Genomic DNA, 121,896 nt, shown 5'->3' with positions numbered 1-121,896 from the left:
TTCCAAAGAGAAGGAGACTTTTGCTGAGCATTTGAACAATTGATTCCAGATGGATTCTCTTTGTATCATTTTTGGAATTGTTTTCTCTAAATGAGTTCTAAAGATAGAATGTACGTATTCACCAAAGAGTGAAGGATGCTGAAATAGTAAGCAACTAGGAAGGACAGGTTGCTGGGTTCAGGTGTCACTTTGGGTAAATGGTTTCAATTCCCATTTTTGTTTTCTTTTGTTTTTCTCTGTGCTTCTGTGACACGTCTTTCTTGATGCTCCTACTACACGTCAGAGACACTAATCCTCACAGGGTAGGGATTACAGGATACGTTTTCAGGATGAGTTATCTACATCTCTGCCTAAGTACATACTTTGAAAATAGGGAGCAATGGTAACAAATGATTTTTATTTTAAGTTAGTCTTAGGAGTAATTTTAATGAGAAGGATAGTGTGCGTGTGTGTGTGTGTATGTGTCAGAGGGAGATGGAGAGAGAAAGATCAAGAGAGATAGAGACAGAGAGCGACCCACACGGATTGGGGGCAGAGAGAGAGATTCTAGTGGAGAGGCCAAGATTCAAAACCAGTGTCCAATTCCCCCTCATGTTCTTCTGCACGATACCCCCCCCCTTTTTTTTTCCAATGGCTGTAATCAAATAATCACCGTGCAAAGGTGGGAGTCAAGACAAATGGTCCAGCAGCACCAGCACTCCTCAAGTACAACAAATGCCAGTTGGTGTATCCTTCCTAAACCTACGACCAGAGTGGAATTGCATGTGCTATCTTGCTTTTTGCCCTCAGACGCAGATATCTTGGCCATAATGGATGGAGAGCCAGCGGTTGGATCCTTGACTAAAAACCACATGACACATATGGTAGTCCAGTGGCTCACAAGGCGGTCAAGTGCCAGATAAATGTGCTTCTTTTTGGGTGGAGATCAGGGAATGCAGTGCGAGCCTCTTTCTGGAGGAATTGAAAGACTAGTACAAGAAATAGAAGGAAGAAATAGAAGCAGGGCAGCCATGGAGGAAACCCCAGAGTAGAAAGAGAAACAGCCAGAAAAGAAGCTCAGTGTTGAGATTGGTGAGCTCTCGGTAGGAGGTCCCAGTGCTATTTACAGAAAGGACAAGGGGGCACCAGAGCTCTGGGGGTCTGGAATGATGCTTTGGTTCCTTCTGACACCTGGGGGAGCTACGGTGGTCTCCTGACCCTCCTCACTTTCCTGAACGTTCCCTGCAAGGTCTTCATCACCTGGGGCCTCTCAAGCTTGTCTCTCCTCCTTGTGACCTAAAACAATTATGATGGGAATAACTCTGAGGGGCATCTGGGTGGCTCGGTTAGTTAAGTGTCTGAGTTTTGGACTCGGCTCAGATCATACCTCAAGACCTTGTGAGCCCTGGGATGGGCTCTATGCCCAGTGGGGAGTCTGCTTGAGGCTTCTCCCTCTCTCGCTGCCCCTCTCCCTGCTCTCTCTCAGATAAATAAATAAATAAATAAATAAATAAATAAATAAATAAATAATCTATCTTTAAAAACCACTATGAAATAAGTATCATGACAATGATATCTATTTTATGGATGAGTACACTGAGGCAAAGGAGGGTCAAATACAACAAAAGCTTTCCCATTGGATGCAGCGAGGCCCAGGAATTCATCAGTGACTTGAAAATCGAACCAAGGAATACTTAGGAACTGATTCATGCATACCTTAAACATTCTATTTCTTTTAAATGCATAATATACGTCAATTTGACAAAGGCTTTTCCTTTGGTAGAAGTTGCTAATGGAATTCAAGGCTGTTTTTCTGGCAGAAACCACACGTATAATATATGCTTAACATTTTCTGGTTTCAGTTTCTCTGATGCAAAATAAACCTGGAGACACATGTGAAACAATCTGACACAGAATCTTTCTAGATTTCTTTTTGTTTTCTATAATCTTCCGTAGATACTTTTCCAACATCCAACTAGCGTGGCTCACTCTTGTCTAGTCCTTCCAAAACATTAGGCCTAATGTTCACAGGGCGGACAAAAAGCAACTTTTTAAAAATACTTTCTTTTTTTAATACTCAATTTCATCATCAGTTATAATTGATTAAATTATGTGTTGACATTGGTATTAAGAGTTTTGGACTAAAAATAGTAATAATCCTTAGCATCTGGTAAAAGCAGAAATGTATACGTCTCTTACAGAGGATTCTATTTCCAATATGCTTGTAACTAGATGCACCACCTCACACGCTCGTGTAGACTCTCCGTCCCCTCCCCAGGAACCTGGAGGAGCGTCCCTAACTACCGTGGCAGAGCATGGCAAAGGTGGTGCCTTGTGCCTTCCAACCTTAAGTCATAAAAATGCCACGCTCTTTTACCTTGTTCCTTTGCCTCCCTGCCTCTTGGAATCCAGCCACATGCTGCAAAAAAGCCCCAGCACCCTGCAGAGATGCGACATGGGGAAGAGCCAGGGCCCCAGCGCACTCCCGGCTGATACCAGCTCAGCTCTCCGGCCCGGCCCGAGAAGGAGCTCCCAGGAAAGCAGACCCTGCAGTGCCAGCCGAGCCCCTCTGATACCTTATACCTTGTGCATAGGGCGGAGCCCTCTCTGCTGAGCGCTTCCCAATTACAGATTAGGGAATGAAATAAAAGACTGTTATTTGAAGCCAACCCCGTTTAAGTAGTTCACTGTGCCGCAGTAGATCACGCCAATGAGTGTTTTGGGTATCATTCGTGTTTCGCAGAGGGAATGGAGGACGTAGATCAACTAGTGAGTTTGCTAAATAAATGTCCTCTGTAAATCTTCCACGATTAAGAGCTAAAGCCTAGCTTTGAACCCAGAAGCCTGAATTCCGAATTATATTACTATATTTCTAAAAAAAATAAAATAAAATTAGAAGCCCTTATTAAACCATACATAGAGTTGATGATAATAATTTAGTTTGATTTCTTAACTCCAGGCTTGTAGACAAGCTCTTAATTATTTACAGAGTTCAAGGCAGGCGTACAAATACCAGATGTTTAATATTTAAAACTTAAAAATGAAGCTAAAAGCTCTCAAATAAGCTTTATCCTCTTAACTTGAAATCTACATTTCAGGGCGAGTTCTTGTATTCCACGGCTCTCCCCCTTTTCTTTCCACCCCTCAATTCTTTCCTCACTACAAGGGCTTTGACCGCATGTGTGTGACCTCCAGCTCATACATCCAGGCTTCATTCATGCATCCTCTCACCCCACCAGCTGCCTCTTAACCAGCCCCAAAGCCCTAGGTTTAGTCCTGCCGGAGGATAGTCAGCCCTAGAAGAACGAACCCAAGAAAGAGGTCCATGCAAGCTCAGGAAGTAGACATGAGCAATTCAGGTAGAAACTTCTGGGATGTCAGTGCTTAGAGCACATTCAAAGTTGAGAGATGGGCTCTGGATGAACTCTGGGTGGACAGGTAGCCTTGGCCTGCTATGTGCCACGTGCAGGAGTGAAGCTAGAGGGACACATGGCAAGGGCGCCTCTTCTCAGGTCTAAGGACAGGACCAACTCCTCCTCCAAACCCTCTTCTCCACCTTCTCTCATGAAGTCTGGCACAAGATTGGAGATGAATAAATATTTACCAGATAAAGTAGCCTAGTTCCCAAAGGCAAATTTTGCATTTTCAATCTTGGGTGCTGCTGGGGTTTAAGACTGTCAGCCCTGAGTGAGGTCATAGAGCTGGGACAGGAGCCAGACTTCCCACACATCTCTGAGCACAGCTAAAATTGATCCTAAGTGACTCCGAAGAGCAAGCACGGTGGATGAGAATTAGATTCGGCTCCATGAATGGTGGCACGAACAACCACCAGACGCTTCAGAATGAAATCCCGAGCACTGACTGTTCCAACCTTTTGTCCTGATGATGAATCTTCCACAGATGCGGATGAACTGCTCTAATCTCCCCCACACCCACGCCCTCCTCCCTACCCACGTACACGTCCTCTTCTGGTAATGACAACGAAGCAACGTGGAGATGGTTGGAATTAAGGGCTGTCAAACACTGCACTTGCGTGTATTTGACACAGCAAGTGTATTTAGGAGATTTACCTAAAAAGGACTACTCGTCCTGATGATGTCTTCAGAGCAGCCTCCGTAGAGCTACAGAGCCTTCCAAACCCCACATCGGTAACGATAGTAGCACACGACTACTTACCTACCAGAACTTCTAAACTTGTATTTGTCATAGACACAAACCCTCCTACTTTGTTTGGGTGCCATTTCTTTTTTTTTTTTTTAAAGATTTTATTTATTTATTCATGAGAGACAGAGAGAGAGAGAGAGAGAGAGAGAGAGAGAGAGGCAGAGACACAGGCAGAGGGAGAAGCAGGCTCCATGCAGGGAGCCTGACATGGGACTCGATCCCGGGTCTCCAGGATCAGGCCCTGGGCTGAAGGTGGCGCTAAACCGCTGAGCCACCCGGGCTGCCCTTGGGTGCCATTTCAAAGTGCATTCTCTGTTATGTCCAGAAAAATCATCACCCATGGAAGTAGTTGCTTTGGTTAATTGGAAGTAGGTGTTTTAATACTATTTTAGTCCAGATGGAAACGACTTGAGTCATAAAGTCTTATAAAAACAAAAAGTTCACCTGCCATTTTGATTAAACTACATTCTACAAGCCTCAGAAAAAAAGACTAAAGTAAGTTATACCTGAGGGTATTTTAGATAAAAGTGAGAGGGGGGAAGTAAAAGAACATTTTAAGTTCAAAATTCTGTCAATAAATTTATTTGGCTTTTATTTGGAAGGGTGTTAATGCAAATTCTCCATAAACATGTCTAGGTAAAGATTTCCAGTGGAACAGAGCTGATTCAGGCATAATTCCCAAAGGGTGTAATTTGAACGTGCACTCTGTTTCCTGTAAGGCTATCAGATCTGAGGCAAACAGCAAAGATTAAATCTGCAAGAAATAAATGTCACACTCTCTTCTTGAACATTCTTCTGACATTTAAAAAGTCCATTCACTTCAGGAAATCCATCTCTGCCTAAATTCATGATTGGTGCTCTGGGCATAGACATTGACAAGGAATTACATAAATTGATGTTTTACTTACTTTATTTTCAAAGATTTATTTACTTATTTGAGATAGAGAGAAGAAGAAAGAAGAAAGAAGAAGAAAGAAGAAGAAGAAGAAGAAGGAGGAGGAGGAGGAGGAGGAGGAAGGAGAGGAGGAGGAGGACCAGAGGGGGAGGAAGAGAGAGGGGGAAAGGCAGACTCCTCGCTGAGCACAGAACCCATGTGGTGATCAATCTCATGACCCTGAGATCATGACCTGACCCGAAACCAAGAGTTGTTTGCTCAACTGACCAAGCCACCCAAGTGCCCCATAAATTGATGTTTTAAACTGTACTTTTATATTTAGAGATTTTGAGAGAGATTCATGAATTGGGGGGGAAGTAAACTGTAGAGAGGTTATTTATTAATTATAAACAATTAATCGTTTCCCCCCATCCAAAAAAAATTAAAATGAAAGAGAATAATCCTTATTCCTTCATTCCCAAGGTTATGGTTGCATCCTGTTGTGAATAGTTCCTTGTTTTGTTTTGATTTTTGTTCCATTATTTATTATTGTGACTCTTCCTAAGGAGAATTATACTGGGGCCTGAAACGGATGAGAAGTAGAGATTCAGGGAAAGATAGAAGGGCCCCCCAATATATCCAAATTTGAATCCTTGAAACAGGGGACTATGTTGTCTTACAAGGCAAAAGAGATAAAAGGCAAACATTTTCAGAGTGAATAAAACAGCAGGATTTTGCTCTACCTTGTTTTCAAGAGACGAAATTTAAGTATAAAAACACAAATAATTTAAAAGGAAAAGGAGGAGGGACCCCTAGGTGGCTCAGTCAATTAAGCATCTGACTCTTGATTTCGAGGTCATGAACTCAGGTTCCTGAGAGGAGCCCACGTCAGGCTGCCCCTCAGCGAGGAGTCTGCTCCTTCCTCTCTCCCTCTGCCCCTCCCTATCTGTGTGCACTCTCTCTCTCTCTCTCTCTCTTTTTCTCAAATAAATAAAGTAAAAGGAGAAGAAAATGTGAACCATTGTAAATAAAAAGCTATAAGAAACCTGGCATGGCAAAATTAATATCGACTAAGTGAACTTCCATACTAGAGATAAAGAACATTTCATAATGAAAAACGGTCAAGACACAATAGCCCTATCTGTATCATCTGTATCTCTATCTATGCGTATATATAGGCATATATATGCATACCTAAAAGCAGAACTTTAAAACACATAAAACAAAAATTTATAAGCTAAACATAGGCAAATCCCTAATCATAAGGAAGTGATTGATAAAAACATGTAAGAAATGACAAATACCCACCATTTGCTTCGACGTGGATGGACCTGGAGGGTATGATGCTGAGTGAAGTAAGTCAATCGGAGAAGGACAAACATTATATGGTCTCATTCTTTTGGGGAATATAAAAAATAGTGAAAGGGAATAAAGGGGAAGGGAGAAAAAATGAGTGGGAAATATCAGAAAGGGAGACAGAACAGGAGAGACTCCTAACTCTGGGAAACGAACTAGGGGTGGTGGAAGGGGAGGAGGGCGGGGGGTGGGGGTGACTGGGTGGCAGGCACTGAGGGGGGCACTTGATGGGATGAGCACTGGGTGTTATGCTATATGTTGGCAAATTGAACACCAATAAAAAATAAATTTACTATTTAAAAAAAAACATGTAGATTTTAAAAATATGTAAGGATATAAATTTGAACAATATTGACCCATTTGTCATAACAGAAATTTCTAGAATATCACAACTAACAATTGTAAGAGCACATATTTTTTCAAGAGTCCATGGAAACTTCATGAAATGCAGTACATTAAACATGGCCCCAAATTCATTGTCCCTCCTCTCGTCAAGAGGTAGCATCTAATTTTCCCACTTTTTAAGTCTGAGCTTGCCTGGTGATCGGCTTTAACTAAGGAGACAAACCAAGCCGAATGGCTGTTAGACCACTTGTAAGTCAAGGCCTCCGAGGCCTTGTCGCCTCGCCCCATGCTCTTGCGATGCTGTTGCGAGGAAGCCAAGGCTAACCCGGGGGCTGCCTCTCCAGCCCGACAGCGGAGCCAGGCCGTGGTGACATACCCAGCTGGGGTAGCCGGGGGCCCCGCCACGTGCCGGGATCACAGTGCTTTTAACAATGGCCCACGGTGATCATGACTGTGCCTCGTCCAAGCCAAGAATAATGGGTAAGGAGGGGGAGGTAGAGAAGGAAGCATCCCGAGAACTGCAGCCCCCAAAACAATGCATGGTGCAGGGCGTAGTTACATGGCGTCACTTTCTCCTCCTGGTCTCTAGATCGATGCTTTGGCTCTTCCTTCTGATTAACTCTTGACATTCCCAAGAGTATGATTGGAAGTGTGTCCCGTAGAGCATTTGCAGCCTCCATCCACATCGTCCTTGTTATCATAGCAGCTTCTGGGCAGATCTCCTGTGTTCCCAACACCCCAGTGGATCTGCGATGAGGAGCTAGAGGTGCCACCCCAGAAGCCGTCCCCCGCCATGGTCCCGCTCACTCACAGCCGATGCCCCTTCTGTGGTCCAGCAGCTGGTTGAGCATCCTGCCTGATAGCTCCACAGCACCTAGGTCACCATTATCCACCTACAAACATTAGGTTCCATTCCCTATGCATCTTGGAGCAGACCTCTTTTTTCTACTTGCTGCATTAGAAAAGATAATTTTCCCCCTGAAAGGCCATGTCACATATAGAAAAACTTCTCAGAAATATGAAAACAAGAAAATTAAGTGACCACTAACTTGTTGTGGAAAATAACAAATAACACATGTTTTGGGGTAAAGTTTATGATGTGCTTTTTAAAAAACACTGGGTCCTACATCTATACTTCCTAGGGGGAAAAATCCCTTAAAATAACTTTGAAGTCTTTGGCTAATTTACTAGATAAATCCACTGTGTATAAAATGGCATCTTTATGAGATAATGAATTAATCTCTAGGTTCCACGGGGGCCTAGAACTTTGAGCTTTGCTATATGTTATGGCACCTGCTGCAGTTCTGTATCATACACACACACATGATGGGAACATTTTTTTCTGAACTGATTAATGGGACTGAACTAACTGCCTCAAGTATCTTCTTAAGGTTTTAAACCAATTATTTCTTAATATACCAAATATCAAATTATTTTTATGTTAGGTCATTTTTACAAACGTGTATTGAAAATTAAAAAAAAAAAAAACCTTGCCATGGAAGTTTGATACAGGATGAACTTGGAAGGAAAAATTTTAAATATCAGATATTTGTAATCTACTGTCATTAAAATTTGCAAGTCAAAAAACTAAATTACAAAGAAAAATATGGACAAATCATGACATCTGTTTAAAATGACATGTCAATTGTTATATGATAGCTGATCTAATTCTAGATTAACAAAGACACATTAATTTTGCTGTTTCACTTCATAGATAAAGGAAGATTGATTAGCACATCATCAGAAATAATAGGCTATGTTAATAGTATGGGGAAAAAAAACAAGAAGGAAAAGAATTGCAGTTTCCCATATGGAAACAGAATCAACACAGAGAGCTTTTTTATTTTGGCATCTTTTTAGTTGATGAGACATATAGAAGAAAAAATTTTAATTATGTTTAAGAAAAACCAGATGATGATCTTTATCCTGGGAAGTGTTTAGGACTATTTTCAATAACCGAGACACTTTCTTCTACTGCACAAGGTCTGTAACGTACTTTCCTCTTCAAAATTATGGGTGTTGCCGTCTTCTGGGAGAGGGAGGGAAGCCCATTCAATGCCCCCAATATTTCTACTGAATTGTCTAATTTATAGCAGTAGCGCCTGTGTGTGATTGCTGCCTACTATCTCATTTTGCAGGATTTCTCCAAACTCTCTTGAGGATTACGACCATAATCCATTATATTTTAGCCCCATCTTGAGAACAGAGAGTGTTGCCCACATGTTTGGGGTTGCAGGACATTCATCCAACAAAACTGACCTTGCAAAGTCTTACCCCCTGCAATTAGAACACCATCTTCTGATGGTTCCTTGTGGAGTTCAGTCCCAGCTACCTTGTCAACCCCGTAGAGATGGATCACATCTTCACATGTGTCTTCTGCTCCCAAATGTAAAATCTGTCATCATTACTGAAATATGCCTCTCTTTCACCCCCAAGGAGCTGTTCCAGAATGTTCTTCTCCTTTCGTCTGCCTGGCAAGCTTCTACCCATGCTTCAACACCCAAGTAATGCCAGCTCCTCAGTGATGCCTTCCTTAGCCAACCCAGGGATTTCTGATTGCTCCTCTGGTCTATCACTGTCTTCTGCTCACCTGTATCTCAACACATATGCTGTGGTGCAGCACGTCCCTATATTCTCCCTGTGGACGTGGGTCAACCTGTGGCCTGCTACTAGCAGTATCTGGCACCCAGCAGGTGCTTGGTACCTGACTGTCCTCCAAATTAGTAGTTGAAAAGAGACAGAACAGGTCTAAGTGCTTATAATATTGGAAAAATATTTTTAAAACCATTAAAATATTTCCAACTAATTTCCTTACCGTGTGTGTTTTTGATATTTCAGGCAGCCAGAGTTTGAATTACAGCATTTACAACAAATTTTAAAGTTGTTTATATCACAACTCACATTGCATATTAAAATTTTAATTATTTTTAAGCAGTGAATTCAATTCTTTAAACGCATGCCCCTCCCCACCTGGAGTGCTTTGTTTGAGTTTCTACGTAATCATTTTGTGGAGAGTACATTTTGTTGAGTAGAAATTTTTGCCAGATTCTTATTTCAACCTTCAGTGGGTCGGATGTGGGGATGTGACTGTGTGGGGGTGTGTATTAGGATGTGGGGGCTAGGAAGGTGAGGAGGGGAAATAGTGCATGTAGACAAAACGTACATCCAAGGTGCAAGGGGCTGAAAAGCAGGGGAGCCTGGGAGCACATACTCCTTCCAGGTTGACTAGCCCACTCACACGGAGACGTCTCCACCTCACGCACCACACCCGACACCTCAGAGAGGGGTTCCTGTCATTACCCTTTTTTGTTTCTAGTGAGTTGATATGAAAACAAAGGTGTGCACTGATTTAAAGGGCAGACTTGCTAAATGCAGAGCAGTGATAGTCTAGTCTGTACCTAAGCCCTTTATCCAGTAGTTTTAATGAGATGCTCTAAATAGCACCCACAATTATTCTCCATTAATGGTGCTGTTGTTGATGGCTCCTCTTGGCGATTGAACAGTCTAGGACAAACATCAACACTTATGAGATACAAATAGTGGATTATTTCTTTGACAGCAGGTTGTCATTCCTGGTGTCTCTGTTACATGATCTGCTCCGATACCAGGGGCAGGATTCTGAGAGAGCAGATTTATAGCACCGACGGCTACCTCCCAGTGCCTCACCCAGGATTGACTCATGTAATATGAGATTAAAACAAACAACATATAAGGGTGCCTGGGTGGCTCAGTGGGTTAAGCATCTGGCTCCAGGTTTTGATTCAGGTCATGACCTCATGGGTAGTGGGCTAGAGCCCCATGTTGGGTTCTGTCGGGTTCCATGCTCAGTGAGGAGTCTCCTTGAAGATTCCCTGCCTCTCTGCTATTTGGAAGCTGTGTCTCTCCCTAAAATAAATATTGAAACCCCTCCCCCTCAAAAAACAAATGACGTACTGAATGAGCATGTGTAATAATACTCTCGCTTTCCTCATCTGCCCCTAAAACTCTAGTTGCTTTCCTCCTTTCGTGACTTCCCGACTCCTTCCCATTTCCGCAAATGATCACATCCTTAACTCATTTGTGACAGCTGTTTAACTGGGGAAACTATTATTTCAAGTACTGGTGGGATTTGCTATGTGGGAATCACGGTGTTACCTAGTCACATTAACTACTCTATTATTAATCACTTGGAGGTCATTTTTAGAAAATAGAATGTAAAGCATTTCATTTCATATGCTTTAAAATCTAATCATCAATTACTTCAAATGCCTTACATGTTCAACTCATGTTTCTAAGGAAAGCACGACTGCCTGCCTCTTCATTTACTCTGTCATTGCTCATTAAACTATGCCATTTCCCTTCATTAGGAGGATTAAAAGGTGGAAAATCTCCAGGTGCCACAAGTTAGCAAACTGTTCCTGGGGAATCAATAGTCTCATTTTTCTTTTCCTCTTTTCTTTTAAAAAAAATACTTATCTAGTGAAAGAGAAACATTTCTCCCTGCTGGTGAATATATTTCCCTGGACTTCATTAAGCCAAGTAATAGGATCAGTGTTTAAATGATTAAGTAGGTATATAAGCTTTTACAAAAAGAAAATCTAATTAAGATAGGGCTCACAGAAATCAAGACACTAATAATTAACCCAAATGACTGCGATAGGTCTGTAAGAGGGTTATGCAAATGTGGGGCAGTATTATTATCATACGTGAGCAATGATGCAACGTTTTGGGGGGGTTTTAGAGTTAGAAATATGCAGAATGTCCCATCTACTTGTATGTAATACAAGTATGTCATACATACTGGAGTAAAACTATTTTTTCCCACTCATCTTTAAGTTTTTATAAGCTCTCTGTACTTTTTCAGAAGCTAGAAAACAAGCCAACATTCCTTGAGCTTGCATTCCTGGTGACAGATTATTTCATCTCAGCAAAAAAGTCCTGCTCACATTTGCCAATAAGCATGAGGCACATGGAGGACCAATACGCAACATCGTGTCACCAATTGGCACTTTGGCATCTGCCCACAGAGTTCTATACTCTTTCCCAGTCGTAGCATGCCTAAAAAACTACACATGGAGCAAAAAGTTTGATAAAAATATATTTAAAACAAGCAAGAAAAAATAGTTTCAGCCTTAAGGATAACTTTCATCATTCTTTTAACCAAGTAGAGAGTTAAATTATATGTAAAATGATTTCAAGTACCAACTTATAAAAGATGTGATAAATCAGAAAACAAAGAACCGGAGAACTTTTTTTTTTTTTTTTCAGAAAAATGTATTTGCAATTCAAATGTTCATATAAAAAGCATAAATTTTAAAAAGTTCATAGATGTATGTTTTTAGAAGTGCTATGGTTTCGCCATTCATTGCAATTACATTCCAACATGTGCAGGGTGGTCTACACCAAGCCGCCTTACACTTTTGTCACACAGAAGTCACTCTCATCACAACCTCCCCTGAGCTATTATCTTCTGACAAATCTTCACGGGGCCTCATCCGATTGAACAGATGCAGTAACACATAGCCACACTGAAACCTCGGGGAGGTCAACTGGGTTGGGTGGACCAAGTTCCTGTTCCGTAGAGCCGTCAATGGCAACCATAAAGTCCTGCTTGTGGAAGACTCTCCCCGGCTACTTTCTTCGATGTCTGTGGCTTTATCATAATTTAATACATCCCAGTGTAAGTTAACAGCTCGCCAGCGCTTAAATACTCTGTAAACTGCAGCTCCTTCGTGGACAATGAGACCTAAAATTCAAGGGGAAAAAAAGGGGGGGGGGGGGCTGATCATAATCAATAAAGTTAAGAATATTATTTTGTATACAAGTAAGTGATTAAAGAAATAGTCAATTCTCGGTTACTCATCATCATCAAAAAATATGGTATCCTGACTTCTCAAATATTATGGCTAACTTTCCAGATTATACAGGAATAATCAACATCCAAAGAATGAGAATACATTGACACGCACAGAACAAGATTCTCAAGGACAAATTAACTTGCTCCATCATGGTGGAGGACATACATTGGGCACTTACATTGCCTTAAGAGAATCATTAGGTTTATTGATTCATTCACCATCTAATTGAGGGCTTACTGTGGGCCAAGCAATATGTTGGCGGCTTAGTCTCAACTGGTAGTTAATTGGGAAAGAGACATATTAAAGTCACTACCATCTTCCCAGTTCTTCAAAGTGTCTGACACACAGGAGGTATGCTACAACTTTTTCTTATTTTTATCTCTTCAACAGTTCAACAAAAATGTATTTAGCACCTACTTGAGAGTTTCATGTATATGACCTCGTTCAGTTTTCACCGCAGCCTTACGAAATAAGTTTGAGCACGTCTCTCCTATTTACAAACAACAAATGAGCTCAGGAGCAGACACCTAGTGACAGTGGAGGAGGGATTCCAACCCAGGTAGCCTGGCACCAGAGTCCTTGATCTTTGCATCAGCAAAGATGCAAAGTAGATTGGAAGATTACACATTTCTGAGACAGACTCTCAGGAAAATAAGCAAGGTAACGCAAGAACCCCTGGGACCATTAGCTGGCAGCCTGTAAGTACGATACGGCACGATGACACATGGCTCCATCTCTGCCATCCAACCCAGATCTCACCACACCATGCATTTTTCATACATTCATATTTGAGCATGTGGCCCAACAGCTTTTGAATTGGTGACGCCTCACAAGAAGAAATTCCTTGGGGAGGTCCCTCCAGATTGACATGTGAGAAGGAGCTCTTCTCCTTCAGGAGCTGAAATTCCATTGAAATTTGGTAGACAGGGGTACCTGGGTAGCTCAGCAGTTGAGCGTCTGCCTTTGGCTCAGGTCATGATTCTAGGGTCCTGGGATTGAGCCCTGCATCAGGCTCCCTGCATAGAGCCTGCTTCTCTCTCTGCCTGTGTCTCTGCCTCTCTCTCTCTGTGTCTCTCATGAATAAATAAAATCTTATTTAAAAAAAAAAAGAAAATTGATAGATCAATGAAGAGCCTTTTCTTAGATGGAATATGGCATGCAAGTACAGTATGTCAGTTGGCCACAAGCACTGTTGAATGATAAAATGGAAAGTGAGCAGATCCTACCTCCCACTATTTAGACCTTGAGTAATGGCTTAGAGAAACTCACAAATGTGAACAAGGAATCATGTACAAAAATGTTTATTATGTAGGGGCTCTTGGGTGGTGCAGTCCGTTGGGTGCCCAACTCTTGTTTCAGGTCAGGTCATGATCTCAGGGTCATGAGATTGAGCTCTGCATGAGGCTCCACGCTCAGTGGTGGGGTGGGGGATGCTTGAGATTCTCTGTCACCCTCTCCCTCTGCCCCTACCCTCCTTTTCTCTTTTTTTCTTTCTAAAAGATATAATCTTTTAAAAAATGTTTATTATGTAATTGTTCATATTTGATGGGGAAAATCCCAAACAATACCCAAGTGCATTCGGAGAAGAAGGAATAAATTGCATTGTGTGGATGAATGGACACAGCAAAACAACTGAAAAGAACAAAGTCACTCACACTAACATGGAGAAATTTTACAAGAGCAGAAATCTCAAAGTCATGTGAAGAAAAAAGTGCAAGTGTCAGAAAGAAATGACTTGGGTAAAAAAATATGCTACACATTTTTATATATTCAGATATGTATGTAAAGCATATAAAAACATGCATAAAAATAATAACCATGAAAGACACGATAGTGGGGAGCAAAGAAAAAAACAAGTTCAGGAGAGGCTTCAAATAGGCCTTTCGACTTTATCTCTAATGTCACATTTTGTTATGCTGGGTGGTGGAGATGTGGCTGTTCAACATACTCTGCTTACTTCCTTGTGCCTGAATAATTCATACTTTCAAAAATTATAGAGAATTTATCAGGAAAATTTATCTCAGATATATTGAGGCATAGACGACTAAAGTTGTGGAGACAAATAGGGAGGTTAGCACATTGCTTGTGGGGAGCAAAGTAGAAATAGTAAGGAGACTGCAGAAGAAGAGAGTAACACACTTGTCAGATTTTAAAAAATTGATAGAACAGTAATGCAAGAAGCAGTAAGAATCAGAGTCTTATATTTTTAAGGCTGGGTGAATGGGGGATTGAAAGCATGATAGTAACTTTCCCTTAGGTACAATAAGTGTTTTGAACATGGTGTTGTTGGGGGGATTACTTCAATTTTTTTGTCAGCTAAAACAATGAGAAGTCGGTGATGGAGATACCCAGTTTTTAAAAAAATCACAACTACCAAATACCAGAATTTAAGTTTTACATCATCTCTTACCAAAAGATAAACTTCCGGATACACATAACTTAAGAACATTCCAAGGATGTGAACATAGATCACTAAAACATGCATGCAGTCTAATAAACAAAAATTGCTAAATAATAATTATGGAATGCCACCAAAATAATGAGAAGAAATGTAAACTTCTGTTAATCACAGCAATTGCAAATAATTGTTTTGATCAATTCATTTTCCTAAGGAATAACTGACACGACTGATAGATATTTTTGGGAAACATCCAGAATTAGAACTAAAGACTAGCAGATATTAATTGATGATTCTATTATTAGCATTCCGAAATCTCCGTGGGAGATGATTTAACTTTTCTGGCTCTATTTTTCCTCATTAAAACACAATCAGAGTACCTAATCTATACTTTCAGTAGGATAGTATGAAGATAAATTGAAATTCATCAATTATAAAGCACTCAAAATTCCTCAAGATGGTAGCTCTATAAACACAAGACATTATTATTAATTAAAAAGTCAATAGTGGATCTATGTGGTGAGAAACATTCATTCACACTAATCACATAACCATTATAGCTTGCAACAGGTTCATTCTGGAGAAGTGCAGTGATGCGGGATGGCCTCACCCCAGGAAACCACTCATTTTGCAGGATCCTATTCTTTTTTTATTGATTTCCTTTGAGAGGCCAGAAATCAGATCATTTACTAGAGCTTAAAGCCACTTTCTGGGAATACATTTCTGGTAGCCCTTTTCTAAATACATAAATCTACCCAGTGTGCAGAAATAAATCCCACAGGTCTTTATGGTACATTCTGAACTGAATTTAGAGAGGGAGCTACTTGAAGTTTTCGTGAAGACATAGTCCTCTTGAATTTCCAGCTCCATTTGCTGCTTCTTAATCGCATTTCAAGTTATGAATGATGCTTAGATTTTGTTTTATTTTTCATAAGCGCTCAGAATTACTCCATGCCCTTTAGAAGCTTCAATTTTCCTGAAATAGGAGGAATGCCACCCCACTCCCAAGGTTGTCCTTTGTAATGTGCATTTTCCTCTTTCTTATTTAAATCTTCTAGAATTACAGCAAATGCCGTTTTTACTTGAGGTAATGAGAACATAGGGCTACTACAATTGCTGAAATCCAAGAGTAAGGATTCATTCAACTTTAGCCCATATGCTGAAAATCCAACTATTAAAAATCATACTGCCATACTTTCTTACTGATGCTCGTTTCCTCTTGTTTCACAACTGAGAAACTCCCTTTCTCCAGTCGCTTTGCTGAGTAATACCTCAAGTTAAGTCTTAAAATGAATTTGTCACCTTGACATCTCAGGTCACGTAAGAACAGGCTTAGATTTATTTTTGCATCTGAATCACTAGACCTAAAAGGAAAAGCAATGATAATGTCTATAAAATGTAAATATTAAATATTTTAGGATACTTGTTATATTAATAGCATGAACGTCAACAAAGTGTGATTCATAGGAACTTGGGAGTTTTGAGAGGTGTGTGTGTGTGTGTGTGTGTGTGTGTGTGTTTGGTTCTTTCTCTATCATTTTCCTTCCAGTAGCATCTAATTGGAGCATCCCCTTATTGATGTCAAAGGAACATTTTTGTTAGGGAATAATCTTCTTAAAAAAAAGTAAGTTTAAATGTTTCTGGTTTCACTGGAATAAAAGCACAGTGTTTATGTATAGATAAAATATATCCCAAATCTGTGAGTGTTGTATCGGTTGAAATTCTCATATTGTAGTAGAAAATGAATTAATTACCCAAAGAAATGATGGGGGAGGCTATCCAGGTACATATGCTCACATGCACACACAAGTGCGTGCGCACACACACACACACACACACACACACCACCACCACTTGTGTTTATTTCAACACAAACCAATGATGTGTTATAATTAACAGAGGCTTGAAAAATGTATAATCAAATACTAAAACATTTTTGATATTAACAACCGAACTACTGATCAAATCACTTAATTATTTGTATTACCAGTGTCAGCTCTTGTTCAAATAGGTTTGGTTGTTTTCAAAACTAAAATTTTTATCAAGGATCTATTTTGTGCCAAGCACCGCACTAGGTGCTTTATGTGCAAGATTTCCATTTAATCTTGGCAGCAACTCTACAAATAGATACCATGACTGAACAATTTCATGGTTGAGGAAATTGCGACTCAGGGATTCAAGAACTGTCCAACATCAGGAAGATATGAGAATAAGAGAAGAGATTGGAGCTCAGATGTGTCTACATATAAACCTTGAGTATTACAGTCCTATTCTTGATAGATTTCAATGTAAGGCAGTCTCTCTTAGTCATAGAATTAAAAGCAACTAAAAGAGTCCTTGCCATGGACTGACTGTCTCTCCAAAATTCATACATTGAAGCCCTAATCCCTAATGTGATGGTATTTGGAGGTGGACCTTTGGGAGGATAATTCGGGCTATTTTAAGTCATGAGGGGGAGACTCTCATGATAGGATTAGTGTCTTTATATAAAGTAGAAGAAACACCAAGGAAAGGCCACTGTTACATCTGTAAGAGGGCCAATGAAACAGCCCCTCCTTCTCACCACCTGCAAGAAGAAAGTTGTTGAAGGCAACACTACAAGTGGTGATAGCCTCATCTGGGGAGCTGCACCCACCCTGAGCTTTCCCAAGAAGTGCAAGGTCCACAAAGGAATAAAGGCTAAAGCCCTGTGTGTTGTTCAATCAAAACGACCTTTGAGAGCGCTAAAGGACTTGCAACACACAGCAGATATCTGGCCTGAAATGGCTCTTGACTGTGAAGATGTCCGAGATTTCTAGATTAAATTTCACCATCATCCATTGCTAAGATTTCTGTCTCTCTCCCTCTCTCCCCACCTTGCTCAGTGAAATCTACACATATTCTATAAAACATAACCAATGTCATTCTGAGGAGTCATTGTACTTTGGACACTTTGGGTCCCATTTAATCCCACTTAAGAACAATTTAGAGTCAATCTCATAAAGTGGACCCAACTTTGGCTCCTTAATTTCTATTAGCTGAAGACCAGAGAATGGCTGCTCAAGAAACATTTATCATTAAGACTGGGGTCCAAGAGACCCCTTGTTGCATGATCTTTGCTAGAGTGTCTTAAAATATATTAATCTTCCTGGAGTATTTTCCCGATCGACCCCCAATTTAAATGCCCAACAGTTACGGAAACTTAGATGTGACGGTAGAGGTAAACAGTTTAAAAGTCACTCCCTCATTGTTCAATCTTGTTAATATGAATCCGGAAGAAATAAACATGAGTGATTCCTTCTTTGTCTACTGAATACTTTTTGTTGAACTGAACATGTATGGAGCTTAAAGAAAAAAACAAAAATTCAAAAATATAAAACTTACAGAGATGAAAATTGAAAGACTATATATATAGAGAGAGAGAGAGACAGGCACATATTTAATGACCAGGCCAACAAGACCATGGAGAAATCAGCTGCAGTTAACTGGGACCGAAAATAAGCCCTTGTAAAGAATTTTAGCTCTTCGTCCCGTATATATATATATGCTGAAGTTACTAGATTCACAAAACAAAGCCATCATAAATTGGTATCTTAAAAGCCAGGTCTTTGGGAACTACAATGTCCTGATTATATGGGGATTTTTGTGAAAATGTATTTCCAGTGCTGTTCATATCAGAACAAATATCCCACATAAAAATGCACTTTCATCTATAAAAGATGAGTTGATTTTTTTTCATTGTTGAATATAAATTATATACATATATATATACATATGTATGTATGTATTAATTCACAGATTCAACTTGAGAATGGCAGGTTTGATCACGATGGCAAAAAGTTCAGAGGCTCAAACACTCAAACTACTGGTAATAAAATCTTCTGTTCAAGAACTGTAATAAGAATTATTCACAAACTTCCCACAGCATGAAAACCCTTGCAGCTAGAGGCTGGGTGATTTCCCAGTACTGATGACCTGATCCTCCCAGCCCCACGGTAGAGGACATAACAGTGCCTCCGGCCAAAAGATTATCATCATAGTGAAGACCCTAAGTGATCCTTTCTCTGAGAGCACACAGGAGAAAATTCACGGTGTCTGTCCTGTGACCCTGCCACTCTCTCTGTCCTCCTGCCTGCTCAGGGAAGTCTGCAGCCATCAGCCTGGATGCCAAGAGCACATCGGTGCTGGATCTTCAATGTGGATGACATCACTGCCTGGCGATGGAACAAGACGGCAGAGCCAAATTTTAATAAGGAGCGTGATAGCTTACTAATTGGCAGGGAGGGAAGCATACTCTTTTCTGAAAGGTCCCGACATAGGTTGAATTTGCTTCTTGACCTACCATCCCTGTTGCAGTTAATGACCATCTTCCAAGTCAATTAAGCTAAAACCTTGGAATCACCTAGACTCCTCTATCCTCTCGCACAAAATTCTGCTAATTCTATCTTCTCAGCAACCGTAAGACAGAGACTTCTGTGGAATGATCGCTCCTACATTTTCACAATGAACTATTATAAAATTTGAAAGACCCACATTCTCTCGTGATTTCTTCTCTGACCCATTCAAAATTAGTCCTTCCCTCCCGCCTTCTACCACCACATAGGAATTACCCACATCGTTCTACTCGTTACCCGTTGTGGAATAATTTGTGCAAATGCCCGTGACCTCAATCAGCTGTGTGCTCCCTGAGGACAGGAGCCCTACTCCTACTTTGACGCTTCAGAGTAGAAGCTCAACAAATCTTCACTAAATGAGAGAGAATGAGAAAGAAGAGAGTAGTCATCCCTGGAATCTAAAGGATAACAAGGGTCAACTTAAGTCTAGTTGTGATGGTGCCACAAACACAAAGGTCTCAAGTATTGTTCTTTAAAATGGTAGAGAACTAGCTTAAGATACCAGATGGAGACATGCACTCCAAAGGGTTTAGGAATCAGGGCCCACGTTTCATACATATATGAGCATACGTATGTGTACACACACAGACACACATACGGCCTGGCAGGGGACGGAAGAGCTCAAATTCTTTACAAGGACTTATTTTCGGTCCCAGTTAACTGCAGCCGACTCCTCCGTGGTCTCGTCGGCCTGGTCATCTAATATGTGCCTGTGTCTAACAATCATGAACCTAGGTAGTCACAGAATGACTGCGCTCAGGCCTAAAGCCTAAGAGGCAGATATGGAGTCTTTTCTGCCATTTCCTGGCAAAACAGGAAGACTCAAAGAGATGCTGCCCGTTCATCTGACTACTTGCTGTTCTAAGAAGCCAATCCATCAATCAATTATTTTAATGATTTCTTTTATTCCTTAGTAGATACGAGACTCCTGATCTTTCAATTACTAGCCCTGCCTCTCAAATCTACCTTTGGCATAGCCGCGGAACCTTCCTCGAAAGCTGCAAGCTTTGTTACACGTTATAAAACACGCGATGCATTAATTTTTTAAATGGTTTAAGAGGATTCACCAGAGAGAACTGTTGCATCATCTAAGCTTCTACCCAAAGGGCCTGTGAAAAGAGTGACCTATGGATAGGATTATTTCGATAAAAGGAATAAGTAAGCCCAATGCCCTTGATGATGACAAAGATATCCTGGAGTCCTCCTATGACTGGGAGTGTGTATTAGAACTAGTTTAATTTCAGCCGAATATAACTTGAAGTCTCTCCTTCGATTCATGAACTGATGAAACACCTTTTGGCAAAGGGGTGACATCATAAACAGTGATCGGCGGTGGACATAGTCACTTAATTTCAAAATTAAAAATTGTTGGGTGTGATTTAATCTAACTCCTTTTGGGGGTGAGGACTCTGAGGCCCAAAGAAGTGACACGGCTCGCCCCAGGGTTCACCGCTAGTGCTAGAGCCCAGGATCAGAGCCAGACCTTTGATGCCTGGTCCAGTGTGTTTTCCTCTGCAAGAACTCAGACCTCAGGAGCCATCCTTGGCCAAAGCCAGTCCACCCTAGTGTCTCGTTGCCCCAAGGGATGTTATATTATGAAGCAGATAGAATCACAGTCCCTTCCGAGGCTGGGATGGCGCGTTCTTCTCTGGTCTTTATCTTGAAGGGTACGCTGCAGCGTTGGGAAGGATTACAGCGACCCTCACAATTTATAAAAGTAACTCCGAAAACCCCAGTGTAACAGTATTGGGTGAAAAAAAAAAAACCTATCAACGTCCATTTTCTGTGCTAAAGTTTTCCGAATGGAGAATCTACTTTGGTAGATTTCTATTTGTTTTCCATGTGTTGGTATATGGACTAAAAACAGTTCCCCCCCACCCCCTTAAGTAAGCTCCATCCCAGCACGGAGCTCAATGCAGGGCCCAAACTCACATCGCTGAGAACAAGACCCAAGCTGAGATCGAGAGTCAGATGCTGAGCGGATGGAGCCACCCAGGCGCTCCAGACCAGACACGGTTCTTAGAAGGAAAGTGTCTGTGGGCTCTTCCTAGCAGCGGGCAGAAACAAGCACAGCTAATTTTCCTCCTTTTCCAATGGACGAACAGTCTACGGCAAACTCACAGAACACCATTTTATTAATCTCTAGAGTAAAGCAAACGTGTATTGGTCGTTCTATTTTTTCAGAGTGAGAATGATACTAAAAAAGATCTAAACTGAATAAGTTAGTAATAAGTAAACTGAAATATCTAATTAAAACCCGTTCATCTTTGCATCTGTAAATAGGCTACTGCGTCTTTGTTGGCTTTGTTTCTCATTTCTCTTAAATCCTATAGGCGGTGGGTGGAAGTTCCACACAAAAGCAACCACCTAAACGTAAATAAGATTTCTAACTCTTTGATTTCATTCACACGACATCGGTAAGATTTTTTTTTTAATTGAAAATACTAATGGAATTTTTTAACCTGAATATTAAAATGCTCAGACCTTCAGTTTCCTTAATCTTCTATTCTGTGATCCAGCAACAAAATTCAAGGTTTAGATGTGATTCTTTACATACAAATTCTTATTAGAAAATTGTTTCACTCACATCATTGGAAAGAGATTGGTCTTGGGACGCTGTGTTAGATGTTGCCCGTCCTCTACTAATGTTTCAGCATGTTCTACAGGCTCTGTTGACTTAGATAAGTGAGCAAAGACTTCACAAAATGGCTACATTGCTTTGGATTTGGGGGGACGCTTTTTCCCTCCATTTCTGATCTAAAATCAGCTCCCCTATACCTCAAAAACCTTCATTTCCATCGTTACGCCCTAGGTGTTTGAGACCACAACTAGCGTGGTTTTGCCTCATGAACAAACGTCATCCTGTAAATGAATCATTCGAGCTCAGCGTATAAGGAGGGGCATTTGCTAAATAATAAATAGAATTAACTGAATCACATAAATATTCGGACACAGACTCTGGAGCCACAAGGTCTGAATTCCAGTCTCAGGTCCCTCTTGCAATCTGTGTGACCTTGGAGGGGGGGACTACTTACTGGAGCCTTGGGTGCTCTCGTTTCTGAGATGAGAAGAGCAACAGTACCTACGCCTCGTCGAGTGTTGGGAGGATTAAATGGGGAATTTGAAGAAAATTGCTTTGAATAATACCTGGATTAGAAAACATAACCTGAGATAGCACTGCAGGCAGGTATGGTCTTTAAAACCTTATTTCTATGTATTTGGAAGCAGCTGAAAACACGTACAGGCTTCAGTTCTGTGCTCCTATCTGTGCTGCCTCGTGCCCCGAGTTCGTGTCCTGCTCCCTGCCGGTCCCCCCACACCCCTAAGCCTCTGTGTTGTACAGTGAAGCATCATCTAGCAGAGGGGTCGTGCTCACATTCTCTTCAGTAAATAAAGTTCTTGGCCGCAAAATAGTTCAAAGCCAGGAGATTGCCCCAAAGAGGCAGGAGCCGGTTTGGAAGAACAATCACCCAGATTCTAGGTTAAGGGGCTGCGTCTTCGCGCCAGGGTTCCCACCGCCACGCAACCTACTGTGGTCTCTGCCCCCAGGAAACTTCCCATTGTGGGCGCGGTGGCCTCGGGACGAAGCCACTGTCCAGGTGGCCGGGGACACGCTCCGACCTGTCTGGGCTGCTCGGTGTGCGGGGCCCGTGCCCTCAGGCTCCCACCACCGTCTCCCAGGAAGCAGTAGTGGCGCACGGAGGGAGGGGTGAAGTCACACAGATGGTAGGCGCTGCAGCCCTACAGATGCCCCTTCCCGCCCCGCCACTCTCGGCCATCACCGGTGACCGTCCCCGACTCCCGCGAGGCACACACGGCTGCAGGCCGGTGCGGATGGGCCCCCCCGTAACCTGCTGTGCACCCCGGCCTCCGCTGCCCCCGGCCCTCGGCGCTCCCGCCCTGGGGACAAGCACCCCGTCCAGGCTCCTCACCCACTGTCGCAGGCTCAGCGCTCCTGGACCTCCCCTTCATTCCCCAGAGCCCAGGACGCACACCCCACCCTGCGGTGGCTCTTGGGGCGCTGGAGGCGGAGGTGGGCCCCGGACCCCCCGCTCCAGCCTGGGTGCCAGCTGTGCCAGCGCTCGGCCGACCCCCCGCAGCCCAGTGCATGTCAGGGCCCCTCGCTCCCCCGCGGTGCCTGGACCCGCTGCCGGCCTGGCCGCCAGCCCAGAGGTCGTGGGCCACCCCTCGCCGGCAGCCCAGCTCTGCTCCCACGGGCACCCGGCTGCCGTCCGGGGCCTGGTCCCTCACTTCTCCCAGGGTGTCTTCCCAGGCCCCCCAAGCGCGGCTCTACCATTAGAACAGGCACCTGCCCTGGCTCCACGCCCAGCGCCAGCTTCTGCCTTGGGCGCCCTGATGCCCCCCCCGGTCCCCCCCGGTGCCCCCAGCCCGCCTTCCCGCAGCCCGGCCCGCAGTGTCCTGCCCGTCACCCTCCTCCGCCGGCTGCCGGGTCCCCGTGGCCTCACCCGGTCGCAGAGCCCTGCACACCCCGCTCCACCCGACAGACTCTCGAGCTCCGAGCCGGTGCTGAGCTGCAGACCCTGCACAGAGCCCCCCGGACGCACCCCTGGGCCCCGCAGACATTCGGCAAAGAAGATGTTCCAACAGACCTACCGCCCCCCCCCCAGCTGCCCGTGGGCCTCCCGCATCCCGTCCGGTGCCCCCCACTCCCACTCTGCCTCCGTGGCTCCCACCGCCCACCCGGGATCACCGCCCTGGGCCCAGCGGTGCCTGGTCCCCCTAAGGCAGGGCCCGGGCTGCCCGGATGGCCACCCCTCGGCCTCCCACACCCTCTGCGCCCGCGCCCCCGCTCCTTCAAGCCCCCCGCTGCCAACGCTCTTTCTTCAGTACCAGGCTGACCGGCCACCCGCAGCGGCCGCCCTCCAGGGGTCCCCACCCGTGCCCCGCCCACAGGGCCCCTCTACATGGTCAGACCCTATCCCCGCTGTGGCTCCCCAGCAAGCATCTCTTGCTCTCGTCACGCCGAATTACGTGTGAGTCCTCAGAAATACACGATTTCGTGTGCTGATGGGCTTGGGCCCCTTTCACGCTCTTCAAAATTTAGCTCAAGATTTCTCCCTCCCCACAGATTCTGCTGCCCCCAAGGACGCTTAACCAGGCTCCCACCTGCTCTCACATACGTTTGTCTCCTGGAACCTTCCATTTTCCACTTTAATTGCTCATCTCCCTGTCTCTCTCCAGCACCTGGAGAGCAGGGAAACATGCTATATTCTGGGCTCCACAAACCTTTTCTGGAAAGGGCCAGACCGCAAATGTTTTAGGCTACGTGAACACTACGGTGCCTCGGTGACGAGGCTGTAACTACTCATCGGCAGCACCTGAGTGAGTGGGCGTGTCTGGGTCCCAAGAAAGCTTTACCGATGGGCCCCGAACTCTGTACGTGGTCTAATTATCATACGTCACGAAATAATACTCTTCTCTCAATATTTTTTAAAGACATTTTTCGAAATGTCAACAAGCATCCTTTGATCACGGGCTGTTCGAGAGGCGTCGGCGGGCCCTGTGCTCCATTGACATGTCTGTCCCGCTCTCTAGGCTTATAACTACATGGTCAACACTCGGAAAACCTCGGTTCCGGAGACGACTGGTTCCCCTTTGGCTCAAGTGCCCCCGGCTGAGAGAGAGATGGCCGAGAGGACCACATTTTCTCTGCAGACGATGGAAGTCGACAATGTGCGCGGTTTTGGTCTTTGCTCCGCTGACTGTATCCACGTTTCTCCAAAAGAGCTTGAGCTTCACAAGGTCGAAGGAGAGGAGGGCAGTGGGTCGTCTTCTCCGGCGTGCGGGGGCCCAGAGGGTCGGTCTGCTTGGAGAGCCCGTCTCAGGGACGGCTCTGAAGGAGGCCCGGGGGCGAGACCCAGTCCTTCTAGTCTAGTCCCTGGGCTTCGAGGGCAGCAGCCCCTCCGGTGACTAACCTGGATGATAATCTTGAGAGAAATCGGCCAACACCGTATGGTTGAGGTGTGAGAAAAGCATTTAATCCATGACAGAGTGCCAAGGACGGAGCCCTTCCCAGAGCACGTACGAGGTGAAGACGTGCTCCTGCTCCGACGCTTCCGACTAGAGCGCCCCTCGGGCCCCCCTCTGGGAGCCGACAGGGATGTGCTCTGGAGCCAGAAATGCAATGATCGGGGCGGCCTCCCGCTTCAGACTCTTGCTAAGTGAGGCCGTGCTATGTCCGGGGCCTGACGCCTGCTTAGACCCGCTGCCGCGGCCCGCACAAGCCAGCCCTCGGCCGGGGACGAAGTGTGGACGGGAGGGCTCGGGCCCTGCCTTAGCGCCTGGGCCCCGGCCAGTCCCCATCACTCTGCCAAACAGCAAGGGGCTTTGTCACCCGCCTGACGCATCCCCGTTACTGCCTCCCGGGCCTGCGCGGACGCCCCCGGGGGCACCCCAGAGCCCTGCCCATGGCTCCCAGACGGCCTCTGCTTCCCCACTTCTGCGCTGAAGGCCGACCGACGGACCTTCAAGCTCTGCTCTCTGAATGGCTTCAGTAGCTCAGCTCCCAGGCGTGGTGCTGGTGACTGGGGTGGGAGAGCCTACAGGCCCAGGAAAGGCCGGAAATGGGTTCCCAGCATTTTGTGATTAAAAAAAAAAAAAAATAGGGCAGCCCAGGTGGCCCAGCATTTTAGTGCCGCCTTCAGCCCAGGGCGTGACCCTGGAGACCCGGGATTGAGTCCCACATCAGGCTCCCTGCATGGAGCCTGCTTCTCCCTCTGCCTGTGTCTCTGCCTCTCTCTCTCATAAATAAAAAATCTTTAAAAAAAAATAAAAATTTTTACATGTATTTGGAGTCTTCCGATCAAACTTGCTGACCGTGTTGAGTGGGGTGGGGCTGCCCTGCTCATGCGGACCTGAGAAGAGGTGTGGGGGCGTCGCTGGCTGACATCCATCCTCCCCGCTTTCCAGAGAGGAGGCCCACCCAGATCACCCTGGGTTCTAGGGTCGTGGCTCTCCGGCTCTACCAGACGTCCTCAGTCCCTTTGAGCAAGACGGTGCCTACACAGGCCCGGGAGAATGTGCTGAGCGGAACTGTTCTCTTGCACGTTTTTCACCCGGACAGATTTTTGCATTTATCCATAAATATTGTGTCTCTCTACAATGACCCAAGGGCTGCACACTTTATCAACTTTGCCTAAATTTCTCTTTTAGACACTTTCATTCGCATGGTTGACCACCTCCCCCCGGGACAGTGTAAGAACCCAAGGCTCTCCTGTAGTCTCCAGAAAACTTCTTTTCTTTCTGCTCTAAATCACGGCATATTCCAACCTCCAATGCTAATCTCTTTCAAACTCCTTAAGTAAATATCTTGTTTTTCACCGAAAATACTTCAGGAAATATTGTCAATTTCTGAATCACGCTGAGAAGCGCCAGAGAGCATGGAAAATTTTAAACAAGAGATAGTCCAAAAGTCATTTATATTTTGCTTGGAATGCATTTAGGATTCCTTCCCCTTAGTTGATTTACTTTCTTAATCATGCTTTGCTTATGCTAATTGGCTTGTATTTGTTGAAAGCAAGCCACAGGAAGGAAGACAACCTAAAAGCATCATTTTAGGAAGAAACAACCCTGGCATGAAATAGACCACTGGCCATCCTCAATGAGAAGAACTCATCTGTGATAACCAAGAGTTGGATTAACCTGAAATTCTTGGCCAAAATTCTTCACGTTCCCTCATATAATATCACAGAATTAGAAAAGGTGCATTTTTAAGTTTCATGTCAGTAAAAGGTTCGATCACATGTGTAACTTTTAGCTGCTCTGCCTGGGGAAAAAAAAAACCCAGCACAGTGAAACAGTATGGAACGCGAGAGAGAAATATTACCTTGGCTTTCCAACATGTAAGCATCTGTCTGATATTACCAAAGACCACAGGGATATGTGGTATTTATTTATTTGAACTTCTATAATGAAATGGGAATATATTACCAACTGGGTTCTCTACATAGTTTATCTGTGTGTGCCCAGGAACCTTGAGCTCCTAGATCATCAACTACGGAAAACAGAGTTTTCAAAACTAAATAGCTGTAAGAATTCACATGATTTTTTAAATTAATTAGATTTAGAATAGAGGAAAATAAAACCTGACGTTGGAGAGGATGGAATTTCTGCAAAAGGAGCATTTTTTTTTCCCCAGTATTGACTATAATTGGTACATTAAGGAGAAGTTACTTTGATCTGATCCTCATCCAAGCCTCTATCAGGTTCTTTAAAAAAAAAAAAAAATTCCCCAATCTCCACAGTCTTCAAAAGCAGGACAACATAAGCAATCAGGTTATACTTAATTTCATTATTCCACAACGGCCCCGGAGAGACGTTTGGCTCCCGGTGGGTCCGTGTGCCTGTCCTCTAAGCTGAGGCGCGGCATAACCCGGAGACGGGCAGGAGCAGACTCAGTGCTTCAGCCACAGACCCAAGTGCCAGAGGAGGCAATTTTCCTAAAAGCAATTTCTGGGAGCACTTCCCATGTGGAAAAAGAGACAGACTGAGAAGTGAAACCCCTTGAGTGTTTGATGGTATCACAGATACAAGATCTGGTCCTGCGCTCCTGACGTGTGCGGGGAGGGGAGGAGGGGTGGAGAGGCAGCGAGCCTTGACCTTGATCCCATCTTCGGGCTTCACTTACAGGAAGAAGGGGGGAGTGTTTACAGGGCACAGCTGGTGGGCGCCCCTCCGACCGCACCCCCAAAGACGCCAGGCAGGACAGGCCGCACTGAGAACACGGCTCAGGGTGCACGTCCTTACTCCCCTGCGAGCCCGAACAGTCATGAGACAGACTTTCAGGAGAGCACGCTACAGGGAGACTACCGAGGAGAATGGCAGGAAAGCGGGGGCCCCTGTGTCCAAGTGTGGGAAGTGGGGTTCTTGGCTGGCCGGGGCAGTGGGAGCCTAGGGCCCTCGGAGAGCAGTGAGACGTGCACTTACTGCTAAGCCACTCGCCCCCTTGTCTGCCTGTGCCTGCCCACACCTGCCCCCTGCACCTGCCCGCACCTACCCTCGCCTGCCCACACCTGCCCCAACTGCCCAAGCCTGCCTGCCCCGCCTGTCTGCGCCTGCCCCCGCCTGCCCCCGCCTGCCCCCGCCTGCCCGCGCCTGCCCCCACCTGCCCCCACCTGCCCGTGCCTGCCCCCACCTGCCCCCGCCTGCCCCCACCTGCCCCACTTCCCCGCGCCTGCCCGCATCTGCCCGCATCTGCCCGCCCAAGGAAACACTCCCAGGCTGTGTGTTTCTACCTGCGCAGGTGCTGAGCCTGAACACCCACCAGGACGAGGATGGTAAGCAGTCGCCCGTGGGCCCTGACAGGGAAGACCTCTGGGTCATGTGGCCACACAAGGCGACCGTGTTTCCAACGAGCTGAGCAGCCCGATCCACTTGCACCGAGACACCACATATCCGGGCCGTGCACACCCGGTGAGAGTGAACACCCCCCCCCCCCCCCCCCCGCAGTGGAGGCGGCAGGGCTGGTTTCCCTGGAGGCCTGTGCTCACAGGACAGGTTGTTCCAACACAGTCATGTTGATGCCACATGGACAATTAAGGACAATGTTTTTAAAAGAACAAGCGTGATCTAAGTTTTTAAGTTTTACAGGCGCAACCGGCCTCTTTTCGGGCATCTCAGGGAAGACGGAGCCATCCTGCGGGCACGCGGTTGCCCCGATGTGCGGCGTCAGCGCCGCGAGGCCCGGGCTCCGCTGTCCCTGCTCCAGAGGCCGCTCACGCAACGGGCTTGCGGTCTGGCTTGGCCACTGGGCCGTCGTCACCGGGTCCTCCCGGACGCGGACGCCACCCGCGCCGCCGCCGTCCCATGTCAGAAGCCTGGTAGGCAGCGGCCCCCGGTGCCCGTGGCTAGCTCCATCCCCCGCCTTCCGTTCACCACGACGGGCACTGTCCTCGTGGAACAGCTTCCTCCGAAGCCTGCGCCAGCGCACGGGGCCGCCTGCCCTTCTCTCCGCGTGCAAAGGCCGGGGCCAGGGGCCAGCCGCGAGCCCCCCAGCGCCACGCCTGCCGCCGGGCACCTGCCCCCAACTCCGGGTTCGGAACCTTCCTTGGTCCGCTGAGCACATCTCAGGAGGGAGCCAACCCGGCCTGCTTCGGCCTTTCTCCGTAAATTACTGCCCCGGGCTCAGTGATGTAAATCCTGGATAGCGGGTTTCCTGGGAACAAGCACAGCTGGCGTGCCGGGTGCCTAAGTGTTGAGAGGGCTCCCCACGTGTAAGGGTGCGTGATCGCTCCACACTCCGACCTCCTTAAGGCACACACGCCCCCCACCGCCTCGGCCACCGCCTGCTCAGCTTTACCAGCTCTCCCTCAGCCTTCTTCAGTTCTAGTCTTACTTTCTTCGCCTCTCTCGGCACAGAGCTTCTTGGTCATTTAAGAAATACAACCTGCTCGTCCAGGTGAGGGGAACAGTGTGACTCGAAACCCTTACACGTTGCATTTCGATCATCGTCTAGGCTCTGCGCTGTCCAGGATGATAGCCACTAGCCACGTGTGGCTACTTTATTGAAATTTAAGTTAATTTAAAGAAAATTAGATCGGAAGTTCAGTTCCTCCTTTTCACTAACCACATTCAAGTGCTCCAGAGCCAAATGTAGCTCGGCGCTGGCGTCTGCGGTGCTGGACACCGGATATACATTTTTATCATTGCGGTAAGTTCTACTGAGCAACCAGAGCCCGGGCATCTCAACTCTCATAGTACCCAGACCCCTGCGAGAATTCGACACTTGAAAATGAGAAAAAAAAAACCCCGAATCTTGGGAAAGGAGAAAAGGCATGAATTAACAATAAGGAATAAAAGCAAAAAGACAGTTTCACTGTGTGTAGAAATAAGTAAACAAATTTCCCCCAAGTAAATACGTTTTCGACAAATCTTTGCATTTTCCATTCAACAGTCCAATAATAATAATGTCTTCCTAAGCGTTTACAACCCCTGGCTGGATTATACCACTTCTTCACTCAGGAACAATCTACTCTAGATTTTCAGAACTATTTTTTTTTTTTTAAACAGAATGTTTATGAAGCCATCAGTCTGCTCCTTCTCATTTAGGTATAAACAAGCTTGAAAAGCTTGAGCAAACGGGGATGTGGGAACGTCTCCATGCACTTGAAGGCCCTCAGAACGGGGGGAGCCAATCTTACATCCTCCAAAGGTGACAAGGGAGCCACCTCCCCACTTGCTAAGCATCTATTCACCTGTCAGCCTGCTTGGCCGTCCCTTCCCCTTGGACTCTGCCTGGAACCACCCCCACCTTGCATCAACACCCCAACACTCACGTCTCCCTGCTTGTCCAGCTACCACCCCCTGCACATCCTTCCAGAACTGTGCACATCCCACCGTCTTCCCATCACCTACTGACGTGCCTGCCCCCCTGCGTGCCCAGGAGCTGCTTGGGGGCAAGCCAGTGACCGACCCTGATTTGTGTCCCCGGCACCTCGCCCCGTGTCCAACACAAAGAAACTTCTCAATAAGTATTTCTTGAACTGAGCTGAGCAAACTGGACCCAAAGCTGTAAACGTGCTTTCCACCCTAACTCAGACCCTAAGTCCTGCAGGGAGGGGTATCTGAGGTATAATCAATGCAGTCTACTTTGTTACCGTCTACATTTAATTTAACAGACATTGGAATTAATCTGAAATGTCAGCAGGAGCGATTACTGGCTAGGATCCAGCTGGCTATGGATGGTCCACGTGTATTCGCTAACTTGACTAAAGTAGTTTCCCAACTTCTTGAGAAAAAAAGAGAGAGAGAGAGAGAGAGAGAGAGAGAGAGAGAGAGAGAGAGATTTTCTCTGGGCCCAAACAGGCTAGTTAATGTGATTACCAAGTGAAAGGAACAATGCTGTTCAATCTGAATTCTTTGACATTTTTCAAAAATACAAATAAACCCTTAGGTGATGAGATGTGGATTTAATGAGTCGAAATGTAATGAAAGTTATTGTCAATATTTAAAACTTCAATAAAAATTCACCCTCCAAAGTGCAAGCCAGGAAAATATCAACTGGTTCTTGTTCCCAAGAAACGTAACTTTATAAAATGGGCGGATACCCAGATTTCAAAAGGGGGAGCCCAAGTAGGTCATATTCTGCCAAAAAATCATTAGCTCATATATGCATGTGCTTTTAAAACCAGAATGTAATGATTTTGATTAAAAGAGTGGCATTCGCAATCAAAATTTAAGACACGGTGACTCAGCACTAAAGGCAAGCTGTGAAAACCAGGAAAGTGATTTCCTCAACAGGACGTGGGTCTGCGGGTATGTCCTCTTTCGTGCCGTAACGATATCAAAAGTCACCGGGGCCCTTTCCCTCCAGCTTGGCCTGGGAGCCTGATGGTTCCTTTGTGTTTTCTTTTCTTTTTTTTTTTTCTTTTATTTGTTTATTTTAATTTATTTTATTTTTCCTTTGTGTTTTCATCTCTCCTTTTCATAGCAACGGGATATATCACATTTCATATGACATTTGTGTTGGAAGACCAAATACATATATGATCTATCTCTGAACTGATTGAGGAATTAATTTGTAGGACAATTTTGCGACTCTCCTTTATTTGGAGCAATACCCCGGAGAGTATATTTGTCTAGAGACTTAGCATTTTCAAATGCTTACAAGTGCATTACCACATTTAATGCAAACTGTTCGTATACATGATTAGCTCAATTATTCAGGCAACATCTGCTCAGTTTACATATTATTCATGACATTTCCCACCTCCTCCCCTTTCTTTTTTCCTTCCTGGCCTGAAATGTGATCATTTTCCTTCCTATTAGTCTTGTACGAGTGGCAAGGGAGGAAGGAAAGGAGAGGAAATTCAGGCTAATCCTATTTTAAAATTTATAGAGTTCTTTTAGGAAAAGAAGTCACTGAGAATATTTAAAACTTCTGGTTAAATTAAGGCTCTGGTGAGTAGAGGCATTAATTTAAATGATTCAAACTATTTTAACATTTGTGACTTATTCAAATTTATAACTTCCAATTAATAACGTAATTGTTTATGATCATGATTTCCTTTATTTAGGCCTCTGTGCTAGAGATGATTACTTCCTCCTTCGTGGGTGAGAAAATAGGACACAGAGAAACCGCGTGGCCCTGCCCCAGGGAGGCCAGGACTGGGAGCCGGGCGCGGGGTCCCCGGTCGCGCCACTCCCCGAAAGCAGTGGTTTGGGGCAGCATGGCAGTGGGCTTGGGAGGCACAGACGCCGGGGGGCCCTAACCTGGATCTCCTACCTGGGCGGATGGGGGGGCCCGAGAATGAGCATTGCTTAAAAAGCAGCAGCGGGACCGCACTTTGGGAACCGCTGCTGGAAAGCAGGGCTGCCTCCCTGCAACCTCCACGCCCCACTAAGACACCTGCACCCCGAGAGGACAGCGAGCGCCCCTCTGTGTCCCCGGCCCTGCCGCCAAGCAGCCACCACCCGGCGCCGGGGCAGCACCTCACACGCCCCGTGGCGCTGCGTGGATCGGCTTCCCTTACCTCCTGGGACGGGGAACCGCAGGTCGGCCAAGAGAAGAGTGTAAGCAACCTTTTTGGTAGGATCTGTTTAAAATATTTGATCCTTTTCCTCTTCTAAGCCACTGAAGTTATTAAGCAAAACAAAAGGAGCCCAAGACAGCAAAGCTGACCCCTGGTCCCCACCGCTCAGAGAGCACTTCATGCCCCCAAGGAACCGAGGCGCCCGGCCGAGAGGTGAGGCCTGCAGGTGCCCCTCCGTCCTCTCCCCAGATGCCCGGAGCACCCAGCGGCCCTCGGTGCTTCCCTCCTGGGCTTGCAGGAGGGGGGCTGATTGGCTCTCACGCCGCAGAAACAAATGACTCTCCTTATCTTGCCCCCCCACCCCCGTCCTTCCTTCCACTCCTCCTTCCTTTAAATCGCTTTAAATGGGCGTCATCCCGTTAATTTTGTCAGACTCCTTGGGAAGAGGGATATTACGCTTTTGGAGGGAGGCGGGCAGATTGTGACACCCCAACAGTCAGGTAACTGGAGAACCAAGGTCACGTGAACCACGACATGTTATGTCAGATCCCCCCGGTGGCGACACGGCAGCTGCAAGAAATGCGTTACTGACAGTTAATGTTTAACGTCATGGTCTTACCTATGCACACTAGATCCATAAAACCATACATTCCATAGCAGATTTGAAAAAGGATGTCCTTCCTCTGCCACACTGCATAGGGGCTGAACGCTGACCAGAGGAGCCAGGTCACACTCGCTATTAAGAACAGGGATCCTAGGATTACAGCAATCATCTGAACTTTCTCAACCAGTGTTATAGAAATGCTTTGCCACTAAAAGAAAAACAGAGGCATGTGAGAAAAAGGTGCTGTGTTTAATTTAAAAAGAAAAAAAAAAAGAAAACATTTTCAGCCCCATGTTTCTCTTCATAACATTAGACCCTTTTCAATCTGATCAGCCCCCAAATGAATTTTTTTTTCCATTTCATCCAGGCTATAAAAAATAGACAAGCAGATAAAGATTAATGAATTGCCTTAGCTTCATTATTTTCAGTAATTCACCGTTCTGCAAATTTAATCTAGTTTTATTCCAGATAATAGGGCTGAGAGTGAACGGCTGAAGAATATTTAGTGCCCGGGATCACATTATTATCTTTCACGCATGCACAAAATTAAATACACTCTGAAGATACGTGTGGAAGACTCCTTTATTCGGAAACTTATTTTGCTCTTCAACACATTTGGCAACTGCAAAAAGGGGAACTGTCTCTTATTTTTGCAAAATAAAAAATGCAGGAAACAAATATATGTTACATAGAACCGTTAAGGCAACACACTAGAATTATAAGGGAACTAGAAGATCGTACATTATCCGTCATTGGTACATTTCATATACTCAGATATTACTGAATTTTAATTATCTAAAGGGTAATCTGTAAAGCCATTTTGTCGAGATTTAGAATTTGAAAACAAACGGAGTATCTTTCAAATTCACAAATGCGTAAGTAGCACACTATTCAATGGGGAGAATAATTTGGTGTCCTAAGTATCAGTGTTTGGGAGGATTTTACAGTACAGATGATCAAAAGTCTTTCAAGGGTGTTATCAACTTGAAAGAATTAATTAGTTATGTTCTCCCTTTTGCATAATTGAGACAGAAAGAAAACTAGAATTGCTATTATGGTTTGTCAGTAAACAATGAAACTCAAAACAACCTGCACAATTTCATTCTGTGTGAAAGAGCTCTGGCTGGTGCAACATATGGCTTGTCAGAAGAATTCCTAAACAGTTTAAATGAGCTTTAAACACAAATGAGCTTGAACAACCACTATCCATTGGGTGAATCGGACATTTCCTTAAACTCTTTACTTACCTGAGGTCTGAACATGCGCATCCCAAATGGCAAGTCTATCGCTACCCATAACCTCCCTCTCTCCCTCACTGCTTCTGTCTCTCACCATAGAGAATTTGCACATTGTATTTAAATGTGCGCCTTACCTGGCATATTCATGGGTGTTATTAAATTCTACATTTGTTAAAGATTAAATCCAAAAGTGGACTTGAAATATTTAATTCTCTGAAGTCATTTATTTTTCCTTTAAAAATTTCAGAACCAGAACAGACTGGGTGGCTCAGTTGGTTGGGCATCTGCCTTCAGCTCGGGTCCTGATCTCAGGATCCGGGGATCGAGTCCGGCATCGGGCACCCTGCTCAGTGGGGAGTCTGCTTTTCCCTCTCTCTCTCCCTCCCTCTCCCCGCTTTCCCATCACTCATGTTCCCTCTCTCTTTCATAAAATAAAACATAAAATAAAATAAAAAATAAAATAAAATATAAAATAAATAAAATAAAATATAAAATAAAATATAAAATAAAATAAAATAAAATAAAATTAAAATAAAATAAAATAAAATAAAAATTTCAGAGCCAAATGAGAGTTTGGTGGCATTCTACAACAAGGGTTTAATATGCAGATTCCTTTACTGAAAAATGGGTCTTACTTTTACAATTCTGGATGAGTAATAATTAAATTTGTTGACATTATTTTATCATTTCAACCGAATCAATTTACTTCAAGCATGTATTTGAAGTTATTTTTCTTCTACTAGTTTCCTGTCATAATTTTAAACACACTGATTTCAAACTGCCGGGCATTTAAATTTAAAGCCATTTTAACTTTGGTGTCATCGAACAAGTATGAAGTGTCACTGTTTGTTGGTTTTGTTTAGTGTCAGGGCTCACTAAAATTTGCATTGAAATTCAACAACATGGTAAGCAATGCAGAAAACTACTTCCAACTAGCACTCATTCCAGAGGGATCCTATCATGTCTGTACACATTACAATACTCTTTATCAATTTATTAATCACATCAGATACATGAGAACAAAGCATACTTTTAAATCCATGAGGCAAAGGTACACAGTCGTGTGTGTGTATGTGTGTGTGAGAGAGAGATTTTCACACGGTGAGCCTTATGTTCCAAAATACATAAGTCTGAATCACAGGAGTCTTGGCTAAGCAGTGGTGAGTAAGGAGGATTTATCACGAATGGTATTGGGCACCTGACTGGCTCAATTGCTTACACATCTGCCTTTGGCTCAGCTCATGATCTCGGGGTCCTGGGATTGAGCCCCACATCTCACTCTGCTCAGCAGGGAATCTGTTTCTTTCTGGCTCTCTCTCAAGTAAATAAATAAAAATCTTAAAAAAAAAAAGAAAAGAAAAGAAAGAGAGAGAGAGAGAGAGAATGGTCTTACGGAGATCTACTTTCCTTTTCTAGAAATCCTTTATGTTCCAGGTTCATACTGTAATTTCAGTGGCGTTAACTTTGGACAGCTCAATATTGTACAATTAATTATATTTAGCTTCAATTAAGCTTACTAATTAATGGATCCAAGACTGCCTGCATGACAATTTAGAAAAACCTGGTAGCCACAGGCCTATGTGGTGAGGTCCTACTAACAGCTTAGAGTTTGGTGAGCTGCTCGGGACGGAGGCATGAGGCTGAGGTGTCTCCTGGGACACGGGAAACTGTGGTGGTTTACACCTGAGAGTCAGCATGACGGCAGTCCACACTGGGCCTGGAAGCTTCTGATGCTTGAGGCTTAGCTGTTCCTCGGCCGGGAAGGAGAATGAGCCAAGGAGCAGACTTACCGGGACTAAGAAACATTATGTTTCACACTTGTTTGATGACACCAAATTTAAAACGGCTTAAAATTCAAATACCTGTCGGGTTCGAATTAATGTGTTTTAAAGTTATGTCCAGAAAGCTAGGGGATAAAAAAGAGAACAATTCTCAATTTCAGTTCACCGAGATGCTTATTTATTATTACCATAGAAATTGTTTTTTGTTTTTTTTTTGTGGTAGAGATAGGAAATAATTTGAGATTTCTGAAGCTTATTTCTCAAGAAGGATAAACCGCTCGATCTATAATAAGCTCCCTGAAATTTCTGGTTTTATATCACTCCGGTAATAATGCAAATATGCCAGCGTGTCTGAAAGTGCATCGATGTTCTTCATACACTGATGAACCTTAAAATTAGCACCACTTCACTGCATAGCTAATGAGGGCAAATCATTATTGAGACCAAAATCATTAAACTGATTATGAACACAGGGATTTTCCCTTTGAACGCTGATATCATCTTGGTAATTTCTTTGCCCATTATATAATGCTCTTTCTTACTGTTACCACCATGTGCAAAGAGTGGGATTGTTCACATTCTTCCCCTAGGAAAAATAATGCTGCTTTCCACCACTAAGAAACACCCACCTGGCGTCTTTGCCCTGGAAGGCACGCATGATCTAAGGGGCTCAGCCTCAAGAAGCTGTGTTAATGGACCATTAGCTTAGACAATAAAAATAGAAAATGAGTCTCTCGGGGCTTCTCTCTCTATCCCAATGGTATCCAAGGCCTGGATTTCAGTCTGTAAGATATTCCTGAATCTTCAACAGAATTTGTCAACTGTGGAATGTATTTTTCACTCCTAAAACTTACTACATATGGATGGATGTATATATGTATGTGTGTCTGTATCTGTGTGCGTATGTAGTTATTTAAATTTCTTTCCAAGTTTAGAAAGGTAAGCACTGTACCAACAAGCAGATTGACTCTAAATAATTGCTATTATTTCTTTCTTTCCATAACATTTGAATGTATTTGACTTTTATATTCCTGAAAAGATGTTCACTTCTACGCAAACTATTGGATGTATTGTTTCTAGCAAAAGTGGGACCAAGTGGTTCCTCTTCTGAAAGTTCATCCTCATTTGGTGTATAGAAGCGGTTGAATAATCAATCTATATTTATATATGGCCAATATGTCCCAGGCACTTTTCTAAGAGGTTATGCATACTAATTCATTTAATCCCACAACAACTCTGTGAGGAAGGTACTATTATAATCTCTGTTTTAAAGATAAGTAACCTGAGGCAGAGAGAGGACAAACAAGCCAGGCAGTCTGGCTCCTAGGTTCATGCTTTTACATTATAGGGCTGATCCTTGAACAACACAGGGGCTAGGGGTGCCAACCCCCGCCACAGCCAAAAATCCATATATACCTTCTGAATCCCCCCAAAACTTTACTAACAGCCTACTCTTGACCAGAAGCCTTAGCAATGACAGGGGTGCCTGGATGTCTCAGTCGTTGAGCGTGTGGCTCTTGATTTTTGCTCAGGTCGTGATCTCAGGGTCGTGAGATCCAGGATCCACGCTCAACAAGGATTCTGCCTGGCGAGTCTTGCCCTCTGCCCCTGCCCCCCTTCACCATGCGTGTCTGCATACTCTCTCAAATAAATAAATAAATCTTTAAAAATAAAAAAGAGACCTTAGCAATGACATAAATAGTTGACTAACTCCTATTTTGCAAGTTATATGTATTATATGCTCCACTCTTACCATAAAGTAAGCTAGAGGGGGAAAATGCTAAGAAAATCATAAGGAAGAGAAAATACATTTGCAATATTAAACTGGATTTATCCACAAACATCCACGTATAAGTGACTTCACGCAGTTCAAACCTGTGTCGTCCAAGGGTCAACGGTATTATATAATAGTTCTACTGAGCTCTGATGACAATTAACTACATACACCCCATCTTTGCGGTGACACCACAGTTTTCCTGGTAAACAGCTTCAAGGCTGTCTTCTCTGGTCTCCTGAAACAGCTATCCAGCTGGACTGCGAGCCACGAGTCATTTCCTGATCCCCCAGGGCACCCCCAAGTCTACACTCCTAATGAAAGGAGCCCCATGAAAGAGGGCTATGTATGCAGCTCAGTAGATACCCCCAGTGCCTGGTATATAACTGTTGCAGGAGAGAAGGAAGGGGTAGAGGGATATGACGAGGAAGAGAAGGAAAGAAGACGGAAGGGAGGAAGAAGGAAAGAAAGGAGGAAGGGACGGAGGGAGGAGGAGAGGGACTTGTACATTCCCCAATTCTGCTTGATTGGCCTCCCTGTGTTGTCCCAAATGCCATGTACTCTTCATTTTGGTCCCTCTCTGCCTTTGGGCACTTTCCTTTCTCAGCGGGCCATGCCCTTCTCCCCTCTCTCCTGGGTGGAAATCTCTCACCCACCCATAACTGGCTCTCATGTCCCAATCTCTCCTCGTGCAGAATCCCTCTGTCTGGACCCCATAAACCACTGTTTATACTTCTGCTTAGTGCGGATTTCTCTTGCATCCCAGACGATTCTCTCCCTGTTGTCTACAGACTGCAAGACTCATGAAGGCAGAAGCTGAGTCTCAGAAAATGCTTGACTGCTTGGTATTCTGACTTCGGTTTCCATCATCTGACTGCCGCAACGTCATTCTCTGCACGTCCATTCTATCCTCACTACAGGATCAAGTTACAGCTCTGGCCAAACCACCAGCAAGTAGACAAGCAAGAATTTAAATTCTGATCAGTTTTCAAAGCCCAAGTACTTTCTAAAACGCTCTTCTCTCCACCTACATAAACTGACACATCCTACATCTGAAAGCAAAAGCAAACTGGGCATAATTATACCTCTCTAAAAGGTGGTTGTACAGTTAGGGAAAAGTCAACAAATGCAAAAAGCAGTTGAGCAGAGCAGAGTGCCAACGAAATGGGACCAATCATTTTCTAAATGGCGTTCTCGAATACTTCCTCAGTCTGAAAGCTGCAATTTGTTAAATGAATATTAACATAAAGAAGACAATCTCAAGCAGAGAGACCTCTTTCATTTTACTAAAGTTTGAGAGGAATTAAATAAATTCACGTTGAAAATTACTTAATATTCTCACTATACAAGCTGTTCAGAGATGCACCAAGTTAGGTCCACCAGGCCTAAAAAGACAGACAATGCACATGGCCTGGAATTGGGTATCACTGTGTATGACGGTCCATGTCAGTGTGACATTCTTCATGGGAAATTAAATAACTATCCCAGTAATTACCACAGACTTCTTTGAAACCACGGCAAAATGGTTGCCTTTCCCAATGAAATCTAACTAAATAACACAGATTTATAACTTCCACAGAGAAAGAAGGATGAAAGAATAAGCTGGGAATTTTCTGTTAAGAAATGACAGGAGCCCAAGCCAAGGTAAGACCAAGTCATCTCCTCATATAAATCACTTCCAGCCAGTAAGATAAGAACTGGAGAAAGGCATATACTCCATCAGGTCTCCAGGAAGCTATTTAGAAAGATGTACCTGTCATTCCATTGTCTGAAATAGTTAATGTACCTTCTCAATTTAGAACCCAATTTCCTCCCCGAAAATAACACATGCTCAGAGGGAATGAAATTGAACTCAAAGAAAGTAGATTCGTTCACTGTGCATTAAATCCTTCATTCTAAAGTACTGTTTCACCTTTGTTTTTAAAAGGCAGGCCAGATATGAATCATAAGCTAATAGTTTTGTGGTGTGATGATTTATAACATGCAATATGACAGGTGGGATTACTTACCAGTGTCACAGGAGAGAACACCTGCTCTTAAGAAATGTCCTCTTCAGAAAAATGAATTTAGCTAAAACCTATTTTCAATCATTTTTAGATGGTGTTTAAATTGAACCACTATAAGTTGGGATTTGAAATACTGGCAGAAACATCTCTATGTGTAATCAATCTGACATGTGGATACAACATTCAGTTAATTATATGCCCATTCTTTGTAGAGTTGTATTTATAGGCTGCATATTAAACATGATTTCATGCTTTGGTGTGGGTCTTCTCTGCTAGAAAAGCATCTTCATAAACTTATCAGAACTGAAATAAAAATCAGACAAAAAAATTTTGCTTTGCCTGAAAAAGGTGAAATCTTTTTTTTTTTTTTTTGAGAAAGGTGAAATCTAAACAACTCAGGGAAAATAAATAGGAAAACATGAAATTGCTTCTTTAAAATAATTATAAAAACTGATAAAACTCTAGCAAGGCTAATGAATAAATGTAAAAGGAGGTATAAAATAACTGCTCCTACAGGTAAAAAAAAGAGTAGTAAGGGAATATCATAAACAACCTTATGCCAATTAATTCAATAACATAAATGAAATAGATAAAACATAACTTATCAAAACTGACTCAAGAAGAAATAGAATTTATGACTAATCCTTTACAAAATAATTGAACTTATAATTAAAAGCCTTCCACAAACAAATGAACAAACACCTCAAGGACCAGATGGTTTTACTGGAGAATTTTATCAAACATTTGAAAAAAATAATATCAAAGTTATATATACTCTATCAGAAATAAAAGAGGGCAAAATATTCCCAACTTATTTTATAAGGTCATGCAAAATCCTCATACCAAAACCCAAAAAAGAAAAAAAAAAAGGTTATAAAAAAATTCAGGGGTAATATTCACTATGAGTATAAATGAAAATTAATCCTCTACAAAATATAAGCAAATCAAATCCAGCAGTATATAAAAAGAATAGTGCATCCTGAATGAGTAGGATTTATCCTAGGCTTGAAATGTTGATATAACAGAATGTCAATCAATGTAATTAATGATATTAAAAAACTAAAAAAAGAAAAAGATCCTCTTAAAAGATGCAGTAAAATTATATGACAAACATTCATGATGAAAACTAGGAACAGAAAGAAAACTTCTTTACCCAAAAAGGGCATCTACAAAAGACTTAAAGCTAGGATCATAGTTAATGGGGAGAAAAAAAATGTTTTCCACCCTAAGATCAGGAACTGGGCAGACAAGTCCACCCTTATTATTCCTATTCACTAGGGAACTAGAAGTCTTAGTTAAGGGAATAATTCAAGAAAATAAAAATGGTATAAAGACTGTAAAGGAAGAAATATAAAATTATTTCTATTTGAAGATGACATGATTCTCTATGTAGAAAATCCTGGGGAGTCTACCAGAAAACCTAACAGAATTAGGAAATTAATTTAGTAAAGCCTCCAAATACAAGGTCAATAAACAAAGGCCAATTGTACAAAATACCAACAGCAAAGAGTTGGAAAATGAAATTACAAAAAAACAATACTATGTAAAAAATACCATAAATCATAAATTACTTAGGACTAAAATTTTTTAAACATAATCTACAAATCGCTACTAAAAGAAATGAAAGAAGACCTAAATAAATGGTCATTATGAAGACTCACTATTATTCAGGTAATTATTCTCCCCAAATAATTTAGGTTCTACAGTTAACCTAAATTAACCCATTAATTTAACTTTAACTCAGAAGCAGAAGAAAAACAGTTAAAGCAGAAGAAAAGCAGTATCAGAAAAATAAGATTCTTTGTTACTGCTTACGTTTTCAAAACAGAGGCCACTGGTTTAGAACGATCACTAATCAGAGTTGACATTATCAATCTAATTTTAACTCACAGTGATTAAAAATGAAAAGCAAATCTCCAAAGCATTGGTTGCAATTTCTGCAAGAGTTCAGCAGAAAACCCTCCAGACTGTCTTGGAGGGAACAATCTTTCCCGCCATTCCCTTGGCTGGTGGGAGTGTCTCTCCTGCGAGGTACCGTGTCTTGGCCACAGAACATCACTTTGCTTAGTTAAAGTGCTTGGGGCTAGATCACGCGACCCACAGAAAAGCAGAGAAGTGGATGGGCAGCTCCCCATGTGTCCTAAGGGATGTCATGAGGGTTTCATTTTATTGTACAGACCTCAGAGCACCGATGAAGTTTTTTTTCTTCTGGAAACCTGGAGATACCAAGAGGTTTGACAAGCCACGTTCCAGGACTACAGAGATCGTACTCAACACGGTTTGCAGCTCAAGAAGAAACTGAGCACCTCATGGGGAGGGCCACCTTGGGGGTTCCTGGGATGAGTGTCAAGGACTATGGGTCTGGGTCCTGAGATGGAATGAAGTAGGAGAGAAATGTTCTTTCCCCAGAATAAAGCCCCTGGGAGAAGACGGCCTCTAAGACTTTCCTCTGGTAAGAAGGTTCTTCCCACTTTTCCTCATGACAAGTGGGCTCAACTGCGCTAGATGCAGAAATAGGCAAGGCTGCACTTTGACTTTGGGGTCAGGAGAATAAAGTCCCGGATGAATTGGGACAAAGATAAACTGGTCCAAGGCCACAGAAGGCAGCAGCGGGATCACCCACCCAGAGTCAGGGAGACCAAAGTGACCAGAGAGTCTGAAAAGTTTGAAAATGTAGTTCTGGCAGAGGGGGTGGGGGAGGAAATGAGTGTAAAGTAAAGGTTTGGTTACTGAGAAGCACAACTCGCAGAGCCCAGAGGTGTGGAGTGGGAAGGGATGCTGCATGGGAGGGGGGCATCCGTGAACGTCCGGGGACCAGGACACTAACTACACAAGGGAGACAAGCCTTCTAAAGAAATGTGTGCCCGGAAAAGGCCCTCGAATAAAGGCTACCCTGTATCCCAATGCCAAATCTCCAGAATAGGCGACGAAGTCCTGGCGAAGACCCTATCTGGCTGTCTCCAGACTCACAGGACGATGGTAGATCAAAGGAGTGGACGCTGTGAAACGTTTTCTTACAAGAGATGAGTGTCCTTAATTGCAAGGGTCTGTCTGGGAAACATCTCTCAAGTGACCATTAGCAGACGCAACGACGCTTGAGCTAACAAGCATTACTTTAGCAACTACAGGGCACAGAGTCCACAGCGGAGATACCAAAGACTCCGGGTCTCACTTAAGCAAGAGCACATGGAGTCTCCCCTTTTTTTTCCTCTTAATTCTTCCAGAGCTATCCCCCATCTCATCTCTATATGCTCTCCGTTGTTCAGTTGTTGTGATAGTTATAGAATATGCCATCATTGTCGGAGGCTTGCTAATCCTCACTTCAGAGTTCGAAAGTTAAGGTGGAAATACACTTTAGCTCTTCGGTGTTCAAGAGCTTATATTGCTTTCTCCCTTTCTGCTAATTCTTTCTATAACAAAAGCAGGTGCGGATCTATTATTTCCAATCAGGGAAACCTGCTCCAAGTGCCAACTGCCTTATAGGGTTTCGTCTTGGTAACTAGATTTCGCCCCATATGAATCAAGAGTGTGCCTGGTTATAATCCATTTTTAGCTCATTATTCTTCTCAATATTCAATATTGTGTTTAAAACCAGATTCCCTGGGAGACTTCTATCCAAGTAATTAGTAGGTGGCCATAACCACATTTAGGTGTTTTTCTCCACAAAGAGTTGAAAGCTACCTTTGCTAAAGTTTACTTAAACTCTCAGTGGACTGTTGCTGTTTTCAGTCTTGATTTTGGAGCAGAATTGTCATGGCAAGCAACTATCCTCCCATTTGAGATACCTGAGCTCAAGTCCCCCAGGCTCTGGGTACTCTGGTGGTCAGAACCGTGCCCTTGGGAATTAGGGACCATCGCATGCGGTGCATCCCCTCTTCCATGGAGTTTGTGCAGACTCTTTACCAAGCGGCTTTCTCTTAGCTACGGGGAGACAGCATAATGTGCTGGGACAAACACACAGCTGTGAACTGGCTCTAATAACAGGTGGAACTATCCTCTTAAGGATCTCAGTGTTCTTCTCTACAAAATGACATTTGACGTGGTCTCTCAGACACTCCATGTAGCGACACTCCATGCCTTGCTCTCCTTCTTCACCAGGTTCTGGGGACTGAAGGAGTGGCTGCAAGCCCATGAGGTCATGAAGTGGCATCCGTAATAGGAGGCCAGCCCATCACACTGAGTATTAAACACAGTGTCTACTCCATGGCACTGGGCTTCGCCTCAGTTCCCTCTAGCCGCAGACCCTCCTCATCACCATGAGATGACACCACCACCATCAAGGTGTGCACAGACCAGAACCCGCTTTAATTTATGATATGTCTAAATGTATCCCTTCACCATATACGTACCAGCTGCCTATTACATGCCAGGCCCTAAAGCAGTTAAGTAGGCTGAGGAGAAACCCTATTCTCACGGGAATCACTATCTAATAAGCATTAAAAAGAAACACAAGGGGCGCCTGGGGGGCTCAGTTGGTTAAGCATCTGCCTTGGGCTCAGCTCATGAGCCCATGTTGGGCTCCCTGCTCAGCATGGATCTGCTTCTCCCTCTCCCTCTGCTGCTCTCCCTGCTTGTGCTTTCTCTCCGTCAAATAAATAAATAAAATCTTTTAAACAATGTTTTAAAATAAATTAATTTTTAAAAGTTAAAAGAAACACAAAACGCTTTTAAGACAAGGCAACGGGTGACCTGAGTTCGAAAGGATGGGCAGGAAGCATCTGTTCAGTGAAGAGTACCCTGAAGACTTGGGGGTGGGGGATGGGAAAGGCAGGCAGGAAGAAGCATGTGCAAAGGAGCTGATGAGTCTGGAAAATAATGAGATTTTTTATTGTTCCTGGAGAGAGGAACCCGTATGGGCAAGCGCTGGGAGCCAGCTCCTGAGGGGCTTCCAGGACTGGCTGTGGAGTTTGAGCTTTGTGCTATCAGGCAATGCCGACCAGACAATCACAAGGAAGAACCAGGTCTGAATATGGCAGGATGACCCTGAGGGGTTTACCTGCCCGGTTCTGCTCTTGCTCCTGGTGTTTCCCAGAGAGGGACACAACACGGCCCACCCCACATGCTCTTCCGCCACGCGGCCTTGCCAATCCCCGTCAAGGAGAACCGCTTTCTCCGCTCCCTGAGTAATGGAGGCTTTAAGCAGCAGATTATGGCAGAAATGACCCTAAATCAATTCCAAGCACAGACGGTACCTGTCAGGGCAGCTTTTACTTGGGAGGGATGTGGCCACCTCAAGGCCGCCGCGCCGTGAAGATCTCAAGCCCCGAGAAGCCCTGGGTAAGGAAGATGCCATGTGAAGAGGGAGACCAAAGGGCGCTGGGGTACCAGACATGTGAATGAGAAGCTACCTTGCAAGTGGCTCCTCCAGCCCCAGACCCTCCCCGGAAACCACAGCGATCACAGCCACCCAGCTGAAGCCTTTCCAACCACAAGGTCACGAGCAAAAGAAAATGATTATTTTAAACCACTAAGTATCGGGATAGCTCTTTCAACACAAGAGACTAGTGGAGCCGCTCCCTCCACTGATGATTCTTTGCATCGTGGCAACTGCAGGAGCAACAGGCTGAGGATCAGAAAATCAGACTCTCGATGTGCCACCAACTCACTCTCGGGTTCCCCAACTTCCCAACCCTTCTCACCCTCACTTTTAAAATGAAGATTTCAATTAAAGCGCCTGTAAAGGTCCTTCCTGCTCTATAATTCTCTCAGATACCCCTTTTTATTATGTAACCTTACCTTCCCACTGTGCCTCTAACCCTCCCCCATCTCCTCGCATGACACCGAGGGGTCCCAAAACAAATTGTCCTTAAAAGCATGAGGAAAAAATAAATAAATAAATAAATAAATAAATAAATAAATAAATAAAATAAAATAATAAAAGCATGGGGATTTCTTGGGGCAATGGAAATTACCTAAAATTGGAATGTGTGGATGGTTGCCCAAGCCAATGTATTTACTAAAAATCATTGAATTGTGCACCAAAAAAATGGGTTATTTTAGTGGTATGTAAGCTATACTTTAAAACTTTTTTTAAAGATTTATTTATTTATTTTAGAGAGAGAACGCTAGCAGGAGGAGTGGCTGAGGGAGAAGGAGAGAAACTCAAGCAGATTCCCTGCTAAACGTGGAGCTCGGCATGGGGGCTCACAATCCCAGGACCCCAAGGTCCGGACCTAAGCCAAAGCCACCCAGGTGCCCCTCAATGAACTATTTTCAACTCCTCAAAAAATCCTGAAGAGAGCAAAATGAGTGAAAATTTTTCAGCAATACTTGCTTGGTTGGTGTGTGCTATCTTTTATCATAAAATACTTGAAATGTGTTTAATTGGTTAATCAAACATAATTCCTAGTGCAACCTGGGACACAGCCCGTAAGGAGGCCTTCTACCCAAATTCACTCTGCTTAGCTTTCCAATGCCCATGAAGGTACACGCTGGAGTAAGAGTTTGGGCTCTGGGATGAGATTTGAATACAGGGTCCCATATTTCTACCTCTCTGCTGTGTGGCTTGGGACACAAAGAGTCTTTTTCTTTTTTCTCATTTAAATAGAGGTAATAGTAGCTATGTCAAACGTCGTGGTAAGGATGAAATGAGAGCACACAGACAGACAAGCAGACAGGCAGACAGAGGGCACAGGACCACTGCTCACTTGGCTATGATCATTATCACAAAGGCCAAAGAGCCCTAATTGAGAACTTCTCTGAGAGAGGGAAATCCCCGAGCTGCCTGCTTCTAGATGCTTCTAGATGAAGTCTGATGGAAGAATGATCATCAGTGTGTGTGTGTGTGGGGGGGCAAGGCTGCTCTGCCCAATCCCCAGTTACACCCCAAACCACGTCCCGCTTCCTCACATGCTGCCATCACCAGCACACCCCTCTGCTTGACTGTGAAGAAATCCTTTCCACGGACGTAGGAAATCTCTTAAGTGAGATTCGGCAAGGGGGGAAGGGGGGGAAGGGGGGCATAGCTAGGACAGCTTCTCATATTTATTTATTATTTTGAGTGAAACTTGAATAAAACACACAAATGCCTTCCTCCTGATTCCAGAAATTCCTCACTCACCCTTAGTTTTCCATTAATAGGGGCTTTATAGGAATAATAAAGAAGAAGCCTTTCCTCACTACCGAGATCCTCCCCTCACTCACATTCTGATGGGGAATCCATCACGTGCGACGCCACGCACAGCGAGGCCAGGGCGCTCCCACGAGATGCACCCGCCCCTGCTCCACCGCCTGCCCGTCCAGTGAGGAGCCTGACCCACGGCCAGGGGCCGCCGGGGACCGCCCCGCAGTGCACACGACGCTGTCACAGCAGAGACTCTGCAAAACTGGAAGCAACGGAAAGCACAGAGGAGGAGGTGACCTGTGCGCTGGGGTTTTGAAGCGTCGGCGGAAGCTCATCAGGTGGAAAAGAAGGTGCCACACAGGGGAGCAGGTGCCTGTCATTCTCTAGCTTCAGGTCGGCCTCAACCACTCCCCTTTCCTAATGGTTCTGAGTTCTCCTCCCGCACCAGCTTTTGCGAGCCGAGCCGAAGGCAGTCAAATAGTGACTCGCTCGTGCGAATGCTCTAGGCTCACTCTGGCTTGCACCTCAGGTAGCCCCCGCCCTCCCGAGCCATTGGACCAATGCCTGGCAAGCAGGGGGCCGCACGCTGTGCAAACGGCACTGCCTGTCCTCACGCCACAAGCTGCGCGCAAGGGGTTGTGTCTTGGAGGGGGTTTGGTGGACCGTCATCGGTCTAAGCCAAGGCAATCTGGAACGGCTTCCTGGAAGAGACAGGGAGGCCTGCGAGTGGAGGGAGAATTCAGAGATGGGAGAGTCTGAGCGAAAGCCTAAGCAAGAGCAACGTGAACAAGGCTCTAAGCTGGGAGGACGAGCAAGAGATGTTTCTGTGGCGCCCAGTTCTACAGAACAGGCCTGGGGAGGCAGGAAGCTGGGAAAGTCGTCTGAGAAGGGGAAAGCGGGGTCAGTGAGAGTTGGCTTCAGAGGACTTGGCAGAATGACTGTCTTCTCCCCGTACGTCCTGTTGTGCGTGACCCGTTACACACCGGTCCCCCGACGACCTCACTGAGCTCTGCACACGGGGCCGGGCCTCACTGACGTCGAGTCTCGGTTCCCGGGCAGCGCGGTGGCGCGTGGTGGGAGCTCGAGAGACACTGGGTCAGTAACCGCGGCTTGGGTTTTGCTTTGTCTCTGTATGTGACTGACTTGTTCCGCCAGCACCGAAGGATCCCAGAAGTCCCGTCAGCTTTCTGCTTCAAGTCTGGCGGTTCTCAACCAAGGATGATTTTGCCGCACCCACTCCCCGATATCTGGGCTCGGTTTTGCTTGTCGTTCCTGGAGATAGAGCCCCTGGCATCTGGGGCCCAGGAGCCAGAGACACTGCTCAACACCCTACAATCTCCAAGTCAGCCTCCGCCGCAGAAAAGTATCTGGCCCAAAACATCGCAGGTGCCGAGGTCCTGAAGCCCTCTTCTAGGCTATCGCGCTGAAGACTAGGACAGATGCTGGGCCCGGACTGTTGGCATTTTAGTTGTATTCTCTTCTGAACGTAAAGCAAAATAAAGGAGGGTGGGGGAAAGAGCTTGATTCTTTTCAAGATAATTGAACTTAGTTTCCTGGGAAACTTAACAGCGGAGACATGCAGGATGGGCCATGGGTCATCTCCTCGGCCAGCAAACTACATTACATGGTCGCTGAGTCTGGAAAACGTGGGAGACACGGTGCAGAGAGGACGGTGTGAGAGGGTGGCTCAGGTGCCCGGCCCACACAGGCTCACATTCCCCGCGAGCCGGTGCAGCCAGCTCCACGGATCTGCGCTGAGCTTTACAGTCCGAGAGACGTGATTCAGCAGAGCATGGACGAGGGAGCAAAAGGCAGGCTGCTTAAGGGGAGATTTCTTTGTACCATAGGAGATGTGGACGGGGATGGACGGACGGAAGAAAGCGAGCGGAGTGGGGGGGATGGATGGATGGATGGATGGATGGATGGACGGGTGCCGGAGAGACAGACGGGAGCCAGGCCGCTGTCGCGGGAACAGCTTGCTGCTGCTCGGCCTCCCGCCTGGTGTCCCCGGGGTCCCCCGAGGCCCATCCGCCGCAGCCCGGGAGGAACACACACAATTCACAGCGTCCCCTGCGAGCACCTGCGGGAGGCAGGTAGGTCCTCGGCGCTTTCCCTTAGGCAGAGAAGCGGCCCGGCGCCAGGTGCGTGGTCCCTAAGCGGCCCCTGTGCTTCCTGCGCCAGCTCTACCTGGAAAACATTCCCACGTAGAGAGTGAAACCTCCTCTGACAGCTGCACCGGCTTCGAAGCAACTTTACTGATGAGCAAGATTTATCTGATGGAAGCAAATTTTCTACGGTTTTCCCTCCCCGGAAAGATGTTTAGAGTGAAAAAAGAAAATCAACAAAGTGGTTTGAAGATACGAAGAGGGCTCGAGGGAAGCACTATTGATATTTTTGGAAATTGTATTACCATATTGTTGCTTTTTAGGAGGTTGCGTCCCTAGCGAAGGATAATTTATTCTTCAACAAATTTCTTTGACGAGTTTTGCAACAGGAGGACCAGAGCTAAGCGTGCTTTGCAAACAGCAGGATGAGGCAACTTGTGCCTCCACGTACCTCCTCCAAGTATTAAATGGCTGGAGTGACGCTCGATGCCCCTCCCGCCACACACACGAGGAGAAATGAAGCGTGTCCCTGGGCACTGCGGGCAAAGCCGAAGTGAGAGGAGAGGGCGGGCAGGCCTTGGCTGGCCGCGGTGGCCTTGGAACCTGGACCGTCCTGAGCGTCTGCCAGGGACGGGGCGGGGCCTGCTGGTGGCAGAGCTGTGCCCGGGGAAGGACAAGCTCGGCGGGGGGGGGGGGCGGGGAGAAGGAGCCAGGGGGCCAGATGCGGTCACCTGCACAAGCCCCAGGGGTCGAGGCCAGGGGAGGCGGGCGGGGGGACTTCCAAGTCAGAGACTCAGAGGAGGCGCCGAGGGCAGTCGCTATCACCGTGAGCGACCCTTGAAGCTGCCTGGGCGGAGTGGGGGGGGCAACATTAAGAGGCCGGGAAAGGGGAGAGTGGGCGACGCCAAACGGGGCGAGCGTATTCCCAGGCAGCTGCGCCGGGTGGGAGGGGTCCCTCCTGCAGGGCCCTGTGCGAACAGCCCGATGGAGACGACACTCGTGCAGTGTGCACGTGTGCCCTCATGGCCACGGGCCTGTGTCCTCCGACAGGCGCTCGTGGCGCTCAGCGTCAGAAGCCTCAGTGTAGCGGGGCCTCAGTGACAGTCCCGATGGCATTTTCTGTATAACCTGGGAAATCGGTGGGACATTTCAGAGACTCATTTTGCAAAATAGGGATGATAATACCGACGTGCACAACTGCTGTGAGCATCACAAGAGATAATTTGTATAAAATGCTTAGCAGCATCCCCGGCACATATGGGCTCAGGGAGCAACATCTCACTATCAACTGTTAGGAGGACGGACTTCCCAGAAACTCACCAGCTGGGCTCTGAGGGAGGGCAGGCCCAGGATGGTTTATCACATGCACAAAGACACAACTACCCCCTCATAACTTATCAGTGGAGTCCCATTTTGGAGAATATATTTTCTCTCTGGTTCTCTAGAAAAACTGGGCAGATTATATTCATATATTTTGTTACTAATTTAGAAAATTTTAGAACATATGCAATTTCGATGGTCTCCTTTAAAAGACAAAAATGACAGTGCATAGAATTTTTGATTAGGACACCAAGTGAGACCAAGATCATATAATTCAGTTTCAGTATCTGTAAGATCATTTTTTTTAAGGTGGGGAGGGACAGTGGGGGAAAGAGAGAGAGAGAGAATCTCAAGCAGGCTCATGCCCAGCTCAACACAGGGCTCAATCTCCAACGAAGACATCATGATCTGAACCGAAACAAAGAGTAGGATGCCCAACAGACTGAGCTTCCCCGGGCACCCCCGTAGGATCGATTTCCACAAGTGAATCCTTAAATCGTGTCACTGACTCAGCGGGGATCAGATGTAATGAAGGCGACCATTCATCCCATATGCTCTTGCACTTTCCCACCAGTGACATATGGGCCAGTAGTTGTAGGGAAGAGCGCAATCATAATACAATATGATAGAACCATAGCAGATACAACGGGTATTTGTTTGGACCAGAGAATATTAAAGGTTAAGAGAAGGTACTTTAGAAACAATCTAGTCCAAATCCCCATTTTACATAAACTGAGAACAAAGGTAAAGCCACACAGCCCAGGATCACACAGCTAGTTAATGGCCAACGTAAGTTACAGATCTTTTTCTGTTGGTATTACAGGTCTCGTTCATTATTATAATTAATGATAAATAGCAGACTCAAAATGGTGCGATTTTATATGTCTAATCTCCAGCCTCTGAAGTAATGGTTACTGCTCCCCTTCAGGTCCAACAAGACAACGATTCATTCCATATCAAAAGCAGAGGAATCATAGAAAGACACAACCAGAAAGCATGGCGGTTACAGTATCCATGGTAGAAAACTGCTCGTACCGTGGCCAACACCCCTGGGAAACTAAAGTCTTTGCAATATGTTGAATATCTAAAATAGATTTGTCTCTGGCAGACATACTCTTTTTTCCTTAAAATTATTAGTAGCTTAACATAATTTATAGAATGCTCTTTATATATTCAAGGTACCTCATGCTTTCTTTTCCTTTTGGTGGTGGTGGTGGGGGGGGGGGGAGTTGAGACTTCCCATCCGAAGGAGTTCACCTCTATCTAACCTATAGTTACACATTTCGATGCAACAACCATAACTGATGTTAAGTAGTAACCAGATGAAAAATATGACTAAAATCTGGAATATTCCTGAGCATAGTGAAGAAATTCACGATGGTATTATTGCTCCACTTTTTAAAAGATAGGATTTATTTTTTTAAGGATTTTATTTTTAACATGGGGCTCAAACTCACCACCCTGAGATCAAGAGCCATAGGTTCTACTGACTGAGCCAGCCAAATACCCCTAAAAGATAGAATTTTAGAAAAATAGTTTTTAGATCAGAGTCTATCTTCCCCAGTTAAAAAAAAACCAACACATGTATCTGAGTGAGGATTAAGAAAAAGGGCATAATTAATGATTGACACGGTATTAGAATCTCAACACCACACGGTCTTTGAGAAATTGTTAACAGTACAATCCATTCTCCTACTTCCAATATTTTTATATCAGGGGAGCATTTTTATTTTCAAAGGAAGGTCATTATCTTACTTTCTCAACAGAGTCACAGAGACCTTGGTTTTAAGATGAAAACAGAAATTAAACAACTAAAGAAAAATGGTATAGAAAGAGTTTAGAATCTGAAAGAGATTCTTTTGTGTTCTGTTTTTGTGCTGATTATGTTTGCCATCATTTCCAAAATGCCCTTTTTTGCTTACTTCTCATTTGTTTCTCATCTGGAAAGCATCCTTACTCTTGGGAGAGTGGCAGGCTCCCCTTCCCGTCCACAGTTGCTAAGTTGCACAACCAGGAGACGTGGAGGACCGACTGGCAGGAGTACCAGGGCTGACACTCTTGGAAGTCTTTCTTTTATAATCAAGAAGCAATGGCTGCCTTAACTATTCATATGAAGATGAAATACAACATGACTTCTCATATTTTTTTTTCGCCAAGATTCAATTTACTTCGATTATTTGGATTATTGTTCTTAAGAATAAAACACTTGAGTTGTGAGATGAGAACTGAGCTTTGCCGGTTGACAATATTCACCCACAGCATTTAACCGCACACCCCGGCTCACACCGTTGCGACTGTTTCACCCTTTTCCAGTAAATAAATTCCCGTTACCAGTGAAGTTCATGAATAGGACTATGAGCCTTGACTTGGCGGTGACATTTTTAACAAAGACTGAGGTAGAACTCTGCAAAGGGCATTTTGCACTAAGAATCATGGAAAATGAAATATTTAGTCAATCTGCTCATTAAGAGAAAATTTGTCAGTCTGATTTAGAACATTACTTTGTAGTGAGTGCCCTCTCCTTCCCTAATCCATCCATTTCGGTCATAACGCTCGCACTGGATATGCACTTGGATTCTCTCCCCACGTGTCCCCCAACGGCGTATTTATTGTGCGACACTGGCTTTCTCCTCAGCTGGGGAGCCCGTCAAGAGCAGCTTGATGCCATAGCCTCATCGGTTTATGAGAAAAGAATGAAGTCTTCGGGAAGGCTGAATCAGGAGCTCTGGAATGTGGACCATGGCACGGAAACAAGAGCACGGAAGGAGAATGCTTTCCTTGGAAAGAGCTTTCCTTGAAAGTTCTCTATGAAGGGAGAATCACTTTTATGATTCGCTCTAACAACCCCAAATATCTCGAATGGCTTAGTTCAGTGAGACCCCTACCCCTAAACTGCAGAGAACTGCCGTCACAGGCAAGACAGAAAAGTTTCTGTGACCATATGAATTTTGGGGGGGAAAAGAAAGAAAGCACTGTTGAGCTACTGGTTACACCTCGCCTACCTTCATACAGTAAAGAGATCCTATAACGATGTTAGAGAAATTAATCCTACTGGGATCGCCAGTAACCCCTGCTATCCTGTTGCGTATGATGACAAATATGTTGGAATATTTTGAGATAATTTGAAAGTATATCCTCATGCGCTGATGAACAGTTGCACAAAGCCATCTCACGTAGGTTTAGATATCTTAGTCGAATGTTTAAGGAATTGGAATTGGGTAAAGTTCCCGAAGAACACTTCTGTAACAGAAGTTGTTTTCTCAGAAATAATGTCACCACCTCACGCAGGGGCGGCACAGGGACAAAGGCTTTCGGAGCGTGGAGGCTGCCCAGCGAGGACATTTGAGAAGGGCGAGGACAACGGAAGAGAACTCAAGTCTAATGCAAAATGTCGTTCTGGCGATCAGAAGCGCAGAGCCATCGTCGATCACAAGTCAGAGGGCGTCTGGGTGCTTCAGGCGGTTAAGCATCCGCCTTGCTTCCGGCTCAGGCCATGATCTCGGGGTTGTGAGATCAAGCCCCGCGTCGGGCTCTGCACCGAGCAAGGAGACTGCTTACGGTTCTCTCCCTCTCCCTCTGCCCCCCGCCCCCGCCGGCCCAGCGCTCGTTCGCATTCTTTCCAAAAATAAATAAATGGATAAATACCAACAAGCAGGAAACACACTGAAGAGGACCCGAGAGCAAGTCCTGCAGAGTAACCACAGCGGGGATCCTCCAGGAGTCGGAAGAGCACGACGAAGGATGAGTTAGCAGCTGCTCTGTCGGAAAAGAATCACCTGACTTTACGCGTGGAGGCGGGGGGGGGGGGTCAGCTCAGCACCAGGATTGCCCTGGAAAGTTTCTCAAATTGATTTTCTTCAACACAGAGATAAATAAAATATGACCGGATCGGCTGTGCTCTCATACGGCTCACTCGGGAGGCTGTGCATTATTTATTCCTGCCTGTACCCACTCGGCATGTTTATTCACGAACCTCTAAGGGCCACCCGATAAAGAGATGCAAAGCTTTTCTTAAGCTGATTTATTTGGGCAGGATGCCGCAGGAGTAGCTTCTTTCTTTGCTCTCTTGAAGAGTTTTCACGGAAGCCTCCGGAAACAAAACACAACACAACACAACACAAGCTCATGTGTCTGGGAGGCGGGCCACACAGGGCAGCAGGGCACAGTCCTGGGCCACTTGGACTGGCCGGTCCCTCGAGGAGGGCGCAGGCCCACAGACACGAGGGCCGCTTCCTTCCAGCTCCTCTGTCTTCCAAAACAAACGAGGAAACACAAGTCACTGTTCACCCAATAACTGTTCCCGCTGCGCCTGGTGCTGCGCGCACGTCGGTGAGAAGCCAGGCGAGCTCCTGCTCACGTGGTGCCCGCAGAAGAGCAGAGGCCCAGACACCAGGACCAGGGCCCCCGAGGACTCCCGAGGGCCCCGCACGCGAGGGCCAATGGCCACCAGGGCCCCGGGGCCCGCACGGTTGCCCCGACGGAGGAGGGCGCCAGGGCTCCCGTGGCTTTGGGCGTGAGGGGCGGGCAAGAGGCCGTCCCTAGCAGGAGAGGGGGCCGGGGCCTGGACACCTGCACACCCCGAGGTGGCAGGAGGAGCTCGGTGCCTCGGGCGCCCACGGCCGGAGGTTCTCCCCCCACTTCGCTGGGGCACCAGCCACCGCCGGGCTTTCAAGCAGAAGGCGACGCTTCTGGGGGGCCGCGTAGACAGAGGCTCGGGCAGGGCAGAGACGGGAGCCCAGGTACAGGCCATCCGCTGTGCCACTGAGAGGCGGCCGTGGTCCTGGCCCCGCGGCTCCGGAGGCGGGTGCGTGGGGGGCACATGCGGGCACGGGGAGCTGCTGGGGGCCAGGGGGCCGGGGGCCGACGGCCAGTCAAGGTTCCCACGAGCACTCAAGTGGGACGTTGAGTACATGGTTTGACTTCGGATCACGAGACAACTACCGTAGTTGAGGGAGAAGGAAGATCCGAGAACCAGAACGAAACAGAGCAGCAGGCGGGTCAGGGAAGCGGGGGGGGGGCATGTGAGCAGGAGGGGGCATCTGAGCGGGGGGCATGTGAGCGGGACGGGGGCACGGCCGCGGAGGTGGGCCCTGCACAGTCGGGGACTCCTGGGCCTCGGCGGGCACAGCTTGGGCTGCAGCTTAGAGGGGGCAGAAGAGGGACGGGGTGGGGAATGGCCTCAAGTGGGGGCCCGGGGAAGGAAAGGAGGGCAAGCGGCCCGACAGTGCGCCCTCCGGCCGTGGCCCGCACCCCCCCCCTCCCCCGCACCCACTGCGGGCCGGCCTCACGGGCGGGACACACGGAGGCCTCGGGGCAGAGAGGACGGCCGGGTGCGGGCTGAACCCCGGGGAGGAGGCACCGGGCCGAGGGGGGCGGAGGGCTCTCCAGCGGCGCGGGGTGGCCAGCCCCAGGAGGCAGCACCCCACAGTCTCTGCCCGCACGACTTGAAGGAGGATGGACCTGAATTTTTCCCAGGTCCTGCAGCCCCGTGATTGGCAGCCTCACGACGTTAGGCTGTTAGGGGACGTCTGCGGAGTCCCGATCGGCCCACAGAACCGTGTTACCGCCGAGCGCCCAGCACCGCTATAGGACGCCCCAATTCCGAGTTCACCCCACTGGGTATCCCTCTGAGGCCAAGACCCCAAGGCTCTGTGTTTTACTACTTCTCCTGGTAGTAATAAAAACGCACCCCGCAGACGCAAGTAAACATGCAGATGCAGCAAGATGAAGTAGCTCAGAATGCGCGGCCGACTAAGCCTTCACGGGAAGACCCCCGAGGCCTCCTGTGCCCGGTCGCCTGCGCTCAGTGCGCGGGGACGACAGGAAGGGGCCCGCGTTCGCACAGCCTGCCAAGCGCCGCCACCAGCTGCCCAGAGCCCGAGGGGCCCCACGGAGCTTCCCGGAACGGGGTTCTATTTCTCCCTGCAGGTTCACCTTGGAAGTCAGAAGTTCGACAGACTCATTCATTCAGTAAATAGGTGCTGAACATGTGCGATGTGCCTGGCCTGGCCCTGGGCGCTGAGGGCGCTATGAGAAATAAGGCATCCTTCGCCCACAAGGAGCTTTCGATCAAGGTGACAAAAAAAAAAAAAAAAAAAAGCAGCAGCAGCAGCAGCAGGAGACGGTACCCAGTGTGCATGTAGACTGCGGTCACCTCTCCCCACCTTCACCAGTACCCTCCGGTGCAAGCTGCTAGCAGGCTGCTGAGGTCATCACAACAGCCCCCTAGCTGCTCATGCGTCCCGGCCCCGACGGACTCTCCTCCACAGAGCAGCAGACAGGGAGCTTTCAATCACGAAGTCACATCGCGTTAAAGCTCCCTCCAGACTCCCAGATGGCTTTCCAACCCTCATTGTGAATGAAATCTAAACTTACACCGTCCGAGGCTGCCCCACTCTCTGGCCTCCCGGCTCCGAGGCTTTGCAGGTCTTCCCACCCAGGTGTGAAGCCGATTCCCCACCCTTGGAATCTGGGATTGGCTGTGAGGTTCGCTTTACTCAAAACAACGTGGCACAAGTGACTTGGCCTCGTGGGCCAGCATCCGATGTGGACCAGGGACGAAGCATCCGGCCAGAGATCCCCAGTCAGTACTCAGCTTCCTGGCAGCAGCCAGAGACACACAACGGCCTAGTCAAGACCAACAGAACTGCCCAGGTGAGCCTGGCCAACTGCCAACACGTGAGTCACTAAGTTTATGAGCTTCTGGGGCGCCTGGGGGGCTCAGCCGTTGAGCACCTGCCTTTGGCCCAGGGCGTGACGCCAAGGTCCGGGGATCGAGTCCCACGTGAGGCTCCCTGCATGGAGCCTGCTTCTCCCTCTGCCTGTGTCTCCGCCTCTCTCTCTCTATGGCTCTCATGAATAAATAAATAAAATATTAAAAAAAAAAAAAAAGGAATGTGGCAGGGATAATGGACTCACTCAAAGGCAAGTCTCAGTAGTGTGAACAACACTGACCCTTCCTCTTTACTAATCAAGGAGAGGGCAAAACCGTGAGTCCGGGGGCAAACTGTGGCCAAAGAAGTTCGACGTGAGATAGAGCATTGGATCTGGAGTGTCATCCAGCACCACGGATGACAGGGGACACACGGGGAAGGCGAGAGTTTCTTCCTTTAGGAGCGGAGCCAAAACTAGAGTCCTGGCCTGTTACCTTCTATGCTCCATTAGGAAAGATTTCTACCCCCACGGGGAAGGGTGACGCACGCTGCCCCAGGGAGCCTCGCATGTGGCCACTGCGGTGCCAGCCACGGGGCCCGGGGCCTCTCCTCTCGGTGGCACAATCAAATCAGAATCCAAGGCGGCCAAGACTCTTGGAAACGCAGTCACCAATCCGGGGCAGTGAGAGATGAGAGCCATCTGATGCACGTTTGCGGACATGGTGAGAACCATCAGCTTTCGTAAAACCTCCAAAAAGTTTCCAAGCTTGTGAACAAAACTGGTCTGCGCTGCTCAAATGGGATTTGAAACTATCTTCGTAGAAACAACGTAAGAGGCTTGTCTCCCTCTCCTGCATATCAGACTCTGAAAGAGTCTTGGTAATTGTCACGGGTTTACAACCCAGGTTCCCAGATTGTCCAGATTCATGAAGCCTTTATTTATTTTTTTTTTAATTTTATTTATTTATGATAGTCACACACACACAGAGAGAGAGAGAGAGAGGCAGAGACACAGGCAGAGGGAGAAGTAGGCTCCATGCACCGGGAGCCCAACGTGGGATTCGATCCCGGGTCTCCAGGATCGCGCCCTGGGCCAAAGGCAGGCGCCAAACCGCTGCGCCACCCAGGGATCCCCGAAGCCTTTATTTTTTTTTTAATTTTTCTTTTTAAGATTTTATTTATTCCTGAGAGACACAGAGAGAGGGAGAGGCAGAGACCCAGGCAGAGGGAGAAGCTGGCTCCCTGCGGAGAGCCCAATGCAGGACTCGATCCCGGGACCCCAGGGTCACACCCTGAGCCCAAGGCAGATGCCCAACCGCTGAGCCATACAGGGGCCCCAGTTCATGGAGCCTTTAGTGTGACAGTAAATTTTCTTACGACACTCTGAGCCTAAAAAAAATAGCTTATAGTTCTGTCTATTAAGTAGTTGGATCCAGACAGCTTAATAAGTATTTATTCCTTAACTTAGTAGCCGTTTGAAAAAATAAATAATATTCTAAGTGTCACTATTAAACGACTATGACCACGTGTAACAGGACCTGTGACCCTGCACGTCTTCTCCATCTCGGGGCTCAAATAAGACATCGCCACTTCCATTCCCTGTTCTACTTGGATCGCCGAGGGGCACTTGCGTTTTGTCACAGCAAATGTTGAAAATTAGCTTCACAGACGTGCGATATTGTCAAACGGGATGGGCACGATCTGAGGTTAAAATCCGAAACCCCTGGGCTGCCTCGCACGCGTAATCCAGCCAGCGCCCGGCGGGTGACGCCGAATTTTCCTTGACATCTTCTAGTAGCTGGTGGCGCCCCTGGCAAGTCCTGGCGGTAAGTTTCCCAGCCAGGGATTGGTGTTTATCTAGTACACGACGCTGCACTTAGGGCAAGGTTTGCAATTAACAGTGGAAGGTGCAAATCCACATTCGTAAAAAACCTCTGACTTGGTTCTCGGATTTTGGCTTTTTGTCAGATATGATTAGTCTTTTTTTCTTTTTTTTTTCCTAGAAATATGACTACACCGGTACGAGGAATGCCCGTTTGGCCATGTTCTTACTGTTTGCTTAGGTTTGCATTATGATAGTTTCCTTCAACCCAAAGTTTCTTTGCAGGAGTATTTTTCAGCCTCTTGCCAGTTAGGTGATGATAAAGTGCAGTTTAAAGCTTGTACTGTGATGTGCAATATCAGCCTCGGGGGGCCCTGATAATTGAGATATTACGTGAAGTGCAGGCGGTGTACGGCGTGAGGGAATGCCAGCAGCTCCCCCGCAACACGGCCGGGCCACCTTCATGACCCTCTCGGGTTTGAACTGAGCACTGGCACAGACGCCAGCCGTAGACTAAGCGTTGGTCCTGCTGTGGCTGCGTGCACTGGGATGACGCACGTAACTAAGAACCAGGATGGCATGTGGCTCAAGTTCAGTAAATCCCAATATTATCATTATCCTAGAGCCCTCGGTGCTAACAGAGTCCCCAAAATAGCCCCTTGCCTTGTGGCTTTAAAATGGTTGTTTAAGGACTTATTCATTCATCAGAGAGAGAGAGAGAGAGAGAGAGAGCAGGAGCAGGGGGGAGGGCGGAGGGAGAGAGAGAGAATCCCAAGCAGGCTCCCATCAGCATGGAGCTTGACGCGGGCTCCATCCTACAGTCCTGAGATCAGGGCCTGAGCTGAAACCAAGAGTTGGTCACTCAACCAACTGAGACACCCAGCGCCCCTGCCGTGTGGCTTTTGAAGCGTGGAATCGCTGCCCGGCAATTCTTGGGCTGCCACGAAGACTCTAGTCCCAAGTCTGGTGTCCAGGGATGGATTTGGAGCTTGAATAATGAGTAGCCAAGGCCTCACGGGGGTGGGGGGGGGTCATCCATGGTCAGCTCTCAGCTGGAGGACCCTGGCTGTCCGACCACGGCTTCATTTCAACCCTTGTCAAGAAACCCAGAATATGTGGCCTGGTTATGAGGAAATCTAGCTATAGTTGCTCTGTGCGAGAGAGAAAAGCTACCTAAATAAGTCAGCAGAAACTGAGTACAAATCCTTTTCAGGTTCGGTTGATAAATACCAGTAGGCCTGAGGTAACCTACATTTTTACTTATCTCAGGAGAAGAAAGTTACAGCAAAGACATGATGCCCCTGAAATCTACAGATACTAAGTCAACGTGATGAGAATTTCCTCGTTCTGGTTTGTGGGCATAACTTCTTGCTTGCAAATCTTTAGAAAAATAATCATTCTGAGTGTTCATTGTGAAGATTCAGACGAATCCCTTAGCTTCATAGTTGTTAGTCAGGATTTCTTAAATAACATCACTCTGACTAGCAGTTACTATGCACACTAAGCACTGCAGGCTGGTGCAGTCAAGGAGAAACCGTTAACGAGCAAAGAGCGTCATGTGAACCATGGATGGTTTTACATCGGGATGGTGGATGGAAGGGGCACACGAGGATCTTGACATCTAATAAAAGGAGAATCAGAAATTCAGATAAATTATTTTCTCATTTGCACGGTGCTCACCAATTCCATGAATTCACATGCCAAGAATGTACCATATAAATGCTGCTAATTAACAACTAAAGCATTTACAAGAAAATGTTGGCAGATAGACTAATTTTTAACACATGAATTATTTTGTAATTTATTTCAAATTATAATACTTTGCATCTGGATTTAAAGTTCTTAATTGCAAAGCCCCCATTTGATAGCATTCTTATTGTTACAACAGTTCCCTTTTTTAGTGCCTTACATAGACATTTTATAAATAAGAACTAGCAGCTTATAAGAATGGAAAAAATAGCATCAGATGGTGGTCCTATATTTTCTATGTCAAGGAAAGCTAAGTAATATAGTCTTCCTCTGGATTTCTCTATGGTCCTAAATATTTAGTTTCAAATTTTTCAAAATCTCTCGTGTAGTAGATATGTAGAGTTAAGATTCTAATTGCAGACTTAAGATTCTAAAAGTACTGACATTAAATCAATTTGCCATATTAACTGTTCCCATAATACCATTCATTGTTCTAACCTTAAGAAATGGCATCTACGATAGTCCTGCTTTGGTTAGCACCTACTTGTATCAGGTATGGACATTTTATTAGAAGTCCAATTAAACTTTTGATTAAAGCATTAATATTTGCTTTAATTAATACTTGTAGGAATATTTTAAAGGACTATATAAATCTTTAATAGCATAAATCTACCTACTTATGTCATCTCAACCCAGTCAAAAAACAAAACAAAACAAAAAAACGAAAAAAACACCTTCCATGGTTCTTCCAAATAATGAATGGTGTATATAATTCAACTTGCGTAGCACTTAAAACTTAGATAATTAAAGTAGCACATCTAGAGTAACTGGTCAAACATTTCACAGGACATGGTGCAAATTCATAGGTCAACAGGAGTTAACGGATATGTGCACACATGGGGGCCGAGTATTCGGTTATCACGTGTCCAAGGAGAAGCAGCTCACTCTGGATTATGCTCATTGTTGGGATTCGGGCCCAGAACCGGGACTGTCATGCTCTTCAAACGTCCTGCCTTTCTTTGGATTTAGGTTGGAGCCATGTGACTACATACATAGTCAATAGGATGTGAGTGACCAGATCAGCCACATCAGGCCAGGCCATAAAGTCACCTTCTATGTTCCTCTCTGCTTCTTCCTTCTCTTCCTTTGCAAATTTCTGCTTGGACCGAGCTCCTAGGATCCATAGCTGGTGGGCACGGGACAGGGAAGAGGGAGGAGGGCCGTGTGCCAAACACTCTTCATTTGTCCCATGTCCATCCTTCTCTGCCCTGATCTTTATGAGACCATATTAGCCCCCTACACTCTGGTCCCTGGAGGGACGGGGAAGGCGGAGTACCTGCCCCCCACTCCCCGGACGATTATGGGGTGGCTCCAGCCTCACTCATCACTCAGTCCCCACCCTCGGCCACTGCTCCACACACAGCCCGGGGGCTGTCACCTGCCCTTCCCCTCCCGGGTAGATCTGCCATCTTCTTGGATCTCCTAACCGGCTCATCCCACCCACAGAACCCACTGAAATATCCGGCCTTTCCCCACAGGGGCTGATGCGGTCTACACATAGCGAGCAAGGCTACCGTCTTGCTCAGGGGCTCAGGAAAAGCCGAGGCCCGCCGGGGCGGCACCACCACGCCAAGGGACCCAACTGAGGAACTGAGGGTCTCCTCCGGCTCGGGCTCCAGGCAGGGGCAGCCCACCTGCTGGCTGGCAGAAGTGCCCTTGCCCAGCCCCCCAGGGCTCCAGGGCATCTGCAGGCCAAGGGGCCCCCGGGATAGGAGGGGGGACGAGGCTCAGATGAACAGAAGCCAGCGCTCTTGACACCTCGCACCACCTAGGTAATGCTGAGCCTGGAAGATACTCTCCCCTAGTCAGGTGGCGTGGGAAAAGTCTCTGAGTAAGGAATGTGCCCTAACAAAACAAATAACCACCTTGAAATGGATTTTAGAGTTCGCTGGTCATATGCCAAACCGTCTGTGCACGTGTGCGTGTGCGTGTGCGTGTGTGTAAGAACATCACTTTCAAATGCATATTTCAGAGTTCATAAAAAAATAACTGATCCAATATTCAAAAATTTAGGAAAAAAAATGTGAGCAAGCTTGGCCATCTGTTCATACAAGTAATTCATAAAACATCAATTCCAGATGGATATTTAAACCTTAGACATTCACTTTTTCTACCCTTTTGTGCCTCATTGTTTTCATTTTACCAAATAGTCTTTTAGTTTGGATGTAAAACCACTTCCCCTCTCAACATTTATTTTTTTTATACAAAGAAGTCCTGTTAACCCTTGACTCGCAAGGGTTGACTAGAAGATGCGCTTTACTACCATCGTTTAGTCCTTTACATGGTGACGCAGAATGTGTAAGCTGCTCCCGTGGTTCACACACTGGCCAGGTGATTATCGCGAGCCAGTACTCTGCGGCTTATCTAGGCGCGCTACTTTTTTTTATTTTTATTTCTAAAGAGTCATATGTCTTGCAAATGTAACAGTGTATGCTGGACTGTCCAAAGACATGTATAGGTTTAAAGTTGTGGAACAGGTAGGTATGTTTTCCATCATCTTCACACTTTTACCAGTGTTTCTTTGGTTATATTTTCACGGCACTGCTCAGGAAAGCTTTTACTAGCGGATAGTTTGCACCTTTCTTTATACATATATATATACATATATATGTATATATATATATAAAGCAATGCATTAAAATAAACAAATTTTAAAGTCATAGTTTACTAAGGGAAAAATTTATTTTCTAATTCTGTGTTTTATATTGAAATAGCTATGTCAAATTTAACTTTACTTAATATGAAGATGTCCAAATAAAGACATTTGAAAGATTTATCTTAGGGTTATTTTACATTCCCGGTATGCCGTAAGTAAATTATTTCTCCAACAACTTGCTGGCTTAGCAATACTTCATTTTTACACTAAGGTTTAGCCACCCAGAAAAGATTTTATAGAATTTAATGTAGAATTGAATAAGATATTTGTAATACCCTGCTTGAGTTTGTCTTTGGTATTTCAGTAGAGAAACAGTGATTTCCAAATGACATTCATTTCAATGAGCTACAGAATTCTTTTGCTTAAGGTCATTTTATGACACCTGTCCCAACCTACTTTTATCTGTCCATGGCGCTGTGGGGGTGTTACCCGAGTGAAGCATACTTATCAGTGAGACAAGGACCTGTCCCCCCAAAAAATAAAAAATAAAAATATACAATCAAATTTGTGCTATGAAATCCAAAATAGCTAAGATTTTCATGCCTTCTCTTTTTTGGCACTTTAAAGATACATTTTTCTCTGAAATTAATACAAAAAAAATACTTCATCAGTTACAAAGAAAATGGGAGGTAATTATTTGCTGCTCCTAAGATTTTGTCTAACTGCATTATGTAAATACACATAAAATTTCATGTTAATAAATTCAATAATTATATCTAGATTCGATTTCAGAAATTTGGTCTACCTCTCAGCTAACAATTCATATTAACTGTGGTACAGATGAAAATACCATAAATTCTAGGTGATCAACACACACACACATATAATAGGTGTGTTCATATCTTCATTAAACAATGATTAATCATTAGCCCATGTTTTTAACCAATGAAGATCACAAACTCTTCAGGGAGACTGTGCACAAACCCTGAACTTAAATACTTCTGCTATGCTAAATATGCTTGCAAATTAGAATATTCTGATACAAAATGTTGTGCTTGTGAGGTCTGGGCATTAGAAGTGGTTTTGTTGTTATATGGGCTTCTGCAGAGCTGTGGGCTGTTAACAGAACATAATCAATGCAGGGTGCTGCTAAACACAGGACAAACCCCTCTTTGGAAAACAAAACACCCTTGGTTCTGGTTTAAAACAAAAATATCTTGATACATTCATGAAAGGAGCAGACATAAAAGGGCAAAAGGCAATAACAATTTCATAGATGGAAACAATCAAGAAAACACTAGTAAAGGACATTAGGGGCGTTGGAAATATGCTCCCCACTTGTAGTTACTAGCGTAGAAGACAATCATCATCACCCACAAATCAATCCAGTGTCACATCACTGCCAGGGTTGGAAGCTGTCAGCCTATCTCTAGATATGTTTAGGAGGCACCACATTTTCCCCTTCTCATTGAAATTCACTTCCTAAATCTTTTCCTATCTGGCAAAATTTATTTTAATCCATATGCCCGAAGCCTCATGTTAATTCACCATGCAAATATGATCTGATGGAGCCTTCATTTTAAATAGACAAAATAATGTTGAATATTTACACAGGCCTTGAAATACACATTTTAAAGCCAGCAGTACCTTGATTATTCCACTTAACAGAGGATAGCCTGAGGAAGTAAATAGAAGGGAGGGGCAAATTAACACGAATCCACATGTAATATTGGGGCCGGGGTTATAACAGTTAAAAGTGATTCTTTTAAAAAAAAGTTCAAAATACTCTGGGCACCTGGCTGGCTCGGTAAAGCATGCGACTCCTGGTCTCAAGGTTGTGAGTTTGAGCCCCAGGTTGGGCGTAGAAATTACTTAAAAATAAAATTAAAAAGAAAAAAGTTCAAAATTCTAACCCCAATGGTGATAACTCCAAATTCAGCTGTAAGGAAGAACTCAGACAGCCAGCATGAAAGACAGAGCATTTGGTTCGGTATGTAGGAATATAATCCCCATCGGAATTACCTTGTATGGAGAAATGGAAGCGGAAAATTATAGTTTGTTATTTATTATTTTCTAGACAATAAGAGAAGACTGGAAATGTTTTCAGTTTTGAAATATAATAAACAGACAAATGTGTAATTATACTAGGACAAGGGTGAAGAACTTGTACTGTGGTAGCAGAAAGAGAAGGGGAAATACAATATAAGATGAAATGCGACATTATCAGTAAAGCTGTGTGAAGACCAGGGGGGCGCGGACAAGGAATAAAAGGCAGCAGACTGAGGGGACCGGGGTGCACTCACATATCCTGGGAATACGGCCATTTCACAGAGGACGACTTAGAGAGCTCATTTTACTTTGTGCTTAGGAATTCGAATACATATCCTTTTATCCCCTAAAATTCCTAATTTCTGCCAACTTCTGACGTGGGATAGTAAATGGTGGTGACGTGGCACCGTTTAAAAGAGAAGCTCAGTAGTTAGGCCACAGATGCTCTGAGGTGGGGTCAAGTTCACGGGCAGAGAGAAGGGAACAGGAAAGAGAAGCGGAGCTGAAGCCACCACCTGCAGTCCGTGGGGAGAGCCCAAGGCCACCGAGGACTCCTTTCACCCCTGAGAAGAAAAGCCCCACGGCCAAGGCCAAAGCACCCGACTTGGGCTGGAGAAGGCAGCCGAGCGGCTCTCCCTCCGCCTGCAGAGCATGTATGCTGCCTTGTTGAGAACCAAGAATAAAATGAGTTATTCTCAAGGTGTTTAAATGGCCTACGAGCAAAGATAATGAGAGGAATAATTATACACCTGAGAGGGAGAAGGGACAGAGTGTGATGAGCAGCTGTCTGGACACGTTCCTTTTGGCCTGATATTATCAACCTCAGCTCAGTCGCGTGGGGCCTACCAGTCAAACCAGTACCCCATGCCTTGCTTGTCTGGGAGCTTCTACTTTGTGTCCATCTTTGGCTTCTTCCTCCTATGAAGCAGCCCTCGTAACCTTCCCCCGCTGCATGGATTGCCAAAACAAGAGGAGCCCATGATGGAAAGATTATGCGTGGCTATCGGGAAGCTTTCTTACAAGCAAAGCACTAGGATATGGAAAAAGTTTGAGTAACAGGAAAACAAAGGGCTGCATTTAGATGCGGGTGATTTATATTCAAAGTGTTGGAGGAAAACACAGCATGGTGGGCTAGCCTGGAGATAGAGAGTACGACAGCTGAGGTCTTATGAAAGGAACCCAAAGAACATTTTAGAAGACTTCTTAGAAGCTTCAAAAATATGAAAGCAGGGGCATCTGGGTGACTCAGTCAGTTAAACATCTACCTTTGGGTCCCAGGTCCTGGGATTGAACCCCATATTGGACTCCCTCCTAAGCAGGGAGGCTGCTTATCCCTTCCCCTCTGCCTCTCTGTCTGGCTCATGCTCTCTCTCTCTCTCTCTCAAATAAATAAAATCAAAGAAAAGAAGAAAAGAAAAGAAAAGAAAAGAAAAGAAAGAAGAGAGATAGAGAGAAAGAAAGAAAGAAAGAAAGAAAGAAAGAAAGAAAGAAAGAAAGAAAGAAAGACCTGCAAAAACTGGAATTAGAAAATAACAAGGGGACCAAGTCCTTAGACGAATAGTCAGTAGGAACAGAGTTAAACAACCAGCTACAATAGAGATAAAGATAAATAACGGCAAGGAAATAACACATAACAGCCAAATCAAAATTCCAATTGTAGTAAGCACTTGACATTATGACAGACAACAAGAATAGAGGATAGAGGAATAGAGGCAATAATCAAAGACATGCTTTCCTGCACTTAAAAACAGAAAGCAAAATTAGTTTTTAAATGTCTCTTAAATACATCCTTTTGAAACAAAAGGGTGAAGAGATATCCTAAAAAGATCCAGGAAAGAAATAATAATTAAAAAAAAAAAAAACCCACCACCAAAAAGCCATCTACCTACTGTGGAAAACTGAAAAAATGGCCACTATTACCCACTCCTCCCCTTGTCTTTTGCAAGGTACTTTGTAGTTCCTCCCATCAAGAGGTAAGAGTCCATTTTCCATCCCTTGAATCGGGTCTGGGTCTGTGACTTACCTTTCTCATTACGAATGTCAGGAAAAAGAAAAGAAGAAGAAGAAGAAGAAGAAGAAGAAGAAGAAGAAGAAGGAGGAGGAGGAGGAGGAGGAGGAGGAGGAGGAGGAGGAGGAGGAGGAGGAGGAGGAGAAAAAGATTGCCAGAAACATCAGAAAGAGCTGTGTACCAGTTCCAAGCCTCTCTCGGAAGCCTGTGTTTGGACAAGCCATGCCAGCCCGGAGACAGAGGGAGCACCCAGGTCATCAGAGTCCAGCCAGCCTTGCCCAGGCCTTAAGTGCAGGAGATCTCAACTAAAATCAGCAGAAGGATCTCTCTACCCTACGGTGGACCACAGAGGCAGGAGAGAGTCCAGCCAAGACCAGATCAACACGTAGACTACCCAATGAAAGGATTTCTGTTGTGAGCCACTGAGTTTTGGAAAGTTTTGTTACACAGCACTAGCTAACTAATTTACCTGAAGAGGAACAAAAAAATTGTAACATATGCACATGGACACACACGCACACACACAGAGATGCAAGTACACATACACATCTACAAAAACATGAAAAATGTTGAAATATTGAAAGTGCCTTTAAAGGAAATAAGCAAAACCCTAATACTCCAATAGATATTTTGGCAGAGGTCTCTTTAGACAATTCACAGAAAAAAATACATATGAACGTCAACCATCTACTCAACTCTATTGGTAAACAAATTAAGGCAAAGAAATGCCGTTGTTACCATATTAAACTGACAACAAAATCTAAGATTCATATAAACGCTGAGGTTGGCGTGGGCAGGCAACCACACAAACACACTCCTGGGGAGAGGTAAAAGGGCACAGCCATTCTCAACGGTCTCACTTTACATCTTCAGCCTACAAATGCTCACACTCATGTTTTAGTTCTGTGAGTGCAGCTTTTCAAAATAAAACACGTGGAAAACAACCCAAAAACCTGGCACCAAAAAAGTCTTCATGCTCACCTATTGATTCTACTTCTTAGATGTTATCTCAGTGAAATATCTCTAAATGTGAACAAAATTTGATAACAAGAATTTCAACAATGAGGGAGTGACTAAGTAAATTAGGGTATAGCCTTATAATAGCCTTATAATCTAAAAACTATGTGGTCATTACAAAAACCACATGTAAAGAATACTCACCAAAATGAGATAGCATGGCAACATAAAGAGAAAAACCCGATACCAAATTTTAGGTGTACACAGAAGGACTATAATTTAATAGAATTATATGTTTGAAGGCATATTTAAGACTGAAAGGAAATGCAAAAGCCATGGTAAGTAATCTTTATACCCTTAGGATCAGGATTATGGGTGATATATCACACACACGCACACACACACACACACCGTTTTCAAACTTCCTACAGTAACCATACATTAATTTTATAACTACAACCAATAAATTCACTTTTTTAATTATTGGTTTCGGTTGTGAGTGAATTTAGAGGTCAATTCCTGGTCAGGTGCATTTTATGATCTTTTCATCAGTGATGACACGTTGGACAGTATATAAACTTAACAGCTTTGGGTCTTCTACTGAAACAGAAGACTTTATGAATTCAGAATGACATTGCTAAATGCTGAGGTGATCAGAAACAAAAAAGATGAGATGCGGGGCTCCCTGGGTGGCTCAGCGGTTTAGCGCCTGCCTTTGGCCCAGGGTGTGGTCCTGGAGTCTTGGGATCGAGTTCCACATGGGGCTCCCTGCATGGGGCCTGCTTCTCCCTCTGCCTGTGTCTCTGCCTCTCTCTCTCTATCTCTCTCTCTGTCTCTCATGAATAAATAAATAAAATCTTAAAAAAAAAAAAAAAAAAGAATGAGATGCCAAAGGGACCTCTGATGGGTCATTTACAGAGGATTACAGAGGATAGGTAAATCACACAACATAATAGACAATGGGTACAGGTGTGTCTCAAATAGATCCAGGAGTTAGTAAACCAGAAAGTGAACATGAATTTGAAAGCTGTGTGTAAAATCAAGTGCATTATTGAAACCTAAATCGACAAGTAAAACATGAGATTAATTCCACCCCCACCCTACTGGTCATTATAGGCTTTTATGAATATCATCTACAGTTTCTATAGTTACAATTCAAGAAGAAAGAATCAAAAGAAAACATTATAAATAATAGTGTTTCTTCAGAAATGAGATCATGGAGCTCCTCCCACCACCAAAACCAAAACTAAAGCAATCCTTTATATTTTTATTTCTTTAAAATAATTTTATTCTTTAAATAAATTTCTTTATTTCTTTAAAAATCCTTTATTTCCCAAGATTTAAATCTTGGGATAGATGATAAGTAATTACCATGTAGCTGGGAATGGCCAGGTGGTCTCCATGTCTACTAATAAAATGCCCCCCCCAAAGGGCAACCCCAGTGGCTCAGAGGTTTAACACCTGCCTTGGGTCCAGGGCGTGACCCTGGGGTCCCGGGATGGAGTCCTGCTTCGGGCTCCCTGCATGGAGCCTGCTTCTCCCTCTGCCCGTGTCTCTGCCTCTCTCTCTCTCTCTGTGCCTCTCATGAATAAATAAAACCCTTTTAAAAAATGCCCCCCAAAAGTATGAGTAAATCATGTGATAATCACATCATCTCCCCCTTCTCACCACCTCTAACCCCCGACCTGGCCCCAAACAGATGCATTTTTATATTGAACATGTTCCCCAGCACACAGATGTGAAAAGGCAATAAAAAAGAATAAAGGAATGGAGGGGGAGAGAAATAAGAGAGAGAGAGAGAGAAGTTGGAGGAGTAAGGAAGGGAAAAAGAAAGGGAGGGTCTAGGGAGAGGAGGAGGGAAGATGGGACAAACTTGGAAAGATCCGAAGTAGGAAGCAAGGTGCTCATCTGGAAAGACAGAGGAACACGCACCTGGTTTTGAATCCTAGCCAGTCTTGTGGCTCACAGTGCCTCAGTTTCTCATCCCTAAATTAAGGAATATGCTCTCAATAAATTCAAGGAGAAAGTGGTAGCAGTTAGACAAAGAGAAACTATATTTGTACAAATGGTGGCCCGGAATAAGAAAAGAGAGCAAATAGGACAGAGAAAGAAAGAAAGCAGGGAGAGAGCGAGGCAGGGCAGGAGGAGAGTGTAATACAAGAAAATGCTTGAGAAATAAAGGAACCGATTGAAAGCACACGCTGGACACCAGATATAAATGTGATATATAACAACAAACATGAAGTGAGTAGACTTCCTCGATAAAGAACAATCCTTTGGGCATCCGGCCAGGAGAAAGAGAGACATTTATCTTGAAGGGAAAGACATCAGCTAACCTTGGGCTGCTCCCCAGCAACGTTCAACACTGAGACGTGGCAGGAGGAGTCAAGCCCTCAAAGAAACTCAAGAGACAAATAAAAACCCTGAGCAAAATGAGAGCGGGGACCCCTGGCTGCATTTGCAGGAGGAACGGGAGGGAGTTAGGGAGTTAGGGGCACCGGGAGAACTCGCCAGAACAGAAGGGAAGCGCCTGTCCCGCAACAGGTAGAAAGACAGGAGGCGAGTGCCTGACTGCCTCACCTCTCACGGCTCGGGCAAAAACATAAAATTTAAATCTGGTAAAGGAGAAAGGAAAAGAAACGTAAGCATATTAAACAGCATAAAGGTAAATAGAGAATAGCTAAAAATATATAGTATAATCAACTAAAATAAGGTGTAGAAGGAAGGAGCGCAGGAAGGGGAATGACAGTTACTTCTTGGTGAGTCTTGGGGGCAGAAATAGATACTGCCTAAAGAAACATCATTAACTAAATATATCTATGAAGCTATAGTTACAAAGGTTGTTACTAAAAGAGTTACACCATAAAAGATAGGAGCTTTGCAAATAAGAGGGAAAAGCATACAGTTAAACCAAGACCATCTAATAAGAAATTAAGAAATAAAAGAATAACATAAAATATGATCACAGAATTAAGATTAACCACATCTATTTTATAAGTAAGCATATTTGCAGTATATTAAGAAACCCAAACAAAAAGATCCCCAGACTGGCTCCCAGAGGGGAAAAAACAAAAAATGGTACGCTCTTACATTATTTAAGAAGCACCTAAAATAAAGTGACTCAGAAAAATTGAAAATAAAAGATTGGGCAAAGACCTACCAGGTGAGACCCAATCAAATGTTGTAATTCTGGATTTTTAAAAAGATTTTATTTATTTATTTCAGAGAAAGAGAGAGCATGCACACGAGTAGAGGGAGGGACAGATGGAGAGGGAGAAGCAGCCCCCCCCCCCAGCAGGGAGCCTGATGTGGGACTCGATCCCAGGACCCTGAGGTCATGACCTGAGCCAAAGACAGATGCTTAACCGACTGAGCCACCCAGGCACCCCTAAGCCTTGGAATTCTGATCTAAATTTCAGATACATTTAATTCAAAGCAATTTGCTTCCAATAAGAGAAAGCTACTCTAAAACTGAGGAGACTATGATCCACACGAGCATCTAACAGTTATAAATATGGCATCACCGTTTGTACAGCAAAACCTGTATGACGTACAAAGTATAAGAAATACAGGAGTCTTGAAATTTATCTCTTTTGGCAGAAGGATGATCACATGGACAAAAAATAAGAATAAAATCACAAGACTCTTATAACTGACTTATAAATGTAATTCCATATCTTAAAAGATGCAAGTTCTTTCCATATCCATGGAATATTCTGATCATTAATTAAACAGGAAATAAAGCTTCCATCAGAAGTGAAATAAAAAATAACTTCTGCTCACAATGCAATAAAAATTAAAATCTACAACAAAACCGGAAGATGAAGGAACCCTACCATCTGAAAATTTTTAAGCCTTCAAAATAAACTTTGTGTCAAAAATAAAATTAAGACCAAGAATACAGAATATGCACAAAATAGCAAAAATGGAATGCTGTAGATCAGAAACTCTGGGATACAGCTGTGATGGGCTCAGAGGAAATTTCACAGATTACACTACTTATATTAATAAATAAGAGACAAAGAGTCTGTTTTTCAAGTCAAGAAATCTAAGGCCATTATATGAGATTAAACCCTTAGCTCACCAAAATAAAGAGGAAAAAATAATCAAGAATATAGAAATAACCATGCATTTTTTCAGGGACTATGTGAATCATAAAAAAATACTGTGCTCCAAAATATTATAATAAATGCAAAAACCTAAATGAATGGATGACGTTTATTTCATACGTTACCAATGACCACAAATGACACCGCAGAGTGTTTCCAAAGAAAAGCCCCTCCCATAACGCACCATCGGTTTCACACTCGAGAATTCTGCAAATCCTTAAAGGAACGGATCGTTTCAATGCTATTTACAATGCAGATAGAAAATGAGGGGCCGCTTTTGATTCCTTCTAAGAAGCCGGCATGACATCGACACCGACATCTGAACGAGGCAACACATCTACACAAAAGGAAACCACAGACGACGTTCACTTACGTTCTTAGTGCAAAAAATCTCAAATATGCACCAGCTCAATTATGCAGCACAATGGAGCTCGCAACAAGTGCGCAAGGAGCGCTCAACATCATCAAATATGTCAATATGATTCTTCATATTAGTAAGTAAAAGAGAAACTTTATGTTGTCTATCAATGCTGAGAAAGAATGGGACAAAATTTAGTAAAATCTCAAATTCATCCGTGTTTTAAAATTTTCTAAGACATTTGATAAAATAGAAAAATATGGAGATATCACCAATATCACGATAATGAGTAAGATAAGGAGCATTTACGGAGTGCGCTTCGGGTGCCTGCTGTGCTGTCAGTGGACGTGTGCACCTACTCAGAATTGTTCTTTTTCCCTTCTTCTTCTAAAGTCATGGTTAAGCGAGGCAATGGCAGGGGCAATGAATCAAGGCGGGGGCAGCGGGTAGAGCGATGCTGCGGGACTCTTGATTTATGCTGAAAGTTGAAGGAATCATCTAGATGCCAAACTAACAGAGGAAGCAGCCTCCAAAGTCCACCGTCCAGGATTCTTTCAGCCGTCGTGACAGGACACCTGAGGGACTGTGTGTAAAGCACTCTGCTTTATCTAATAACTGGCGTGTGACACGTCGGAGAGCAGACACATTCATTCAGTGTGCAAATATTTATCGGGTGCCTGCTGGGTGCCAGATGCTCTTCCAGGGGTTAGAGATAAACCAGTACCGATAAATTACCTTCATGCAGCTCACTTTCTGGTCCTGCACCGAAAAGCAGGAGGAACTTAGCAACATAAAGTCTCTTTATTGGTGGTAAACACGCCCCAGATCTCAGGTACTGAGTAAAATAACAACAAAAACGTGGGCCTTTCCTGTGAGGAGCCCACAGTGTCCACAAAGTCGTGAAGGTGGTCTGGGAACCAGCAACCTGCAACCACCTCAGCCACGTTCCATGTCCTTGGGAGGTCATCAAGCGAAAATGTGAGAGGAACACGTCCTTAGAGGCTAAAGAGCTTGGGATACGCTCATCTACACAGCACGTTCACTTTAATAGTGGGGGGGGGGGAGAATGACTTTTAAAAAAAAACATAAAATCTATTTTCCGTTCACCTTGAAAATGTGAATTGAAACTCAAGAGCCAAGAAACACATAAGAACAATATATTATGACCTTGAGAAAAAAAATAGGTGGCATTGCCTCCAAAAAGCATCTATGGTGTGGAAAGTACTTTCCAGTGTCCAAGTTCTTCACGTTCATTATGACCTCATGGTACAAGGACACCCTCAGGGTGTTCAGCAACCAGGATGTTGCCTGATTTTTAGAGGGATTTTTTTTTTTCCATCTTCCTGGAAAATCACTTTAATAATACAAAGATTTTAAAAGGCAAAACAGAGCCACCCTACGGTTTCCACATGACTCACTGCCAAAAAGTTAGAAGACAGCCCTGTGATCATTTTAAAGAGGAAAAACAGCAGATTCTATCTTAGTCTCACAGTATCAATTCGGGTCAAAATGACTAAAAACCTCACTGGGAGGAGTTGGCATCACTATTTCCAAAACCAAAATAATTATCAACAAGTATTTACACCTGGGGGGAAATTCTTAAACTGTGCTCTATCTAGTTCACAAAGACAAGCGATTCCTACGGTGAGATTGTAGGAGGCAAAAGCGTCCAAGAACAGGCAATCCCAGCACAGTTTTCTGCATGATCCAGGGCGCGCCTATGTAATCGTCTCCTCCAGCCGAGCTCGCCGCCCTTGTGACAATAATGACGTCAAAATTAATTCTGCTCTAGGACCATTGGGACAGATTTCAAAAATCCCTCCTCCAAACTCAACAGTGTCTTCAGCCAGGCAGACGGCTCACAGAGGACCAGATAACAAAACACACTGTGGGGTGTGCCAGGTGGCCTGGTGGTGGCCTGGGGTTCAGGCAGCCTCGAGCCCTGGAGGCCAGGGTTTCGGCGGAGGCCGGTGCGCTGTGCCATCCGGTGAACCCAGGGAGGTCCACCATCATCGCTTCCGGGACCCCGACTTCCCTCCTTTGTTAGCACCGCTCGAAGGGAGAGCAGGGCTTACCCCCTGTGCAGGTTACCTAGTAACGCGTACAGGCAAGGCCGTCAGACCTCCAGAGGGGGAGGCAGGGGCGCCGGGGGGCGCAGTCGTTAGGCGTCCAACTCTCGGTTGAGGCTCAGGTCACAATCTCACGGTTGCAAGACTGAGCCCCAAGCAGTCGGGCTCTGCACTGGGCTGGAAGCCGTTGAGACCCCCCTCTCTCCTCGTCCTCTGCCCTTCTCCTGTCTGCCCCCCACCCCAGCTCACGCTCTCTCCCCCTCTCTAAAAAACAAGTGGAGACATCCTATGCCTCTCTGTCTTCTTTCTCCTTTCTGTGTTCCTCAACTGCCTTACCTGTCCGTGGATCTTCATTCTAACCAAGCTCACCTCGCTTATCCCTTTGTTCCGTCTCTGAGTCCTACGTGAAGACCCTACCGAGGTGGAGGCAGGCAGGGAGGTAGGAGCCGGGTGGGAGAGGGTGGCTGATGGGGAGACATGTCTTGACCTGCCTCTGCTTCTACTGCCCGGTTATTCTCTGTCCTTCCAACAACCCTACATCCGCCCTACTGGGTCAAGGCAATGCCACTGCTCTGTACCGTCTCGCCATCTTCCAGGAGCAGGCTCAGTGGGCCACTAGATGTCAACAATCCCCTCTAGGGTGATCTCTCAAACGGCTCAGCTCATCTACAAGAACGTGCCCATGGAAGAGAACTGTCCTACCCAACCAAGAGCTGGGCCCAGTTAGTGTTCCAAGGAACACAGGCTTTTTTCCTCAACTATAATTTAATCTTTTCCCCTAAACCAGAGAGACTAATAACAGAGCAAGGTCAAAGACAGGGAGGTGGGCATTTGGGAGAATTTTGTTCAGATCTAGGGGAATAAGAGCAAGGGGTGGGAGGTGCAGTCATAATCCTCAGGCCTTGGTTTGGGTAAGCACCCCTTTCACTAAAAAAAAGAGGTGACTTAAACATCTTGATAGCAAAATCTCTTTAAAATACCAGTAGGCTGGGATCCTTGGGTGGCTCAGCGGTTTGGCGCTTGCCTTTGGCCCAGAGCATGATCCTGGAGTCCCAGGATCGAGTCCCATGTCGGGCTCCCTGCATGGAGCCTGCTTCTCCCTCCTCCTGTGTCTCCACCTCTCTCTCTCTCTCTATGTCTATCACAAATAAATAAATATAAAATAAAAATAATAAAAATAAAATAAAATAGGCTTTAGGTAGTTTTATTTAAATGGAAGGCAGTAGCTTCACGGATGCATGACTCCCCCCAGCTCAGCAAGGAAGGCTGATCCCTCTCCTTTAGCTGAAACAATGGGCTTGAATTGAAACAAACTGAAATTCCTGGTTCTTGATCCCTGAATAACTAAGTCCTCCTTAGGCCTCAATGGACCCATGTGCAAAATGGGACCGATGATAAAATAAAATTAACACCTCGGCTGCTGCTGCTGCTTCTTTTTCTTCTTCGTAAGGGATTAATGAACTAACGCATATGAAAGGACTTAATCCATGGAAAAACAAGAAGCAGATGTTTGTTACTATTTCTCAGAGAAACTCAGAATGAACACCGTAAAATGAGTTTAGTAAATACAGAAGCTGAGAACATGTTCTCGAATACTCTCTGAATATCCGTTAAAGTGACTGTGGTCTTTCAAGCAGAATTTATCAAATTGCACCGGAATGCCCAGGTCACACACTCTCTCCCAGCGTCCCACCCCCCTCCATGTACCAGCAGCAGTGGTCCCCGCCCTGACTGCCACAGAGTGCTTCCCGACAGCATCACCCCACACACTCCCTGTTTCCTCCTTCATTCTCTCATTAACTGTGAACCACTGACCTTCTCTCCTCTTCATCCTCTAATCCTACCTCTTGTCTTTTCATCAGCCTGTTTGATTGACTTGGGGGTTTTAGCTTTTAGTTAAAGCGTCCGTTTTGATTCTTAATCAAAGCAACATATTGCAATCTGTTTATCGAGCACACAGAGGAATGCTCACATGAGTCACATGGCTCCACATCCAGTGAAATTACATCCTAGTTTAATAGCAGAGCGAGGCATTCACAGTGCCAGAGTAAGCATATCACTTAGCAATGCCAAACACTGAGATTCAGAAATGCTTTTCAGGGCGTTATTTGAATTTTTAGGCTATTAGGCAAACATTTACATTAAGTGGGAACATGATAGCTGCCTAACTTTTTCAATCTTAATCTAGATTTTAAATGCCATGTGCACACAGCAGAAAACCTGCAAAATGAAGAGTGACAGCTGACAGAAATGAGAAAAAAAAAAAAAAAAAGATGGCATGTAGAACTTGTGAGAAAATCACTAGACAAAACCTTCCCACTAAAGTGTTAGAATTGAGATGCTCTTATATGTTGCAAGTTAACAGAAGAGAAAGGAATATGTTCAGTTTAAAAAGTTCACGATCTTCCACCCTTTGAGTGTGGGCTGTACCGACTGACTGGTTTTCAAAAAGTTTATCGTGGAGGGGCAGAGAGGGCAGAGTGACTTTCGGTGAGAAACCTGACAAACATGACCGCAAGCCAACCAGTCAAGGTCACCATCCACACGGACCCCATTGACAGCACATACCCCTGATATGATGGGATGATGGTAGCGCTTCATCTAGATGGACTTCCCCTCAAAAAAAACCACAATCTCGGTCCACCCTACAGAAGAACAGCAGGCAAACCCAAATGGAGGGACATATTAGAAGATACCTGACCAATAATCCACCAATTCAAGGTCATCAGAAACAGGGGAAGTCGGGGAAACCGTCACAGCCAAGAGGAGCCTAAGGACACCACAACTAAATATAATATGGGACCCTGGAGAGGTTCTTGGAACCGAAAAAGAGTATTAAGGGAAAACTAGTGGAATTTTAGTAAAACGTGAAGCTTAGTCAATACTCAGGTGCCAACATTTCTTTCTGTTATAACAGGTATACTGTGGTAAATACGAGATGTTAACAAGGGAAGCTGGATGTGGGGTGTACAAGAACTCTCTGCACTACCTCTGCAACTCTTCTGGAAACATAAAGCTATTCTAAGATTAAAAATCTATCAAAATTTCAAAGATCACCAACACTGGAAAAACTAAAATAGTTGCTTTCTTTTTTTTTTTTAATTTATTTTTAAGCAACCTCTATATCCAGCATGGGGCTCAAAATTACAACCCTAAGATTGAGAGTCCCATTCTCTACTGATTATGCCAACCAGGTGTCCCAAACAATCAGAAGCATTTTGTAGGGCTGGAATAAATAACAGGTAAATTATGTCCTGCTGTTGTTTTGTTTCTGTATCCTCAAATTCCAGATCAGGCCTCATTTTCTTCTTCTCGTCTTCGTTTGCACCCTGGTGCGAGGCGGCATCTTCTGCTGCCACCAGACAGGCCTCCGTCTGTATCTAGCCAGCTGTCACTCACAGGACCCTAAACTCAGTCCCTTTCCTGATTCCCTCACTTTGACCTTCCCTCTCTTCCCCAGGTAAGAGCTGATGTTAATGTATCAACAGCTCTGAAGTCAGATCTACGATGCTACCTGGAATAATGTTTAAAGGCAAAGAAGTGAATTGAATGTGGAAAGGCCCATAAATTTGGGGAACAAAGCAAGATTCTCTGGATTTTTTTTTTCATCATGCCCAGGGAATGTTAAAGAGCTCACTCTTCACCAAGACATCTGGTTGGAATTTATGAACTAAATCTCAGTATCCTTGCCAGACTTTAAATGGAAGTGCCAACGAAAAGGCTTTTGTTTCGTAGGTATCCACTTTCAGTCCAGCAGTACTTGCTGTAGACAGAACTGTGTCCCCCACAAAAGTCATCGTTCAAGCCCCCATCACCAGTGAGGCTATACTTGGAAATAAGAGCTTTAGGAGGTATTAAGGGGAAAGGCCACAAAGATAGGGCCCTAAGCTGAAAGAAATGTAACCATATAAGACGACAGTCCTCCATGGAGAACATGGGAAGAAGGGGACCTTCTGCAAGCCAGAAAGGGAGCCACACCAGAAACAGAGTCAGCCGGCACCTTGACCCTACATTTCCCAGCCTCCAGGACTGTGAGAAATACATGCCTGTTGGTGAAACCCCCCAGTCCGTGTGTTTAGCTACAGCAGCCCAAATGACTAATATAGTTCTTTATCAAAGAAAAAGTGGTTTTAGAATACAGCACCAAACACAGTTATGCCATATAAAATGATATGTGGGTTGAAAAGGTCAGTTTGTCAATATTGATAGAAATATATTTGGGAGGAAAATATAAAAAGTGTCTATTATTCCCCTTTCCAGAAGATGCCTTTAACCAGATAAATGCAGAAAGATGTTTTTCTTCTTCAAGAATGTCAGTGGTGCTACTTTTCACAGACTCACTATCTCTACATTTCAATATTCATGCGTTACATGACCCCCAGATGGATGCCCTAGTAATAAGTGTCCTTCCACTTCTACACAAGATTTGTCCGTATTTGTCCAAGGGAAATAATTATATATGACTTTACCTTTTTTTATGCCGTGGGTCTTTAAGAGGGCTCTGTGTGGAAGCATTTTGAGTCTCTTCTACCTAAATTCAATGAACATTCTTCCAAATTTCATAAATGTGGCCATCTTTCAAGAACAGCAGAAGATTGCTTGAGTTTGTCAATAATCAAAAGAATTGGAACATAAGGTCAACCTCCTCAATCATGAGCAGGTGATGATGTTAATCTCAAGACTTGGTTTGTTTCTATCTTCTCAAAATAAAAGGCCAGGCAGTGTTCCCATGGCCTCTCACAGTGGCTTTCTTCATATTTACCAAATCATTCTAACTCACAGAAGATGAGGCCTGCTACACATGAGTTAAGATCACAAATTAAAAAAAAAAAAAAAAAAGGTACAGTTAAGCAAAACCTTTAATTTGCTAACAGTGTTCTATTTTTTCTCTTTAGCTCTGATGGTTGAAATAGTTTCACAAAGAATATTCATGCTGAGAGAGAAAGACGCCAACTCAGAACTGGAGAATGTCCTCGGGTTCACTACCACTTAGAGAAGAGAGAAAAGACCCCTGGACCTCAGGAGCCAGGACTTCGGGGCTCAGTCCACCAGCTTTATGACTGTGGGGGTTTGGAGTGTGTGATGACTAAGGTACCTACAGCTCTAACAACTAAAAATCTCAAACTAATCCAAAGTTCTGATTTGAAAGACTGTGAGAAGCAGAGAAATTCTTCAGGGTGGGCTGTTTCCAAGTTTTTAAGTTGGTGGCACAGGAGCTAAACTGGGGGATCATCAATAACCTCAATGTAGGCCTTCGGGTCTAACAGTTTAAAAGCAGGCCGGCCTGTGCAGAAATACAGGCTTAGCACCCCTATGCTATAAGCAGTACAACTCTTGCCTTCCATCATATAGTACTCTGGAGGAGACTAGATAACTGGAAAGTCTAGCTTAGCTATTCCGTGCTAAAAATCTTAAAAACAGAAACAAAAACAAACAAACAAACAGGGATCCCTGGGTGGCGCAGCAGTTTAGCGCCTGCCTTTGGCCCAGGGCGCGATCCTGGAGACCCGGGATCGAGTCCCACATTGGGCTCCCGGTGCATGGAGCCTGCTTCTCCCTCTGCCTGTGTCTCTGCCTCTCTCTCTCTCTCTCTCTGTGTGACTATCATAAATAAATAAAAATTAAAAAAAAAAACAAAAAACCAACCAAACAAACAAAAAAACCCCCACCATATGTAGAGACAGACAGACAGACACAAAAACAGAGACAAAGAGCAGATGCTTTGTTCAAGTGTACGGGAGCGCAAATCCTGGAAGTATCTCAATAGTCCTTCCATCAATTTTCTCAAAGGAAGCAACATTTCAAAGAACCCCCCTTTCATTTGATACTGTGGTAGATGCCATGTTTGAGGGAACTGCGTGTAAAGTAGGGCACAGCCACAAAAGAACAGGTTTTCACTGGTCAATCAAGAGGGACTTTCGAGAACACCTTGAATCAGTACTTAGTCTTTCTCTGCCTTCCACCATAAAGCCCTTCGTTTAGAAACACTGCTAGTGACAGCTGACATTTATGGAGTCCTACTGCATGCACCCCTCTGCTAAATGCATTACATGCACAGTCTCATCTAATCCTCCAAAACCCTACGACACAGTTACTGCTATTATTATCCCCTTTTGACAATCGAGAAAACTAGGGCACCATGATGTTAAAAAGCAGGCCCAAAGTTACAAAAACAATTAAGAGACTCAAAACCCAACCCTTGGGCTTATTAAACCATGCCCTTGCCTTACATCATGCTTCTTGGAAGAAACAGGAGACCCTGGTTCTAGGCAGGGCTCAGCCACTGTCTCTGGGAGCTTGGCTCCCTCATCTCCTCTTTCAGTAAAGAGGGCTGGTCCAGAAGGTCTTTAACATGTATGTTAAATGACCATGAATAGCCCCTCCCCCAACCCAAGAGGAGCCCATCCTAGATGGCGGAGTCCACAGGATCTATTTTTGCTAACTAAATATTGTGTGGCACACGCAGCAATTCTGAACACTCTGCATGTGGGTTTGCAGTTAGTCATTTGGGTTCACTAAGTCCTGAGTATGATATTCATTCAACAACCACATGTGAATGGATGGAATAAGCTACAGAACCCAAGGAGGGACAATTGGTTCATAGTTTATACAACCGTATACCCTAGGAAACATCTACACCACCTGCAAGGCCATGTAGTACACTGTTGGCCATGAGCAAACTCCTATAAAGTGAGTCATTTCTTCATCTTCTGCCCCTGTTTTATATTGCACATTTTAGGGAATATTAAGGAAAAACTGGGGGAAAGGTGCAATCAACAGCAGATCCCGTAAAGAATCAGAACATGAAGTAAGTGCACTGTTAGGAAACAGAAGGCATGAACCTACTTTCTGTTGAGAGAAAACCCACTTGTAGGATATATATATATATATATACACACACACATTTAAATGATATATATATATATATATGTATATATATATATATATATATAAAATAAAATACAAAATACAAAAACATTCATCCTACAAGGTTTGTGTGAAGCAGTGAGGCAGACACTAGGAATCACCTGTAAGTTATAGCTCCCAGCCTGGAGGAGCTTATAGCGTACTGGAGAATAAAAGCACATAAATCACAATCCAGTGTGGAAAACCCATCTCTAAAGGTCCTGTGAGAGTAGTAAAAATGGGTACTTCAGTGTGGTGAACAGGAGTAGACAGTGAGGGTTGCATGAGGGAGGTTTCTAGAAGAAGCGGGCATGTGGCTGTTACTCTTACCTATGATGCGGCTCCTGCCTCCCCAGACTCTGCTAAATGAATCAGCTCAAGTGCTTCCCGCTGTGTGAACCCCTCTTTGATCTCCTGGATCTTTCCCTTCTCTGAAAACCTGTGACCTTGAGTCACTGTAAATATCTTCCCTTACTCTCCGACAGCTTCTTTTTTGCACGTATCTTGCCAGCAGGATTTTAATTACCAATGTCCATATTTTAGCATTTTTTTCTCGCTATCTCTGTACTTTCGCAGATGCGCTGGGATACATAGATAGAGGTCTACCTATCTCTTCTACTACGAAGTGGGATTAGAACACACACATGCTCTGTAACCTGCTCTTTGTCCTCAACAACGAGTTGAGGAAATGTTTCGAGTCAACACATTTCGTTGGCTTCACGGTACTCACTGCATAACCATTCACCAGTCCTTACGGATGAGCATTTAGGTCTTTTTCACTATTTCTCTGCCACAAACAAGGCTGAAACCAATATCCTCATACATACATCACTTCAGACTTGTGTAATTATATCCTTAGAGTAAACCTCTTGGGGTGTGATTGCCAAGACAAAGAGCTGAACATATTTCATTTTATATTCAGGTAAACATTTTCTAGACCACTCTCTGAAAACACAGTATCAATTTATAGGCCCCAAATCTTCTTCCCGGAACCACTCCCCCACCATACCCCGGTCTTTGAGACTGATTCACTATTTTGTCTCCTAGAAGGACAAAAAACCGGCAGCCTACAGTCTTGCATCTTTGCCTTAAGAGCCTGTGTGTGTGTGTGTATGAGAGAGAGGGAGAGGGATGGAAGCTTTCGAAAGCCAATGTCAATTAGAATTCTTCCTTCCGTGTCTCGTTATTGCCACAAGTAAACGTTTCATACCTCATTCTTAACATTGCCAATAAAACATGGAGAGACACCTAATCTCCCCACTAACCAAAGGAGTGTAAATAAAATAATAGTGACTTCTTTGGGGGTTTGTTGTTGTTGTTGTCATTTTGGGGTGAAGGCAAAGGGCGGTCCTCTTCGCTGATGCTGGCTGTGAGAAAAAGAAAGGCACCTATGCCCGTGTTCTGGCTCTCCTTCCTCAGTGTATTAGTTAGCACTTCCAGAACAAACTCAGAGACCAGGGTGCCAGCCATGTTCCCAATATGTGAGTCACAGAGCACGAAGAGGTTTTCAGTTGAGTTTTATATTTTTATTTCTATTTCGCTTGCGGTTCTATTATACACAAATGTCCTTTACCAAATGCATCTTGTATTTATTTATTTATTTTCTTTTTAAAATATGTATATTTTTTTATTGGAGCTCGATTTGCCAACATATAACACCCAGTGCTCATCCCGTCAAGTGCCCCCCTCAGTGCCCGTCACCGAGTCACCCCATCCCCCCGCCCACCTCCCCTTCCACCACCCCTAGTTCGTTTCCCAGAGTTAGGAGTCTCTCATGGTTTGGCTCCCTCTCTGATTTTTCCCGCTCATTTTCTCTCCTTTCCCCTATAATCCCTTTTACTATTTTTCATATTCCCCATATGAGTGAAACCATATAATGATCGTCCTATTAAGGTAAATACATAGTAATTAATATGTTTATGATGAGTGCGATGCAAACCAGACAGTCTCCACCTGCCTACCTATCTATCTAACATCTCTACCTGGAGACGAGAGAGGTATGAGGCCACGAGATGAGACTATCTACAAACAGCTCTCACGGTAACATCGGGGATCCATTTCTTACCCTCCGCAGAGACACAAATGGGGCTCAAGAAGTTTCATCACCCCCCTCCCAAAGCTGGTGAAATAAAGTGCCCCCTGTTGAAGCCAATGGCCGGAACTGGCATTGTTTCTAAATCCTGCTTCCTCTACTTGGCAAAGAGTGAGTCTGTTAAAATATTAAGATCCAGTAAGTGGTATCATGCTTTCCCCTGCCACCTGCAGCTGGTTACGCGATCTTTGAACTAAATGCACCTCTCAGCTTATTACGATGATCAAGCAGCAACCATGTCACTCGGGCCACACAGAGCATAAGTTCTGTTAGCACAGCATGATAATGTAGACTGGATAAAATAAATATTATGACACTAAATGCACACATTTTACAAGCAGTCAATCATTCACTTATTTTCCTTTCTAAATGTATTGTTCAATGTTACTATACACACGCTGGGCGCTATGGAGAATGGAATACTAAGGAGCCAGCCCTGCCCCCGAGTGCCAAGGTAAACATGCGTGCACAATCACAGAAGCACAGAATAGATAAAGCGCTGCGGCAGTCGCAAGGTGGAGAGGATGACACACATGCTGGAGTGTTCAAAGATGACTTGGTAGACAAGAGTCCTTTAGATTAGACTTGGAGAGCAAGAGGAGCTTCTCCATGTAGAAAACAGAGAAGGGACATTTCTAGATGAGAAAGGAGTGTCTTCAGCTCAGGAACTAAGACGGGACTCCTGGTTTGTGCTGGAAAAACAAGGATAACTCCTTGGCAGGAGCACGGAAGTGATCAGAAGCAAGGAAGTAGGCTCACGTTTGGCAGCTTGGTTGCGGCTAGCTCGGATAAGAAGTGACCACCATGCTGGGAGCATGAACGTCACTCTGCTGGTGACCGGGAGCTGCCAGAGAGGCTCCTAAGAAGCATGCTCAGAGTTGTGTAGGAGGGTGCAGAAAAGGTGAAAGTCTAAGTGTTTTAGCAAAGATCATACACAAAATTATTTTTTTTAAGATTTTACTTATTTATCCATGAGAGACACAGAGAGAGAGAGAGAGGCAGAGACACAGGCAGAGGGAGAAGCAGGCTCCATGCAGGGAGCCCGACGTGGGACTCGATCCCGGGTCTCCAGGATCACGCCCTGGGCCAAAGGCAGGCACTAAACCGCTGAGCCACCCAGGGATCCCCCCATACACGAAATTAAGTGTGGTTCTCTTTATACTTCAAGACTCTTGATTCAACAAATTGAGTATTAATTGATGGATGTACAATTGACAGAATTGGTGGTGGCAGCAACTGCTAGTTGATGCTCGGTACCTACTCATTCCTTTCTTGTTAAAAAACATTCCCAAAATTCAGTTGGTCACAGGCTGGCCAGAATGAAAACTACATAGTCTTTAGCTTGCCCTGATGCTAAATGGCCTCTAGATAGACATTTTTAGACATTTCTAGAGGGATGTGCTTTCCTTTCTTTTGCCTTCTTCCTGGCTGGCATATGGATGTGATGTCTGGAGGTGAAGCAGCCATTCTGGGCAAGGAGATGAACCTGGGAATGGAGGTCACATATTTCAGGACAATAAGAGAGGGAAGAGCCTGAACTCTGACACATGGAACCCCTTCACAGCTCAGGAGCATCATCTCTGACACTTCTATGAAGAAAAGAAACTCCTATCTCTTCTGAGTTCCAGATAGTCTGGGTATCCACCACCGGCATCTAAAGCAAACCTTATCTGACATGGTTAGGAAGTAACGCAAGGAGCTTTCTGTAGCTCCATGTCCAGCAAATCTCTTAGTTTCACCTTACATGGGAGCTCAAAGAATTCTGTAGGGGCTGGGGCAAGCCCTAATGGACCATCTAATCAAACCTGAGAAACTACATCCAACAACCGGAGAAAACATATTCTTTTCCAGCACAAATGACACAATTGTAAAAATTAACCACACACTTGGCCGAAATTCAAGTCTCAGCAAATGCTGAAAGGATGAATTCATAACTTCTCTATATTTTCTAGTCACAAGGCAATTAAGCTAGAAATCAGAAACACAAGGACAATCCTGATATACAGTTTAAAAATCAATGGCATGACGATCTGTTAATTTCTATTTCCCCATTGGATTGTAAGCTACATAACAGAAATTGACAGATCAAGGTGACCAAAAAAGAGGGGAAAGTTTTTTAATGATACATCATATAAATTTTTAAAGTTAATAAGCTTGACTTAAAATGAAAACAAAGGATATGAACATATAATTCCCAAGCACAGAGAACTACCAATGGTCAGTAAGCATAGAAAGCGAAGCCCAACCTTACTAGTAATCAGAGAAATGCAAATCAAAGTAACAAGGTTTCACTTTTATGCAACATTAATCATTAATTTCTTAATAATTAATACTTGGTAATTTCCCATGTTGGTCAGAATAGGGAAATGGCCCCTGTCCTACAATGCTGATGGAAGGTCATACTCACAGGGTGCTGACAGTGGGCAATTTGGAAGTATTTTTCAAAACTGTAATGGTGCACACTCCATAACCCAACACGTCCGCAGCTGACCCCACTCTACAGTAATACACCCAATGCGTGTACAGGGTTCACTGTAGTGTGTTTACCCCAGTGAAAGTTTATCAACTACCTAAATGTCCCTCCACAGGAAAACTGTTACATAAATTGTTGGATTCATTGTGAAGAATATACGCATCGGTTAAAAAAAATAATAGAGGGTCACATGTCAAGTGAAAGAAACCACAGAACAAGGCAGGCAGTAGGGAAAGAGAAATACTATAGATACACAGAATTCATGTATACATGTACATGCATTCTTCAGAAAGTCTTAGAAGGTGATGGACAGTCTTAACAGGGATCACCCGGATTGTGCTAATGAACGGGGAGTGGGCCCAGGGAGGTAGATAAAAGGAGGGATTACCCACTTTTCATTCCACTGGTTTCTTTCCTATCTGAATCATTTAAAATCTAACATACATTTTAACAATATTGCATTTTCCTGAATTATTTGTGTGATTCAAAGCAGTCTAGTAAATCCTTAGACTTACCCCGAATCCCATAGTGATGTGGGGCGGCTCATGGACCAGTAGTGTTTGGGCTCCTTCACTGACGGGGAGGCATCCCTCCCTTTATCCCAAACTGATTCAAATGTAATCCTGTAGATCTTGGCACAACTTAAGCTGAGGCACCTCAGAGTAAGACACATTTTTCTAGACCGCTCATTCTTGGGGCAGTTTGAGGAGGAAACGGGCCAATGCCTCTTGAGCACCTTGCAAGGGGCCTGGCGCCCGAGTGCGCACCAAGTGGCAGCTCCTATCTCTGTGAGGATGCGCCGAAGCAGCCGCTGTGACACACCTGGTGTGACACACCTGATAGTCACCGTGCCCCCTCCCAGGTCATCGGCGGCTCGGCCGTGGGCACCGCCAGCAGGTGCGTCCGGCCGAGTGCCCCGACTTCTCCTTGGCCTCCTGCTCCGCCAGGCCCCCAGCCATCCTGGAGCGTGGTCCAGGATCTCCCTCCCGTCCTGGAAATGACACGCTGCGATTCGCTCAAAGTAAACGCGCGTCTCATCCACGACGTCACTTCCACGGCTGTTTACTGTGCAGTCAAGTCCGCTTGAAGCCGTATCTGGACGTCACTAGACTGGATGCCACTAGAGCAACAGAGTCGCTGCACTGAGGGCTCAACGGATTTGCTACACGAAAGTCACAAAGACAACAACCGTGTGCCCTCATCACGGGATAGGCCCTTTGCTGGCCCCGCTAGGTTCAGACCAGACTTCTGGAAGAGACTCCACTACCAGACTGACAGCGCGGGAGTGAGCCCTCTCCTGTCTGAAGTGCTAGAAACACCCAGACCCCTGCTTGGTAAGGAGCGCCGCGTTTCTTTTCGCATCACACGACTGTACCCGTGTATAGTTGGCGCCTTGTCTCCAAGTGACAAACGAAAATGCCTTAAACCACAGCCAATGTTCTCTTAGTCCTTCGTGGGACTAGTGATCTTCCGCGAGCGTGGAGCTGCTGGGAAATGGTTTCAATACAGAACACGCGGCGCAGAGACAGTCTCCGTGTAAGCATTTCTCTCCTTACGCTCAAGGAAACCTTATTCTATCTTGTTGAAAACTGGCCCAATTTTGTACCAACCTTTTGCTGTACTAGTGCCATAAAAATTTAAAATGCTCAGCATCTGCTCAAGGTTTAACTGCTAAAAACCTGTTATTGACCATGTATCAAAATCTGATGAAGAATATTTTTCAAGCCACCCAAACTAAAATATACACTAGCTACCAAGACGTTCAGCTGCAAATTAACGACACTAATGTATACGATTATTATCATATTTAGCCTTTCTTTTAAGTATTCTCTGGAATTTATTTTGGCCTACAAACGTATTTCAATTTTTGATAAGGCCAAAGTACTATATGTGCAGTTCTATGTCAAACATACTGTTTTTATTTTATGTATTTATTTGTTTGCTTCTATTCACCCACACTTTGACCCTATTTAAAATACATTTAATGAAGGTTATGGCCGCATCATCATCCAACGGCAGCTTCATATCCCTACAGTCCTCAGTCCCACCGAAGACTCTTGGAAACGACAGTGGAAGTGGTTTTCCCTGACCAAACGTAACATTCCTTGTACCTTTTGCCTTGTACACTCTCCTGTACTATTTAATAAAAGAGTTACTTAGGGAGGCAGGGACAGCGTACAAACCAAGGTCTTGGAGTCTCTATGCGTCCTTTACTTTCAGTAACTAATACGTCCTTTGCAACTTTCTATGCATCAAAAGAAGAGTGGTCGTGGCCGCCTTGATCTGGGAAGGACATACACATGACTCCAGACCAACAGCATTTGTCTAATGCTCACTATTAGTGTTCTTGAAATGCTTGTACCTCTAAACTAAAATACATTTCCCATTTAGAAAGAGAAAATTCTACTTATCTCTCCTTTTTCCTTCTTCTGTTTCTTTATTTCCAAGGTAACGGAGCCCTTCCTGGGGATTCACAACCAGCCAGAGAGACTCGTTCTCCATATCCCTTCCCGCCAGTGATGAACCTCAGGAGATGGCCAGTGCCTAGTTACGGCTTAATTACAGTTCCTCTGGTTGTTAACTAAGAACTCAAGCTGCTTGGAAAAATCTTCTCCCTCAAGCAAGATGACTTGCCATTAGTAAAACAATCAGCAGTAATTAAAAACCTCATTTTCAAATATAGTTCATAAGTTTTACATCAAGAAAATTGTTTCTCATCTAATTCTCTTTTAAAATGTTGCCCTGAGCAAAATAAAAGGCCCTCTTTAAAAAAAAAAAAAAAACTAAAACTAAAACCAAACCAAAAAAAAAAAAAAAAGCCAAAATATAATCGCTGTTTTTTCAAAAACAAAACTGCCCCAATGTTTATGATTCCAAATAAAGGATTTTTTGTCTTGCTGACAAAAATACCTAATATACTTAATCATGAATATTGCAAATATTTTGGCAGAGACCAAATAGGTGGTATAATTATCTTCTATTTAAGCTTGTGCACACTGCTGGGGATTTACCCCAAAGATACAGATGCAGTGAAACGCCGGGACACCTGCACCCCGATGTTTCTAGCAGCAATGTCCACAATAGCCAAACTGTGGAAGGAGCCTTGGTGTCCATCGAAAGATGAATGGATAAAGAAGATGTGGTCTATGTATACAATGGAATATTCCTCAGCCATTAGAAACGACAAATACCCACCATTTGCTGCGACGTGGATGGAGCTGGAGGGTATGATGCTGAGTGAAATAAGTCAGTTGGAGAAGGACAAACATTATATGGTCTCATTCATTTGGGGATAATAAAAAATAGTGAAAGGGAATAAAGGGAAAAGGAGAAAAAATGAGTGGGAAATATCAGAAAGGGAGACAGAGCATGAGAGACTCCTAATTCTGGGAAACGAACTAGGGATGGTGGAAGGGGAGGAGGGCAGAGGGTGGGGGTGACTGGGTGATGGGCACTGAGGATGGGCACTTGACGGGATGAGCACTGGGTGTTATTCTATATGTTGGCAAATTGAACACCAATAAAAAATAAATTAAAAATAAATAAATAAACTTGTGCACTGATACTCAATGAGCAATCAAAATGTGGATGCATTCCCCTAAATCACTTTGTGGTTGTTTTCTTAAGATTTTATTGATTTATTTGCGGGGGTGGAGAGCAGAGGCAGAGGGAGAAGCAGACTCATCCACTGAGTCGAAGTGGAGCCCAGTGGGGCTTGATCCCAGATCTCTGGGATCATGACCTGAGCCGAAGGCTGACGCTTAACGGACTGAGCCACCCAGGTGCCCCCACTAAAATCACTTTAAATGGATTTAACATTCTGCTTGAGTTCACATACTTCATACTCTTAAACTATTTAAAAAGTGGTTGTGCAAAATCTTTGAACAGAGTAAAATTTAACTTCTCCAAATTGCAAAATACAAAAAAAATAAAGAGAGAGAAAACAGAAATGTTTGATTTAATCAAATAGAATCAAATAGAAAAATGGGCACAATTTTTGAAACAAATCAGGTGAACCAAAACAGATGGCAAAGGCTTTTAAGTAAATGGCACCTGCGCCAAATTTATTTTCAAACAAGATGGGAAAAGTAGAGAAACACCCCAAATGTGATGGAATTCTGTGCACCAGGAGACACATTTCAAGAACACAACTGGAGTTAACAGGAAACACTAGAGGGCGGAGTTGCATAGTGAAGCTCTTCTGACATTTAACTATAAATCTTAACTCCCCATGAAATGACCATCACTTTTCTCCTGAATAAAGGATTCTTCATAACCCACTTTGCTTATGGCCTCTGAAAGCCAAGGGTTGTAAGTTATGGATGACACTTCCCATCAAATTTGGGGAACTGATTGTTCCATTTTGGTTGACTAAGTACCACAAGCTCAAACAAAATGTCTTCATATTATTAAAAGTTTTCTGAAGAGAAGGAAGGAGTGTTCACCCTTCAAAACTCCTTTATATTCATATTCTCTGTCGATGGCAGAGATTTAAAAAGATGGGCTGCCCAGCATCCCACCACACTGATTAATGGAAACCATTTATTCCAAGCCTAGATGTCAGTTTCGGTAGCTCCAGAAGCAACATAAAAAGTCATTTCCCATTTTCAAACTTATTTTTTTTTTAAATTTTTATTTATTTATGATAGTCACAGAGAGAGAGAGAGGCAGAGACACAGGCAGAGGGAGAAGCAGGCTCCATGCACCGGAAGCCCGACGTGGGATTTGATCCCGGGTCTCCAGGATCGCGCCCTGGGCCAAAGGCAGGCGCTAAACCGCTGCGCCACCCAGGGATCCCTCATTTCCCATTTTCAAGTCAATGTATGACTTTCGTAGTGGGCAAGTCACGTCTAGTATCTTCCAATCATGTTACCTTGAAAGTCACAGCCTCAAACATTCATTCTCCAAATAGCTAAGTTTTCTAGATGACATTTAATGAGATGATGGAGCTTCTCTTCAAAACAATCCACCTCAGAAACTGTATGTTTTTCAAAACCAGGAGAAAATCAGCCCGATATTCACTTTTTACTTGTTTTATTATCACTATACTTATAAAAGTCATTATTAGAAATAATTATAATCCAGGGGTGCCTGTCTGGTTCATTCGGTGAAACATATGACTCTAGATCTCAGGGTTGTGAGTTCGAGCCTCATGCTGGGCATAGAGATTACTTTTAAAAAATAATTGTAATCCAAAATAATTTGGATTTCTCATAAGTCTTGGGTTTTATTGTAAAATCTTAACCCCTTGATAATTCTGTAGATTGAACAGTGAATAACTCAGGAAGAACAAATTGAGCATCTGTGACTCCTAAAACACAGCTTCACTATTCTTCTTCTCTTATCTATCTGATTGTACTTTTTCCTTGCTTCTAAAACCAAGGTATTGAATCTTTACCATAATAACCTGGATATTACAATGGATTAAGGAAACTGGCCACTATCAAGGCTTTTAATATATTGATGCAAATCATAAAACTATAGGCTATAAATAACAACCTTTCCAGTTCATAGAAAAACTAAAACCGAGAATGAAATGTGTTTCAGCAGGAGAACTAGTCACAGTGAATATTCACTAGCATACCCTATTTCTAGAAAGACATAAATTTAAAAATTCTGAGTATCAAAGTCAAAGATCATGGATTGGTAAGCATTCTTTGACCCACCTACCTAAAAATTTAACCACCCTTTCCGAGGATTTAATATCTCTCCTTCTTTGCCCAACATTTTTTTCCTTAGGACTCACCACCAATTAATTTGCTTATTATTTTAGTTGGAATTTATGTATTTATCCCTTTCTGAATTGTATGCTTTCTGAAGGCAGGGATTTTCTCTCTCTTGTTTCCTGTTTTGTTCATCCCCAGCCACTGGAAGACTCCAGTTAGTAAATATTTGTTGTATTATTTAGAGAATGAATAAACAACAAATACAGAATATGGCAGAATCCTCTGTGTTCCAGCTCTTGTTCTAACAAGGTTAGAAGTCGGGGATTAGTAAGGCACCATCACATGCCAAGAACTCTGAAAATGTTTCTTGATTCCCAACAACCTGATAAAATTAATACATATGGCATCACTGCCGGCCACACAGCTGTGTGAGTGGTTGGGCTAAAATTTGGGCTCTGGTCTACATATTGCTGAAGTCCATGCTTTTTTTCTCCTAATATCACACTGACCCTCATATAATCTGAACCCCTCCGGAAGATGTGTAACAAATTTTTTAAAGTATGGGCTTAAGTTACAAAAGCTAATTTGTCAACATACTCATCATACTCAGGAGGCTCTCTGGAGAGCTGGAAGAAGCAGCTGAATATTTATGAATGGCAATAACCATCTCCTACTTATTGGAAAGCACAGAGGCCCACCACTCCTCAATTACCCACACCAAGTCTCAGGTGATTGGGGAAAAAGAAGATAATGAAAAATCACACAGTTCCTTCATGATTATGGGAGAGGACAACTGTACAAATACACGGGTTAACGGAATATTTGATTAGGGATTTGAAACACATAATCTCATTCAGCACATAATCACCATGATTGAGGAATCACAGACTCTCCCTAAATTGATGACTTCACAAGGAAGCTAGCTCAACAATATTTATTGATTTTCATAAGGCTCGGTTCCAGGAATAATCATAAGCAGGTCCAGGTTCCCTTAGCCGCCAGCAATCCAGCTATATATGTGCTGTCTGCAAGGATACACTTTAGGTTCAAAGACCAAATAGGGTGAAAGTAAAAGGATGAAAGAGGATATATATCCAAGCAGTAACCAAAAGAGAGTGGGAGCGGCTATACCACTCTAGTGGTTGTTACCACAATATCAAACAAAACAACTTTAAGATAGAAACTGTTACTAGAGACAAAGGACTTTTTGTCATCATAAAACAGTCAATCCCTCAAGAAGATATAAAACTCCTAAACATATTTGCTTCTAATAACAGAGCCCTAAAATACAAAAAGCAGAAACTGACAGGAGAGATAATAATAGTTGGAGATTTCAATACCCCACTTTCAACCAGACAGAAGATCAACCGAAGATAGGAGCCTTGAACAATACTATCAATCAACTACACCAAGAACACGTTTATAAAGCACACCACTCAACCACAGCAGACTAGGCATTCTTTTCAGAAGTACACGGAACATTCTCCTGGACGGATCATGTATTGGGCAAAAATCCCCTCCCCGAAGTACTTTGGGCCATGTATGTTTCGGAATTTAGAACTGTCCAGATTCTTAAAATGTGATATGGTACATTTTCAACATAAATGGAACATCCCACATCCTCAGCAAGGTCTAGGCCAACATCGTATTAACTAACCATAATATGTCTATGGCAAAACACGTGAATATTGGCCTTAACTGGTAGCAAGTTAAGGCCAAGTCGATTCAGATATTCTGTTATCAAATAAATTACAAAAAAAAAAAAAGAAATTAAAGCACCTATTGCTTCAACTTTCAAACATCTTTCAAATGGATCCACTTTCCCTCATCTCTGCTGCCATCATGACGTACTGTCAGGTCCTTCCCATCTACTCGCCTAGGAATCTAGCAGCATTCCTGCCCCAGCCCATCCTCTCTCCAATCCAATCTCCACAAAGCAATCAAAGACATCTATTATTACTGCTAGATTATTCCTCTGCCTGAGACTTTCCAATGTCTTCTCCTTGCTCTTAGAATGAAATATGAATTTCTCACGAGAGCCTGCATGGTGAGGTGCACCTCTGCTTCCCCAACGGCATCACTTGCTCCTCCTCAGTCATGGTCCTCTTTTCATTCCCTCAGAGAACACACCGAGCTCTTTCCTACTCTCTTGAATCTTTGCTTTAGCTGCTTTCCCCTTCAGCACGCTCTTCAAAAAGTTTTTCAAAGGTGGGATTATCATCAACCTTTAGGTCTAAGCTCAGATGTCACCTCCTCAGAAAGACTTTCTCGACCCCTTCTACTACACCTGGATAGACTTAGACATCCCCATAATCTTTTTTCTAATAAAATGTATTTTGGAGTATTTTTAGGCTTACGTTAAAGTTACAAAGGTAGCATAGAGAGTTCTTACATACCCTGCACTCAGTTTCCCTCATTGTTAGCATCTTACATTGCTATGATACATTTGTCACAACGAAGACACTAACATTGGTGTGTTACTATTAACTGACAAGCTCCTCACTTTCCTAGGATTGCACTAGTTCTTCTCCAGTGTCCTTTTTTTTCTGTTCTAGCCACCCATCCAGGATACCACAACATTACATTTAGTCATGATATTTCTTTAGCTCCCTCTGGTCTGTGACAGTTTCTCAGACTTTCCTTGTTTTTCCTTCACAGTGTGGAAGAGCCTTGGTCAGGTATTTGAGAAGAAGACCATAGAGGTTAAGTAGTCTCATCTCATTGTAACAGATGTTATGTTATGAATATGACTTACCATGGAAAATGTTAAACTTGATTACCTGGCTAATTTGTAGTATTTGTCAGGCTTTTCTACTGGAAGGCCACTCCCCTGCCTCCTTCCACCTTGTCACCTATTCTTGGGAAACAAGTCACTAAGTACATCCCACACCCAGGAGAGTGGAACTCCTGGAGCACAACTCTGTTGTATGATATGAAAAAAAAAAAAAAAAAAAAAAATATATATATATATATATATATATATATATATATATATATTTGGAATTCTTCAGTTAAGGAGATTTGTCTCTTCTCCCTCACTCATTCAATCATGTTTTACATCTATGCACTCGTGCATGTTAATGTTACAGTTTGAGTTATAATCCAATATTACATTATTTATGTCATTGCTTCAAAGTGTTCCAGATTTAGCCTTTTCAGGTTGGCTTTTAAGTTGCCTCGTTATGCCTCCACCCTTTTGTTCTGAGCACTTCTTTACTTTCTGGTACAAGATACTCCAGCCTTATCTTGGGTAAGAACAGCATTTTGTATGTGACTGGTTCCCTTTATTGGAAAATGGTATTAGAAACCAAGATCTGCTGCCAGGTGAGTTTACTATCACTGGAGTGTCACTACCATTAGGCCCTCTCACCAGACAGAGCTGGGAAATGGATGTGTGCGTACTAACCCATGCCTAAGCACATATCTTTTTTTAAATTTTTTTTTATTTTTATTTATTCATGATAGTCACAGAGAGAGAGAGAGAGGCAGAGACATAGGCAGAGGGAAAAGCAGGCTCCATGCACCGGGAGCCCAATGTGGGACTCGATCCCGGGTCTCCAGGATCGCATCCTGGGCCAAAGGCAGGCGCCAAACCGCTGCACCACCCAGGGATCCCCCCTAAGCGCATATCTATTAATATTTGTACCTATCTTAAGCAAAACATGAATTTATACTAATGTCTCCAACTCTAATCCAGTACCACATGGCTCATTCTAGCATGTCCTGTTTTAACCACAGGAGAAGTTTATTTCCAGGAGAAGTATTAACATGATCTCTAATTACCTAGTTTTCAAATTCTATATGCTTACTTGTTTACAGTCTGTCCCTCACCATCAAGGGTTTAGAATAAGAAGCAGAGGTTTACCGACCTGTGTAGCTCTAGGGCCTAGAACAGTGCCTGCTACATAACAGTGGTCAATTTGTTGAATGAGTGAAAAAATGATCAACAGAAAAGTATTGATTGTGTAATTTTCAGTAGAAAATAACAAAGATGAAGTGTTTTTAGGCTAACCTCCGAAAATAATCTTTTAGGCCAAAAACAAGCACGTATTAATCCATCGCTGTGCCCTGTTGTATTAATAATCTCCATGTATTCATCACCACTTAGCAGTGGTTTTCCCTACAAGCAACTCAAGGAATGGTTGTTTTCCCTCTAAAGTTTGCTGTCGTAGAGCTTAATCAGGTCCAGAATGAAAGTAGCATATTTCTATCTCAAATTTCCTTTTCTGTAACAACAGTAGGGTGCAGACCAGAGAGAAGAGGCAGGCAGGAGGTAGGGAGATGAGTCACCCATTGTTACATGTTTCACCAAATTACTCAAACAGTTTTCAATATCCAAGAGTCTTTCCCTCCATAGTCTAAGAATCATATGTCTTCTTCCAAAGCTACCCAACAAATTCTGGCACGATTACTGATAATCTTGTTGGCTTAGCATTTTTTCACTTCTTTATACTACTTCTCAAATTGCTGAGAAGTCTTGTCTGGATCCGAAAATGAATTCAATAGAAACTATAGGAGTAGGACTGAGACTCCACCACGAAAGGTAAAGGAACACAGTTTCAGAAGGGATGAAAAAGGTGATTTTACGTTCAAGATTTTCTTTCAATTTCCAGATATGAGCTTGGGCATGCTTGGTCCTAGAGGAAACAATGTAAGGATCAATAATCTTTCCTCTCTAAAAGGACTGGAAAACCCCCCATCTACTTGTTCCCACTTAAAAAAAAAATAAGGGGAAGATGTTGTCAAGAAAAGGAAGAAAAAGATGGAATGAGTATAAAATAAATATTTACTGAATACTGAATATATTCCTAGTAAATCTTACACTGTGTTCTATTTCACTATAAACTTTTAAAGTTATTTTTTCTTTAAACTAAAGAGAGATTCCTCTTACATACATATTTATGCAAAAAAATTGCAAATGTAACAGAAAAAGTTAATACTGGGGAGGTAGCAGGGGGGAGAGGAAAAAGCAAAAGTATTTTCTATGGTTTCTGGAATATTCTCTCACAAGAATATAAGTAAGATTCCCTGATACTTGCAAGAAATGTTATCATTCCTAAAAATCTTTTTTTAACAGGCCGAACAAACCAAGGCGAGCCTGTATAAATATCTTGAAATAGTTCCTTGTTTATTTGAACTATAATGTAACTCAGAGTCATGACCCAAATGAGTGTCATGGCACAAGTGCAAGTCCATATATAACAAAGGAGTGCCTGAGGGTTCCTGTAATAAGAGCTAGATGCATAGGGGAGGCCCCCCTGCGCCCGAATTAAGCTTTGGCCACTTGCACATAATTAGCATACCAAAATGAGAAACAAAACCAAAAGGCACATTAAGAGAAGGACTACTAAGAGAAGGATAAGGATACACTGCCCAAGTGTTATCAAGGTGAACGGTCTTGAAGAGATAAAACCTAGAGAGAGAGAGAGAGAGCAGGTTTTTAGACAGGAGTTTCTGGAGCAAAGTATCCCTAAAAGGAAGGATGGAATAAGAAATGTCTCCTCAGTAGATTTTCTTATTGACGTTGCCTACAGAGAAATGCTTCCAGGTTTCTGTCCTGTCTTCCCACGTGACTGCTTCCTGCTGAGGTCGTCTACCCGTACTTACATGGGACTTTGCTCAGCTAAATCATGTAGAACAGCTGTTGAATTAGAAATTATGCTCACAGGGAAGATCCTGTCAAATATTCAAGGATACAGAAAGCACAAGCCACAGCGCAGTTTTTCCTGGAAACACCTCTGAGTCCAGCATCCATTGTAATTGTAGGTGACCATCTCCTGTGGGTCCACTCCCTACTGCCCTCAAGGGTCAGAAGCACACTCGCTTTGCCCTCAGTTACACCACATTCTCCTCTTACAAGGTCCAAAAATAGAAGGAAGTTGACTTTATCAGTCACATCACAGCAAAGCCACATGCCAAGCAGGAAACGAGCAAGGAAGAAATAGTCTGTTCTCTTGCTACATCTCCCTGTGCTGGAGTATTGTTATCACCAGTGGAAAAGCACTTTTGAAGTTATGTTACAACTGTACAATCTGTCAAAAAAAAAAAAAAAAAAAAAAACAAAAGAAAAAAAGACACCTTGTTTTCAATCTGGTGACAGATTCCACACCAAAAAAGCTATACCCAATAGACATTCTTACAGACATCCTATACCTATGATCATACAGCAAAATTTCCAACAAATTTTTTAAATTCTCTGAACAAACCCTAGATGAAATCCTTCAACCAGTGACAACCTCAAGAAAGCAAGTGTGTCACACATGGGTAATTTCACATTCACAGAGTCTTTTTTCATGACATTTGATTTTGTGAAAAGAGCAGACATGTCTCTCTGGAACCTTTTTTTTTTTTTTTAATTTTAGGTTTTTAAAAATAGATCCTTCTATTACCCTTAAGACTTTCTCCAGTGGTCTGAAGAACTGAACATACTTGCCCAAGCACACTGGAAACAGAATTATTAGAAGAGCAATTTAAGAACACGTTGGGAACTAACAGCCAGTAGATGGCTGATGTGTGAGCAATGAACGCAACTCATTTTCCTTAAGACATATTCTCACTGCACAAATATGAACATGACCCTCATGGTTCTGTTTGTCTTACAAGATGCTCACTTATTCATTCATTCATGCATTCATTCCACAAGTACTCACTGAATGACCACAGAGTGACCAAGAAAGAGACGTTTTCCCAAGCTGTGTCGAACTGTGCTACGGAATTTGTTCTAAAACTCTTCCCACTCACTGATAAGCTTGCCCTCCCAGAAGGTAAGCTTGGAAACCCCAATCAAACTAAATATCATCCTAAGACATTCAAAACGGGGTATTCTGAGCATACCTGTTGAGTTGCAGACAGCCTGGGAGGACTTGCTTTAGGAATGGATCACGAATACTCTAAAATGCATTCTACAACTTAAGGAGATAAGAAGGTGGCCTATTCCAGGGATGCAAGGGGCTAATTCTGGGATGTCTCTATCTTCTGCTTCTAACTTAACTAAAGCTGCTCCTGGGAATGGAGGATGTGAGTCTGATACAACCAAGAAACAGTTTGGAAGAAGGTCACAGCGTTTTGTTATGGAGCTATCGTACCACCAATTTCTAAATGAGATAGGTTTATGATGATTTCACTCAAAATTACAAAGAAACACATAAAATCTTGGAAAACTTCACCCATTTCATTTTCTAAGAGGTCAGAAGGCACCTAAGTCCATATCAATACTCAATTTGTTAATTTTTTAAAAAGATTTTATTTATTATTCTTGAGAGAGAGGGAGAGAGAGAGAGAGGCAGAGACACAGGCAGAGGGAGAAGCAGGCTCCATGCAGGGAGCCCGACGTGGGACTCAACCCCGGAACACCAGGATCAGGCCCTGGGCTGAAGGCAGCACTAAACAGCTGAGCCACCCGGGCTGCCCCTCAATTTGTTTAAATCAGGGGTTGGCAAGCTATTGCCAAATCCACGTTGGCCCAATCCAGCTCACCACCTCATTTTGTGTTGCCCACGAGTTTTAGATTTTAGACGGTTGGGGTTAAACGGGAGGAGACAGAAGGAGGATATAATTTCCTGACACGTTAAGGTTATACAAAATGCAAACTTCAGGGTCTACTAAGTGAAGACAACTGGAACACAGACACACTCATTCCTTCATACAAGGTGTATGACTGCTTTCATGCTAGGACAGTAACTACAGTATTTTAGGCCCTCAAAGCCTAAAATATTTACTCTCTGGCCCTTGATAGAACAGATTTGCTTAAAAAAAAAAAAAAAAAAAAAAGAACAGATTTGCTGACCTCTAGTCTATATAACAAGATAAATGTCATCAAGCGAAGACATTCTGTAGCCACAGCAAGGTTCCTCTACACAACCACTACCAAATTTTCTTGCCACCGTAACTTGCTTTGACCAAAAAGTCTGCCCAGTCCTATCCCAGTGGGGGTCGAGTTTCTTTCTTCTACAGGCAACTGGGTGGAGTAAAGAAGAGAAAGGTATCAAAATGGAAATACACCTAAGAAAAGGTAGGGTTGTAGAAAAGCAGATGCATGTGGAAGACAGTCCTGGAGAGCATCACCCATCTGGGCAACACCATCCCCAATCCTCTTTCAATAAAAGGTAGAGGCCGACACCCTCACATGATGCCTAAATGGACCTCATCTCCTTTTACTATCATCTCAGAATAGTCTGGCCTTGAGACAAATTGTAAAATCCCTGTACATGTGGCCTATACAATAAATAAGATGGCTTATAAGTAGTACACAAGGTGTAATTTACATATTTTATTCAGCAGAGAACCATTAATCTGTTCTAGTGAGTAAAATGAAGATTCATGTGTTTTGAGAATTAGTAAGCAAATGAAACAAAAATAATTTCAAAGGCGAGCAAATTGCCTCATGATGTGTTCTTTGTTTATTTTGACATTTTAAATTACCTATAAAATATGCCAACATATGCATTTAAATATTCCATTTTAATGCTGTTTCTCAGTTGTTCAGGCATGGTAATGAAAAGCTTCTCCTCAGCTTACCATTTGCTAGCAAGCCTACAGAGAACGTCAGTAAGAGCAACAGTCAGGGAAAAGGAGGAGAGGGGCGGCTCACCACACCAGCCAGATTGTATGTATGCGGACATTTTTAAGCCATAAAAGGCAAATGCCTTGAAGTATCTCAAATGGCAGCATGCATTACAGATAAAGTTCATGCTCTGATGTTTTCTTATTACATTTTCAAAATCACAGTCGGTTTTCTATAACAGCTTGCTGCCTTCTGGTGTATGGGCTATATCGTGAGAACACAGGACTTCTGAGGGTAGACCGCCCCTTTCACGACACAGCCTCACTCAGAGAAGATAGTGACTACGGGGTTCCTAGAGCAGCTAAGGTTCTATAAACACTTTACGAATGAGGTCCAGAACATTAGCCAAGAGGAACCCGCCTGGTGCCAACTTCCTCTCTAATCTGGAACTGTCACGATGAGCCCCAGGGTTTTAAGAATATGGATAAAAAGGAAAAACACTCTCAGGTCGTTCTTCCTCCTAGGAGACCTTCCAGTCATTCTTACTGCTATGAGAACACCTGTTGCCGACAACGCACTGTAAGTGTTGAAAGGAAAAGCCATAAGGGGAAGGCTGATAAAAATGTTACAGGCCAGTAAAAACGTCCAGGGGCCTAATATTCGCAAAGGTATACGGCCCGCTTGCAGCTCTCGATGCCATCCAAGGCAAGTTCTTGGGTGCTCTAAGTAAGGGAGGAAGAAGGAACGCTGATGGACGCCGCTATTCACTCTGACTGATGCTCTGCCAACTGTCTGAGCCTCTTTGGGATCACCCCCCAGGGATCTCTGGGGCTTCTCCAATCTTCTCCTACTCACACACACACATCCCACTCAGCAGGGGGATTTCCAAAGTGTAAACAAATGATGCTTCAGAAGCTGAACAGCACTGCTCTGTGTGTGGCCACCTGTGAGCTGAACTAACAAGTAATAAGCATCAGAGCCAACGTTAAATGGCACCTGCTATGTGCTGGGCCTTACCCCAACCACTTTGCATTTATTAGGCGTCTAGTCCCCAAAACAATGGATAAAATAGGTGCCATTAAGGTCTTTTGAAGATGAGTTAACTGAGGGACTCCTGGATGGCTCAGCAGGTAGAGCCTGCGACTCTTGATCTCAGAGTCATGAGTTCCAGCCCAATGTTGGGTTTCGAGATCACTTTTAAACACCGAGGCACAAAGAGTTAAGTGAGCTGTGCAAGGTAATACAGCAAGCACCTTCCAACTACAGTGTACTCTCCTATGCTGAGGCAGTGTGCTCAGCCTTCCAGCACAAGTCTTAAGCTTCCCATACAACATGTCACCAAATAAATGATATCTCTTCAAACATCTATATTTCTCGAAAAAAAAGTACTGAAAGCATTCAAAATATAGCTTGGATATAGCTTAATTAGTCAATGTCACCAACATCTCCAGAAAAACTTGATTTTATGTATTCTTAGATTCTACTAACTTCATACCATACTATGAGATTCAAAACAGAACTAGCTTTTACTCTTGAAATATTATTAGTGCACCATCTTGAATATGTTAATCAATAAAATAGATCCTGCAAGTAGGTAGGAGGGTAAATGCATGTTAATTACTTGGAATGTCTTAATTAACTCCTGCTGCTAATGACACAGCAATTAAGGTTTAAATATGTTTAGAGGATACATCGGTTTTCTACTGGGTCACGTTGCTGAACATCACTGAAATCTGATGGAATGGGGTGTTTTAGACCCACATTCTCAAAGAACTCTAATCTCAATGAGAAAAACAAGTAAAACTAAAGTTTTGGACTCTTTGCAGCACGTTGCCCTCACACACACTCCTGCTTCCTGGTTAGCTGCTCCTTTCCCTCCTCTGTCCCCACATCCCCCTGAGCACCCGGAGGTACCTCAGGGTAGTAATCACTCCTGAAGGCGCTTGAGGCTACGCATCAAACACCACTGATGAAATCAACCTCCCATACTTTTTTTTTTTTTTTTTTTTTTTTGAAGCTTTCTTTATTTCTGAGCCCTGGGAGGGAAGTTATGGTGGCGTCTGTTGACCTACCTTACAAGTACTCAATGCAGAGACCAGGGTAGGCCGATGGAGCTATTTTTAGAAGCTATCTCCTATTGTGGATTAAAGATAGCCACTCTCTTTAAAAGAAGGACCGATTCCAAAGGTGAAATCTATTTTCCCTTCTCTTCAATGTGGGCTGGCCCTGTGATTTGCTTCAGTCGAGAGAATGCAGCATACATGACACTGTGCCACTTCCAAGATCGGGCCTTAAGAGAGCTGTACGTACTTGGAACTCAACCAAAATATTGTGAAAAATCTGAGTCACGTGGAAAGAGAACTGAGGCACCTCAACCACAGCCCCAGTTGAGCATCCAGCCAACAGCAGCAAGAGCAAGTCATGCGAGTGAGCCATCTTGGATGCTCCCTTCTAGTCAAACCTCTGGATAACTACAGTTCCAGACGGACATCGTATACGGAGAAGAACCTTCCAGCTGACCTCAATTAACCCAGGCTCTGCAGAGATGGAAACCGATTGCTGTTTAAACTACTAAGGATTTGGAGCAGTTTGTTATACGACAATAAACAGTCAAAGCCTCTCTAGATCATCTTGGAGACCCAGGCTAAAACCAGCTCCTGACTGGCTCAGTGCTGCACAGGACGAGCCATGATAGGCCCAGAAATGGCTATGATGCAACTGAGAACAACTTTTTACTATGGGGCATGGACCTCGGAGCCAGACCGACTACATTTGAATCCTGGCTTTGCCTTTGACTGGATATATCCCTAGTAGAAGTTATGCAACTTTCCTGTGCCTACCTCAGTTTCCATTTGTGTAAAATAGTGATTATACTGTTCCCTACACCTCGTAGGTTTGTTATGAAGATTAACCATCAGTATCAGCATATGTAAAGCACTTAGAACAGTGCCTGGCACAGCTTAAGTGTTCAGCAAGTGTTCTCTATTAATATTATTATTTATTCTCTCTTCTGTTCTCCATCCAAGGAACCACCCACTCACAGCTATGGAGGGCTCTATACTTAGGGCAGAGGGATGGGGAAAGTGAACGGGAGTGCCAAAACATACTTCCCTTTTGATCCTACACCAGGAAGAAATGGATTCCTGCCAGGTCATAAAAGCATCAATGTGATAAATGCTAAATCTGATCGGCCTCACAACAGCAAGGGAGAAAAACCAAAAATGAGAGTAAGCGTTCAGTTTGCAGGTCATCCATAACGGAAATGTCACGTAACTAATGAAACTTTATCTGAGAATAAATTGCTCCTGGGTAGAAGAATCCATACTCCAGGAACCTCCTAACTGATTTCCACCCATTAAGAGTACTGAGCGTCTTATGCACTTAGTCCTGGAAAGTTATTTTCTTGGGCATGATCTGAGCTATCATCATCACATTAATAGCAACTTTGTTTCCAATTATTATTTTGTACTTCACTCTCACAAACAGGTCACGTTACAGATCATGGCCGTATTTGCCTATGTCATAATAAAATTAATTCAGTGTATTAGCCACACTGGGTTAGTTTTGGGGTTTTGGTTGTTTTTTTTTTAATTTCTTTAGTTTTTTGGTCATATCATAAAACACATTTTAGGGAACTGCTCTTGTTAAAATGACATTGAACGGTTTGTTTTATGAATGAAGCAAAACATAGTAGAAATCAATTCATTTTGCTATAGAATTAGTAAACAATACTTTTTGCCCCAGCCCTTTGTTTCTTCTTTATTTTGAAATTATATCACGGACCTACTTCTGCTTACTTCAAAACTAATCACCTCACATGAGTTAATATATAGTTGCCATAAGTGTCTGAAATACTTGGTATTCCATTTGAGCTCTTGAATTATCTGGCTATAGTGCTTCTCATGCGGCTTTTCACTGGAGTCCCAAATCTTCCTTTTTCTCATCCCCCCATGTTTCTAGTCATAGAATTATTGTAAATCCAATGATACTACTCTTATCATTTATCTGGACGTGGTTCTGTCTGCTTTCAAGACAACTGTGATAGATCCATAAATTGATACCCAAGTAGTTCAATCAATTAGAAGTCCTGGGAACATGTGCCAGGTTTGTGCCTATCTCCAGCATGATAGCATCATTCATCCACATTAGTTAGTCTTCTTTCCAAATTATTTATAAGCTTTTGGTCAACTTGGAAAAAAAATGCATATTTTCATTTCATGCCTGCTAATCATGCTTTAAATGATGACTATCAGAGATGCAAATTAATTGCAAGCCATATGAAGGATGCACAAATTAAAACCTATGAAATCTAAACTATTAATGCAATAGTAATTCAGCTTCCAGGCTCCTCTGAAATCACCAGGTTTCACCTATTTTTACATTACTCAATGCAAACTACATTTGTTAATTTAAACAAAAACAGGGAACACTAGATTTTATGACTTTCTTACCCTCCTAACTTTTCAATCCCCTTCCTTCCCTTTCTTCCATCGTCTCCTTTGTCTCTGGTTTGAACCTACTCTTTTATGTCTGCTTAACTTCAGCCCCATGTCACTACCAGATCTTATCAATTATACACTATTCTGCTTTAATTTAATATGTCATTCTTAACACTTTGAATTTTATATCCCACCAGTCTCTTCAAAGAGCCTGAATCAGTTCCACTATGAAAAAAACCAAAGCTTATATTTTCGAGGGCATTCGTAAGGTTATGGGTATTGTGTTTTATACGACTATACGTAAAAAGTTTAAGGATATACACAATTTCAGTGATTTTATTGAAACTGTTGGAAATACTTCTGCATCCACTATGTAGCAAAGGATGAAAGTAGCCAAAGCTTCTAAGCATGTCATCATATGAGAAAGAGCCTATTTCAGTGAAAAAAAGTTTTCAGATAAAGCTAATAGATTCAACTGAAGTTTCCAGACTAGTAAAGTCCTGCTTCACTTGCATGTATTTTCCATAAGTGGATCCCATTCTGGGCTTCAATGTTAAATCAAACAAAATATTATTATTAAAATAAATTGTGTGGCATTTCTAATTAATAAAATTAATGTAATTGAACTACAAGACGGTTTACCAACTTTGCCCTTTTAGAAACAAAATGGGTATAATTTCATCAAAAAGCAACAAACTAGTAAGGGAAACCATTTGAATAAAATGTTTCTAGAGTTTCTCAGATAAAAATATCACAGATTTCTCAAAGCACAACTCAACAAATCCTAAATCTTTGATTTGCATAAAATGTTTTTAAGGAGCATATGTAAATATCCTTGGTAATAACTAAACTCAAGTGCACACACATGTTTAGCAAAATCATTTCAGGAAAAAAAAAATGTCACAAATGTTTACCTGGCAAGGTTGTTTCATTTTAATGGCTATGACATGGTATCTGTAACAGCAGAGCTCGCAGGTCCAGGAACCTCTCTCACTGATCCACTTTAGCAGACACAGCTGATGCGTGTACCGAACTGACCCATCACATCGGCAGGGATTTAACAACTCCCCCTGGGAAGAAAAAAGCTCATGTGAATATTTATATCTGTGTCTCTATTAAACACACACACACACACACACACACACACTTGCTTTTGCTTTTAAAAGCCGTTTACCCAGAAGGATACAGCATCAAACTACCCTAAAAAATGAAATTAAATTTTTATACCTTTGATGGGAAGGAAACTAAAGTCTTAAAAGTATTTCAAAGATATTGCTTAGAGTCATGACATAAATGTTGTACCGACATACCAAATGTCTGCAAGATATAGCTCCCAATACCCTTGGGGGAAAGCTGTACTATTAAATCTCTTTAATAACTTTTAAGTGGATGGTCAGATGCATTTCCTCTGCAGTTATTCTTAATCATTGCTAAAGAAGAAATGCCTGGCATCCCAGAAAGTAGCTTCCAATAGCATTATGCTTTTATTTTCTTCTAAATGTAGCATCATAAATATTGACTTGGGGCACTATATTCCTGAAAGCCTGCATATTCTTACGCAATTTCCTTACTTTTAAAAATATTAAACCTCATGTTTCCTCAGACCACACACTTTGCGGGAGATACGTTATGCTGTTGTCTCCACGATTATTACTTCTTGTGCAAGTCTGCATGCACCTCTAAGGGGAGTTTTTAATTACTGACGGAATACAAAACGCATTACTTCTCGTGTAAGTTTGCATGCACCTCTAAGGGGAGTTTTTAATTACTAACGGAATACAAAACGCATTATTTCTTGTGCAAGTTTGCATGCACCTCTAAGGGGAGTTTGCATGCACCTGTAAGGGGAGTTTTTAATTACTAACGGAATACAAAACGCATTACTTCTCGTGCAAGTTTGCATGCACCTCCAAGGGGAGTTTTTGATGACTAACAAAATACAAAACGCATATAGTTAGCCAAACAGCCTTTCTTTCACAAGGTCAAAGTACATCCCTAGTCTTCTTGTAAAAAACGGTGACGAGCTCTTCGCGTCGGTGAGATTAGGTCAGCCCCGTGTGCAATGTGCAAAGAGCCTGCCCTTTTTGGTTCCGACATGACTCATGCTCAGTTTGCAGTCTAAGGCTACCTGCCTCGGGATGCATTTGGAGAGAAAAGGGGTGTCGATCACTTTCCGTCCATAAAGCAAAGGCCACTTAGCAGCTGGCCAAGGAGATGCTTAGGGCAGTGCGGTTCAAGCACCTGAGGAATGCAGAGCTGCGAAACCAGGAGGGGGCGGGGGGGGCGGGGAGGAAGGAGGGAAGGAAAGTGCGGCTCGGGGCGGGCGCTGTCCGCGGTGCTGAAGGCCGGGCCGCCCCGGGCCTTACCTGCTCGGCGCCCTGGAAGCAGATCTTGCAGATGGGCTGGTGGTGCTGGTGCGGGAGCCCCGCGCGCCGCTCGCCCCCGCCGCTGCTGCTGCTGCGGCTGCTGCACACCGAGCGCGTCTCGGGCGGCTCGCCCTCGGGCTCCGCGGGGACGCCCCGGCCCGCCGCCCCCGCCCCCGCCCCCGCCCCCGCCCCCGCCCCGGGGTCCCCGGCCGCCGCCCCCTCCGGGCCCGCGGGCAGCTCGGGGGGCGCGGGCTGCGGCGGCAGGTGGCGGGCGGGCGCGGGGGCCGCGGCGGGCTCCCCGGGCGGGGGCGGGGGCGGGGGCGGGGGCGGCCCGGGGTCCCCGCCGCCCGTCCTGCCGCCGAGGCCGCCCTCGGGGCTCATGCTGGGGCCGCCGCCGCCCTCTGCAGCCCCGCCGGCCGGCAGGCTCGGGCAGCAGCCGCAGGGCCCCGGGGGGCGGGAGGCCGGGGGGCTGCGGAGGGCGCCGGGGCCGGGGCGGGGCGGGATGCGGGGCGCGGGGGCGCGCGGGGACGCGGGGGGACGCGGGGGGACGCGGGGGCCCGGCGGCGGCGGCACAGGCTGCTGCTCCTCGGAGCCGCCGGCTCGGCTCTGATGGAGGCGGCGCCGGATTCGGCTGCGCGTGAGAGCCGCGCCGCGGGGGGGCGGGGAGCAGGGGAGGGAGGAGAGGATGGAGGGAGGAGAGGATGGAGGGAGGGAGGGGGATGGAGGGAGGAGAGGATGGAGGGAGGAGAGGATGGAGGGAGGAGAGGATGGAGGGAGGGGGATGGAGGGAGGGGGAGGATGGAGGGAGGGAGGGGGATGGAGGGAGGGAGGAGAGGATGGAGGGAGGGGAGGATGGAGCCCCGCCGCGGGGGGTACCCGGGGGGAGGGGGGAGCCGCGGGGGATGGAGGCGCCGCGGGGGGCAGGGGGAGGGGCGGGGGATGGAGACCGGAGCCGCGGGGAGGGGGACGGGGACGGGGACGGGGACCGGGACGAGGACGGGGAGGGGGAGGCGGGGAGGAGCGCAGGGGGCGTCCCGGGGGCGGCGGCGGGCGCGGGCGCGGGCTGGGCGCCGAGACGCGGGGCGGGAACCCAGGGAGGGGAGGTCCCCGCCGCCTCCGCGGACCCGCCCGGGCGGCTCACGTCGGTCCCGTCTCCGAGGCGGAGGGCGCGGCGGCCGCGGGCGGGACCGTTAGGGCGGGGGCGGGGGCGGGGGCTGCGAGGGCTGCGGGGGCTGCGGGCGCGCGGGGCGGGGGCGCGGGCGGGGGCGCGGCGGGGAAGGGCGCGCGAGCCGGGGCGCCGCAGCCTCCTCCCCCTCCCCTTCCCTTCCTCCTCCTCCTCCTCCTCCTCCTCCTCCTCCTCCTCCTCCTCCCCCGCCGCCCCGGGGTCAAGGGCACCGTCCCCGGCCCTCCCGAGCCCCGACTCCTCCTGCGCTCGTCGCCCCTCGGTGCTGCGGCCAGGACCCGGGGGCGCCGGCACCCTCGGACCGCCCCGGGCCGGGACCCCCGCGAGACCCTTCCCCAGGGACCGACGAGCGCCCCGAGGCCGCGCCCCGCACCCTGCACCCCGCACCCCGCACCCCGCACCCCGCACCCTGCACCCCGCACCCCCGCCTCCGGGCCCCCCGTGGGCAGGCAGCGTCCCCTCCAGGGAGCGGACCGAGCGGCACCTGCTGCGGCCTCCAAACCCGCCGGCGCCGCCCCCGTGCAGGGCGACGTGCCCCCAAGTCACTGCTGCTTCTCATTCTTCTAACAACGTCTTTGGCACAGTCGCTCTCCGGGCGGCACTTAGGCTGCATTTCCCAGCTGAAGACCCAGGATCCGATGGGCAGCAACTCGTTCAAGGTCACCCGGCTGCCAGCAGACAACTTCTGGGCTCCCTGACTCCAGATTCTCCAGCTCAGACACCCAATGATTTTTTTTTCTCCCCCAGTCCTCTGTCGTGTCTCCTAAAACATGGTATGTTTTATGGCACCGACTCCCATTAGTGGATGATCTGAAACGACTGAGATAAACTACCGGCTTAAATTAATTTGTCTGTTATACGTTTTGGCAGTAAAGAGTATATTTGGTTTAAAACACACACACACACACACACACACACACACACACACACACACACAAAGAGCAGTCCTGCTTCTTTTGACATTAACTGGTTTGGCTGCAAAGCAGAGAAAAGAAGGTAGTAAAAAAGAGTTCAGAAAATGCTTTGTCACAAATGGTCCTGAATGAAATAGTTCCCAGGAATGTCCTCTAATGCTCAGCCTGCCTAAGACTAGCTTATTTTTGGTAGCAGAGAGGCAGCCAGCAAGCATATTTTTAAAATAATAATCCCTGAATGCCCTCGGAACTTATCACATTGAAGAAATGTGGTTGTGGATATGCTTTCATTTTCAGCCTGCACCTGTCAAAATGACATTGCCGTGTGTGTACACTGCCACGGTCTCAAGATAGTCCTAAGCCTTGATCCTAAGTTAATGAATTAAAAGCTGCCTATATTGTCTTTAAAAAGAAAAAAACTAAATAATTCAATTTATAACAAGTAAATTTCTGCCAAGTATGATAAAGTCCATTATTATTTAAAGGACAGCATAAAAGCTGTGGGTTGTGTATAAACACTGTGGAAAGATTTAGGCAGCAGAGTAGCACGGATAAAGGAGGAAACAGCCAGAGTGCTTGATGAGTCCTCTCAATTGATTGTTTCTGAAAAAAATAATTCCAGTAAGAGAAAATTAACTTTCATTGAGACACTGAGTGGCCACGTAAGAGCATTATTTTTTGTAGGTTCTATGACCTCCAAAGCTGACCCTTCCCTGAAAAAGGGACATTTGTTACTGATCTTTCTTCAGTTAACTGAGTGAATCTTTTTTTTTTTAATTTTTTTTTAACTGAGTGAATCTTAAACGGATCAAGGAAAAACACCTTTGTAACTCTAAATGCATCCTTTCCTATAAAAATAGAGAAAACATCAGGGAGCACAGAAAGGATGAACCACTCTAGCTGCTGGCATCCGAGTGAAAGAGATGATAGAGACACAGACATCTGATAAACAACATCAGGGCACAGCAGCCACTGACAGGCATCCAGTAGCCAAAATGCATCTACCAACTGAAAAATGAATGAGAGGAGAGGCAGTTCTATCAATCCGAGCAAATACTGAAAGGCACATCCAACCAGCGTCAGCCTAGAGAAGAAAGATATAAATAACTTAACAAATGCTTGAAGAGTGTCCCTGTCTGTCTCCCTCCCCTCACATGCACGTGGAGTGAAATGGATCCTTCACCAAAACAGGTCTTTCATTATGAAGTTGCAAACCCTTTAGATACCGGGAGTTTCTTGAGCGGAGTCTAAAAATGAAGGATAGATAGGAGGGGCCCAGGCAAGCATGTCCCAAAAGTTACGTGGTGATATTAGCGGATATCTTTAAGAATTCTCCTTGAACTTCCCTTGTTACCCCATCCTGAACCTGTCCTATGGGGTCACTTCAGGGATTTTAGATAGAAAACAATTCAGGCTACACTAGGTCATGATGGGTTCCATGACCTTGAAGCTAGATAATGTGTGATGACTTTGAAATGCCCTTCCACAGGAGGGTTAGCGATTGGAGAGTTAGCCTGGAGAGCGCTTCAGAATTGCTTCTCAGTTCTTTTACATTAAACCCTTTGAGGTGTTCCAGAATTGTACACTTGGCACCTTGGGGTACACTCATTTGTTTTGTTTTGTTTTGTTTTGGGGGGGTGGGGGTTAGCTTTTCTCTCCTTTAAATTCCCTTTGTGTTTCTTACTTGTGCCATGAATCCTGACATTTAGTTTAAGACAGTCTTGCGTTTTCACAAAATTATTTAATGGAGACATTTTTCTCTTTCCCAAACTGATGAAGAATGCTCTTTGAGATGCCATATTTGTAAATATAAATTCATAGCAAATATTCATTATACATATTGAATAATTTAGTGATTAAAAGATGAATAAATATATGCAAGATGCATGGTGGTTACATATTTTTGAAAAATGTTTTAGAGAATATTTACTTGGCTGGGGCGCGCTAATTTGTCACCGTGGTCAATGAGTACAATACACAGAATTCTCAATTGCCCTCAAATACTTAAGAGAAAAGAACTCTATGTTATAGAGCAATTAGGTTATGTTGTCTGGGTGGGAGGGTGACTTTTAAAAGAGGATAGTGAAGTGCAATGTGTGTATTGTGAGTATCCAGTGCAGAGTGTAGCTTTGTTGTACATTAATACAAAAATAGCTTCAGTATCAGACAAAACGCTGTATGCAGACCAGTCCACAATTTATTTCTCCTATTCTCTCCTCTCCCTAGGACCTCACATTCACATATCAAAGTGTCTCCTTGACTGCTCTCCTTAGACGCTGAAGAGCCATTTCAAACTAATCCAGTCCAAAAGCAAACAACATCCCAAACCTGCTCATTTCCCAAATCTTCATGCCAGTAAGCGAGTCATTCATTCGCCCAGTTACTTAAGTCAAAATCCTTGGAGTCATCCTTGACTTTTCCACATCATACATTCAGTGTATCAAGAAATTCTTTCAGATGTACTTTCAAAATACACTGCAAATCTCACTACTACTTTTCACCATCCCAATTTCACCACCATCCCAATTCAAACCACCATCACGGTGCTCCAGGAAGGTCAAAGTAGCCTCTCTTGGTTGCTCCTTACTCTTGACTCCATCCCCTGCAGCAGCTGCGGTGATCCAATTCAAATGTAGGCCTGATCACGCAGACCCCGGCCCAGGACCCACCAGTGGCTTCCCATCGTACTTTGTGCAACATCGAGAACCTCAGCGTGCCGGCCAAGTCTTCGGTCTCGCTAGCTTCTGGCTACATCTCTGAAGACGTGTCCATACCTACCCTCCTACCCCAGCCCCCCTCCCTGTCATTCATTCCTACTACACTGAGCTTACAAATTTACCACTTCCCAAGTACACTCCTTCTTCACTCCTCTCTTCAGTCAGTACAGCTCTCTCTCTCACTTCACTCAATGACCGCTCAGACGCACCTCATCCCAAGACCTTCCTTAGCCTTCCTATCAGAGATGGAATCCTCCGCTGCCATTTTAACTCTAACCCTTGCCTAGTTTTATTCTTTTTCATATTTCCATTCAGCATTATATGCAGGCATACCTTGGTGTACCGCATTCACTTCGCTGTGCTTCACAGATAGTGTGTTTTTTACAAATTGAAGGGCTGTGGAAACCTTGCATAGCACACGTCTGTTGGCACCATTTTTCCAATAGCAGTAGCATTTTTGTTACATTTCGGTAATTCTCACAATATTTTGAACTTTTTTTTTTATCACTACTGTGTTTGTTACGGTGATCAGTGATTACAACTCACTGAAAGCTCAGATGATAGTTAACATTTTTGAGCAATAAAGTAGTTTTTAATTAAGGTATGTACTTTTTTTTTAGACGTAATGCTATCGCATGCTTAATAGGCCACAGTATAGTGTGAGCTTAGCTATTATATGCACTGGGAAACCAAAAAACTCACTGGGCTCACTGTATTATGACGTTTGCTTTATCATGGTGGTCCGGATCCAAACCCACGATATCTCTGAGATGTGCCTGCATTTACATATTGTGTGTATTTTGTTTGCTTCTTTTCTTATCTTATATCTTCTACCTAAACACTGGCTCCATTGGAGACTTCTGTTCACTGTTCTGTCCCCCATGCCTAAAACAGTGCCTGGTTCAGTAGTGTTCATAGAATGCTATTTATTGAACAAATAGATGAATAATTCAGTCAACCAAGCAGGTAATCACTAACCAGCCTCTGTCTTTAAGGCACTGTGCATCTGGTTAAACCATAGTTCCCAGGTGGAATTGCAATCTGTAGGACAATGAAGGATATCATGCACTATATATGTAGTATATTTTTTTCTATTGCTTAACCAAATTAACTAAAATTATGCTATTCTCTTAGCAATTTGTAGCTGTTTAGTCATTTTCTACCCTATAGAAGTGAAATCAAAGTCTTGATTGACCTTTGATGGTGAGCAGATTACATGACCCCAAAATATGTCATTTTGGTATGTACATTATTATGGGGTGAAGGTAGACGAGACCCAGCAGATTCAAGAAAAACTTTTCTCTCCCTTAACTACCTAAAGAATTTAGGTAAGGGGCACAGCCTAGAAAGAGAACTATCACCAGAGATAATTTTATCTAAAAGTTAGGTGGCAAGGCAAACATCTAATTACAAAACATCTACTCTTCATATTGTCCTGTCAATTGCCCTCATTCCTTCTGACTCCTCAGGCCCCTATCCCATTCCCTAACTCAGGATGGCCTGGTAGCCACACTGCTTCACTTGCCTTTGGGTATCCTGTTTTATGGGGTTCCCATACTTACATAATAACGTAAACAAAACAAAAACAAATTTATGGTTTTTTCCTATTAATCTGTCTCATCTTACTTTAACCAATAGACCAGCCAAAAGAACCTAGAAGGGTAGAAGAAAAAATATTGCCACCCTACACCTTGCTTTTGTATTCAATGAAGATGTCAGTAATTTGAGAATGCATGTCACTGGTCTTAAAGGAAAGTGAAGGGGTATGGATGGATGGGTCTCCACATTTGACCAATCTAACGGATCACCCATGATGGACCCTATATGATTTTACACAACACTGCATTCTAGCATTTCTCAATTCTACCCATAAGTTTGGTCCCATACTTTCCTTCAAGTCTTTCTATCTCTGTCACTTTCATCTCTCCATCATTCTCTGTTCCCACTGGCTATTCCACTCCTAAACTATTCCAAATCTACACTGACTGGCCAGTCATCCCTCTACCTTTCCTAGGTGCCTTGATCTTCATTTAACCTCCCTTCACCCGTCATCTCTCCCAGAACTTGGTATCTTCTCTGGACACTCATGGATATCTAAATTCTACATACAAAATCATCAAAGTAATGGAATAATTAATTTCCTAGTTTCTACCCAAAACACTTCCTATATCTTCTCCCAATACTCTGAAACCTTCAAAACAATACAATATTAAAGGCATGTGTGATTTTTTTAAAGAATCATATTGCATTTTTAAAATTACAAAAAACCCCACACACATTATTTTCTGTCTTAGTCTCACTACCTTGAAACTTGGTAATGCAAAAGGGATTTTTACCAGATAAGTTGAAGGCAGAGAAATCTGTGGGATAATTATGTATACTGAATATCCTAAGGCTGACTGAGATCTGGAATGCAGTCAAATCAACATGACCCAGTAGGGTCACCCAAGCTTTAGAAGGACCTGAAATAAAGCCAGCCTTGATTCCCCTCAGCTGAAAATCATCTATTTTTATACCAAACTTGCATATTAAATTAGATAGATTTTTATGACCTTTTTCACATTATGCCTTGCATTGCGGTTAGGTATGTACACTTATCTGGATTTTTTTCACTCTTGCGCTAGATTGTAAGCTATTTGGAATTCAAATCTGTCTGTTTAAATGGAGTTTCTCTGAAGCATGTACTATGATGGCTGATATTAGTGGGAACACAATAAATGTGGATCAAATAAGCAAATTTTAACTGAAATCTCACTTCTGTTAAAAGTATTATTTACTTTTTCTAAAGTTTTTGATAGAGTTCCCTAAATAAAAGGTAGCTATGCTTCTGTGATGTTTGGATGGAGAGCAGAAAATTAGTTTGCTAGACAGACAAATTCTTCTAGACAGACTTTCATCAGAGTCCCTAAGGATCAATCTAAGATTAATAAGTATGGTGAGGGGCACCTGGCTGGCTCAGTTGGTAGAGCATGCAACTTTTGGTCTTGGGGTTATGAGACCGAGCCCCATATGGGGTGTACGGATTACTTAAAGATAAAATCTTTTTAAAAATTGAATTAAGTTCAGCGAAACACTCCCGTTTCCTTTTCCTCCTCCCTTTTCCCTGCCCACTCTCCCTCAGGACACTTCTCTTACCACCTGGGCCACTACGTGGTCAGTTCAACACCAGTCTGAGAAGAGTGGAGCCATGAGGCCAGAATCATCAAGGATACTATCCTGGAGCTTGGCTTCAACTGGGTACTGACCTGAACCCTGGTTGCTCTGGCCATAAAAATCCTTGGGCCTCTGCCTCCATGAGGAGAACTGGTCTGCTCTTATTCCCTTTAGAGGGTCCTTGTTCAGAAAAGAGGAGGAGGCCCCTCCGTGCTTACACCAGATCATAAATCCCATGTCCCGCCTCCAACCCTACCATGACCTACCCCTTTTCCAGACTTTAAAAGTTTCCAAAAATGACCTGAGAGACTCAGCCTGGCCAATCACCAAAGGTAGACTTTGGCAGGAATGACATGGCTGGTATGGCCAAATTGCTACTCCTCGAGGGAAGAGAAATGTTTCCAGGGACATGACTTTTGACAGATACAAACAGATGCTAACCCTCCCCCCGTCTTGGAATTTGACTTTTAGCCCATTGGATTTACAGTACTTGTCAGCTCCTACCTCCTGCCCAGCAGAACGCTCAAACTTAGCCCCTCCCGGCTAAACCGACAAGGTGACATTGCACTCCAAAAGATACTGAAATGCAAAACCTAGAGTAAGAAGGTTTCTTAAATGCAGGAAGTTGGGAATAGGTGGACTAGGTTAATACAGTTAAAAAATAATTTTTGATGCTATAAGCGTGAGCTCCATGTGCTGGCAGGGGGGTTAAGTGAGTGGGGGTATTGGAGGATCCCACAAATGATAGGCATTATCAAAAAGAGATTGAGTGCAAACCATAAAACACCATATTTTGTAAAATCAACAATTACCAAGTGACAATTTTTTGGGTAATGGACTTTGAGAGATGGATGGACCTGACTTCAAAAGAGCCATAGTCCAAGTAAAAAGACAGGCATATAGACATGAACATGTTGTGCAGATTAAGAGTTACAGGAGGAAGATTAAAATCATAATGGAACTACACATATAAACTATTCTGCAGGAGAAACATGATTATCGTAAGAAAAAGTTTCTCCGAGCGAGTCATTTGAACTGGGCTTTGCAGGCTAGATAGGAGTATGCCGGCTTTGCCTCCAGCTCAGCAACTCACAAAATCAAGAGGCGAGAGAAACTGCTGTGGGTATTAGACTCACGTATGAGGACTGCAGGGACGAGGAAGGGTGACTGAGGGTACAACTCAAGTTCATAAGAAATAAAGGCAGTGATAAGCAGGATAAAAGTGAACATGGTACATAGTGAAATAGTGGAAGAACAATGTCACTACAGAAGACGGTAGACCACTCAATTACTGAGAAGTCACTATTCCGTCCAATGCGACCTCGAACCACCTGAGAACGAGGAAATAAACAAATCGGCCCCCAGAAGACCATTGCAGCCCACCCCACGCGCTTTACTTTCCTATCAAGCGAAACCACTAGATCTGTTATATTTGATCTTAAATATAATCCTAATATCTCTGCTTGCCTTCCCTATCCACAGCAAATTACAAATAATGAATCTAGAAACGTAAGCAGAGTAGGAGTTTTGCAAAACAGCAGCTAATGTTCCAGGTCTCCTCCCAAAGAAGCAGAGCCAGTGATTTAAGAGTCTTAGCTGGGGTGGAGGGGGGGACCCTTGCTGGCTCAGTCGGAAGAGTATGTCACTCTTGATTTCGGGGTTGTGCGTTCCAGCCCCATGTTGGATGTAGAGATTACCAAAAAACAAATAAATAAACTACTTTTAAAAATAAAGTATTATAAAAATAAATAAAAACCTTAGCAGTAAGAGTTCATTTAAGAGCAAACAACTCTATAGGCAGTTTACTAAGCCACTGGAAGTACGCTCGCCTTGTAGCTTTGCATAATCACTGGTGTTTACAATGAAGGGCATGGCACGAGTCTCCAAGAAAAGTTTACAGCCTGGGCAATCTGCAAAGAATGCTGAGGCAAGTGTTCAGAAGATTCCAATATTGTTGATGACAATTTAATTTAAAGATTATTGTCAAATTTTTTTAAACAATATTGTTGATAATTACGAATTTCCAATATTGTCCATCATTGTTAATTATTAATTACGGATTATTGTTTCCCAATTTTGTGTATTACAAACCTGTTAAATCGTTATTGTTAATTACAAATTTCTACCACTTAAAGTAACCAGATTTAAAAAGTTTTGTTTATTTTAGATAGTGGAGGGGTTGCAGAGGGAGAGGGAGAGAGAGTCTCAAGCCAACTCAGAGCTGGACACAGGGCTCGATCTCAAGACCCTGAGATCATGACCTGAGCCAAAAGCAAGGGTCAGATGCTTAACCAACCGCACCACCCAGGCGTCCCTAAAAACTTTCCTTACAGTCCTCTGGGCAGCCCTCTGAGACCCCCTCCCAGGTGGGGCAGGGATCACGCAGGTCCCTAGCGAGCCTGGGCCGCAGCCCTCTCCTCTTACTCTCTCTACTTGTCTCTCTCCACCAACAGATCAGAAGTTATTGAAGCCAGATCATTTATGTACATGTGAAATGTATGGTTTGCTCCCAGTCCTAAGTACAAATGCGTTGGTATTAATGGGTAGCCCAAAAAATTTATATAAAGAACAAAAGAAATGAAGTGATTTTTAGCACTTTTAAAGATCTATGTTAAAAATGAATGAACCTTTAACTACATGAACAATTCTCTTGCACTTAACCAACGATAACTGAGAGTGATGGATCGTTTACTGGGTCAGGAACCATTCCAAGCGCTGAGCACGTGTTAATTTATTTCATCTTCTCCACGGTGCTGTGGAGCAGGTGCGGTTATCCTCACTCTCCTGATGGGAGAGGAAAGCCGGAGAAGGTGAGTGGTGCCCGTTCAGGCAACTAGTCAGCGGCAGCAGACCATCCCCTGACCTACTCGCCTGATGCCTCCGGTGCTATCTAACTGATAGCAGACCAAAAAAGAAACTCCTGCTCCTAGAGGTGGCCTTCTCCTTAAAAAAAAAAAAAAAAAAAAAAAAAAAAGAATCCTTAGTTTTTAACCACTCTTCTGTGAGTTGGACATTTCTGGATTCCATATACACGTGAGACCGTACGGTATGTGTCTTCCTCTGGCTTATCGCACTTGGTGTCATATCCTCCAAGTCTATCCATGTTGCTCCAAGTGGCAGGATTTCTTTCTTTTTTTTAGGCTAAATGATATTCTACTGCGTATATAGAGCACATTTTCTCCATCCATGTATATATCTCAGCTATTGTAAATAAAGCTGCAGCGAACATGGGAGTGTAGTGTCAAAAGGTAAGTGGAGGCATATTAAAAATGTTAAGTTTGAGCGAAAATCTGGTAGCACCCAATGCAGCAGATGGAAAGGAGCTCTGAGCAGCTCTGAGCAGCCGTACAAAACGAAAGCCTTGGCAGAAGAGAACGGGAGCAAGGAAGTTACACTGAGCAAAAAAGTGGGTTGGTTATTGCAAGGTCACTTTCCCTTCGGGCTGGCGGGGGTCCATGAGGCAGATGACCTGACTGGTGCTGGTCGGGAGACTCCTGACTGACAGGTTCAGATTCCACTTCTGGGAGAACAGAAACCATAATTAAGTCTTGGATTGGTAATGTGGTGGTTAGCAGAGGAGTCCCCACTGGGGGCCTGATGTCTTGTTTCTGATAGAGGTAAACTTGACTTTCTTTTTTTTTAAATAAATTTATTTTTTATTGGTGTTCAATTTGCCAACATACAGAATAACACCCAGTGCTCATCCCATCAAGTGCCCCCTCAGTGCCCATCACCCAGTCACCCCCACCCCCCACCCACCTCCCCTTCCACCCCCCCTAGTTCGTTTCCCAGAGTCAGGAGTCTTCATGTTCTGTCTCCCTCTCTGATATTTCCCACACATTTCTTCTCCCTTCCCTTATATTCCCTTTCACTATTATTTATATTCCCCAAATGAATGAGATCATACGCTGTTTGTCCTTCTCCGATTGACTTACTTCCCTCAGCATAATACCCTCCAGTTCCATCCACGTTGAAGCAAATGGTGGGTATTCCACGCTTTCACGTCTCTGCTCCTGAGTAGCAGGGGGTGAGGACAGGGCACCGGGGAGGTAGGAGTATTATGGGCCCGACCTTTGGAGATTGAAAACCTGAAGTATCAGGGCCATACTCTTTCAAAGTTGTGTTTTGACGACCAGTGGCAGGGAGAAAATAACAGAAGTGAAGGGTCATTGAGTTGAGTAAGTATGACACCCTCCTAGGCTCTCAGCTGTGTACCGCCTTAAACAAATATCCAGGTGTAAAAGGCTGGTTCACTTTCACGTTTCAGAGAATAATTCATTTATAAATCATGACTGAGAAATGGCGGCACAAGCCTAAAACCCACCCTAATTCTGTGGATCTCCACCAGGAGCGACTTTGCCCACTTGTGTCTCCTCCCATCCCAGGGGATACTTGTCCATTCTGGAGACTCTAGAGCCGGCTTTCAGGCAACCAGGTTGAGCAATGGCAACTTGCTCCAGGCAAAAGGGCCCACAGCGATCCCTGAGCTGAATACAGACAGCCCATCAGGCAACCCACCCAAGATACCCACAGGCCTTGACTAAATAATGGGTTACTTACAACCAGGCACAACCACCAAAAAAAGCAAACTGCATTCTCATTCCTCTTGACCTTTCTGCTTTAAATACAGCCTCTCTGGGCACCTGGGTGGCTCAGTGACTGAGTGTCTTTCTTTGACTCAAGTCTTGATTCCAGGGTCCTGGGATGGAGTCCCCGCATCGGGCTCCCTGCCTGTGTCTCTGCCTCCCTCTCTCTGTCTCTCCTGAATAAATAAATCAAATCTTTAAAGATAAGCACATCCATCCATCCATCGAGCCTCTCCTCTGCTCTGCTGGCCTGCCCACTGCCCCCTTGTGGTGTGCTCTGTGAACGTCTATCTCCTTTGTCCTGCCTCTGCTGAATCCTTTCACCACCCTTGCTGCAGGCTTCCAACCTTCTGGGTCTCCACACACTTGCAGGTCCCTGTCTGATCACCCCACAGAGATGAGATGAGGGTGTCCCAATCAGTGGGCAGTGCTTCTGGAGAGGATTTGGGCTGTGAACCACGGTGCTGCTGAATCGCCTACCATACACAGAATAGCTCCCTCAAAAAAACCTGTCTGGCCCCAGACGTCAATAATGCCAAGGTCCCATCCCAAATAACTGCAAAACTCTTCTGGAAGTATGAGTATAGGAGAAATAGTTAAAATTTTTAAAAAGCAGCACTGAAAAGGAAATTATAAACTATTCAAACAAGGATATTATGAAAAGTTTTAGAAGTAAAAAAAAATGAGTAGTTAAGTATTAAAGTTCCTTCTTTTTTTAATTCTGAAAGAAGTAGAAACAATTACGAAAGAAGGACAGGGTCCAAAGACATTAGCCTTTGCATAATACAAGAACACAGGCTTAAAGAGCTAATTTAAAATAGATTGAAAGTAATGCATGGGCGAAAGGTAACTCCTCACAAACTGTTGAAAGTCACTTTTGGCTTAATGTTTCATCTTTTCCAGTGCTCAGTGAACAAACTTCCCACTGATTTCAAAGACTATTTTGGTTCTGACATTAGCTTCATGGAAGCTAAGAATTAGATGTGAAGAATTATGAACTCACAATAATATAGACTTCAAAACTCCGAAAATAGAAAGATATGCTTCTCTAATTCATCCTGAAATTCATGTACTAAACAGTAAGTATTTTGATGAAAGCGATGGGAATGACACCTGCATTTCTAAGAGAGGCAATAGTGATGAAAAGGAAAAATGTGACTGGTAGAGGAAAATGTAATCCTCATAGGGTGGGTTTAGGAACAAAAACACTTAGAAAGAAATCCCTAATCTCCAGATGTCATATTAGTAACTCTTAAGACAAAAAGAAAAAAAACTTAATAACATTGATAATATTTTTTTCAGATTTTCTATAAGAAGGGAAGACAAACATGCCACCCCAAAACATATGCCTCTTTGGCCTAAAGATTATTTTGAACTCATTATTTTTAAAAAGAAAAAGCAGCCACAGCAAAAGCCCTGGAAAATAAAGAGGTTACCCTCATTTAGGGGCCTTTATATTTCAGAGGGAAATCTGCAGGCGTAAGGGTGTTTCCCTCTGGTACCAGGAGGATGAATCTAAAGCCCATGGAGAATCTCGTCAATGGAGAAGGCTTCAGTTTAGATGAACATAACAAACCTCACGGTATTTCCCGAGCTTTCCCTGGGCACCTCCCCCCAGCATCATTCTGTCTTTAGCTTTCAGGTGATGTTTTGGGGGAGGGAGGTGTCTCCCATGTATCTACAGGATTAACCTTCTGTTTGTTTTTCTCCTGTTACGCTTTTATTACAGGGAGGGGGGAGGTTCTCAGCCAAGAACCTAGAAGAGCAGAGGGAAATTTATCTTTCCTTCCCTACATATGTTATTTGTTGAAATTTTGAAAA

The 121,896-nt window shown here is 44.2% G+C and overlaps 1 protein-coding gene across 1 annotated transcript; it reads right to left on the bottom strand.

The window, feature by feature from the left end:
• Positions 1-11,781: 11,781 nt before the first annotated feature.
• Positions 11,782-118,592, bottom strand: MARCHF11 (membrane associated ring-CH-type finger 11). Its single transcript, XM_077894290.1, has 7 exons — positions 118,535-118,592; positions 117,296-117,399; positions 116,725-116,820; positions 107,523-107,774; positions 106,071-106,226; positions 33,436-33,628; positions 11,782-12,443 (listed from the first exon to the last, which is right to left on the bottom strand). The coding sequence occupies exons 1-7, from the start codon at positions 118,590-118,592 to the stop codon at positions 12,121-12,123; spliced, it is 1,182 nt and encodes a 393-aa protein (XP_077750416.1). The 3' UTR covers positions 11,782-12,120.
• Positions 118,593-121,896: the final 3,304 nt, after the last annotated feature.

Source organism: Canis aureus, chromosome 4 (genome assembly GCF_053574225.1).
Source record: "Canis aureus isolate CA01 chromosome 4, VMU_Caureus_v.1.0, whole genome shotgun sequence".
In the NCBI taxonomy this organism is placed as follows: Eukaryota; Metazoa; Chordata; class Mammalia; order Carnivora; family Canidae; genus Canis; species Canis aureus.
Note: the sequence above shows the minus strand (reverse complement) of the source record. Positions and strands in the feature narration are given on the sequence as shown.

Coding starts and splice junctions, on each gene's coding strand:
- MARCHF11 (XM_077894290.1), bottom strand. CDS start 118,592: ATGGATAGACTTGGAGGATATGACACCAAGTGCGATAAGCCAGAGGAA. Junction 116,821..117,295: donor AGCGTACTTCCAGTGGCTTA/GTAAACTGCCTA, acceptor CCTCGTTCTCAG/GTGGTTCGAGGTCGCATTGG. Junction 106,227..107,522: donor GCTTCCAGGGCGCCGAGCAG/GTAAGGCCCGGG, acceptor TTTTCTTCCCAG/GGGGAGTTGTTAAATCCCTG.